Source organism: Petromyzon marinus, unplaced genomic scaffold, assembly GCF_048934315.1.
Source record: "Petromyzon marinus isolate PM22_M1 ecotype Great Lakes invasive population unplaced genomic scaffold, UKy_Petmar_22M1.pri1.0 PM_G_Scaffold_72, whole genome shotgun sequence".
Taxonomy (NCBI): Eukaryota; Metazoa; Chordata; class Hyperoartia; order Petromyzontiformes; family Petromyzontidae; genus Petromyzon; species Petromyzon marinus.
Window position 1 is genome coordinate 180,148 of NW_027423027.1, and position 140,949 is coordinate 321,096.

General features: G+C 48.5%; 3 protein-coding genes across 5 annotated transcripts; all 3 read right to left on the bottom strand.

Annotated features, from left to right (window-relative positions):
* Nucleotides 1-6,875: 6,875 nt before the first annotated feature.
* LOC142920536 (E1A-binding protein p400-like) lies at nucleotides 6,876-16,410 on the bottom strand. Its single transcript, XM_076062819.1, has 7 exons — nucleotides 16,360-16,410; nucleotides 14,854-15,027; nucleotides 14,198-14,251; nucleotides 13,677-13,813; nucleotides 12,141-12,197; nucleotides 11,373-11,457; nucleotides 6,876-6,890 (listed from the first exon to the last, which is right to left on the bottom strand). The coding sequence occupies exons 1-7, from the start codon at nucleotides 16,408-16,410 to the stop codon at nucleotides 6,876-6,878; spliced, it is 573 nt and encodes a 190-aa protein (XP_075918934.1).
* Nucleotides 16,411-19,763: 3,353 nt separating this feature from the next.
* On the bottom strand, nucleotides 19,764-32,029 carry LOC142920526 (gap junction gamma-1 protein-like). 3 transcript variants are annotated; one of them, XM_076062805.1, is made up of 4 exons: nucleotides 31,956-32,029; nucleotides 24,614-24,948; nucleotides 24,236-24,463; nucleotides 19,764-20,532 (listed from the first exon to the last, which is right to left on the bottom strand). In XM_076062805.1, exons 2-4 carry the CDS (start codon nucleotides 24,913-24,915, stop codon nucleotides 20,091-20,093), a joined length of 972 nt encoding a protein of 323 aa, XP_075918920.1. In that variant the 5' UTR covers nucleotides 24,916-24,948; nucleotides 31,956-32,029; the 3' UTR covers nucleotides 19,764-20,090. The 3 variants fall into 3 exon arrangements, with proteins under 3 accessions (XP_075918920.1, XP_075918919.1, XP_075918918.1); XM_076062804.1 differs by having other exon boundaries at nucleotides 24,122-24,463; XM_076062803.1 differs by having other exon boundaries at nucleotides 24,002-24,463.
* Nucleotides 32,030-45,292: 13,263 nt separating this feature from the next.
* On the bottom strand, nucleotides 45,293-108,470 carry LOC116937381 (E3 ubiquitin-protein ligase COP1-like). Its single transcript, XM_076062820.1, has 21 exons — nucleotides 108,407-108,470; nucleotides 99,828-100,039; nucleotides 95,720-95,779; nucleotides 90,801-90,898; nucleotides 90,295-90,359; nucleotides 69,165-69,284; nucleotides 67,610-67,678; nucleotides 65,669-65,728; nucleotides 63,479-63,549; nucleotides 62,899-62,953; nucleotides 62,126-62,243; nucleotides 60,121-60,253; nucleotides 57,525-57,668; nucleotides 56,918-57,026; nucleotides 55,251-55,332; nucleotides 51,079-51,195; nucleotides 49,666-49,783; nucleotides 48,907-49,031; nucleotides 48,047-48,204; nucleotides 46,492-46,536; nucleotides 45,293-45,481 (listed from the first exon to the last, which is right to left on the bottom strand). Exons 2-21 carry the CDS (start codon nucleotides 100,028-100,030, stop codon nucleotides 45,464-45,466), a joined length of 1,968 nt encoding a protein of 655 aa, XP_075918935.1. The 5' UTR covers nucleotides 100,031-100,039; nucleotides 108,407-108,470; the 3' UTR covers nucleotides 45,293-45,463.
* Nucleotides 108,471-140,949: the final 32,479 nt, after the last annotated feature.

The following is a 140,949-nucleotide window of genomic DNA, read 5'->3' on the forward strand; positions in this document are numbered from 1 at the left end:
GCGGTGCATCATGGGTAGGGCCGTTAATCCGCGGTGCATCATGGGTAGAGACGCTAGCCCGCGGTGCACCATGGGTAGAGACCCTTAACCCACGCTGCCCCGCTCCCCACCTGTCTGCTGGTCCGCGTGTGTCCTGGGCATCTCCTCAATGCGGTTCTCAGCGAGTTCTCCATGGTCATTTAATTCTAAGTTAAGCCACGGCGCCGCAGTGCCATTTGGCCTGGGGGGGGGGGGGGGGGTGCCTGCCAATTCCCTGACCCTGAGAAACCGTGGAGCACCCCCACGAGGGGGCCTCTCGGGTAAAAATTCAGGGCAGGTGCCCCCCTCCCTCCCCATGAGGCCCTACTTGAGTGTGTGTGTGTTAAGGTGGGGGGGGGGGGGGTGGCGGTTGAAGTGCTGTGATGGGAGCCGGGTGGCTTCTCGGTCGCAGCAGCACAGCGACGGCCCCTATTTCGACGGAGCGGCTTCGCTGTTGTGACACAACAATTACATCCAGCATCATCGGGCAATTCACCAGAATGGTAAAGCCCTCGCTTGCTCCCAGTCTTAAATAGAGCAGCAGGCTGACGTCATCATTTAACTCATATCAGGTGCAGTGATTAGAGGCGGATGGGGGGTATTGTAATTATATAATCGATTGGTAATCAGTCAATGGTTATGATTAGTAATGAGTTGTAGATTAGTAATTAGTTGTAATGTGTGTTATTGTGATTATATGCTACGTTAGTAATCCGTTTATTAGTATGTGTTTCCCCCATAAGGAATTGTAATATGTATTATTTAATAATACATATTACCGCACTAAGCCTGTAGCTGTCAGAGCGATTAAAGTTATTTCTATTCCTCTCAATTTCAATGGATTCTCTAATTAGTCTTTGCCAGTAATAATTAGTTTTACACAACACTTCAACGTTATCAAAATCAATTCAGTGTCCTTGTTGAAAAGCATGTTCTGCCACTGCCGACAGTTGTGTATGAGATAATTTAATATTTCTTTGATGTTCTTTTAGTCTTATGCTGATGTTACACCGGTTGATAATTTAGGTAATGCGTCTTTAGTGCAAGATACTAGTTTTTTAATTTTGTGTACTGTACCAAATCATACTGTAATGTTTTGCTTTTGCAAAACACGGGCTAATTTGTCAGTTACTCCTGAGATATATGGAATATTTATTGTTTTAACAATCTGATCGCTTTCAGCAGTATTGCTTTGCGATCGTGATTTGGCATTCAGTGCACTGTTAATTTGAGCATTATTGTAGCAATTCTGTCGTAGTGCTTCTGTAGAGGTGTTAACTACGCGCTGTTGCGTAACCTGCATTGCCACCAGGGCAGTGCAGCATTACCCCTGGGTAAAACGGTTGGGGTCAGTTGAGGTGAAACGGATCGTGGCCAGGGTTTGGTGCGAACCAATCAGACGGTTCCACGTGGGAATGTATGATTGGTTCTACCCGGCCACGAAGGGGTATAAGACGGGTGACCCAACGGACCTCGGGGAGTTATCTCCCTGCACGAAGATAGAAGACTGGGCTGAAGCCTAGCTAGGACCCTGGACCAGCCTTTCAGCCCTTCTAAGGGCTAAGGCTCGGCATACCCAGTGGTCAGGACCCACCGGGCCAGCGGTGGGTCAGATAGCCTCCCCTAGGTCCTAGCCGGAGGACTAGGATAGCGGTAGACGTGTGAGTCCTGCCAAGTCCGGAGGTTGTACCTCCTTAGGTATCAAGGAGGTTAGCGGTAGACGTGTGAGTCCCGCCAGGTCCGGAGGCTGTACCTCCCTAGGGTATCGGGTGAGGGGACCGAATATCCCTCTGTGTGTGTTAAGCGTTGTATAAGGAAATAATACAATAAACAGAGTGTGCCTCCTAAAAAAGTTTGCTCGTCCTTACAACACTGCAACTGGTGTCAGAAGTGGTTGGAAATGGAAACCAGAAGTTCAGCCCACGCGCGGAGCCAGAACGAAGATAACGCTGCCTCACCTGCAAGCACCGCCAGCTCCGCTGAAAACGCTGCCACGTTGACAGCCGCCCAGCCACCGGTTGAGCAGCCAGCCGGTCGCTCCCCCTGCCATGGGGGACGGACTCAGTGCAGCACACGGCCGTCTCGCTCAACTCGTACATGCCGCGGCCTCCATTCTCGAAGAGATCAACTTGGAGGTCGCGAGCAGGCCGAGTCAACCGCCGGCAGACATTCCCGCCATCGGCCGGGGCGGACATTTTGATTTTCCCGCCGGAGAACCACGTGATCCCGCCGGAAGCGGAAGCCAGGGGCATCCTGGGAACGCGAGGGGCCAATCACAACCCACAACGTCATCGGCACGCGACGCTGCGAATTCAAGTTCCTCAGCGGACGCCGCGTCATCACTGTACCGACATGGTACAGTAGACTCTATCGGCCGGGAAATCACCGATCTCCGGCTCGAGATGGTGCAAGCTGAGGGGGAGACGACGTCCGCCCTCCAACAACGCCTGCCCATCTTCCGGGAATTCTCATCTGAAGGGGGTGACTGGGCGGCGTTCCAGCATCGCTTCCTGAGCCACCAAGAGATGGTGGGCTGGTCGGACGCACAGGCACGAAAGGGCGACTCTTCAATCGGCCCTCCGACGGATGTCCGACGTCTACGGGCCTCCATCCAACGTCCGCAGCCGATTTTACGACAGGCGACGCCGCCCTAAAGAGTCTCCGTTGGCATTCCGGACCGCTCTACTGGCGATGGCAAGAGCGGGTTACCCTCGCATGGATGACGAGGCCATCGACCCCATCGTTCTCCAGAAGATGCTGGAGCTGGCGCGCGAGCTGCGCATCGTCATCCAAGCAGTGGACGACGACAGTATGTGCTCGCTACGAGCCGCTCGGTGCATCCACGCACATCTGCTGCTCCACACGGAATCGACCATCGCCGCCTCGGCTTCGACGTCGGAGCCTGCCAGCAGGGACGCCGAGTTCTCCCCCGACCGGGCCTTCATGGCGACCAGGTCAACGGGCCGGCGATCGTCAGACCACGCTGGTCGCCGCAACGACCAGCAGCGGGGACGGCCTGCTCCACGCGGCGACGTGACGTGCTTCAACTGTGGCCAACGAGGCCACATCTCCTCTGACTGCCGTGCGCCTCGACGACGCCCCTCCGCATCCCGGGGCCAGGACTACAGGACGTCCACGGCATCGCGGCAAAACCAGGCAAGTTGCGACGCCTCTCACGCTCGGCCCTCATTCACACCATACACACTGCAACGCACCATAAGAAGGGCTCGCGATTCGGCGTGTGATGGGGGGTATTCTGGCGTTTGTTCGCGGCCACTCGGACCTGGGCAGTGGTCTGAGTTGGCCCATAGGGTAGTCGCGGCGACGGCAGGTTCGTCCGTGGTTGTAGGATCAATCGAGGGTGTGGAATTTCGCGTGTTGGTCGATACTGGTGCGTTGGCTACGATCATTTCGGATTTGATTTACAATATACTGCCCGTACGATGCCGCCCCTTGGAATGGGTTTCTATCCCGTGTTTCGCCGCTAATGGCAGTTCACTTGGCATTATTGGGCAAATTCGGGCGCAAATTTCGATTGGAGACATTAAATTGGCAGGGCCTATTTTGGTCTCTTCTTCCCTCGCCGTGCCGTGTTTGTTAGGCACTGATTTTCTCGCAAAAATGCCTATTAAGATCCTTGTAGATCAAGGCTGCATCGAACTCCCGTCGGGTCGACGGATGGCGTTCTTGCCCACACCCTCACATCCGCGCATGGCTAGTGCCTCGGTGCAGGCGTTTGTCGCGAGCACAGTCCGCATTCCGCCAGGGACACAAATGCTCGTGCCCTTGCAACTTAAAAAGCCGCTAGCCCCGGAGGCCTTGGCACATGGCATTTTGCTGGGGCCTTCAAACGCAGCTGCTAAGGGGTTAGATTTGGTGGCTGCACAGACCCTCGTAGCAGCCGACAGGGAGCTGTTCTTGCAGGTTTTGAATGTCGGATTGTCCACAACCGTCATTTCGCAAGGAACTGTGTTCGCTCACGCGACCCCGGTGCCGTTGGGGACCGGAGTCGTGGGACACGTGCATGACACGCCGCAGGTCCCACCTCCTTCCGAATCGGATGAGAGATGGTTGGACGCGCTCTGCACAGACACGGGTGATCTGTCTCATTCGCAGCGAATTAAATTGCGCGCTCTTCTGCGAGAATTTTCCGATGTCTTCAGTAAATCTAAATTTGATATTGGCTGCACCAAGCTGCTGCGTCACCACATTGATACTGGTGACGCTGCCCCGATTCGACAAAACCCGTTTCGGCTTAGCCCGGCGGAGAAACAGCATGTTAAATCGGCTGTGGATGACATGCTGAAGGCCGATATAATTTCTCCCTCCACTAGTCCCTGGGGTGCTCCAATAGTGCTGGTCAAAAAGCACAATGGCAGTCTCCATTTTTGCGTTGATTTTCGGCGCCTAAATAAAATCTCGGTAGCGGACGCCTACCCTCTCCCTCGTATGGACGAGTCATTGGATGCCCTGGCAGGGGCGCACTATTTCTCCACCTTGGACCTTCTGTCGGGGTTTTGGCAACTCCCCCTCGACGAATCATCAAAACCTAAGACTGCTTTTCGGACACCACAGGGCCTTTTCGAGTTTAATAGATTGCCCATGGGTCTCCACTCGGCCCCAGCGACGTTCCAGAGGCTCATGGAGCTGGTCCTCGCTGGGCTCCAGTGGGACTCATGTCTCATTTATCTTGACGACGTCATCGTCTTTAGCCGCACGTTCGGCGAACACATCGAACGGTTGCGTGCTGTCTTCTTGAAAATGCGGGCCGCTAACTTGAAATTCAAGCCGCAGAAGTGTCACCTTCTGCGTGAGTCTGTGCGCTATCTGGGGCACAGTTAACCGCTCGGGCATCTCTACCGACCCTGAAAAAACCAAATGTGTTCAACATTGGCCGACCCCTACATCTGCGGGCGATGTTCGTAGTTTTATTGGTTTTGCGTCGTACTACCGCCGGTTTGTTGCTGGCTTCGCGACGATTGCCAAGCCGCTCCACGCCCTTACGTCAAAAGGGGTGGCGTTTCATTGGGGGGACGCAGAACAGGCTGCGTTCGACTCCTTGCGGAACGCGCTCGTGACGGCACCGTCCCTTGCGTACCCCGATTTTTCCGTGCCATTCGTGTTGGACACCGACGCTAGCAATACGGGGATTGGGGGTGTTCTGTCCCAAAAAGTTGATGGCATTGAAAGGGTTGTTGCCTATGGTAGCAGAGTCTTGTCTCTTGCTGAACAAAGATACTGTGTGACCAGACGTGAGCTGCTGGCCATTGTTTTTTTTATTCAGCAATACAGGCCGTACCTGTATGGTCAGCATTTTACCGTGCGATCTGATCATTCGGCTTTACAGTACGCTCTGCGGGTTGACCAACCGTCCGGGCAGCTTTCTCGGTGGCTCGAAGTCCTTCAGGACTACGATTTCAATGTCACTTACCGTAGGGGTGCACAACACACGAATGCCGATGCGTTGTCTCGCCTTCCGCCGGCTCAAAAATGTGCGTATTTTTTGGGCTCGGGCCGTTGTAAGCCGCCATTGCCTGCACAGGTTGCGCCTCTCACAACGGTGTCAGCCACGCTTCCCGCCGCCTCAGCGCCGATGTTCGATCATGCAGATCCAATGGCCAGTGACGATTTGCTGGAGCTAACTTTGGCCGAATGGGGTCGGCACCAGGGCAAGGACATGTCGTTTTTGAGGTTGCGTCGCCACGCGAATAATGCGGTTCCAAGACAGGGCAAATTTAATTCATTTGTCATGAAGCACGGCTTGTTGATGCATTGGGATGCTGACTCGTGTCAACATAAAATCGTCGTGCCATCCGCCTTGCGATGCAAGGCCGTATGGGCGGCGCATGAGCGTTTATTGCACCTGGGTGTTCATAAGACCATTGGGTTGTTACGGTTGCAATTTTTCTGCCCGGGCATGCTGCGCGACGTCACTGACATTTTGCTGGGATGCACCCATTGTGCGCAACGTAAACCGCCGGCTAAACTGGCATGTCCACCCCTGCAACCCATTTCGGTCTCTCGTATAAATGAGTTGGTGGCTCTCGATATTTTGGGCCCTTTTCCTACTACGCCACGGGGTAATAAGTACCTTCTGGTTGGGGTAGAGTATTTTACACGGTGGCCTATGGCCTGGGCCCTCCCCAACCAGTCGGCGGCGGCCGTTGTGGACGCCTTTGTTCAGGGCTACGTCCTGGACAAGGGCGCACCAGAACGGTTGCTGACCGATCAGGGAAGAAATTTTCCGGGAGCCTTGCTGAATGATGTGTGCCGCCTGTTGGGCACTAAGAAAGTGCGCACTTCACCCTACCATCCTCAGACCGACGGCATGGTGGAGCGCCTTCATAGAACTCTCACCGCTATGTTATGCCATCAGGTCGATGAATCCCACCTCGATTGGGAGTTGCAGGTTCCGGGGGTGCTCGCCGCATACCGTATGGCACCTCACGCGGCGACGGGATTTTCCCCGTTCTTTCTAATGTACGGCAGGGATGCCTTTCCTCCCACCGACGTTCGGCTGGAAATCGAACAGCCACCGCAAAAGTCAAAGCTCGTTGACCACTTGCGATTAAACCTCCGTAAGTTGGCCGATGCACGGGAGGCCGCCATTGAAAATTCGGCTTCCCGCCAACGGGCGAATTTGCGACTGCGTGACCCCCGGACGTACACGCATCGGTGGGCACCGGGAGACAGGGCATGGCTCCACTGCCCCCAGGTGCCGGTGTCCACGTCGGCCAAACTCCTCAGACCATGGCGAGGCCCGGTTGAGGTAGTGGAAGTCCTGCGTCCCCAATTTGTTAAAATTAGCTGGGGACAGCGTCGCTGGTGCGTTCACCCCTCTCAGTTAAAACCCTTCGTCACGCCACGCATCCCTCCACAACACGCACGACACGGGGGCCGAGTGCGCGACGCGTCCGACGAGCCGGATGTTGCCCCGTTGGTGCCTAACCCACAGCGCAGGCGTGTCAGTCCTCCTGCAGATGACGCGGGAGTGACGGCTCCATGCAGGCCATGTTCGGCCTCAATGGACCGTGGAGCAGCGGGTGTCCCCGTGGAGATGCCTAAAGGCCCACCGGATGCTCTGGCTCATCCTCCTCCTTCCCTTGTGCCGCCGACAAAGCCTGCCATCCCCTACGATGGTCCCGCGAAACACACGCGCGCGAAATCTCGCCGGTAGTTATAATTTTTTTTGGCATGTCTAGTGCCTTGTACATACGTTATGTTGTTAAGGGGGGTATTTATAGGGGTTGTATTGTTCTTGTTGTTCGTGAGGCACACTCACAATTATTCTACCGTTGGTAATTTCGGAGTTTCCCATTGTTGCAGCCGGGACGGCTGGAGCTTCCGAAGGAGGGGGTGATGTAGAGGTGTTAACTACACGCTGTTGCGTAACCTGCATTGCCACCAGGGCAGTGCAGCATTACCCCTGGGTACAACGGTTGGGGTCAGTCGAGGTGAAACGGATCGTGGCCAGGGTTTGGTGCGAACCAATCAGACGGTTCCACGTGGGAATGTATGATTGGTTCTACCTGGCCACGAAGGGGTATAAGACGGGTGACCCAACGGACCTCGGGGAGTTCTCTCCCTGCACGAAGATAGAAGACTGGGCTGAAGCCTAGCTAGGACCCTGGACCAGCCTTTCAGCCCTTCTAAGGGCTAAGGCTCGGCATACCCAGTGGTCAGGACCCACCGGGCCAGCGGTGGGTCAGATAGCCTCCCCTAGGTCCTAGCCGGAGGACTAGGATAGCGGTAGACGTGTGAGTCCCGCCAGGTCCGGAGGCTGTACCTCCCTAGGGTATCGGGTGAGGGGACCGAATATCCCTCTGTGTGTGTTAAGCGTTGTATAAGGAAATAATACAATAAACAGAGTGTGCCTCCTAATGAAGTCTGCTCGTCCTTACAACACTACATAATTACTAGCGAAACGTCGTACTCAGATTGTAAATGTTGTGATTGTGCGCTCCAACGCTCCGATGTGCTGTACCAGTAACGAATTGGCACGTTCTGTTCACGTGACAAACCTTACTTATTGGCTGTGTCGGGTGGTGGCGGGTTTAACGACACAACATTTATATATTGACACGATCTAACGCAAAAAAATCTGTATTATGGGATGATATTGGTCACGAAAGCCTACCACGTGTTAAACCAAATACAAGGCAGTTTACATTTTGATTTAAAGCTTTCGTGACTGCAGGGATTAATATTCTTGGTTCTTTTGGTAAAGTCACCACGTAGAAGGGAAGCAATAAAATAATAAAAATATAAAACAATAAAATTCTCACGAAGTTTCGACTGCAACACAAGCAATCATCATCAGGTGTGAAAACCACAGCAAGAAAATTTGAAAAAAGTTGCGTTTGTTTTTAACGTTTACGGTGACTTTCAGACCGCATCCATTATTTTCGTCTCCTCCCTTCCTCTTTTCCGAACATAGATGGACTCGTCCATCTGAATCACTGCCAAATCGCTCTCCGTGGTGCTAACGTTAAAAATAACCGCCACTTTTTTCAAAATTTCTTGCTGTGGTTTTCACACCTGATGATGATTGCTTGTGTTGCAGTCGAAACGTCATGAGGATTGTATTGTTTTATATTTTTATTATACTGGTAGGAACGAAGTTGTAAACTGAGTGTACCAGCCTGCAATAGATTAATGTGTCCGTCCGTCCGTCCCCTTTCAATACTTTAACGAAGTGAAATCTCGTGCTGTTGGGTGTAAAATCAGCAATAGACAGCGCAGAGACTTGATATGTCTTATTGCACCCAACATTTGGGAGTAACAATGTCATCAAATTGCGCAAAATTCCAATGTTCCTACCAGCCCACCCTGCAGGGACCTGTTTTTGTTGTGTCTCTTCTACGCGGTGGTGACTTTACCGAAAGAACCAGGAATACAAGGCAGTTTGTTCATATTATTAAAAAAAGTAAATACTGCATATCAACATTGTCGTCGTCATCATCATCAAGTAACATAGTATTGTATTTCTAAATCATTATGGTGATGTAAAAATAACACTTCTGCTGCACAGGAAAACTGTGTGAATTGCTCAATGCAACCTATGAACAAAAATGCATCTTGGAAAAACGCGTTGAACCTGGTAGAATATAATTAGAGACCAAAGCATCCCACAAGGAAAAATGCATTCTTATAAAATGGGATTAGCAATGATTTTTAGCCAAGTAATTTTATTTCACTCTTACTTATCCGGTGACAGGTACAGTGAGGGAAAAAAGTATTTGATTCCTTGCTGATTTTGTACGTTTGCTCACTGATAAATAAATTATCAGTCTACAATTTTAATGGTAGGTGTATTTGAACAGCGAGAGACAGAAAAACAACAAAAAAATCCAGAAAAACGCATGTTAATAATGTTATAAATTAATTTGCATTTTAATGAGGGAAATAAGTATTTGACCCCCTCTCAATTAGAAACATTTTTGGCTCCCAGGTGTCTTTTATACAGGTAACGAGCTGCGATTAGGAGCACACTCTTAAAGGGAGTGCTCCTAATCTCAGCTTGTTACCTGTATAAAAGACACCTGTCCACAGAAGCAATCAATCAATCAGATTCCAAACTCTCCACCATGGCCAAGACCAAAGAGCTCTCCAAGGATGTCAGGGACAAGATTGTAGACCTACACAAGGCTGGAATGGGCTACAAGACCATTGCCAAGCAGCTTGGTGAGAAGGTGACAACAGTTGGTGCGATTATTCGCAAATGGAAGAAACACAAAAGAACTGCCAATCTCCCTCGGCCTGGGGCTCCATGCAAGTTCTCACCTCGTGGAGTTGCAATGATCATGAGAACGGTGAGGAATCAGCCCAGAACTACACGGGAGGATCTTGTCAATGATCTCAAGGCAGCTGGGACCACAGTCACCAAGAAAACAATTGGTAACACACTACGCCGTAAAGGAAATCCTGCATCGCCCGCAAAGTCCCCCTGCTCAAGAAAGCACATATACATGACCATCTGAAGTTTGCCAATGAACATCTGAATGATTCAGAGGACAACTGGGTGAAAGTGTTGTGGTAAGATGAGACCAAAATGGAGCTCTTTGGCATCAACTCAACTCGCCGTGTTTGGAGGAGGAGGAATGCTGCCTATGACCCCAAGAACACCATCCCCACCGTCAAACATGGAGGTGGAAACATTATGCTTTGGGGGTGTTTTTCTGCTAAGGGGACAGAACAACTTCACTGTATCAAAGGAACGATGGACGGGGCCATGTACCGTCAAATCTTGGGTGAGAACCTCCTTCCCTCAGCCAGGGCATTGAAAATGGGTCGTGGATGGGTATTCCAGCATGACAATGACCCAAAACACACGGCCAAGGCAACAAAGGAGTGGCTCAAGAAGAAGCACATTAAGGTCCTGGAGTGGCCTAGCCAGTCTCCAGACCTTAATCCCATAGAAAATCTGTGGAGGGAGCTGAAGGTTCGAGTTGCCAAACGTCAGCCTCGAAACCTTAATGACTTGGAGAAGATCTGCAAAGAGGAGTGGCACAAAATCCCGCCTGAGATGTGTGCAAATCTGGTGGCCAACTACAAGAAACATCTGACCTCTGTGATTGCCAACAAGGGTTTTGCCACCAAGTACTAAGTCATGTTTTGCAGAGGGGTCAAATACTTATTTCCCTCATAAAAATGCAAATACATTTATTACATTTTTGAAATGCTTTTTTTTCTTGATTTTGTTGTTGTTATTCTGTCTCTCACTGTTCAAATAAACCTACCATTAAAATTATAGACTGACCATTTTTTTGTCAGTGGGCAAACGTACAAAATCAGCAGGGGATCAAATACTTTTATCCCTCACTGTACATTGTTATTAAAGGCAATGCATCCTATTGTTATAGTTACATTGTTATTGAAGACAATTCATCATATTGTTATAGTTACATTGTTATTTAAGACAATGTATCCTAGTGTTATAGTTACAATGTTATTGAAGACAATGGATCATATTGTTATAGTTACATTGTTATTGAAGACAATTCATCATATTGTAATAGTTACATTGTTATTGAAGACAATGTAACCTATTGTAATAGTTACATTGTTATTGAAGACAATGTATCCTAGTGTTATAGTTACATTGTTATTAAAGACAATGCATCATATTGTTACAGTTACATTGTTATTAAAGACAATGCATCCTAGTGTAATAGTTACATTGTTATTGAAGACAATGCATCATATTGTTATTATCAGAGTCATGTGTGTTTGCATGTTCACCCATTCACCCACCACTCACCCACGCACTTAGTCACCCACCATCGCCCCACTCTCCCCCCACTCTCCCCCCACCCTCCCCCCACTCTCCCCCCACTCTCCCCCCCCACCCCCACTCTCAGCTTCTTCTCCTTAGCGATTCTCTCCGCCCTGAGCGCTGCCACCTGGACAGGTGACAGCGGCGTCTCGTAGCTGATACCGCTGCAACAACATCAACAACATCAACAACAACATCAAAAACACCATCAACAACATCAACAACACTATCAATACCATCAACAACATCAACAACATCAACACCATAAACAACACTATCAATAGCATCAACACCATCAACACGATCAACAACATCAAAACCATCAACAACACCATCAACAACACCATCAACAACATCAACACCATAAACAACACCATCAACACCATCATCAACACCATCAACACCATCAACACCATAAACAACACTATCAATAGCATCAACACCATCAACACGATCAACAACATCAAAACCATCAACAACACCATCAACAACATCAACACCATAAACAACACCATCAACACCATCATCAACACCATCAACACCATCAACACCATAAACAACACTATCAATAGCATCAACACCATCAACACGATCAACAACATCAAAACCATCAACAACACCATCAACAACACCATCAACAACATCAACATCATAAACAACACCATCAACACCATCATCAACACCATCAACACCATCATCAACACCATCAACACCATCATCAACACCATCAACACCATCATCAACACCATCAACACCATCATCAACACCATCAACACCATCATCAACACCATCATCAACACCATCAACACCATCACCATCATCACCATCAGCGGTGTGGGGTGCTCACCTCTCCGACGGCACCGACACGTGCTTGGGATTCTTCTGGAAGAGATTTGTCCCCAACCTGAAAAGAGCGCAGCACACACACACACAGTCACACACACACAAAGTCACACACACGCACGCAGACACACACACACACGCACAGACACACACACGCACGCACGCAGACGCACACACGCACGCACGCAGACACACACACATGCACAGACACACACACGCACACGCACGCAGACACACACACATGCACAGACACACGCACGCAGACACACACACATGCACAGACACACACACACACGCACGCAGACACACACACATGCACAGACACACACGCACGCACGCAGACACACACGCACACGCACGCAGACACACACACATGCACAGACACACGCACGCAGATACACAGACATGCACAGACACACGCACGCACGCACGCAGACACACACACGCACACACGTAGACACACGCACGCGCACGCACGCACACGTAGACACACGCACGCGCACGCACGCACACGCGACGTCAGAGGGGGCGGGTGAGTGAGTGGATGAGCGGGTGGGTGGGTGAGTTTGTGGGTGAGTGAGTGGGTGAGTGGGCGAGTGAGTGGGTGAGTGGGTGAGTGAGTGGGTGGGTAGGTGAGTGAGTGGGTGAGTGAGTGGGTGGGTGAGTGGGTGGAAGAGTGTGTGTGTGGGTGGGTGGGCGGGTGAGTGGGTGAGTGGGCGGGTGAGTGAGTGGATGAGTGAGTGAGTGGGTGGGTGGGTGAGTGGGTGGGTGAGTGGGTGAGTGAGTGGGTGGGTGGGTGAGTGGGTGAGTGAGTGGGTGGGTGGGTGAGTGGGTGGGTGGGTGGGTGAGTGGGTAGGTGAGTGGGTGGGTGAGTGAGTGAGTGGGTGAGTGAGTGGGTGGGTGGGTAGGCGAGTGAGTGGGTGAGTGAGTGGGTGGGTGAGTGGGTGGAAGAGTGTGTGTGTGGGTGGGTGGGCGAGTGGGTGGAAGAGTTTGTGTGTGGGTGGGTGGGCGAGTGAATGGGTGAGTGAGTGGGTGGGTGGGTGAGTGGGCGGGTGAGTGAGTGGATGAGTGAGTGAGTGGGTGGGTGAGTGGGTGAGTGAGTGGGTGGGTGAGTGGGTGAGTGTGTGGGTGGGTGGGCGAGTGAGTGAGTGAGTGGGTGGGTGGGTGAGTGAGTGGGTGGGTGAGTGGGTGAGTGAGTGGGTGGGTGGGTGAGTGGGTGAGTGAGTGGGTGAGTGGGTGGGTGGGTGAGTGGGCAGGTGAGTGGGTGGGTGAGTGGGCGGGTGAGTTGGTGAGTGAGTGAGTGGGCAGGTGAGTGAGTGGGTGGGTGAGTGAGTGGGTGGGTGGGTGGGTGAGTGAGTGGGTGAGTAAGTGAGTGGGTGAGTGAGTGAGTGGGTGGGTGAGTGAGTGGGTGAGTGAGTGGGTGGGTGAGTGAGTGGATGAGTAAGTGAGTGGGTGAGTGAGTGGGTCGGTGAGTGAGTGAGTGGGTGAGTGAGTGAGTGGGTGAGCGAGTGAGTGGGTGGGTGAGCGTGCGGGCACCCACACGGGTTTGAGTGACATCCTGCGCTTGGCAGCGCTGCTCCGCGCCAGCTCAAACTTGGCAGAGAAGAGCTCCGTCTGAGCCGTGTGCTCGTCCTGCGCGAAGATCTGGCTGGTGCACAGCGGCTGCCTGCTCTTCGTCTACGCGGGGAGGGAGGGGAGGGAGGGGGAGGGAGGGAAGCAGTCAAATGATCATCATCACCACCACCATGAGACCCACTACAGCCATCATCATCGCCGCCATCATCATCACCACCACCATGAGACCCACTACAGCCATCATCATCGCCGCCATCATCATCACCACCACCACCATCACCATGAGACCCACTTAGCTCACCTGCTCACCCGCTCACTCGCCTACTCACCGGCTCACCCGCGGCTCGCTCGCCCGCTCACCCACTCACCCACCCACCCGCTTGCCCGCCTGCCCACTCACCCACCCACCCATCCGCTCACCCACCCGCTCGCCCACTCACCCACCCGCTCACCCACTCACCAGCGGCTCACTCACCAGCCACTCACCTTGTAGACGCCTTTGGTCTTCTGCTTCTTCTTGGGGTGGAAGTCGTAGAGGAGCTGGGGGAGACATTGAAGGCACGAAGACGGTCAGCAGCTCACCACCACCGTCACCATGGTGATGGTGAGCTCACCACCACCATGGTGACAGTCAGCTCACCATCACCGTCAGCTCACCATCACCATGGTGACAGTCAGCTCACCATCACCGTCAGCTCACCATCAGCATGGTGACAGTCAGCTCGCCACCACCGTCACCATGGTGACAGTCAGCTCACCATCACCGTCACCATGGTGACAGTCAGCTCACCATCACCGTCACCATGATGACAGTCAGCTCACCATCACCGTCACCATGGTGACAGTCAGCTCACCATCACCGTCAGCTCACCATCACTATGGTGACAGTCAGCTCACCACCACCGTCACCATGGTAACAGTCAGCTCACCATCACCATCACCACGGTGACAGTCAGCTCGTCACCACCATCACCGTCACCACGGTGACAGCTCACCATCACCGTCACCACCACCACTGTCACCATGGTGATAGTCAGCTCACCCACTCACTCACCCAGCCACCCATTCACCCATTCACCCACCCACCAACCCACTTACCCACCCACCCAGCCACCCACTCACTTACCCACCCACCCCCCCACCCAGCCACCCAGCTTGCCCTCCTCGCGTGGCACCACAACGGCCTCGTAGCGCGAGCGGCAGTGCTTGGGTGAGCGGTAGACGCGGCTCACCACGTTCACCACATCGCTCACCAGCTCCCAGTTGGGGGTGTGCGCCGGGGACACCAGGGCCAGGTTCAGCGGCAGCTCCAGCAGCTGCTGGATCGCCTGGTGAGGAGACACGGAGGGAGGGGGGGTTGGTGGGTGGGTGAGTAGTTGGGTGAGTGCGTGGGTGGGTGAGTGGGTGGGTGAGTGGGTGAGTGAGTGAGTGGGTGGGTGAGTGAGTGGGTGGGTGAGTGAGTGGGTTGGTGGGTGAGTGGGTGGGTGGGTGAGTGGGTGGGTGAGTAGTTGGGTGAGTGGGTTGGTGGGTGAGTGGGTGAGTGAGTGGGTGAGTGAGTGGGTGGGTGGGTGAGTGGGTGAGTGAGTGGGTGAGTGGGTGAGTGGGTTGGTGGATGAGTAGTTGGGTGGGTGAGTGGGTTGGTGGGTGAGTGGGTGGGTGAGTGAGTGGGTGGGTGAGTGGGTGAGTGGGTGGGTGAGTGGGTGGGTGGGTGAGTGGGTGGGTGGGTGAGTGGGTAAGTTTGTGTGTGTGTGTCTGTGGTCCGGCATGCCTAAACAGCTTTTGTTCTGCCGGATAGAGGGGGCTAAACGGGCGCGGCCCGGGCCAGAGAAGAGATGGAGTGACATGGTACAGGAGGACGTGGAGCTGAGTGGACTTGCCGATGACTGGTACCAGTAGTTTCAAGATCGGATATGTTGTTGAAAGTGGTTGTGCAATTGGCGGTTTGGAGTGTCCGTCTAAGGCTTTGATGGTCTTCCAAAGTTTTGATGAGTTTTGGCGGTGTTCAAAAGATTCGACAAACTCGTGCCAGCGTTCCCTGTTTTGGCTTGATTGATTAGCATTGTGATTTCAATATTGAAGGCCGGGAGATTTGTGGTGATGTAGGATTGTTTGTCCTAATCGTGTTCCGTTGGTTTATTAGCGTTGAGGCTTGTTTAGGGAGGCAGGGAAGGTGTTGCTTGCAGCAACCCCCCAGCGACGGTGTGCTTGGTGGTAGTCGCGATGATGTTTCTGAAATTCTTTTCAGAGTTATTTGCGGATGTGTGGCTATGGTTGATGTTGTCGGTGAATAATTATTCTGAATCATAAGTGAAAAGTGGCCAGTTTCCTTTTTTAAAGTTGTAATACAAGCGGTTTTTAGGATTTAAATGTAGATTTAAAGCTTCCGTGACTGCAGGGATTCATATTCTTGGTTCTCTCGGTAAAGTCACCACCACGTAGAAGGGAAACAATAAAATAATAAAAATATTTAAAAAAATCATTCTCACAACATTTGCAATCATCATTAAAAAAACGCCACTTTTTTTTTTCAAAATCTTCTCGCTGTGGATTTCACACCTGCTGATGATTGCATGTTTGTTTAGCAATCGAAACGTCGTGAGAATTTTATTGTTTTATTATTTTATTATTTCTCTTCTACGTGACTTTACCGAAAGCATCGAGTGAACGGTTTTTAGGAGTTTGTGAATGTTTGGCGGCATTGAGGGTCAACGCAATAGGTGGGCGGTCGGCTCCAAGGGCCTCAAAAAGACTTGCCAGTCGATTGATGAAAGGAGTTTTCCTGATGCTATTGTGTATAGTGGTGTATAGTAGTGTAGTATACAGTATTGTGTGTAGTGTATAGTAGTGTAGCCTATATTACTGTGGTGTATAGCAGGGTATAGTGTAGTGTATAGCAGTGTATATTACTAGTGTATAGTGATGTATAGTAGTGTATAGTGCAGTGTAGTGTATAGTAGTGTATATTACTAGTGTATAGTGATGTATAGTAGTGGTGTATATTGGTGTATGGTAGTGTAGTGTACATTATTGTGTGTAGTGTATAGTGTAGTGTATAGTAGTGTAGCCTATATTACTGTGTATAGCAGCGTATAGTGTAGTGTATAGCAAGGTATATTCCTATAGTGTATAGTGATGTATAGTAGTGTATAGTGCAGTGTATAGTGTAGTGTATAGTAGTGTAGCCTATATTACTCTGTATAGCAGTGTATAGTGTCGTGTATAGCAGTGTATATTACTATAGTGTATAGTGATGTATAGTAGTGTATAGTGCAGTGTTTAGTAGTGTATAGTGCAGTGTATAGCGTATTGTATAGTAGTGTAGCCTATATTACTGTGGTGTATAGCAGCGTATAGTGTAGTGCAGTGGTTCTTAACCTTGTTGGAGGTACCGAACCCCACCAGTTTCATATGCGCATTCACCGAACCCCTCTTTAGTGAAAAATAAAATGTGATTTTTTTCAAATTCAAGACAAAGATGTTTTTTACTGGTACACAAAATGAGCTGTGCATGAACATTAACTTGTTCAAAGAATAAAACCAACACAATGCATAAACTCACAACAAATTACATACCTGGAAATCAATGTGACTTCTGCTGTTGCCTTTGAGAGATCAGTTCAGATATGCGTGGCTTCACCTTGGCAAGTGCCACTCTCATGTCATTTTCACAGCAAAGTCTGTTCCTTTTCTTCGTTTTTATGTCCAGCATCCTCGAAAAGGATTGCTCACAAAGATATGTTGTAACAAATGGTATAAAAAAATCCAGGGCTTTCTTAGCAATAACTGGATACTTGTTCATTTGTCGACACCAAAACGTTGAGAGCGTTGTTGTTCTGAAGAGTTGCTGTTGAACCTGGCTCTGCTGAATTTCAATGATTTCGTCGAGGAATTCATCATTGACATCTGCTGCTTCAACAGCAAACGTGAACGGCTGTCTCACCCATGCTGGATATGACTCTCTTGTAGGGAAATATCCGTCGAGAGACTTTGCAAGCTCATCTAAGTGCGTGGCAATTGTTTGCTTCAGTTCCGTGGATACAGAAATATCTCCGATTCCAGACACATCTTCGATCTTACTTGCACAGTCGTCCAGAAGCGGGAAGTTTGCGAAGTTATTGTTCTCTGTTCGTCGTTTCCATAATGGTAGCTTTTTTTAAAAAGCCTTCAGGTGTTCTTCCGCTTCCATGATATTGACTCCACCACCCTGCATCTGCTGATTGAGATGATTGAGAGCTGCGAATATATCAGCCATGTACGCTAAAATGAGAATGAACTCAGGATTTTTGAAGCAATCTGCATGGCAGTGTTGGTGCTCTTGCAAAAACAGGGCTAATTCCACACGCATGGCAAAAACACGATTCAGCACCTGTCCCCGGGATAACCACCGAATATTAGAATGGAGCAGAAGTACCTCAAATTCAGAGCCCATTTCTTTACACAGCTCACTGAAGATGCGGTGCCTCAGAGCACTTTTTCGCACATAGTTCACACATTCCACCAGTTTTTAATACTTCTGCCATTTTTGGAGGTAAGGTTTTTGTTGCCAACGCATGCCTGTGCAGAATACAATGCGTCACAATGATGTGTGGTGCATCGGCCTTTACTAGCGCACCAAAACCAGACTTTCTTCCCAGCATGACTGGAGCTCCGTCCGTACAAACTGCAGAAACCATATCCCATGAAAGATTGTTGTCTCTGAAGAAGTCATCCACAAGCTTCTTCACATCGGCTGCCTTCGTTGTTGTTGTAAGAGGCTTACAAAATAAAAAAAACTCTTCTTTTATCATGTCGTCTTTCACATAGCGTACAAAAACAGCAAGCTGGCTTAGATCAGAAACGTCTGTGGTTTCGTCGAGTTGAAGGCTGAATTTTGCCGGGCTTGAAATCAGATCCGCGACTACTTGAGCCAAGATGTCTTTACTCATGTCTTCTATTCTGTCACTGACGGTGTCATTTGAAAGGGGAATTTGGGATAATTTACCTTCGGCCACTGTTCCGAGTATCAGATTCGCCATCTTTAATGCAGCTGGTTTCACAAGTGTTTCACCAATGGTGTGTGGCTTGCCCTGCTTTGCGATCAGGTAAGCAACTTCGTGCGATGCTGTCAGGATCGGTTTGTTAACAGGTACAAATCCAAGAGCAGGCAGAGTGGCCCTTTCATCGAATCTGGCTCTCTTCACCCTGAATTCAGCAAGTGTTGTGTTCTTGTATTCCCCGTCTCCATGCAGCTTCAAGAAGTGTTCCTTTAGTTTTGCCGGTGCAAGACTAGAGTTGCTCAACTTGGCGTTGCAAATCATGCAGATAGGACGCTCACTCCCATCACGTTCCGTGATACATGAGAATCCATGTTGTACATATTCGTCCGACCACTTTCTTCTTTTGCCCGACATAGTTAGTATGGATAAAATATTAAAGAAATCACACGACGTACAACAACAGTCACACGTTGACTACTGAGTACGCACTAAATTCCCCGCAGCGCTGATTGGCCAAGCAGTGTAGCATGATCATCTGCAGCCAGTGATGGCCAAGCGGGCCGTGTGTGTCATCACAAATTTACACAATAATTCAAGTGTGTCCGGACCTCCGTGGCGGGGGCTCTGCCGAACCCCTGAGATCGACTCACCGAACCCCTGGGGTTCGATCGAACCCAGGTTAAGAACCACTGGTGTAGTGTATAGTAGTGAATATTACTAAAGTGTATAGTGATGTAGAGTAGTGTATAATAGTGTAGTGCATAGTGGTGTATGGTAGTGTAATGTACAGTATTGTGTGTAGTGTATAGTAGTGTAATGTATAGTAGTGATGTGTATAGTAGTATAGTGTATAGTCGGGTAAAGCATAGTGCCGTGTGTAGTGTATAGTGTAGTGTATAGTAGTGCAGTGTATAGTGTTGGGAGAATAAATCCACGCTCACAATTGTTCTCTCAAACACACTGGTGGGCTGCAGTAGTAACCACCCGGCACGAGGTTTCGTCTACGTGACACAACCTTGCTGGCTGATGCCGGGTGGTGGAGTGCTCAACGACATATCTACAACTCACAAGCGAGATCTGACCCCCCCAAAAGAGAAAACCTTTATTCGTGAATAACTCGGCGTTCAACTCAAAACAGGAAACTTAAATCTCGACTTGAAGCTTTCGCGACTGCAGGGATTCACACTCTTTGGTTCTTTTGGTAAAGTCACCACGTAGAAGGGAAACAATAAAATAAAAAAATAAAAAATAAAAAACAATAAGATAATTCTATTGCTTTATATTTGTATTATTTTATAGTTTCCCTTCTACGTGGTGACTTTACCGAAAGAACCAAGAATAAAAAGTACAATGTTTATTTCTACCGACGTGACTTTACCGAAAGGACCAAAGAGTAAGGAAACTTAAACTGAGATGGTTGGATATTTCTTCGTTCGGACGGCCCTTCCCTTCCTAGAGGCGGCCTTGACCTCTCCTTGTTCTTCTCCGGAATCTCCTACTTCGTCTGCCACCGCCGCCACTTCGTATTTCTTGTCGAGCTGCACTTGGGGGTTTTTGCTCACGGCCACCGCGGCCGAGCGTAAGGCCGGAGTCTCCCGCCGTCCTCCCTCTCCGCCTCCCCCACCTCTCCCTGCTCCGCTCTCCCCGTATCCCCGCGTTGCCCTGGCCCGTCGGGGTGGTGGGGAAACCGTCAGCTCCAGCCGCCGCTGTATCGCGCGCAGGTAACCTTGCAGCTGCGACGCAGCCGCCGGCGTTATCGCCACCTGCCGGGGGGCGGCCTCCTCCGTCTCGGCCGCGCGACGAGGAGGAGGAGGAGGCGGAGGAGGAGGATCGCCGTTCGCAATCCTGTTCATGGCAACGACAGTAGCAGCGGGAACGGCACGTTTTGAGCGTCAGGGAGGAAGCCCGTACCCTTTCTGGCAATAAAGCACGAGTTGTGTTCAGATGTTGGAACGCCAAATAGAAACCTTTTGCATGGAATCAAGTTCACATTAACCACACGCAGCACTTGTGTGGTGGGTTCCATTTAGGCGCACACTAGAACTGGAGGCAACAGGTAACTCTCAACAGGATGACGACATAGGGCGGTAACCACCGCTCCCAAATTAGCTAATTATATTACCGGACCAGGACAGCTCAACACGCTGCCTGGTCCACTAGCGGAGACCGGAGACCGAGGACCTTAGATGGCGGCTTCATTCCCAGAGTTGACCCAGCAGCCCCGCTCCCACCCGGGACTTGGTTTATAACTGTGTGGCCGGCTCTGCCCTTGCCCACGCCCCCTTCCAGATCCTTCCGGGAGGGGGCGTGGCCGGCTCTGCCCTTGGCCACGCCCCCTTCCAGATCCTTCCGGGATGGACCCTGGGTCCTTATCACGTAACCCTCACGTCCCCCCTTGCCCCCTCGTCCAGTCACGTGCCCTCTCGGGTTCACCCAGGATATCATGTCCTGACCCGACCTCAGCGACACCCGGACCCTGCCCTCTAGTGAGCCATTCCGTGCCGTGCTCACTCTGGTACCATAGAGCGGCACCACGCATACAGCACCACTCTTCACTCGCTACTGTCGCTACAGAGTAGTGACACCATTTATGTCGCTACACTTGTGGTGAACATGCAAACAAACATGCTCTGGTAGTATATGATGCATTGTCTTTGAAACTGATTGGTCCACACCAGGGAGAGCTATCTTTAGAGCCTAGCCTCAAACAGTGTTAGACCAGAGGATGCCAAAAGGCGAACAGCACAGACACAATGCCACTATCAGCACATTGAGAGCTCGTTGTGAGCAGCTACGTCATGTGCAGCTACATCATGGGAGGTCCCATGGTGACGTCGAATTTGTTATCGGTGAAAACAAACGGCATCCCACGCGATAGCCGCGGTCAAAAAATAAATAGCGGAAGACATTTCCGCATTCGATATTTCGAGGCTTACCTCGCGTGATATATTTTTGCTCCTCTCCCCAATGACTTCAAGTAGGAATCTGCCGAAGTGCGGGCACGCAGCGCGCCCTCCCGTCGAACGAGGGCACTGGCTAAGTAATGAACGTGTCAGCAGCGACGACGCACGTCCAGTTTCAAGTACCGCGTGAAGGAAGCCGAGTGACAGCGGAGGGAGTTAGTGACATGGGTTAGCAGCAGTAGCAGCTGTAGAACATTACCGCTGAAGGCCTACGAGATAGAAGTGTCTAGGGCCTACAAGAACCTTAATCTGGCCCTGACTGAAGGCCTACGAGATAGAAGTGTCTAGGGCCTACAAGAACCTTAATCCAGCCCTGACTGAAGGCCTACGAGATAGAAGTGTCTAGGGCCTACAAGAACCTTAATCCAGCCCTTACTGAAGGCCTATGAGACAGAAGTGTCTAGGGCCTACAATAAACCTCAATCCGGCTCTGACTGAAGGCCTACGAGATAGAAGTGTCTAGGGCCTACAAGAACCTTAATCCAGCCCTTACTGAAGGCCTATGAGACAGAAGTGTCTAGGGCCTACAAAAAACCTCAATCCGGCCCTGACTGAAGGCCTACGAGATAGAAGTGTCTAGGGCCTACAAGAACCTTAATCTGGCCCTGACTGAAGGCCTACGAGATAGAAGTGTCAAGGCCCTACAAGAACCTTAATCTGGCCCTGACTGAAGGCCTACGAGATAGAAGTGTCAAGGCCCTACAAGAACCTTAATCCAGCCGTGACTGAAGGCCTACGAGATAGAAGTGTCAAGGCCCTACAAGAACCTTAATCTGGCCCTGACTGAAGGCCTACGAGATAGAAGTATCTAGGCCCTACAAGAACATTAATCCAGCCGTGACTGAAGGCCTACGAGATAGAAGTGTCTAGGGCCTACAAGAACCTTAATCTGGCCCTGACTGAAGGCCTATGAGATAGAAGTATCTAGGCCCTACAAGAACATTAATCCAGCCGTGACTGAAGGCCTACGAGATAGAAGTGTCTAGGGCCTACAAGAACATTAATCCAGCCCTGACTGAAGGCCTATGAGATAGAAGTGTCTAGGGCCTACAAGAACCTTAATCTAGCCCTGACTGAAGGCCTACGAGATATAAGTCTCTAGGCCCTACAAAAACCTTAATTCAGCCCTGACTGAAGGCCTACGAGATAGAAGTGTCTAGGCCCTACAAGAACCTTAATCCGGCCCTGACTGAAGGCCTACGAGATAGAAGTGTCAAGGCCCTACAAGAACCTTAATCCGGCCCTGACTGAAGGCCTACGAGATAGAAATGTCAAGGCCCTACAAGAACCTTAATCCAGCCCTGAATGAAGGCCTACGAGATAGAAGTGTCTAGGCCCTACAAGAACCTTAATCTGGCCCTGACTGAAGGCCTATGAGAAAGAAGTATCTAGGCCCTACAAGAACATTAATCCAGCCGTGACTGAAGGCCTACGAGATATAAGTGTCTAGGGCCTACAAGAACCTTAATCCGGCCCTGACTGAAGGCCTATGAGACAGAAGTGTCTAGGGCCTACAATAAACCTCAATCCGGCCCTGACTGAAGGCCTACGAGATAGAAGTGTCAAGGCCCTACAAGAACCTTAATCCAGCCCTGACTGAAGGCCTACGAGATAGAAGTGTCTACGCCCTACAAGAACCTTAATCTGGCCCTGACTGAAGGCCTACAAGAAAGAAGTGTCAAGGCCCTACAAGAACCTTAATCTGGCCCTGACTGAAGGCCTACGAGATAGAAGTGTCTAGGCCCTACAAGAACCTTAATCCAGCCCTGACTGAAGGCCTACGAGATAGAAGTGTCAAGGCCCTACAAGAACATTAATCCGGCCCTGACTGAAGGCCTACGAGATAGAAGTGTCTAGGGCCTACAAGAACATTAATCCGGCCCTGACTGAAGGCCTACGAGATAGAAGTGTCAAGGCCCTACAAGAACCTTAATCCGGCCCTGACTGAAAGCCTACGAGATATAAGTGTCAAGGCCCTACAAGAACATTAATCCAGCCCTGACTGAAGGCCTACGAGACAGAAGTGTCTAGGGCCTACAAGAACCTTAATCCAGCCCTGACTGAAGGCCTACGAGATAGAAGTGTCTAGGCCCTACAAGAACCTTAATCTGGCCCTGACTGAAGGCCTACGAGATAGAAGTGTCTAGGCCCTACAAGAACATTAATCCAGCCCTGACTGAAGGCCTACGAGATAGAAATGTCAAGGCCCTACAAGAACATTAATCCAGCCCTGACTGAAGGCCTACGAGACAGAAGTGTCTAGGGCCTACAAGAACATTAATCTGGCCCTGACTAAAGGCCTACGAGACAGAAGTGTCTAGGGCCTACAAGAACCTTAATCCGGCCCTGACCGTTGCTGGCGCTTGGCTCGGCTGCCTGGCAACAAGTCCCCGAGGGCGCCCATCCCCAGGTGCCACAGCTCGGCCAGGTCGAGAGCCAGGCTGAGGCCGCCCACGGCGTACATCACGTACAGGAAGACGGTTTTCTCCGTGGGCCTCGACACGAAGCAGTCGACGCGGTGGCGGCAAGGGTGGCGGCGGGGGCACTCGAAGCAGGGGATCACCTCCAAGCCGTACATCACGTACTGGCCCAGAAGGAAGCCCACTTCGGCCACCGTGCGCAGGACGAGCTGCAGCGTGTACGCCCACATGAGGCCGTCGGCCGGGATCGCGCGGCGCCCGTCGTGCCATCTGTGGTCGTTCTTCTTGACCTCGCCAGCCTCGTCGGCAAACTCCCCTCCTTTCTCCGCTTGGACATTCTCCTCGGCTTGCTCGGTCCGTCGGTGCTTTTTGTGGCCGGTCGAGCCTTCTGACCTGCGGATAACGACGCGGGAATGAAAGTTAAAAAATATCCTTCTCACCAAAACAAAGAGTGGAATTAAGGTTTTTTTTGGGGGGGGGGGGGGGGCCTTCATCGTCATTATCATCATCACGATTATCGTCGTCGTCGTAACTCTACTAGACCTCTGTATCCTGTGTATGGCGAAGGCGAGGTAGAGAATGCTGGGCACCGCCACGGTGATAATCTGAAAAATCCAGAAGCGCACGTAGGAAAGGGGAGCGAAGGAGTCGTAGCAGACGTTTGTGCAGCCCGGCTGTTGCGAGTTGCACATGAACGAGCTCTGCTCGTCGTGGTAGATGGATTCGCCCGCCGCGATAGTCAGCATGATGCGCAAGATCAGGAACGTGGTGAGCCAGAGCTTGCCCAGGTACGTCGAGTGCAGAGATATCTCCTCCAACAGACGGGTCAGGAAGCTCCAGCTCATTGCGACCGCCGGCTCACCAAAAGCGTTGCCCGCCTGAGAATTCCAGAAGAGAGACGCGGATTTAGACGGCGCGTTGGCCGGCCGCGCGTCAACCAATGTCGCACGTTGGGCACCGCATTCAGCTCGAGACACCGTCGATCGTCATCGATTATCCGTCACCACACGATTATCATCCGACATTATCCAGCGGTCCTGGGCCGATCTGGCGAAACTGGCAAAGCCGCTCCAAAGGCCGTAGTAAACCAGTCCCGGCGATCGGCACCATTGTGCAGCGTGACCAAAAAAAAGCGTAGCCGCACTTGTGTTAGAGGATGTCTCACCCGTCCTCACACACTCTGGTGTTAAACCGGAGCCGGTCATGAGCACACTGGGCAGATGTGAGAAACTCTGCACTCTCGCCACAACTGAGCACTATTAATTCAGCAGTGCATAGTGACTGTGGTGGTCCGTGCTATTACTACAGCAGTGCATAGTGTGGTGGTACCTGCTTTCCCTGCAGCAGTGCATGCATACTGTGGTGTAAGCTGCTATGATTAGAGCAGGGCAAGCGAAAGTGGTGGTACCTGCTATGATTAGAGTAGTACATGCTGACTCTATAGCAGTATTAATGGACTGTACAGTAGTACATGCTGACTCTATAGCATTAGATATCGACTCTACAGTAGTACATGCTGACTGTATAGCAGTATTAATGGACTCTACAGTAGTACATGCTGACTGTATAGCAGTAGATATCGACTCTACAGTATTAATAGTGATTCTATAGCAGTATTAATAGTGACTCTATAGCAGTATTAATAGTGACTCTATAGCAGTATTAATAGTGACTCTATAGCAGTATTAATAGTGACTCGATAACAGTATTAATAGTCACTCTATCGCATTATTAATAGTGACTCTATAACAGTATTAATAGTCACTCTATAGCAGTATTAATAGTCCCTCTATAGCGGTATTTATAGTGACTCTATAACAGTATTAATAGTGACTCTATAGCAGTATCAATAGTCACTCTACAGCAGTATTAATAGTGACTCTATAGCAGTATTAATAGTGACTCTATAGCAGTATTAATAGTCACTCTATAGCAGTATTAATAGTCACTCTATAGCAGTATCAATAGTCACTCTATAGCAGTATTAATAGTGACTCTATAGCAGTATTAATAGTGACTCTATGGCAGTATTAATAGTGACTCTATAACAGTATTAATAGTGACTCTATAGCAGTATTAATAGTGACTCTATAGCAGTATCAATAGTCACTCTATAGCAGTATTAAGTCACTCTATAGAAGTATTAATATTGACTCTATAACAGTATTAATAGTGACTCTATAGAAGCATTAATAGCTACTCTATAGCAGTATTAATAGTGACTCTATAGCAGTATTAATAGTGACTCTATAACAGTATTAATAGTGACTCTATAGCAGTATTAATAGTGACTGTATAGCAGTATTAATAGTGACTCTATAACAGTATTAATAGTGACTCTATAGCAGTATTAATAGTGACTCTATAACAGTATTAATAGTGACTCTATAACAGTATTAATAGTCACTCTATAGCAGTATTAATAGTGACTCTATAACAGTATTAATAGTGACTCTATAACAGTATTAATTGTGACTCTATAGCAGTATCAATAGTCACTCTATAGCAGTATTAATAGTGACTCTATAGCAGTATTAAGTCACTCTATAGCAGTATTAATAGTGACTATAACAGTATTAATAGTGACTCTATAACAGTATTAATAGTGACTCTATAACAGTATTAATAGTGATTCTATAACAGTATTAATAGTGACTCTATAACAGTATTAATAGTGACTCTATAGCAGTATTAATAGTGACTCTATAGCAGTATTAATAGTGACTCTATAGCAGTATTAATAGTGACTCTATAGCATTATTAATAGTGACTCTATATCAGTATTAATAGTGACTCTATAACAGTATTAATAGTGACTCTATAGCAGTATTAATAGTGACTCTATAGCAGTATTAATAGTGACTCTATAGCAGTATTAATAGTGACTCTATAGCATTATTAATAGTGACTCTATATCAGTATTAATAGTGACTCTATAACAGTATTAATAGTGACTCTATAGCAGTATTAATAGTGACTCTATAGCAGTATTAATAGTGACTCTATAACAGTATTAATAGTGACTCTATAGCAGTATAATAGTGACTCTATAACAGTATTAATAGTGACTCTATAACAGTATTAATAGTGACTCTATAACAGTATTAATAGTGACTCTATAGCAGTATTAATAGTGACTCTATAGCAGTATTAATAGTGACTCTATAGCAGTATTAATAGTGACTCTATAGCAGTATTAATAGTGACTCTATAACAGTATTAATAGTGACTCTATAGCAGTATTAATAGTGACTCTATAGCAGTATCAATAGTCACTCTATAGCAGTATTAAGTCACTCTATAGAAGTATTAATATTGACTCTATAACAGTATTAATAGTGACTCTATAGCAGCATTAATAGCGACTCTATAGCAGTATTAATAGTGACTCTATAGCAGTATTAATAGTGACTCTATAACAGTATTAATAGTGACTCTATAGCAGTATTAATAGTGACTCTATAGCAGTATTAATAGTGACTCTATAACAGTATTAATAGTGACTCTATAACAGTATTAATAGTCACTCTATAGCAGTATTAATAGTGACTCTATAACAGTATTAATAGTGACTCTATAACAGTATTAATAGTGACTCTATAGCAGTATCAATAGTCACTCTATAGCAGTATTAATAGTGACTCTATAGCAGTATTAAGTCACTCTATAGCAGTATTAATAGTGACTATAACAGTATTAATAGTGACTCTATAACAGTATTAATAGTGACTCTATAACAGTATTAATAGTGACTCTATAACAGTATTAATAGTGACTCTATAACAGTATTAATAGTGACTCTATAGCAGTATTAATAGTGACTCTATAGCAGTATTAATAGTGACTCTATAGCAGTATTAATAGTGACTCTATAGCAGTATTAATAGTGACTCTATAACAGTATTAATAGTGACTCTATAGCAGTATTAATAGTGACTCTATAGCAGTATCAATAGTCACTCTATAGCAGTATTAAGTCACTCTATAGAAGTATTAATATTGACTCTATAACAGTATTAATAGTGACTCTATAGCAGCATTAATAGCGACTCTATAGCAGTATTAATAGTGACTCTATAGCAGTATTAATAGTGACTCTATAGCAGTATTAATAGTGACTCTATAGCAGTATTAATAGTGACTCGATAACAGTATTAATAGTCACTCTATCGCATTATTAATAGTGACTCTATAACAGTATTAATAGTCACTCTATAGCAGTATTAATAGTCCCTCTATAGCGGTATTTATAGTGACTCTATAACAGTATTAATAGTGACTCTATAGCAGTATCAATAGTCACTCTACAGCAGTATTAATAGTGACTCTATAGCAGTATTAATAGTGACTCTATAGCAGTATTAATAGTCACTCTATAGCAGTATTAATAGTCACTCTATAGCAGTATCAATAGTCACTCTATAGCAGTATTAATAGTGACTCTATAGCAGTATTAATAGTGACTCTATAGCAGTATTAATAGTGACTCTATAACAGTATTAATAGTGACTCTATAGCAGTATTAATAGTGACTCTATAGCAGTATCAATAGTCACTCTATAGCAGTATTAAGTCACTCTATAGAAGTATTAATATTGACTCTATAACAGTATTAATAGTGACTCTATAGAAGCATTAATAGCGACTCTATAGCAGTATTAATAGTGACTCTATAGCAGTATTAATAGTGACTCTATAACAGTATTAATAGTGACTCTATAGCAGTATTAATAGTGACTGTATAGCAGTATTAATAGTGACTCTATAACAGTATTAATAGTGACTCTATAGCAGTATTAATAGTGACTCTATAACAGTATTAATAGTGACTCTATAACAGTATTAATAGTCACTCTATAGCAGTATTAATAGTGACTCTATAACAGTATTAATAGTGACTCTATAACAGTATTAATTGTGACTCTATAGCAGTATCAATAGTCACTCTATAGCAGTATTAATAGTGACTCTATAGCAGTATTAAGTCACTCTATAGCAGTATTAATAGTGACTATAACAGTATTAATAGTGACTCTATAACAGTATTAATAGTGACTCTATAACAGTATTAATAGTGATTCTATAACAGTATTAATAGTGACTCTATAACAGTATTAATAGTGACTCTATAGCAGTATTAATAGTGACTCTATAGCAGTATTAATAGTGACTCTATAGCAGTATTAATAGTGACTCTATAGCATTATTAATAGTGACTCTATATCAGTATTAATAGTGACTCTATAACAGTATTAATAGTGACTCTATAGCAGTATTAATAGTGACTCTATAGCAGTATTAATAGTGACTCTATAGCAGTATTAATAGTGACTCTATAGCATTATTAATAGTGACTCTATAACAGTATTAATAGTCACTCTATAACAGTATTATTAGTGACTCTATAACAGTATTAATAGTGACTCTATAGCAGTATTAATAGTGACTCTATAGCAGTATTAATAGTGACTCTATAGCAGTATTAATAGTGACTCTATAGCATTATTAATAGTGACTCTATATCAGTATTAATAGTGACTCTATAACAGTATTAATAGTGACTCTATAACAGTATTAATAGTGACTCTATAACAGTATTAATAGTGATTCTATAACAGTATTAATAGTGACTCTATAACAGTATTAATAGTGACTCTATAGCAGTATTAATAGTGACTCTATAGCAGTATTAATAGTGACTCTATAACAGTATTAATAGTGACTCTATAACAGTATTAATAGTCACTCTATAGCAGTATTAATAGTGACTCTATAACAGTATTAATAGTGACTCTATAACAGTATTAATAGTGACTCTATAGCAGTATCAATAGTCACTCTATAGCAGTATTAATAGTGACTCTATAGCAGTATTAAGTCACTCTATAGCAGTATTAATAGTGACTATAACAGTATTAATAGTGACTCTATAACAGTATTAATAGTGACTCTATAACAGTATTAATAGTGACTCTATAACAGTATTAATAGTGACTCTATAACAGTATTAATAGTGACTCTATAGCAGTATTAATAGTGACTCTATAGCAGTATTAATAGTGACTCTATAGCAGTATTAATAGTGACTCTATAGCATTATTAATAGTGACTCTATATCAGTATTAATAGTGACTCTATAACAGTATTAATAGTGACTCTATAGCAGTATTAATAGTGACTCTATAGCAGTATTAATAGTGACTCTATAACAGTATTAATAGTGACTCTATAGCAGTATAATAGTGACTCTATAACAGTATTAATAGTGACTCTATAACAGTATTAATAGTGACTCTATAGCAGTATTAATAGTGACTCTATAACAGTATTAATAGTCACTCTATAACAGTATTATTAGTGACTCTATAACAGTATTAATAGTGACTCTATAGCAGTATTAATAGTGACTCTATAACAGTATTAATAGTGACTCTATAACAGTATTAATAGTGACTCTATAACAGTATTAATAGTGACTCTATAGCAGTATTAATAGTGACTCTATAACAGTATTAATAGTCACTCTATAACAGTATTATTAGTGACTCTATAACAGTATTAATAGTGACTCTATAACAGTATTAATAGTGACTCTATAGCAGTATTAATAGTGACTCTATAACAGTATTAATAGTGACTCTATAACAGTATTAATAGTGACTCTATAACAGTATTAATAGTGACTCTATAACAGTATTAATAGTGACTCTATAGCAGTATTAATAGTGACTCTATAACAGCATTAATAGTGACTCTATAGCAGTATTAATAGTCACTGTATAACAGTATTAATAGTGACTCTATAACAGTATTAATAGTCACTCTATAGCAGTAATAATAGTAACTCTATAACAGTATTAATAGTGACTATAACAGCATTAATAGTGACTCTATAACAGTATTAATAGTGACTCTATAACAGTATTATTAGTGACTATAGCAGTATTAATAGTGACTCTATAACAGTATTAATAGGGACTCTATAGCAGTATTAATAGTGACTCTATAACAGTATTAATAGTGACTCTATAACAGTATTAATAGTGACTCTATAACAGTATATTTAGTGACTCTATAACAGTATATTTAGTGACTCTATAGCACAAAGTACTCACGTGACACAGTGACGCAATGTGGCCGTGAGGTCGACCGAACGCGCATCACGTGGCAGGGTCCGCCCCCCCCACGTGGCAGGGTCCTCCCCCACGTGGCAGGGTCCGCCCCCACGTGGCAGGGTCCGCCCCCCACCCCACGTGACAGGGTCCGCCCCCCCACGTGGCAGGGTCCGCCCCCACGTGGCAGGGTCGTGTGCCCATAGGTGGTAGTGGATGTGAAAGACCCAACGCAGATCTCCGGGTTTGATAATCCGTGGGGTTACTCGCCCCCCACCATAGTAATGTGGAGTTTCCACCACTGGTTCAGGGCTGTTTACAGCCTCACCCGCCTCGCCCATACCTCCCCCCCCCCCACAAAACCAAGACCCCAATGAACCCCTCCCCCACACTGTCCACTCGCTCCAATTCCCACTTCCCCGTCCTACCAGACCCATCCTCACCACCTCCCTGTGATCCTTCCTAATGACCCCACAATCTTTTCATTAATCAGTCGCGACCCAGTCGCTAGGGTCCACGGTGTCCGCTCGCCACGAGCTACAATTTGCCCGGGGCTTCGATTCTCTCTGCATGCGTCGATGATCCGGCATCATAATTGTTCACCCGGCATAAAACATCCAGCCCGCATCTTTCTGTGCGCCCTGGTGGCTACAAGTCACGTGCCACCTAACTGGTACCTATTTTATCGACCACTCCCACCGAGGGATGATGATGATAGGCTGAGCCAACACCACCCCCTCTCCAGAGCAGGACTTGAACCTGGCCGGGCTTACGATTTTAATGACGCAGCAGAGTGGCGGCAGTCGACCTGGGCACTGAGTCACTTAGCCAGGAGCTGAACTCACCGTATCCGATACAAAGTGGAGGGGGTGCGGCGGTGGGCGGTGGGGGGTGGGGGGGAAGCCGAACTTGGCCGATCCCATCTCTAAATGTAAATCGTGACCACCGAGACCCATTGTCGAGCAGGGCACTGCCAGCCCCCCCCCCCACAACGTCCAGCGGGGTGGTACAGTCCGGGTGAGTCACCAAGCCCCGCCCACGCGCCGCCAGTCGCTCGCTCCGACCGCGCGCGCGGTCGGTAATTGTCGCGGGGCGCTCCACCTGGAGTTGCCACCTGTCCCGGTTTCTCTTCCTGGTAAGTTCGCGTTTGCCGACGTCCGGGGAAGTCTCGAATCCTTTCCCGGGATATTGGAAGTCCAGGGTCAGCTGTATCAGCAACAATAATAATAATCTCGACTTGAAGTTTTCGTGACTGCAGGGATCCACACTCTTAGTTTCTTTCGGTAAAGTTACGTAGTAGGTATAAGATAAAATGTTGTTTTACTTTAAATTATTTTATTACCTACTTGACTTTACCGAGATACCCATAGAGCGGCTCTCTGTTGATTGGTTGATGAACACGATTGTACTGTTCAAAATAAAACCTCAACCAAAATCTTCAAAAATTTAAACTACAGTATTCAACCAACCTTCACTTGATGTACTTGCAGTGTATAATAGTTTAAAACTTACAGGAAATGTAACTATTGATATATTGATAGATTTGAGCCGATTTCATAACTAAACATTAAATGTATCAGAGACCGAATGGTTAAACACTGTGTTTTGATCTTTTTTCCTTTGCATTCATTAACATTAAAAGGCATTAATCTTATAATTTGTTTTATGCAGTGTTTAAATTGGCCATACTATATATACTTCAAAATGTATTTGTACAAAAAAACGCCTTTGCACTGGCTGCTGTGTGCATTTAATCCACGTAAAAACAAATCAGCATTAGCCACTCATAACAGATTTGTAACTCGTACAGCAAGCGTAGTCATTACCTGGACCTTAATGAACCACATTAAACCAATCTATTTCGAGCAATATTAAATCACCAAGGGAGTACTCCCAAAGAAATTAAGATGCCTGGCAATGTCATTATTATTCTTGGTTCTTTCGGTAAAAGTCACGTAGAAGGGAAACACCTGATGATGACTGCTCGTGTTGCAGTCGAAACTTCGTGAGAATTTTATATTTTTATTATTTTATTGTTTCCCTTCTACGTTCAGGTGACTTTACCGAAAGAACCAAGAATATGAATCCCTGCAGTCACGAAAGCTTTAAATCAAAATGTCATTATTGTTAAGTACTCACCTTTAACCTTTGCGAGTGGCGTGGCATAGCGCTGCCTGCGACGCCACTACTGACGCCTGCAGGCCACGGTAGAAACTTGAGAGGGGGACATCTCGGCTAAAAGTCACAGAGGGAGCCAATCGGGAAGGGCGCTCGCAGGTTCCAGAAGGAGGGCGTGGCCGGGGAGGGGCGTGGCCTCGCTGAGAGTCCAGGAGGGGCCCCTGTGTGGGACCTCGTGGCTGTTGCTGGGAAGTGGGATGATTGCCCGTCGTGCTACTCACGTCCATCGTCGTCACCATCTCGTCGTCGCCTCCGAGAGAGAGACACAGGGATAGAGAAAGGGACAGACAGAGAGAGAGACACACAGGGATAGAGAAAGAGACAGACAGAGAGAGAGAGACACAGGGATAGAGAAAGGGACAGACAGAGACACAGAGAGACACAGGGATAGAGAAAGAGACAGAGAGAGAGACACAGAGAGAGACACAGGGATAGAGAAAGAGAGAGAGAGACAGGGATAGAGAAAGGGACAGACAGAGAGAGAGAGACACAGGGATAGAGAAAGGGACAGACAGAGAGAGAGACACAGAGAGAGACACAGGGATAGAGAAAAGGACAGACAGAGAGAGACACAGAGAGAGACACAGAGATAGAGAAAGAGACATACAGAGAGAGACACAGGGATAGAGAAAGAGACAGACAGAGAGACACAGAGAGAGACACAGAGATAGAGAAAGAGACATACAGAGAGAGACACAGGGATAGAGAAAGAGACAGACAGAGAGACACAGAGAGAGACACAGGGATACAGAAAGAGACAGACAGAGAGAGACACAGGGATAGAGAAAGAGACAGACAGAGAGAGACACAGGGATAGAGAAAGAGACAGACAGAGAGAGACACAGGGATAGAGAAAGAGACAGAGAGAGACACAGAGAGAGACACAGGGATAGAGAAAGAGACAGACAGAGAGACACAGAGAGAGAGGCAGACACAGAGAGAGACAGAGAGAGACAGAAACAGAGACTCAGCAGGCCAAGTGTTACTAAGTAGACGTCACGAGCTGGCGTGTGTAGTAGATGTAGTACTGTGTAGTAGTAGTACTGTGTAGTAGTGCTGGGTAGTAGTACTGTGTAGTAATAGTACTGTGTAGTAGTACTGTGTAATAGCACTGTGTAGTAGTACTGTGTAGTAGTAGTACTGTGTAGTAGTACTGTGTAGTAGTACTGTGTAATAGTACTGTGTAGTAGTACTGTGTAGTAGTAGTACTGTGTAGTAGTACTGTGTAATAGTACTGTGTAGTAGTACTGTGTAGTAGTAGTACTGTGTAATAGTACTGTGTAGTAGTACTGTGTAGTAATGGTACTGTGTAGTAGTAGTACTGTGTAGTAGTAGTACTGTGTAGTAGTACTGTGTAGTAATAGTACTGTGTAATAGTACTGTGTAGTAGTACTGTGTAGTAGTAATACTGTGTAGTAGTACTGTGTAGTAGTAGTACTGTGTAGTAGTACTCTGTAGTAATAGTACTGTGTAGTAGTACTGTGTAGTAGTAGTACTGTGTAGTAATAGTACTGTGTAGTAGTAGTACTGGGTAGTAGCACTGTGTAGTAGTAGTACTGTGTAGTAGTACTGTGTAGTAGTAGTACTGTGTAGTAATAGTACTGTGTAGTAGTAGTACTGTGTAGTAGTAGTACTGTGTAGTAGTACTGTGTAGTAGTACTGTGTAGTAGTGCTGTGTAGTAATAGTACTGTGTAGTAGTAGTACTGTATAGTAGTAGTAGTAGTACTGTTTAATAGTAGTAATGTGTAGTAGTACTGTGTAGTAGTACTGTGTAGTAGTAGTACTGTGTAGTAATAGTACTGTGTAGTAGTACTGTGTGGTAGTAGTACTGTGTAGTAGTAGTACTGTGTAGTAGTGATGTGTAGTAGTACTGTGTAGTAGTAGTACTGTGTAATAGTACTGTGTGGTAGTAGTACTGTGTAATAGTACTGTGTAGTAGTAGTACTGTGTAGTAGTACTGTGTAATAGTACTGTGTAGTAGTAGTACTGTGTAGTAGTAGTACTGTGTAGTAGTAGTACTGTGTCCTACTACCACTATAATGTGTAGTCTCCTGTATGAGTTTAAGGGGAGACGCAGCAAAAGTAGCAGCAGGAGATGTTTCATCTCTCTCTTTCGATGTCCCCCTCTCTCATCTCTCCCCATCTCACCCCCTCCCTCCCCACGGCTCTCCGTCGCTGAATCAACGCCAAGAAGGCCCCAGCGTGCTCCTCACTCCTCGCTTGGAGCTGTCCCTGGTGCGGACAGTTTATATACACGTAATATACAGTTTATATATACATAATATACAGTTCATATATACATGATATACAGTTTATGTACACACACAAAAAACAGTTTAGATTACGCATAATCATCATACATCGCCTCACGATAATTTTCATTTCACCACGTAAGGCCCCACACCCATGCTCACAAATGCCCACACTCACAGAGACCCATACTTACAAAGACCCACAGAGACCCATACCCACAGAGACGCACACTCATAGAGACCCACTGCTACCCACAGAGACCCATACCCACAGAAACCCACACTCATAGAGACCCACTGCTACCCACAGACACCCATACCCACAGAAACCCACACTCATAGAGACCCACTGCTACCCACAGAGACCCATGGTCACAAATGCCCACACTCATAGAGACCCACTGCTACCCACAGAGGCCCATACCCACAGAAACCCACACTCATAGAGACCCACTGCTACCCACAGAGACCCATACCCACAGAAATCCACACTCATAGAGACCCACTGCTACCCACAGAGACCCATACCCACAGAAACCCACACTCATAGAGACCCACTGCTACCCACAGAGACCCATGCTCACAAATGCCCACACTCATAGAGACCCACTGCTACCCACAGAGGCCCATACCCACAGAAACCCACACTCATAGAGACCCACTGCTACCCACAGAGACCCATACCCACAGAAACCCACACTCATAGAGACCCACTGCTACCCACAGAGACCCATACCCACAGAAACCCACACTCATAGAGACCCACTGCTACCCACAGAGACCCATACCCACAGAAACCCACACTCATAGAGACCCACTGCTACCCACAGAGACCCATACCCACAGAGACGCACACTCATAGAGACCCACTGCTACCCACAGAGACCCATACCCACAGAAACCCACACTCATAGAGACCCACTGCTACCCACAGAGACCCATACCCACAGAGACCCACACTCATAGAGACCCACTGCGACCTACAGAGACTCATACCCACAGAAACCCACACTCATAGAGACCCACTGCTACCCACAGAGACCCATACCCACAGAAACCCACACTCATAGAGACCCACTGCTACCCACAGAGACCCATACCCACAGAAACCCACACTCATAGAGACCCACTGCTACCCACAGAGACCCATACCCACAGAAACCCACACTCATAGAGACCCACTGCAACCCACAGAGACCCATTCCCACAGAAACCCACACTCATAGAGACCCACTGCTACCCACAGAGACTCATACCCACAGAAACCCACACTCATAGAGACCCACTGCTACCCACAGAGACCCATACCCACAGAAACCCACACTCATAGAGACCCACTGCTACCCACAGAGACCCATACCCACAGAAACCCACACTCATAGATACCCACTGCTACCCAGAGACCCATACCCACAGAAACCCACACTCATAGAGACCCACTGCTACCCACAGAGACCCATACCCACAGAAACCCACACTCATAGAGACCCACTGCTACCCACAGAGACTCATACCCACAGAAACCCACACTCATAGAGACCCACTGCTACCCACAGAGACCCATGCTCACAAATGCCCACACTCATAGAGACCCACTGCTACCCACAGAGACCCATATCCACAGAAACCCACACTCATAGAGACCCACTGCTACCCACAGAGACCCATTCCCACAGAAACCCACACTCATAGAGACCCACTGCTACCCACAGAGACCCATATCCACAGAAACCCACACTCATAGAGACCCACTGCTACCCACAGAGACCCATACCCACAGAAACCCACACTCATAGACACCCACTGCTACCCACAGAGACCCATGCTCACAAATGTCCACACTCATAGAGACCCACTGCTACCCACAGAGACCCATATCCACAGAAACCCACACTCATAGACACCCACTGCTACCCACAGAGACCCATACCCACAGAAACCCACACTCATAGACACCCACTGCTACCCACAGAGACCCATACCCACAGAAACCCACACGCCCCCCTCAGTGTGTGAATCTGGCTCTGACACCAGCCAGTGCCTCCCCCAGCCATTGACCTCACCGCACGTCACTGATAGAGACCCACGGAGAGCCACAGAAACCAGCACACTCACAGAGACCTACAGAGACCCACGCAGAGGTGACGGTGTTGGAGGCGATGACGGCCGCGATGGTTGCTGTGACGGCACAGGAGGGGCCGAGCAAGAATCCGACCGGTGACAACCGCCGGCCATGGAGAGGGGCCGAGGTCGAGGAGGAGAAGTCAACCGCGGGAGGATCTCCGACATCTCGGACAGGCTAAGGCAGCTGATTGACGCCGACAGGGGGCAGCAGCGGCCGCCGGACAGGGAGGGCCGGGGGCGGGGGGTCAGCGGCGTGGCCGGAGGCGACAGGGAGTCGAGGAGGGACTCACGGGTGAGGCAGAGGGAGGCCGTGGAGCAGGCGAGGGTTGCGATGGAGCGCGAGGTGTTCTTGAGGGAGCAGTTCTCGCGGCATCGGAGTTCTGTCGAGAGGCGACGGGAGCTACAGGAGCTCGCCAGCCGGGGGCGGAACGTCCACTTCAACCCGACGGAGGAGGCATGGAGACACGCCGGGGGGGGCACGGCGGGGCGCGGGGGGAGAGGTGGAGGGAGCAGAGTTGGGGGAGGGGGGGTTATAGAGGAGGCGGAGGGAGGAGGGGTGGGTGGAGCGGGGGGAGGGGTGGAGAGAGGGGGAGGAGGAGGGAGGGCGGAGGGAGGGGGTGCAGGGGGGGGCGGGGAGAGGGGTCGGAGGGGGCGTGAGTGGATGGAGCAACTGCGACAGGCAATGACGCTGAGATGGAACCCGTATCATCAGTTCGGGAGGGGGGGGTCAGGAGGGACGAGCAGTGGGTGAGGGAGATAGGGAGGGAAGAGAGGGGTGGGAGGGAGGGGAGGGGTGGAAGGGAGGGAGGGGAGGAGGGAGGGGAGAGAGGGGTGGGAGGGAAGGGGGGAGGGAGGAAGGGGAGGATGGAGGGGGGTGTGTGCGGCCTGCTCCAAGCGTCTCAGCATCGCACCGTGCGGGGGTGGTGAGTGGTGTCAAAATGCCTCCAAGTGTCCCCAGGTCTCCACGTGGAACCCTGGGGAGGTTTCCGTCTTTTTGCGTTCGGGCCTCGGACGTGGAGTTGTTGTAGACATGTTGGGCTGAGTCAGCCCCCAACCAGGGATTGAACTGGTGTCCTTCCTCGTTCGATGGTTACCGTTTGTTTGTGGACGTTAATTATTTTGACATTAGGTTTAAAGTTACCTTTGCCGAATGCCACAATTGACACTGGGCGTGCGTTCATTAAAAGCGGTTCGAAATGTGTGGAGGATCGAACTGAATTACCTTATACAGGCTGTGTTTATCTATAGTGGGTATTACATCTGGGTGAAAGGATCCACCAGGGAAGCCTCTGAAACGTTCCCGAAGGTTCCAAGAGGGGCGTGGCCAGAGGCGGGGCTTAGCCTCCGCGGAGCGAATATAAGCCGGGGGCACAGCAACGTTAGGGGTCGGTGTTGAAGATCGAGAGGAGCTCCCCATCGCTGCTGTTGCCCCGCCATCTCCGCCGGCCACGTGGCGGCGAGACCTCCAGCCGCTCAGCCGCTCCCCAGCGCGCCGTCAGCCGGCGGCGTGTTGGTGAGCGGGGTGAGCGCGGGTGGACATCCGCAGAGAGAGAGAGAGATAGAGGAACAAGTCTGTGCCGAATATTTATTAATAAACAAACTTCAAGTCTTTACCGTGTCGGAGCCAGTCATTACATGATTATAAAAATTGTGTGCAGTGCAAGGGGCATGTCCCCGCAGCTGTATGAAATACACTACACTACACACTACTACACTATACACTACACTATACACTACTCTACACTACACTATACACTACACTACACACTAGTGCTGTGCTAGTACACTATACACTACACTATACACTACACTACACACGAGTGCTGTGCTAGTACACTACACTATACACTACACTACACGCTAGTGCTGTGCTAGTACACTACACGATACATTACTCTACACTACACTATACACTACACTATACACTACACACTAGTGCTGTGCTAGTACACTACACTATACATTACACTACTCTACACTACACACTAGTGCTGTGCTAGTACACTACACTATACACTACACACTACACTACACACTAGTGCTGTGCTAGTACACTACACTATACACTACACTACACACTAGTGCTGTGCTAGTACACTACACTATACACTACACTACACACTAGTGCTGTGCTAGTACACTACACTATACACTAAACTATTCTACACTATACTATACACTACACTACACACTAGTGCTGTGCTATTACACTACACTATAAACTACTATACACTACACTACACACTAGTGCTGTGCTAGTACACTACACTATACACTAAACTACTCTACACTACACTATACACTACACTAGTGCTGTGCTAGTACACTACACTATATACTACACTATACACTACACACTAGTGCTGTGCTAGTACACTGCACTATACACTACTCTACACTATACACTATTATACACTACACTACTATACACTACACTATACACTACATTATACACTACTCTACACTACACATGCTGTGCTAGTACACTACACTATACTCTACACTATACACTACACTATACACTGCACTATACACTACACTACTCTACACTACAGAGTAGTGCTGTGCTAGTACACTACACTATACACTACACACTAGTGCTCTGTTAGTACACTACACTATACACTAAACTATACATTACACTATACACTACACTACACACTAGTGCTGTGCTAGTACACTACACTATACACTACACTACTCTACACTACCCTATACACTATGCTATACACTACACTACACACTAGTGCTGTGCTAGTACACTACACTATACACTACACAGTACACTACACTATACACTAGTGCTGTGCTAGTACACTACACTATACACTACACAATACACTACACTACACACTAGTGCTGTGCGAGTACACTACACTATACACTACACTACACACTAGTGCTGTGCTAGTACACTACACTATACACTACTCTACACTACACTATACACTACACAATACACTACACTACACGCTAGTGCTGTGCTAGTACACTACACTATACACTACACAGTACACTACACTACACACTAGTGCTGTGCTAGTACACTAAACACTACACTGCACACTAGTGCTGTGCTAGTACAATATACTATACACTACACTATACACTACACTACACACTAGTGCTGTGCTAGAACACTACACTATACACTACACTACACACTAGTGCTATGCTAGTACACTACACTAAACTACTCTACACTACACTATGCACTACTATACACTACACTATACTACACACTAGTGCTGTGCTAGTACACTACACTATACACTACACTATACACTACACACTAGTGCTGTGCTAGTACCATAAACTATACACTACACACTATACACTACACTACACTATACACTACACGCTAGTGCTGTGCTAGTACACTACTATATACACTACACTATACACTACTATATACTACACTATACACTACTATATACACTACACTATACACTACACTATACACTCGTGCTGTGCTAGTGACGAATTGGCACGTTCTGTTTACGTGACAACCCTTACTAGTTGGCTGTGTCGGGTGGTGGCGGGTTTTAACGACACAACATTTATATATTTATGCGATGAAACCCAAAAACTTCTATTATCGATTCACTACGTTATACACAACATATTTGCACTCATAAGTCGCTTGCCTACTCGGTGTTTCGTATCGAATCTCATCCCAAACAATCGAAGGGTGCCCCTAAGTGGCAGCTGCCCCTGTGTGGCACAAGGTGGCCCTACACCGGCCTGCACGTGGGCATGAGTCTGTCGGTAAGGGGGCGATCATTGACGCGTCATCTCCCTTGTGGAGATTCTGGATAATGTTACTGGAATTACCACAATTTTGACCGTGACACCAACACGCAATATGACCTGTGCGTTTTGGGTGACACAATACTATGTTTGACATCCGCTGTTAAGCAGACTGCGCATATTGTGGTGAATGTTACTGGGGTGGGCAGGTGTGCCTGTCGGGTTTGAACCTTAAACCTCTGCAACAAATTTGAGAATGCGCTACCATATTCCTGGTTCTTTCGGTAAAGTCACGTAGGTAGAAAACAAAAAATAAACAGAATTAAAGATAAAAATAATAAATTAACATTTTAATAAAATTCGTAACAAGTAAAAATAATAAATTGAAAATAATAAATTGATGAAAAGATGCCATGGGTCGACTGAGATGACTGGCCAATGCACCACCTGTGCCTCCCACTACACACACACAGTGTAAACACACACACAGTGTACACACACACAGTGTACACACACACAGTGTACACACAGTGTACACACACACACAGTGTACACACACAGTGTACACACACACACAGTGTACACACACACAGAGTGGACACACACAGAGTGGACACACACACAGTGTACACACAGACACAGTGTATACACACACAGTGTACACAGAGTGGACACACACACAGTATACACACACACAGTGTACACACACAGAGTGTACACACACACAGTGTACACACACACAGACTGTTGGGGCAAGTGCTGTTAGCGAGCACCTAACACAAAGACAAAGATCTCCCGTGTAGCCTTGAACAGAATGTTGGGGCAAGTGCTGTTAGCACCCAACACAAAGACAAAGATCCCCCGTATAACCTGAGCAGACTGTTAGGGCAAGTGCTGTTAGTGAGCACCTAACACAGACCAAGATCCCCCGTGTAGCCTGAACAGAATGTTGGGGCAAGTGCTGTTAGCACCCAACACAAAGACAAAGATCCCCCGTGTAGCCTTGAACAGACTGTGAATAAAAAAATATTTAAAATATCACGAAGTCGTGATTTTTTTATATATCACGAAGTCGTTTCACATATAAGCAAGGACAAAGGATCATGCAACTTAGTCTTGCAGAGGAGAGGGGTGATGTGTTGCTAGGTGCTGACCGACAGCGTCGCTGAAAGTTTCATTCTACATTTACCCTGATAGTTTAAGTCGCTTTGCAGAGTCAAGGATTTCGATGAGCGATAAGAGATGCGAGAAGCTAAGAGCCGCGCGAATACAATTGATGAGTTCTGAGAGTGAGTGAGGAGCTGCGAGCAGAATCGTGCGCCGCCCGGAGAGAAAGACAAAGGCGGTCGGGCGTGGTGCTGGCCACCCACCCCCTCGTGTGCCGTGCCGGTCTTCATAGGTGCTGCTCGCTAACAGCACTTGCCCCTACAGTCTGTTAAGGCTACACGGGGGATCTTTTGTCTTTTGTGTGTGTGACTGCCGCGCGCCAAAGCACTTGCTCGGATGATGCCAAAAACAAACACCCCACTCACCCACCCAACCAGCCGTGTATATATGTGTGTGTATATGTGTGTGTGTATACAGTGAGGGAAAAAAGTATTTGATGCCCTGCTGATTTTGTAGGTTTGCCCACTGACAAAGAAATGATCAGTCCATAATTTTAATGGTAGGTTTATTTGAACAGTGAGAGACAGAACCAAGTTCACTTTGTTGCGATGAGTCTGCTTCAATACGCGCCTCCGAGAAAGCACACGCGCCCAAAGGCCAACGTGGGCTCCTCCACCACCACCACCAAACTATTTGATTTTGAAAACATTGTGAAGTTTGGGGAAGGCGTGTTTAACGCATCTTGAGTCGCGTCGTATTTCAGTGACGGAAGTTATTTTTGACCGATACGGGTCAAGGAATTCTAGATTTGAAGCTTTCGTGACTGCAAGGATCCATACTCTTTGGTTCTATTCGGTAAAGCCACGTAGGTCAAAAAATAAAACAACAAAAATCACGACGTTTCGGCCACAACACCACAAGCGGCCTTCATCAGGTGAAGGGACCTTTAAGCTTAAAGGTCCGCGGTCTGAGCGTGGCTGTTCCACTCCAGCGCTGTCCTCGAGACAGCCTGATCCCTTCACCTGATGAAGGCCGCTTGTATCATGGCCGAAACGTCGTGATTTTTGTTGTTTTATTTTTTTACCTACGTGGTGACTTTACCGAATAGAACCAAAGAGTACGGGGGTCAAGGGGCCATCGGGTCCCCCCCGTACGCCGCACGCTCGATGCCACGGCTCCCCATGGTGGCTCGCGGCAGGGAGTGAGGCGCCCCAGGCTGACTCGACTCTCGTGTGCGTGACCGACACCCGGTCCTCCTCACTGACATGTTAGACCAGCTGACAGACGGACGAGTTTGTGTTTGATCACGTATGTCGACTCGAACAGAGATTCTGTTTCGTACGTGTTTTTTTAATCTACATTGATGCTAATAATAATGTATCTTTTTTTTTTACTTACATGTAAAAACCCGCCTCGATTACATTTTCAATTTCAAACAGCGCACGTATTGGTGTGTGCGTGTGTGTGTGTCTAATGTACTTATGCGGACACAGCGCCAATCGTACGGAATGACAGAGTAAAACCAGGAATTACAGTGCACAGCAGTGGCTCCTAACCCGGGGTGCACGGACTCCCTGTTGGGGGGGTTCGTTGGGCAGATTTCTTTTTCAGAAGGCAAAATAGAATCGAAAACACAAATTAAGCCGCGGGCACGTGTAAGTGGCAACTTGTCTCATCAAACTCTACGTATTTGTTAACAATTGTAAATATATATATAAAACAAAAAATGTAACGATTGGATTCCTCCCGTGTATAAATAATCATCCTGATGAACGAATCTGATTCTCTTCTTTGGTTCTTTCGGTTAAAGTCACCACCACGTAGAATGAGAATAAAATAATAGAATTGATCAAATAAAATAACACAATAAAATTCTCACGACGTTTCGGCCACAACACAAGCGGCCTTCATCAGGTGAGCGTGGCTGTGTTCGCTCCAGCGCTGTCCTCCAGACAGTCTCGTCCCTTCACCTGATGAAGGTCGCTTATGTTGTGGCCGAAACATTGTGAGAATTTTATCGTGTTATTTTATTTTATCAATTTATTATTTTATTCTCATTCTACGTGGTGGTGACTTTACCGAGAGAACCAAAGAAGATGAATCCTTGCAGTCACGAAAGCTTTAAATCGGAATCTGATTCTGTGGGGCATGCGCCCGTCCGGAGGGCTCGCTGCGTCGTAAAGCGCTCGGTCCATCGCTGCCCTCTGCGTTTCCGCTTACCCGTGGTTTACAATAAAAATGTCCATCTTGACCGCATTGTAGACGTCAGCTGCGTAGACACGACACGGAAAGAAACCGACGTCCCAATGTCTAGGGCGAGATCCCGCTGTGTTTCGCGGAAACGTCTTCGTGTGATGCGGTGGGGCGGGGGGGGGGGCTTGGTTTGTGCCGGTGGTCGAGCGGTCGGGCGGTGGGCGGTGCCCACCGCCTGACCGCGGAGGGGTTTCAATTTGAAGCTTTCGTGACTGCAAGGATTCATCTTCCTTGGTTCTTTCGGTAAAGTCACCACCACGTAGAATGAGAATAAAATAATAAATTGATCAAATAAAATAACACAATAAAATTCTCACGACGTTTCGGCCACAACACAAGCGGCCTTCTTCAGGTGAAAGGAACAAACCTGTCGGGACGACAGAGCTTCAATGAATGTGTCGTCCCGACAGGTCTGTTCCTTTCACCTGAAGAAGGCCACTTGTGTTGTGGCCGAAACGTCGTGAGAATTTTATTGTGTTATTTTATTTTATTATTTTATTCTCATTCTACGTGGTGGTGACTTTACCAAAAGAACCAAAGAACCACGGCGGGGTTGTGCGTCGTACGGTACCGCGGGCCGGTCCCCGCGCAAAGTGCCGTTGCAGCGGGCGGCCCCTCACACCAGCTCCAGCACCTGAGGACAAAGAGAGTGAGGTTGGTGGTGAAAGACGGCGATGACGACGATGATGACGATGATGATGGGTACAAGCAACGGACAAGCGAAGCGCGACTGGCGAGCGCCTATTGAGACCGCCACACCGTGGCGGTGGTGGCGATGTGGCCCCGGGGTACACCCCTGGCCTGCTTTTGTCTTCCCCAGTGCCGATGTTTTACACACCGCAGCAGTCAGTGATTTCAGCTCGGGCGAGCTCAAGGGGAGGTTCCTTGAATCGGTTCAATATCACTCGTCCCCGATGTTGGCCGTGGCCGGAAATCGAACCGGGGCTCCTGCGGTTATTCAGAGCACAGCTACACCACCGCTACCCAAGTAACCACACTTACACACACAAGAAAATCCCACCCTTTAGTTATTGTAGCAGCAAGTGTTAACAAGCACCTATTAAATTTTGATTTAAAGCTTTCGTGACTGCAGTAATTCATATTCTTAGCTCTTTCGGTAAAGTCACGTTGAAGGTGACTTTACCGAAAGAGCTAAGAATAAGCACCGATTAAAGCCAACAAGACAAAAAATCAAAGGCAGATATGACCACTACGAAGATCGGAATGATTTCGTCTCCCCGATGCTGGTGTTCACGCACCACACGACATACTTATTTAAGGCGTAGCTTGACCTAGAAGGATGCCCGCTAACGTTTGATACATCGTCTCGTCTGTGACGTGAGCCGTGGCAGGGAAGTGAACCTCTCTCAATGGGCTCACAGGACAATGCACACATCACCGCACCAACATTCCCCCACCATACACACACACACCTGGACGAGCGATCGCAATTGAGCAAACAAAATAAAATCAGCGGGTCACTGCACATCTCATCATCAGCAACAGGCAATGAACAAAGTTCCCCACGAAGGTTATACCGAGTAACGATTCTACCACGCCAACACAACCAATCTTACAGATAGTGCATGGCGCATCGCCTTCCCTTCAAAAAAGCAATTGCAGTCAGTGCCACGGTACCCTTACCTTGATGGTTCCTTGATTGTTGGCTGCTACAAGTACATTGGAGTCCTGCAAGGGCGAGAATCACTTTAAGCAAAGCGATAGCAACGTCACGAATTCGAACTTTTCCACACTGATCCTGCCACACGACAGCGATGCAAACCAACGGTATACCTTTTTTATTTTCCGTACGAATAACGTATAAAGGTGAAGGTGCAGTTTCGCAATTGCTAGCACGCGTGTGCACGTTTAACTTATTTCGCTCCGCACGTAGCCAGCCATGCCACTGCTGACAAGGGGCCGCAACTAGCAATGTGCGGGCAGTCCCCTCTAGAGGATGCAATATTTGGGCCTACTCCTCCACACTGGCCAGATGTCTTTCGAAGAGCTGGGAACACCGACACACTTTCCCCCACCACGCCCACCGTGCCGATCGTACATCGACCGCGGCGCAGCCATTCGCGCCGTCGTGTGCGTGGACAGAGGAGGCGGTGGTTGAAATTCCAGATAGCTGCTGCCACGTCATTTCAAGCTGTCACGCCGGGAGATCCAACGTAACCGGTGAGCCGCTCATTTACAGCGCAGAGCAGCAGCAGCGGCAGCAGTAGCAACGTAAACCGCCGTTGAATCTTAACCCCACGGGGACAGACGCGTCAGGCACCGAAATCGTGCCGGGAAGCAAGCCAACAATACGCAGCGGGCAGCATGGAGACTCGCAACACCAGCAGGTGGCTCAACGCCGCCCTTGGCACATTAAACGTTCAATGACGCGAGAAGTCTTCTGTCCACCCCGGACCCCCGCTACCACCACCCGCTCCGTCCTCCTCGGCGGAACCGAGATTCGCCTCCTAAATATTCCCCGACCGTTGAGGTGAGCGTCGTCCTTCTCCGAGGTGGCGATGAAAGAACAACAGCAAAACAAAAACATTCTTAAATTTCCATTTGAAGCTTTCGTGACTGCAAGGATTCATCTTCTTTGGTTCTTTCGGTTAAAGTCACCACCACGTACAATGAGAATAAAATAATAAAATAAAATAACACAATAAAATTCTCACGACGTTTCGGCCACAACACAAGTGGCCTTATTCATATTCTTGTGTTGTGGCCGAAACGTCGTGATTTTTGTTGTTTGATTTTTTACCTACGTGGTGACTTTACCGAATAGAACCAAAGAGTGTGGATGCCGTTGTGCACGCGCCCGGGACAACACCGGGTTGCTTGAGGAATCTGAATATAGGAAGCCGTGAGGGTTCCACGCTTGCTCTTAAAAAAAGGCCCTCTTTGGTCGAGTGGATTTTGTGGGCGAGTAACCTTCGGCGAGTGGATTCCGCACCTTCAATTAGCACGGTTGGCCACGTACGGTACAAAAGAAGCTCAGCGTGCATACGTACGTACGTCTTGCGGGGGTGGGTGACCCCCGGGGGGGCCGAGGGGAATTTTGCGGCTGAGTAACTCTGAGGGAGCGAGCGAATCAGACGGGCGAGCATCCGCGTGTGAGGGAGCGAGCGAGTGAGCAAGCGTGAAGGGCGGCGGGCGACCGGCCCGGGCCCGCGGGCCAGGCTGCAGGGCGTGCGCTCACCCCGTCCGGCAGCAGCCGCCAGCACACGGCGCTCACAAACTCTCTCCCGTCCCCTTCACTCTCCTTCCCCAGCGCACCCGTCGCCACGTCGAACTTGAACGTGAGCGACACCTCGGAGAGGCCCTTGTAGTAGACGTACAGCGAGTTGTCCTCACTCCCTGCGTACGGAGAGGGCGGAGAGAGAGAGAGAGCGGAGCGACCGGCGGCACGGTCAGAAGGGGGGGGGGGGGGGGACACGTGAGAGACCGGCGAAGCATCACCGGTTCAAAAACGAGCGATGCCATCATCCACCCCGCCGCCGCCGCCGCCCGCCTCCACCACGCGCACGCCACGCGCAACCGACGAGACGCGAGCCAAACGCGTGTCCCGGGAAATCATCCGCGCGCATCAATTAGCCGACGCTTTCCAGCAGGCGGCCGTTCGTCATCGCAAGCGTTCAAATTGGCAATTTTGTGGGCGATTTTTTTTAAAATTCGGTACATTTCGACCGCGCGCAAAGTGACCCAACCGCTGCTTTCCCCGACGATGACTCCAACACGCGAAGCTGACCACGGGAAACGCCGCCGTTGACACGACGGCCCCCCCCCCCCTAGGGGGGTCGCCCCCCTGGAGGGGGGGCCCTCGCCCGGCTTCAAAGGCGACAAACCCCACGGCAAGCGCCACCACCGCTCGGCCCAAAAACAAAACAAAAAATAAAAATAAAGACAGAGGTAAATCGGGGGATTGTCACGATTGAAACATGATCGCGCGCGCGTGTGTGTGTGTGTATCTGTGCACGCGATAAGCAGGGGGTGTGGGGGGGGCAGGCAAGGGTTGGGTGGGTGGGGGGGTGGGGGTCAGCGTGCGGAGGCTGCGCTCACCGCAAGCGACGTAGTCCCCGTTGGTGGCCAGCCCCCCAAAGGTCCTTTCGTTGACGTGGCCTCTGAAGGAGCGCGTGCAGCGGGGCTTGTTCACGCTCCACAGCTTCAGCTGGCCGTCTATCGAGCTGCCCCCGAACGAAACAACGTGAGCGAATGAGGCCCTCGATTTTGTAAGCGGACGCGGGCACCGGCGATTAAACAGGGCCAGTCTCGCAAGGGCGCACGCAGCAGCAGCAAAAGGCACGGCACAAGCTCAATTCGACGGCCTTTCGCGGTTTCTTGACTCCGCAGGTAAATACATTTTGAGAAAAGAAAATTCTTAGCGAACCATTTTAGATTTTTTCTTTCACAGAAATAAATAACTTTTTATATGCTTAGCTCTTTCTGTAAAGTCACGTTGAAGGTAAACAATAAAATAATAAAATATATATAAAACAATAAAAACTCTCACGACGTTTCGACCATAACACAAACGGTCATCATCAGGTGTGTTATGGTGTTATGGTCGAAACGTCGTGAGAATTTTTATTGTTTTATATATATTTTATTATTTTATTGTTTCCCTTCAACGTGGTGACTTTACCGAAAGAGCTAAGAATATGAATTGCTGCAGTCACGAAAGCTCTAAATAAAAAAATAACTTTTAATTCAAGCACAACTTTCATAACTGGCGAGCCGCGCGTGATTGGGTGGGCATTCCGAGTTGATCTGGCCCCCTGCCACTTTAAACGGCCGCGCCTTTCAATGGGCACTACTCACGCAGAGACGATCTCCTCGCCGCTCACGAACTTGGCGTACGAGACGGCTCTCCGGTGGCCCTTGAACACCGTGACGGGCAGCTCGGTGTTGCGCAGGTCGTAATAGTGGACGCAGTGGTCTGCCGAGCACAATCGGAAGGGGTCACTTCACGCTCGCGCGAGTCCCGTGCCCCCCGCCTCTCCCCGCGCCTTTCAAAGACGGCGGACGAATCGCCCGGCTCAGATTAAGCTGGCCCAATCAACCGTGCGGTGGAAAAATCACACCCAACGAGGGCTCTTGTGAAACGTTAGCCGGAAAGGAAGTGGAATAATGCCCCCAAAAGGAGGTCCATTACCGTCATTTGCTTATCATTCTCACAGTCTTAGTTCTTTATTCACAAAGTCTTATTTTTCGCCAATTAAATGTAAGGGAGGGTATAAAAGCTTACTACGCCCGCGGCAATGTCACGGAGGGTAGCGAGGACAGCTCGGCACTCTTCAGTGAGTAACGCGTTAATAGCCTGTCCACAGGAGAATACGAACAAAAAATAATGCTTCCACCGATGATTCACAATGCCCACCTTGTTGTAAAACACAACCGCCGCCGCCGCCGCTGCTACGTTCCCCATTTAATTGAAGCGTGTAGCCGTGCACATCGAGATCTGTCTGCATAACCTCTACGGCGATGAATTTTTAACCGCAGCGAGTACTCGTCACACAACGATTCACCGCCATTCCTCGTCCCCGCCGCAACAATTCAACGAACAGAGACTATTCGGGACAACGATTTGATTTAAAAATGTTTTCCCTTCTTTCTTATTTGCATCGTCTATCTCGTATGTTCCGTCTTGTTCCACATCGTTAAATCAATTAGCCCAATGGTTCGAGAGGACCCAGCGTGCATGGATTGTAAATAGATTCTTAACACGCGTGCATTTTTGCGCAGAGATCTTCCAACGGTTGCTGTTGGGGGGGCGGCACTGAGCAACACCGGGCACAGAAACGCCACGGCCCGCAAGCCGTACCCCCACACCGTAACCCCACACCGTACCCACCAATATACCTGCACACCGTACCCCCACACCGTAACCCCACACCGTACCCACCAATATACCCCCACACCGTACCCCCACACCGTAACCCCACACCGTACCCACCAATATACCCCCACACCGTACCCCCACACCGTACCCCCACACCGTAACCCCACACCGTACCCACCAATATACCCCCACACCGTACCCCCACACCGTACCCCCACACTGTAACCCCACACCGTACCCACCAATATACCCCCACACCGTACCCCCACACCGTAACCCCCCACCGTACCCCCACCGTACCCGCCGCTCGCCAAATCCCCTCTCCCCCCAAAACGAGCGCGCGATCATCAGGCGAGCGAGGTAAAACGCGCGGTGCGGACTCGAGCGCCCACCTGCGCAAGCCAACGCTAGGTGGTAGCGTGACGTGGGGCTGAACTTGACGCAGCAGACGTTGGTGTTCGCTTCGATGCACGCGACGGAAGCGTCCATGTGCGTGGACCACAGCTTGACTGGGCGGGGGGCGGGGGGGGATGGGTTTAGGTTAAGGGATGGAGGTACAGTTGTCCCTCACTATAACGCAGTTCACCTTGCGTGGCCTCGCTGTTTCGCGGATTTTTGTTTAGTGTAATTTTGCACGCTTTCTTTTCCTGCGTACAGTATGAACGCGCATTGTGTTCTGCGTCCTGATTAGCTAAGGGAGTACAGAATGCGTTCGGCTAGCCAGATTCACAAAAATGTTTTGGGCTTGAAAACAGGTTTTGATCTTTGGTTTCATTTACTAATATTGCACTTATTTTTTTAAATCTGCGAAAGTTTGAACTTTGAGAGTGTTTAAATAAGAGAGAAATGTGAGAAAATGCTAATGCCTGTCTGAGAAAAGTGTATAAAAGTGTGTGGTTAGGGGTTTCGCGGCCTTAAAATATGTATAACAATTGTAAAAAATAAAGCTGATTACTTCGCGGATTTCGTCTATTGCGGGTTATTTTTACGAGGGACCACTGTATAAGGAACAGACGGGGGTCACGTGCTGCTGCTGCTGAAGCAAAAAGGAATTGAGCGGGAAAGGGAGCGGCACACGTCATGCAAAAACCGACCGCGGGGTTGACGACGGAGGAGCGTGAAAGGAGCGGAGGAAGGCAGCGGAAGGAAGAGACGGCGCCGGCGAGATGGAGATGAGGAGGAGCAGCTGAGAGAGAGCGGCAATGGAGCCCTTCGTCGCTGAGCAGGAAGTTACGGGCCGGCAGCGACGAAGCACCGAGGGGTGGCGGGGAAGTTGGCGCGGAGTGCGACTGACGGGACGCAAATCGAATTGCGAGACCCTGGGGAAAGTGGGGGGGTCAATTTAGGGGCATGACATTTCACACCCCTATCGCCGCCACCACCACCACAACCACGACATAAAACGCAGTTTGCCAGGAAGAAAAGAGAGGCTGAGGCAAGAGATAAGAAGCTTCCAGATGCCCGCAACTCTCTCCGGCTCAATTATCGTCCAGGTTTGCGGAATTTAAAAGCTAAGCAGCCTAGCCATAGGGGGTAGGGAAGGAACCCCAAAACTGTGGAACCGACTTCAAAAGGAACGAGTCCGCCCGAACAGCTGGAAACCAAAGTGAGAAAAATAATCACTTTTAAAGAGCCCTTGGGCCCAGAAGGAACGCTGGTCATCCCTGGTGCCTCTGTGGATGTGTAAGCTTTGACTTTAACATAGCTGTTTCAGTGACCAGTCACAAGCTAATCCCTCAGTTATTTCGAAGCTAAATTCTCCTGTTTAATTTGTACTAGGTGCCTCTGTGGATGTGTAAGCTTTGACTTTAACACAGCTATTTATATGACCAGTCACAAGCTAATCACTCAGCTATTTCAATGCTAAATTCTCCTCTTTGATTTGTACTAGGTGCCTCTGTGGATGTGTAAGCTTTGACTTTAAAATAGCTATTTCTATGACCAGTCACAAAGCTAATCACTCAGCTATTTCAATGCTAAATTCTCCTGTTTGATTTGTACGAGGTGCCTCTGTGGATGTGTAGGCTTTGACTTTAACATAGCTATTTCTATGACCAGTCACAAAGCTAATCACTCAGCTGTTCCAATGCTAAATTCTCCTGTTTGATTTGTACTAGGTGCCTCTGTGGATGTGTAAGCTTTGACTTTAACATAGCTATTTCTATGACCAGTCAAAAAACTAATCACTCAGCTATTTCAATGATAAATTATCCTGTTTGATTTGTACTAGGTGCCTCTGTGGATGTGTAAGCTTTGACTTTAACATAGCTATTTCTATGACCAGTCACAAGCTAATCCCTCAGTTATTTCAATGCTAAATTCTCCTGTTTGATTTATACTAGGTGCCTCTGTGGATGTGTAAGCTTTGACTTTAACATAGCTATTTCTATTACCAGTCACAAGCTAATCACTCAGCTATTTCAATGCTAAATTCTCCTGTTTGATTTGTACTAGGTGCCTCTGTGCATGTGTAAGCTTTGACTTTAACATAGCTATTTCTATGACCAGTCACAAGCTAATCACTCAGCTATTTCAATGCTAAATTCTCCTGTTTGATTTGTACTAGGTGCCTCTGTGCATGTGTAAGCTTTGACTTTAACATAGCTATTTCTATTACCAGTCACAAGCTAATCGCTCAGCTATTTCAATGCTAAATTCTCCTGTTTGATTTGTACTAGGTGCCTCTGTGCATGTGTAAGCTTTGACTTTAACATAGCTATTTCTATGACCAGTCACAAGCTAATCACTCAGCTATTTCAATGATAAATTCTCCTGTTTGATTTGTAGTAGGTGCCTCTGTGGATGTGTAAGCTTTGACTTTAACATAGCTATTTCTATGACCAGTCACAAGCTAATCACTCAGCTATTTCAATGATAAATTATCCTGTTTGATTTGTAGTAGGTGCCTCTGTGGATGTGTAAGCTTTGACTTTAACATAGCTATTTCTATGACCAGTCACAAGCTAATCCCTCAGTTATTTCAATGCTACATTCTCCTGTTTGATTTGTACTAGGTGCCTCTGTGGATGTGTAAGCTTTGACTTTAACATAGCTATTTCTATGACCAGTCACAAGCTAATCACTTAGCTATTTCAATGCTAAATTCTCCTGTTTGATATGTACTAGGTGCCTCTGTGGATGTGTAAGCTTTGACTTTAACATAGCTATTTCTATGACCAGTCACAAGCTAATCACTCAGCTATTTCAATGCTAAATTCTCCTGTTTGAGTTGTACTAGGTGCCTCTGTGGATGTGTAGGCTTTGACTTTAACATAGCTATTTCTATGACCAGTCACAAGCTAATCACTCAGCTATTCCAATGCTAAATTCTCCTGTTTGATATGTACTAGGTGCCTCTGTGGATGTGTAAGCTTTGACTTTAACATAGCTATTTCTATGACCAGTCACAAGCTAATCACTCAGCTATTTCAATGCTAAATTCTCCTGTTTGATTTGTACTAGGTGCCTCTGTGGATGTGTAGGCTTTGACTTTAACATAGCTATTTCTATGACCAGTCACAAAGCTAATCACTCAGCTATTCCAATGCTAAATTCTCCTGTTTGATATGTACTAGGTGCCTCTGTGGATGTGTAAGCTTTGACTTTAACATAGCTATTTCTATGACCAGTCACAAGCTAATCACTCAGCTATTTCAATGCTAAATTCTCCTGTTTGATTTGTACTAGGTGCCTCTGTGGATGTGTAGGCTTTGACTTTAACATAGCTATTTCTATGACCAGTCACAAAGCTAATCACTCAGCTATTCCAATGCTAAATTCTCCTGTTTGATATGTACTAGGTGCCTCTGTGGATGTGTAAGCTTTGACTTTAACATAGCTATTTCTATGACCAGTCACAAGCTAATCACTCAGCTATTTCAATGCTAAATTCTCCTGTTTGATTTGTACTAGGTGCCTCTGTGTATGTGTAGGCTTTGACTTTAACATAGCTATTTCTATGACCAGTCACAAAGCTAATCACTCAGCTATTCCAATTCTAAATTCTCCTGTTTGATATGTACTAGGTGCCTCTGTGGATGTGTAAGCTTTGACTTTAACATAGCTATTTCTATGACCAGTCACAAGCTAATCACTCAGCTATTTCAATGCTAAATTCTCCTGTTTGATTTGTACTAGGTGCCTCTGTGGATGTGTAGGCTTTGACTTTGACATAGCTATTTCAATGACCAGTCACAAAGCTAATCACTCAGCTATTTCAATGCTAAATTCTCCTGTTTGATATGTAAACCCCTTTGTCAAGGTGCCTCAATTCTCTGAACCAGCTTAAAAAGACGCTACGAATCTTAACAGCGTTCATTGCAGCTCTGTCGTCCCGACAGGCCTGTTCCTTTCACCTGAAGAAGGCCGCTTGTGTTGTGGCCGAAACGTCGTGAGATATTTTATTGTGTTATTTTACTTAATTAATTTATTATTTTATTCTCATTCTACGTGGTGACTTTACCGAAAGAACCAAAAAAGATTCATCCTTGCAGTACGAAAGCTTCAATCGAAAATTAAATCCCTGATGATGTCACGCCGACAGAGTGCGGCCTTGCCATTTTACCTTTGGTGTCATCGGATCCAGACGCTAGGATCTCGGGGTCCATCAGGTTGAAGTCCACGCTCCAACATCGCTGCTCGTGTTCCTAAGGGAGCGGACATTCCGAAAGAATACAATTTCACCATGCGATCATCGCACTGCTGAGCACATCAACACCGCATGTGGACAAAGACAAAGTTTCCGCCCCGCCCACCCCCCCCCACCCTTCCAAAGGCACACAGACTGTTGGGACAAGCGCCATGTGAGAGCATCTACGAAGGCCGGAACGGTGCACGAGGGCGTGGTGTGGCTAGCAGCACGCGCAGCCACCTTTGTCTCTCTGGTACTCATGTTTAAACTCATTAAAAGCTGACCCAGAACCGGTTCAGATGTATCACCGATGATGGCCAGAGCTGGGGAATCGAACTCAGGTCATTAATCCATTCATCCAAACCTTCCAATTGATATCCCCTGCTTTATCTTTTCTGGGCATTCAAGTTTCCTTCCACATGCTCAGCACTCCTTAAAAAGATAATGAAAATATCTCAATGCAGAAGTGAGGTTTTTTCCTGGATAACAAATAACGGTATGACTATTACTAATACCATAAACATTACAAACTGCGAGACTTGAAACAAACTCTGTGCAAAGTGAACCAGTGGCAAGGGCACTGACCGATAGATTACCTTCCCGGAACATTGAAATTAATGACAAATTCAACCGAGAAGATGGTTTCAAATTAAGCAACCATTGGAAAGATGTTCTAAATTGAACCAAACATTAAACTAATTTTCAAGGTACAGTATATTTTTCAAGTAGTGGTACCCCAAACTTTCGCAGCTCTTAAATTCCCTTTTCACACCATCAATAGGTAAACTCCCCCTCCACCCCCCTCCCGCGCCAACCGGCATGTTCACCCGCACGTACACCACCTCTATGCTAAGTCGGCCAATCAAATACTAATTTTTTATGCTAATTCCTTTGTCAAGGCGCCTTGTTTCCTCGCACACAGCTTAAAGGTCGCGGTCTGAGCATGGCTGTGTTTCACTCCAGCACTGTCCTCGAGACAGCCCGGTCCCTTCACCTGATGAAGGCCGCTTGTGTTGTTCGCCGAAACGTCGTGATTTTTGTCGTTTTATTTTTTTACCTACGTGGTGACTTTACCGAATAGAACCAAAGAGTATGTTTGTCTTGGGTGTCTCGCAAAAGGCATCGCACGATTTTTTTTTATTTCCCCACCAATGTTTTTTTTTCGTGGAAATGTTTCTTCTTATCATGATGGCATCACGTCACGAGGCAAGGCGTCCAATCACGTCCGTCCCAGAGCAATGACGCAACCCTACGTGTTCAGCAACGGCCCAGGGAAGCGGATGTTACAGAGCCACCTCTGGGATCCCTTAAAGGTGACCTCTAATCCACACAAAGAGAAAAGGGGCAACACTTCCCTATCCCGCTCTGCTATCGAGAGAGTAATGTTCGACGCGCGGCGAGCCAAACCGACGTTGACTTCTCAAGGGCTGGAATTTAGCAAAAATTAGTTTCAGGACCGACTTCAACGTGACTGCTTTTTTTTGTGCGTACAGTCACTGGTGACCAGGCTGAGACTATCAACGGGTGGTTAAAACCTGGATTTCAACCGCCCAGGATCTCGGCGACACCAGAACAATGCTTAAGAGAACGACGCTCCACACCTGGAAAACCTTTGTCCTCTGTCCTGTGAAGCCATCCCAGAGGATCACGCTGCCCTCGTAGTCACTGCTGGCCAGGATGCCCTTGTGGTACTTGCTCCAGCTGATGCAGCTGCAGCAGCACCGGGCAGGGAAGCAATGTTTGATAATAAAAAATATATAAGGAAATAAATTAATAATAAAGTTTATTTTTTCACAAATGTACATCGGTTGATACAGCTGCTCTTGCCAGTCCTCCCCCACGCCGGTCAATGCGGGTTGACGGGGCGCCTTTTTGCCAGGACCGTTTCAGAAGCAGTTTAATCTGCATACAAGCACACCCCTCCGGGGTAAGGCCGTGTGCGCTTAGGTGCCCTGAGACATTAGCGGAAGGCACCTTACGTATAAATGTAAACTATTATAACATCCGAAGCAGTATGCTTGCAATGGAAAGGTTGCCTCCACTCTCCCCCCTCACCACTGCGTTACGTCGGCACGCTTTGCTCATACGAGGACTACTCTGGTGACAACGACGACCGTGAGCAGGGAGTAGTGGCCCCTGCGGACCGGTGCAAAGGCGTAGGCAGCGTGGGTGGACTTGGCAGTGGATTGCGGAGTGGTGGAAGCGCACCTGATCTTGGAGTCGCAGGTCATCTCGATCACGGGGTAGTGAATGTCCACCGCATCTCGGATCAGCGTGCCGTACTCAAACACCTTGATCTTCTTGGTCACTCCGGCGACGGCGAAGTAATCGCAGTCCCGATCGAAGTCGATGCTGTCGAATTAAAAGGCATCGTCATTATTATTATTAATACTTAAACAGTTATGGGGTAAAAAAAATCGTGCACGCACGCGGATTATGCAACGCCAACCGAAGCACGTTTTTGCCTTCGGAGGTAAAATGTGCTCACCTTCGATTAGCAGGTCTCAGTACGCCTTTTGGCGTCTTCTGGTCCAATACCAGTGGAGACTAGGCTCTAAGAAAAGCCGTCTCGGGTGTGGACCAATCAAATTCAAGGACAGTGCCAATATTATTATTATTATCAGAGTTGTCTTTTTTGTTTGCATTTTGACTGCTTGTGTTGTGGTTATTGCAAACACGATGCCTTGAATAAAGGTGTCAGTTTTTGTGCCAGTTAAAAGGGTAAAACCTATTCCTATATCTTGTTACTGGCAAAGGAGGTCTCATAATGTAATTGCTCACCCCGAGCCCTCAATACTCTTATAGTGCGCTGTTTTTGAGTTGTACACCTTTTGGCGTCTTCTGGTCCAACACCAGTGGAGACTAAGGGCTCTAAGAAAAGCCGTCTCGGGTGTGGACCAATCAAATTCAAGGACAGTGCCAATATTATTATCAGAGTTGTCTCTTTTGTTTGGATTTTGACTGCTTGTGTTGTGGTTATTGCAAACACGATGCCTTGAATAAAGGTGTCAGTTTTTGTGCCAGTTAAAAGGGTAAAACCTATTACTTCAATCACGGTTCTCTACGTACGGTGCAAAAGAAGTCACACAAAATTACATACGTACAATTAGCGGTATGCAACAATGCATTCGCATATTTACAAGAAGTAATTTTGTTTCCCTCTTTGCACTGCAGAGCTTTCCAGAGACAACTGGGAAGCATAACCACAGTAGTTCTGACATTTCCCCTGTCGGGAACGAGTCAACGCGCCGACTTGAACACGAACCAGACCCCACGGCCAATGACGCAGCGTGGCAAACACGAAGCCGCGTCGCCGCTATCAGGTGCCACTTGGGGACCAGCCATTGTGTCCCTTCACGTCACTCTCGGGCTTCCGAATTAGGCGTCCAAGCGTCTCTCAATGGTGCTTGTGTAGCCCAGGTCTTGCGCATTAGGCTTCATCCCAAACTCGCACTTAGCCTCGCTTTGTCAACGCAGCTTTTGCGGCACGACCGTGGAACAAAGCGCGCGGCCCGAGTTGAGTTAAATTAACTCTTTGGAAAATAAAAATAAAACTCCCCCCTCTGTCTGTGCGCGTCCGCGACTACTACAAAGCCGGCGGGTGGCAGCATCAATTCACCAACTCAGACAAAACAACTGAATTGCTACGTCACTTACAACCGAGTCTATAAAAGTTGCCCTTCAAAGGCCAGTTTGAGAGAAACTAAATTAAGTTATTTGAACCAATGTCTTTCCAGACATCAGAGACGATTTCAAGGGCAATCAATGCAGCATTTACCAAGACGTTACACGGTGTCACTGAATGTCATCAATTTACGTACTAATGACAAATTTATGTTGTTAATATTTCTCGACAAACTTTGAATATCAGGGGGGGTGTAATGGTTAATCCCTCCTGCCCCCATACAGATTTGATTAATAATCCCAATCATTGCCATTCAAAAGCAGCTTTTTTTTTCCACGATGTGACAAATGCAACGGCTACTAGTGGCTGGGGTCGGTATTACATACAAGGCGCACACATCTAAACCCACTGGCTCCTACGCAAGCAGTTCAATGAATGCATCGCGAGCTCAAGAATCAACATTAAATCGGTGAATCATTACACACACGTACTAATTTGCCCTAATTACAGGTTCATATGTTTGTTACACATCAAATTGCAAAATGGCACTCTTCAGAGTCCTGAACATCCGATTATGATGTAGATGCTCACCCCGAGCCCTCATTACTTTGATAGTGGCATTGTCTTTGAGCTGTGTGACGCCTTTTGGCGTCATCTGGTCGAGCACTAATTGGGTCGAGGCTCAAAAGAAAGCCGTCCCTTGGTGTGGACCAATCAGTTTCAAGGACAATGACACATATATTATCATAGTATGTTTTTTGTTTGCATTTTGACTGCAGGTATTGTGGTTAATGCAGTAGACATGAATCCTTGTAAAAAAGGTTTCAGTTTTGTTGCCAGAAAAAAGGGGAAAAACCACTATTATTATCCGATTACAAGGTTAAGATATTCCTGAATATAGAGAAGAAAAACATCGGTCGGGGGGGGGGTGGAAGAGACAGAGGGACATCATTACGAACCACATTCATGGAGATGATCCAAATATAGGACCACAACGCTTGGGGGCAATTGTTGCCGTGCATTCAGGCCGCCTTCCCTGCTTCTCTGTGGTTTCCCACACACCTCCGAATTATTCTCTCTCTCCGAGGGTAAACGGACGCGGGGAGACTTTATAAAATTTATTAATTCTTCCCCTCCTCATGATCAAAATGAAACGGGGGACACGAGGAGACGGGTCACCTGGACACGATGCTGGAGCCATTGTAGATGTCGCTGGTGTAGGAGAGCGTGGCGAGCGGGCGTACGGAGCTGTAGCGCGTGAACTTCGCCAGGCAGTCCTGGAACTCCTCCAGCTCTCCGCGCTTGTCCTCATCTGAGCCCCGACGGCACCGCAGAGACACGCACCGGCAGGGTTGAACGCAAAGCGGTCGGGTTTGTCAACGATTCAGACCCCCGCGAATTCACCCTCGCCACTTGCTCACCGGTGTTCCACAGACGCCTCCTTGTCACTGCCGCAGAACTTCGCTCATTGATTCACCCGCCCACGCCGAGGGCTCGGTCTACCAGGCGGGTTTGTGTCACCCATACTGTGTTCAACCACCACGATGCAGGTCACAAAACTTCTCCACAATATAGATTTTTTGGGTGAGATTGCGATATTGTCTTCTTTGGTTCTTTCGGTAAAGTCACCACCACGTAGAATGAGAATAAAATAATAAAATAACATGATAAAATTCTCACGACGTTTTGGCCACAACGCGAGCGGCCATCTTCAGGTGAAAGGTACAGAACTGTCGGGACGACAGAGCTTCAATGAATTGCGTTATTTTATTATTTTATTCTCATTCTACGTGGTGGTGACTTTACCGAAAGAACCAAAGAAGATGAATCCTTGCAGTCACGAAAGCTTCAAATCGAAATTGCGATGTTGGTCGCGAAAGCCTACGTGGTAAACTCACAAAACGTATGTTTCTCTCCTCGCTACTGCTCGACTTTGGAATTCCCTACAATCGTCTCTTTCTCAAGCTCCTGCTCAAATCCAGACAAGTGTTAACTCTATCGCAACTCCGATAGTGCCGTCCGTTGCCAGTTTATTGACGTGTTGGGTCTTAGGCCTGTGGATCACTGCCACCGGCACGGCAGACGCGAATGCCTGGGTCTTCCCGGCCACGCCGTAAGAGCCCCATGACGTATTTTTGCATTGCACCTAACCCCAGTGATTACCCACCTCCGATTAGAACGTTTGGCTATGTACGGTGACAAATAAATTTAATATACATGCACACAGAGTCTGTGAAATATACATCTGCAATTACAGAACTGCGCTGAAAAGACTGCGCAAGTCAAGGCAAAATCCAGAGTCCGCCTGCTTCAACTAATGCTGCTGCTGCTGGCAGAAACTGGTCCAAAAGGCTCATGAGATTGTGGGGCTAAATTTGTTTTATTTCACTCGGTCAAACGAATCCTCGTCTTTACTTTTAGTATTCTCCACAAACGGCAAACTTTCTCGGAATAACGTTCAGCCTCCCCGGCGTCATTTCACACCATGGTACTGCAGTTCCCCGAAGGGCTTACGAACTTGCGTTGATAAGCAGGCACTGGCCGCGTCAATGCAGTCATTTCAGACTGGAGCAAGAGCAGAGCCCTCTGCTGGTGACTGGATGATATCGCCAGGCGCGGTTAAGACCCACCGCGGCAAAGTCATCGCGTTAATGCGCTGTGTTCACACTAACGCGTTTTTGCTTTAAATGCAAGTTATTCCATCAGGGAAGACTTTTTTGCGTAACGTTGCACCGTTAAAAAGGGGAACGCGCCCGTTAAAACGCGGAATGCGCACCACTATAACGCGGTTTCTGAGAGATCTACAATGGGCGACTTTCCTGAGCCGCGTGGCTGGGTGGTACAATGCAGTACGCGAAATAACACAATAGCGTGGCGGCGTACCCCGAGTGATTTGTCCCGCCGTCTGTGTGTGCGTACATTGCATCCCACCAAACTTCATCATCGCGTTCTATTACGGCAATTTACGTTTTTTAAAAGGAACGCATCCACCGCGTCAAAGGAGGACTCGCTGTTCCACAGCACCGTTTCTTGTTCGTTGTCCTTCCCCCCCAGCACCTCCGATTAACGCGCAAGAAGTTCAACATACATAATGGACCTCGGAAAGGCGTAACACCTTTCCCCAGGTGCAACAACGGGCGGAACGGCGTTGGGGCCGGCCGCCACGCAGGGGGGATGTACCGACCCGGGGGCGACGACAGGCGGCGGGCGGAGTAGCACCGCTCCAGGCCGTCGAAATGCGCCGACAGTTTCCGCCTCCTTGCCGCCATTGAGTCAGTCCCGTGGCACGGCAACCGCTTCGCCTGCAAGCCAGCACGGAGAGAGAGAGAGGAGAGAGACGTGCTCGCCATCGGCGGCGGGGGTGGCGGCGAGGGGGGAAGTCGTCCTCGTTGGGTATTTAACGTTCCAATAGCCGATGAACAAAATGGCCGGCGACACTCCCGGCCTTGTCAGATCTTAGAGAAGCCAAGTAGAATAGTTCCTGGGCGGGAAGACCGGCCATGCACAACCGGTGTTCTAGGCCACAGCGCAGGGCCACCCCACACGGGGGGGGGGGGGGGGGTGTGGCCAGTACCATGCACGGCCGCCTTTGTCTCCCCAGTGGCGATGGTTACGCACTGAAACAAGTACTAGATTGAGACTGAGTCGACCTAGGGGAGGGGACCGAGTGTTGGCCGTGAGCGGGAATCCAACTCGGGTAGGCCGGGTTTGCAGCGCAGGGCGCTAACCACTACGCTACAACAGTGCACCTATTCTCACACATGTAATCCTTGCCTTCGACATGCGCCGTGGTCAAAAAACGTCCACGACGTATTGGGGGGGGGGGGGGGGGGCTTTACCGCTCGTAAACATGACAAAACGAGCCGATAGAGCCGTACGTTACATATCACGATGTTACAACGAAGCTCAGGTGCCGGGTAAATCTCGCACGTGGGAGACGCTGGCATGCCGGCTCACCCGAGCGCTGTCCGTGAATGCAGGGAAGGGGTGATCCGAGTCCACCAGACAACCGCTGGAAAAAAAAAAGCACGCAAGCGCAACGTTGCAGCAACGTCAGAAGAAGTCCGCCCGCGTCAACTAACTGCACGAGAAAACGGCTTGGTTTCCCAGCGCGGGGTTTCGTACACCCAGGTTCTTGCGACCATTGCCATATTATCCGGATTATGAGGTGGACTTTTTCCCATGTCATTTAAAGGAAAGGAACGGGAGCAGGCGCGTCTTATCATCCGGAGAATGCGCCGTCTTTCAAAAAGATTTTAATTTATTTGTTAAACCGGTTGTTCAGGATAACCTTTCCCCCAGGACGTATTTGCGCAATTTAAAGGGGTGCGTTCATAAGTCACCTTCTGGAAGACGGTACTACTCCATAGGGATCTTCCGGAAGACGTGTTTTCTTATCGTTGTCGAGAACCACACTTCGAAAGACATCGATCCCCATTTTAAACCGTCTTTTTGGGGCTTTCCAAAGCAATCGCGCGCTCCCAATTCTAATACATGCCAGGGCCACGGTTCACCAAAGCCAACGGTTGTTGTTCACCTGGTCGATGGGGTCTCTGGCAACTGGGGCACTTGGGGCACCACGGCTTCGTGCTGTTTCTGCATCAGCTCCTAGATGTGCACATTACGGTGGCGGGGGGATTGAATCGAGGGGCTAAGCATCATGGGGAAGAAAAAAAACTTGCCGACATACGATTTGACGTAGAAGCCACGCCGACACCATCGGAACACTTTACAAGCAACGTCTCGGTTCGCGACGCCTTCCAACCGAAGTTAAAATAATTTACGCAAGCGCTCTAGTCCGCCTGTAACAGGGAAGGCACTCGAACCACCCTGAAGATGATCCATTAACGATGCTATGACGCAAGTCAGGACACCGGACATGCACATTAATATCAATAAAGCAGCACGAGAAAAGAAAGGCAATAAAAAGCAAAACGTACTATTCTAAACTAACAAAATGGTCATCGCACATTTACCACGGCTGAATAGATTCTCACGCATCCTCAAAAACCCATGTGTTCAATGAAAACAAATTAACTTAACACGACGCACGAATAACGCGCATGTAACAAAAACTCTTAAATATCTGTCAAAAACCCTGCCTTGAAAGGAATGATATATGATAAGCAATGCTTCTGACAACGGCCCACCCTTCTTAATCGTCGAGACCAATGCAGAGAAGCCCCCTGCCCAAAATGTATCCTATTATATAAAGACAAAGATCCCCCGTACAGGCTATAACAGACTGTGGAGACAAGTGCTGTTAGCGAGCATCTACGAAGGTCGGTACGACACACGAGGGGGGTGCGTGGCCAACACCACACCCAGCCGCCTTTGTCTCCCCAGAGGCGATGTTCACGCACCGCACCAGGTACTCATTTGGAGGCTGAGTCGACCTAGGGGGAGGCCCAGGACTGGTTCAGATAATCGTCACTGGTGTCGGCCATGAGCGAGAATCGAATCCGGGTCGCCGGGTTCGTAGTACAGCCCGCTAACCGCTACACTGCCGCTCCCTACTATCCTATTAAATAAGGATCCCCCCATATAGCCTGAAACGCTGTTGTTAGCGAACGCCTACGAAGGCCGGCACGACACATGAGGAGGTGGGTGGCCAACACGTATCCTATTATTTATACACACACACACACGTCTAGGGCCACCGTCATTGACAAACGTGTTGAGCTTTCATTACACGTGCTGGTGGTGAACCACTGCAAAAAAAACGCAGTGGTTGCAATTTTTCACGTTTCATTTTGAAGTACTCAAGATGCTGCCTAGCTGCAATGTCGCCTACACAGCCATGGGCAGGCCTGTTCACCATCGGCGGTTGTTGCAGATGCAACCCGTGGCGAGATGTTGACTACCTCGCCTAGTATACAAGGAGGCTGTGGGTTCAATCCCGACCTATGACGTTCGTATATTTGGAGTTTGCGTGTCTCCCTCCCCGGGACAACAGCGGCCGTGCGGACTTTCCTCCGGGTCCTCCGGTTTTTCCTTCCACGTTTTAGAAGCGCGCGTTTCGCCGCTATAAGTGTTCACACGATAGCCCACTTCGTTGAGCTATCATTTGTGGCCAAGGAGGCTTTTCGAAAAAGAGCTATGCAGCTCAGTAGGCCTTACCTAGTAAAATAAAAAAAAGTTTGCTTTAGTTATCGCGAGGCTGGGGCTCTCGTGCTCATTTACACACGAGTGTGGAAAACTTCTTCTTTGGTTCTTTCGGTAAAGTCACCACCACCACGTAGAATGAGAACAAAATAATAATAAATTGATAAAATAAAATAAGACAATAAAATTCTCACGACGTTTCGGCCACAACGCAAGCGGCCTTCATCAGGTGAAAGGACGAGACTGTCTGGAGGACAATTGTTATGCTAATTCCTTTCACAAGGCACCTTAATTACTCTCACACAGCTTAAAGGTCGCGGTCTGAGCTTGGTTGTGTTTCTACTCCAGCGCTGTCCTCCAGACAGTCTCGTCCCTTCACCTGATGAAGGCAGCTTGTGCTGTGGCCGAAAACGTCGTGAGAATTTGATTGCGTTATTTTATTCTATTAATTTATTATTATTTTGTTCCCATTCTACGTGGTGGCGGTGACTTTACCGAAAGAACCAAAGAAGATGAATCCTTGCAGTCACGAAAGCTTTAAATCGGAGCGTGGGACGGCTTGCGCTCAGGGCCTATTTGCAACACGTGACCCCGTGCCCACGTCCGAGGTACAGTCCCGCACCTCGACGTGCCGCATATCGCCCTGCAGGACGCTCAGCTCCTTCGACAGCTGATCCAGTTGCTGCGGGGAGGGAGGGAGAGAGAAAAAAAAACACAATCGGCCTTGGGCTGCATCACACGAAAACGGTTTGCTTGTGCGGCACCGGTAACCACAATCGCATTTGTGCAGAAGACGCAATGATAAATGCTTTGCAGTTGTCGTTATATTGCAACAGATGCCAATCACGCGTTTATTTAACAATCAACAATACGGTGAGTGAATACGTACAACAGGGTAAATGCAAATGCAATCAGGACTCTATTCTGTGCCTACACAAACCAATATCACTTCATCCACCAGCCCGCCTGGCTTTGCAGGCGAATATTATTCAGTCAGGCCTGTCAAACAAATGACTGAAAGATTACCAGAGGACAATATAAATGTGTCGTGACATACGACGTCACTACTGTCGGGACCGTACGAGCGTAGGGACATGTGATGTCACTACTGTGTAGGGACTGTACGAGCGTAGCGACATGTGATGTCACTACCGTGTTGGGACTGTACGAGCGTAGGGACTTGTGATGTCACTACCGTGTAGGGACTGTACGAGCGTAGGGACATGTGATGTCACTACCGTGTAGGGACCGTACGAGCGTAGGGACATGTGATGTCACTACCGTGTAGGGACTGTACGAGCGTAGGGACATGTGATGTCACTACTGTGTAGGGACTGTACGAGCGTAGGGACATGTGATGTCACTACTGTGTAGGGACCGTACGAGCGTAGGGACATATGATGTCACTACTGTGTAGGGACTGTACGAGCGTAGGGACACATGATGTCACTACTGTGTTGGGACCGTACGAGCGTAGGGACATATGATGTCACTACTGTGTAGGGACCGTACGAGCGTAGGGACACATGACGTCACTACCGTGTTGGCTCGGTATGGGTGCTGTAGGCGGGTGTCACGGAGGTCGTGTCAGCCCGTGGACACTCTGCGTGAAACCAACAAGGACACGTGACCGGACAAAGGGGGTGGGGCTAGGGGCCCCAGGGGGGAAGCTTGGGGGCGTGGCCTGGGGCGGAGCCACGGCAGTTACAATCGGGGGGGGGGGGGGGGGGGTGTGAACAGAGAGCTGGGCCGTTCAACCCCGGGACGAAGACGCCGTCAGCGGTCCTCGAGTCTCCGATCGTCGTTCGTGACCAGGCAGCCCGTCACCTGCCCTGGTCACGCTGTGTAGTACTCGCCCCGAGTGTTAGCGAGATTAGGAACGGTGGTCACCACCCTGTACTTAATGTTCACGTTGGTTGTTATGCGTTAATAGATAGTGTTGCCTCCAAGTTGAGTGTGCGCCTCAATTGAACCCACTACAAACGTGAGTGGTAGTCAATGAGAACACCTCTCATGGCCACAAGGTGCGGGGGGGGGACAGTCTCGAAACTATAAATGCAAAGACATTTTTTAAAAAGTACTGTTGGTAGTACAGCACAAATATATATGGAGATAAAAAAACGTACCTCCATTATTAACACCGCCTTTGACCAAAGCATTTTGAATGCATCGAATGTTATCGAGATCTTAGAAGCTAAGTGGCGTTAAGCTTGCTAAATATGCATATCAGAATCAGAATATGTGTTTACACTGGAGGAATCCGATGAGGTATTAAGCTCTTTTTCACAGATGTCCAGTAGGGTGCGGGTGAAAACGTTACAACAAAGAACACGATAGAAGTGTACAGTAGAGGCTTGGGCTGCAAGGCTGTCAGTACAAAAATTAATTATTGAACCCACCACGATCAGTTCATCAGCTTTTATACCAGGATCGCAATAAAAACGCTTCAGAGGAAATACACATTCCATTAACTCTGTGTTTGTGCGAAACGCCAAACACGCCACGCAGTGTGGCGGAGCTTGTGATGTTGTGGAACGGCGAGTGGTGAGATGAGACAACGCACCGCCTGCTTGCCGCGCTGAACCTGCTGCAGGAATTCAATCAGCAGCTGGTGTTGTGCCACTGTAGACTCCTGGAAAAGTAAAAAAAAAGCAAAGCGCATGACAAGGTCAAATAAAATACTTTGCATCTTCACTTAAGACGTAGACGTTGTAAAATAATGCAGGGTCCTTTGTTAATACACTGACGAATAAAGGCTTCCCCACGCTGTGCCGGTCACGGGGATTGTTTGGCCATATTTCATCATGCTGCGTCAGTGTGGGTTGCTGAAGGGATGGAGCCCGGACACGGTTCAGAATTAGCTCACCGCCGATGTTAGCCACGACTGGGAACGAAACACAGGTTGCTGGGTTCATAGCGCAGTGCGCGTAAACCAATACACCGCGCTACGTGTATAAATACAATGGTGCGTCTCTAGGCGTAGATTAGACCTCTGAATTACACTCGCAGGCACGATGGCAGTGCCTTTGGATGCTGCTCAACTCTATCGCAATGTGATAAAAAAATATATTTATCCATTGTAGGACTAAACAATTAAGATTGCAACACAGGGTCCTTCTATCATGGTGATTTGCGGAATCTTCCAGCCATCCATGCCCACCACTCTTGTAGAGCATCTTTAGATGTGGTCACACACAGGCGCTTTATAAATCCTAATTGGATTGTACCAACTTGCCGCCTTTATGTAATCATGCATAGGCCCAGCTCCGTAACTACAACAACATTCGATTTCAAAGGCAATTTCGGGATCAAGATTGTGCAAAGCACTTAACAAATTCACGCGTAATGCACCGTTAAGACAAAACACAACGTATTTAAATGACTGCCGAGAATTGGTCAGTTCTTACCTAGGGTGGGAGAGAATTCCACACATTCCATCACCCTTCGTCCGCACCGGGTGGGAGAGAATTCTCTCCCTAGGGTGGGAGAGAATTCCACACATTCCATCACCCTTCGTCCACATCGGGTGGGAGAGAATTCTCTCCCTAGGGTGGGAGAGAATTCCACACATTCCATCACCCTTCGTACACATCGGGTGGGAGAGAATTATCTCCCTAGGGTGGGAGAGAATTATCTCCCTAGGGTGGGAGAGAATTCCACACATTCCATCACCCTTCGTACACATCGGGTGGGAGGGAATTCTCTCCCTAGGGTGGGAGAGAATTCCATACATTCCATCACCCTTCGTCCATATGGGTGCCGTGCAATCGCACGCTGCGTTTGCACGTGCGCGCATGGGGCACCGTCGCTACTTGTCGCGAGCAACTTACATCAGCGTGCGGATGCAAGGCCAGCGATTGCCCCGTGAGCGGAAGCTCGTGGCAGAAGCTGTGGCCGCACATGCGAACGCCTCTGCGGAACGGAACTATACCGGCGCCCTATCGCTGCGGAATTATCGCAGCGATGTCGCACCGCCTGACAACAACCGACCTCTCCGGCACCACATTCCTCCCCGACACCACACCATCGCAAATGCCACCGTGCCGCGTTCCCGTTGCCGCCGGTGGCCAAACCTGTGCAAACGCCACCAGCATTCCTCCAGGGGGCCAACAACTCACCGCTTCCAGCCGCATCTTCTTCTCCGTGAGCAGCTCCAGAATGCGGTTCACGTCGGCGAGCTCCAGGCCATCTTGTTCCAGCGCCAGCAACTCCTGGATAGGGTGCCACTGCTGGCCGCTCTGTGAGGAAGAGGGGGGGGGGGGGGTGGCAGGGTGGAAGGGTGGAAGGGTCACACAACACAGGAATCAAGAGACGCGGCCGGTCACCTTCTTTCAGCAGAGTTCACGCGTGTCCACGTCGAGGCAGGTGCAGCTAGCGACGACACCGACAGGCCCTAGCGCACAGCGCGTCTTCGGTCAGCAAACTCAACCGTGGACCACGTAGAGGAACTATTTCAAAAATGTTATATTTTCGGTTTACCAGGCAAGGTCCACTGAGCTATATACCTCTCTTTCAGTACCGATCTGGCCACAAATGAAGGATCAATGAAGTGGCTTACGTGGAAATTTACAAAAGCCAAATTCTCGTATAAAGTATATGAACCACTGCTTGCCACGTCGATCATTCGCTGTGGGATTCAGATATTCTCCAGGCGACTTGTGAAGCCGTCCACTGGCTCACCATCTAAGGAGCACCGGTGGTCGATACACAGCACAAAGATGTTAAAGGAGGGAGGATCTAATGGGTGTGCATGTCGAACTTCTTTCACGTCGTACGTAGCCAACCGTGCTAAAATCGGGAGGTGCGGGGGAAGGACAACGAACTAAACACAACAAGCGGTTCTGAAGTAGTGAGCGTGGCGGTTAGTGGTCACTTTTCTGCGTGGCATTTATATGTTCACCCCGTGTTCTGCACGGGCTTCCTCCAGGATCTCCAGTTTCCTAGAACCGCTAATAAACCGTACAGTGGAACCGGCATTGGCCGAACATCCAAACGTTGAAACATTTCCCGCAAATTAATATTGCACGCAGCAAACCCTGAGGCCCGCGTGACTACAAACAAATTAATATTACACGCAGCAGACCCTGAGACCCGGGTGACTACAAACAAATTAATATTACACGCAGCAGACCCTGAGACCCGTGACTACAAACAAATTAATATTACACGCAGCAGACCCTGACTACAAACAAATTAATATTACACGCAGCCAACCCTGAGACCCGCCACTACAAACAAATTAATATTACACGCAGCAGACCCTGAGACCCGTGACTACAAACAAATTAATATTACACACAGCAAACCCTGAGCCGGCGACTACAAACAAATTAATATTACACGCAGCAGACCCTGAGACCGTGACTACAAACAAATTAATATTACACGCAGCAAACCCTGAGACCCGTGACTACAAACAAATTAATATTACACGCAGCAAACCCTGAGACCCGCCACTACAAACAAATTAATATCACACGCAGCAGACCCTGAGACCCATGACTGCAAACAAATTAATATTACACGCAGCAGACCCTGAGACCCGCGTGACTACAAACAAATTAATATTACACGCAGCAAATCCTGAGACCCGCCACTACAAACAAATTAATATTACACGCAGCCAACCCTGAGACCCGTGACTACAAACAAATTAATATTACACGCAGCAAACTCTGAGACCCGTGACTACAAACAAATTAATATTACACGCAGCAGACCCTGAGACCGGTGACTACAAACAAATTAATATTACACACAGCAAACCCTGAGCCGGCGACTACAAACAAATTAATATTACACGCAGCAAACCCTGATACCCGTGACTACAAACAAATTAATATTACACGCAGCAAACCCTGAGACCCGCCACTAAAAACAAATTAATATTACACGCAGCCAACCCTGAGACCCGTGACTACAAACAAATTAATATTACACGCAGCAGACCCTGAGACCCACGTGACTACAAACAAATTAATATTACACGCAGCAGACCCTGAGACCCGTGACTACAAACAAATTAATATTACACGCAGCAAACCCTGAGACCCGTGACTACAAATAAATTAATATTACACGCAGCAGACCCTGAGACCCGTGACTACAAACAAATTAATATTACACGCAGCAGACCCTGAGACCCGTGACTACAAACAAATTAATATTACACGCAGCAGACCCTGAGACCCGCGTGACTACAAACAAATTAATATTACATGCAGCAGACCCTGAGACCCGCCACTACAAACAAATTAATATTACACGCAGCAAACCCTGAGACCCGCGTGAATACAAACAAATTAATATTACACGCAGCAGACCCTGAGACCCGCGTGACTACAAACAAATTAATATTACACACAGCAGACCCTGAGACCCGTGACTACAAACAAATTAATAATAGACGCAGCAGACCCTGAGACCCGCGTGACTACAAACAAATTAATATTACATGCAGCAAACCCTGAGACCCGCCACTACAAACAAATAAATATTACACGCAGCAGACCCTCAGACCCGTGACTACAAACAAATTAATATTACACGCAGCAGACCCTGGGACCCGTGACTGCAAACAAATTAATATTACACGCAGCAGACCCTGAGACCCGCGTGACTACAAACAAATTATTATTACACGCAGCAGACCCTGAGACCCGCGTGACTACAAACAAATTAATATTACACGCAGCAGACCCTGAGACCCGCCACTACAAACAAATTAATATTACACGCAGCAGACCCTGAGACCCGCGTGAATACAAACAAATTAATATTACACGCAGCAGACCCTGCGACCCGCGTGACTACAAACAAATTAATATTACACACAGCAGACCCTGAGACCCGTGACTACAAACAAATCAATAATACACGCAGCAGACCCTGAGACCCGCGTGACTACAAACAAATTAATATTACACGCAGCAAACCCTGAGACCCGCCACTACAAACAAATTAATATTACACGCAGCAGACCCTGGGACCCGTGACTGCAAACAAATCAATATTACACGCAGCAGACCCTGAGACCCGCGTGACTACAAACAAATTAATATTACACGCAGCAGACCCTGAGACCCGCGAGACTACAAACAAATTAATATTACACGCAGCAGACCCTGAGACCCGCCAATACAAACAAATTAATATTACACGCAGCAAACCCTGAGACCCGTGACTACAAACAAATTAATATTACACGCAGCCAACCCTGAGACCCGTGTGACTACAAACAAATTAATATTACACGCAGCCAACCCTGAGACCCGTGTGACTACAAACAAATTAATATTACACGCAGCAAACTCTGAGACCCGTGACTACAAACAAATTAATATTACACGCAGCCAAACCTGAGACCCGCCACTACAAACAAATTAATATTACACGCAGCAGACCCTAAGACCCGTGACTACAAACAAATTAATATTACACACAGCAAACCCTGAGCCGGCGACTACAAACAAATTAATATTACACGCAACAGACCCTGAGACCGTGACTACAAACAAATTAATATTACACGCAGCAAACCCTGAGACCCGTGACTACAAACAAATTAATATTACACGTAGCAAACCCTGAGACCCGCCACTACAAACAAATTAATATTACACGCAGCAGACCCTGAGACCCATGACTGCAAACAAATTAATATTATACGCAGCAGACCCTGAGACCCGCGTGACAACAAACAAATTAATATTACACGCAGCCAACCCTGAGACCCGCGTGACTACAAACAAATTAATATTACACGCAGCCAACCTTGAGACCCGCCACTACAAACAAATTAATATTACACGCAGCAGACCCTGAGACCCGTGACTACAAACAAATTAATATTACACGCAGCAAACCCTGAGACCCGTGACTACAAACAAATTAATATTACACGCAGCAAACCCTGAGACCCGCCACTACAAACAAATTAATATTACACGCAGCCAACCCTGAGACCCGTGACTACAAACAAATTAATATTACACGCAGCAGACCCTGGGACCCGCCACTACAAACAAATTAATATTACACGCAGCAGACCCTGAGACCCGCGTGACTACAAACAAATTAATATTACACGCAGCAGACCCTGAGACCCGCGTGACTACAAACAAATTAATATTACACGCAGCAGACCCTGAGACCCGCCACTACAAACAAATTAATATTACACGCAGCAAACCCTGAGACCCGCGTGAATACAAACAAATTAATATTACACGCAGCAGACCCTGAGACCCGCGTGACTACAAACAAATTAATATTACACACAGCAGACCCTGAGACCCGTGACTACAAACAAATCAATAATACACGCAGCAGACCCTGACACCCGCGTGACTACAAACAAATTAATATTACACGCAGCAAACCCTGAGACCCGCCACTACAAACAAATAAATATTACACGCAGCAGACCCTCAGACCTGTGACTACAAACAAATTAATATTACACGCAGCAGACCCTGGGACCCGTGACTGCAAACAAATTAATATTACACGCAGCAGACCCTGAGACCCGCGTGACTACAAACAAATTAATATTACACGCAGCAGACCCTGAGACCCGCGTGACTACAAACAAATTAATATTACACGCAGCAGACCCTGAGACCCGCCAATACAAACAAATTAATATTACACGCAGCAAACCCTGAGACCCGTGACTACAAACAAATTAATATTACACGCAGCCAACCCTGAGACCCGTGTGACTACAAACAAATTAATATAACACGCAGCAAACTCTGAGACCCGTGACTACAAACAAATTAATATTACACGCAGCCAACCCTGAGACCCGCCACTACAAACAAATTAATATTACACGCAGCAGACCCTGAGACCCGTGACTACAAACAAATTAATATTACACACAGCAAACCCTCAGCCGGCGACTATAAACAAATTAATATTACACGCAACAGACCCTGATACCGTGACTACAAACAAATTAATATTACACGCAGCAAACCCTGAGACCCGTGACCACAAACAAATTAATATTACACGTAGCAAACCCTGAGACCCGCCAATACAAACAAATTAATATTACACGCAGCAAACCCTGAGACCCGTGACTACAAACAAATTAATATTACACGCAGCAAACCCTGAGACCCGCCACTACAAACAAATTAATATTACACGCAGCCAACCCTGAGACCCGTGACTACAAACAAATTAATATTACACGCAGCAGACCCTGGGACCCGCCAATACAAACAAATTAATATTACACGCAGCAGACCCTGAGACCCGCGTGACTACAAACAAATTAATATTACACGCAGCAGACCCTGAGACCCGCGTGACTACAAACAAATTAATATTACACGCAGCAGACCCTGAGACCCGCCACTACAAACAAATTAATATTACACGCAGCAAACCCTGAGACCCGCGTGAATACAAACAAATTAATATTACACGCAGCAGACCCTGAGACCCGCGTGACTACAAACAAATTAATATTACACACAGCAGACCCTGAGACCCGTGACTACAAACAAATCAATAATACACGCAGCAGACCCTGAGACCCGCGTGACTACAAACAAATTAATATTACACGCAGCAAACCCTGAGACCCGCCACTACAAACAAATAAATATTACACGCAGCAGACCCTCAGACCTGTGACTACAAACAAATTAATATTACACGCAGCAGACCCTGGGACCCGTGACTGCAAACAAATTAATATTACACGCAGCAGACCCTGAGACCCGCGTGACTACAAACAAATTAATATTACACGCAGCAGACCCTGAGACCCGCGTGACTACAAACAAATTAATATTACACGCAGCAGACCCTGAGACCCGCCAATACAAACAAATTAATATTACACGCAGCAAACCCTGAGACCCGTGACTACAAACAAATTAATATTACACGCAGCCAACCCTGAGACCCGTGTGACTACAAACAAATTAATATTACACGCAGCCAACCCTGAGACCCGTGTGACTACAAACAAATTAATATAACACGCAGCAAACTCTGAGACCCGTGACTACAAACAAATTAATATTACACGCAGCCAACCCTGAGACCCGCCACTACAAACAAATTAATATTACACGCAGCAGACCCTGAGACCCGTGACTACAAACAAATTAATATTACACACAGCAAACCCTCAGCCGGCGACTACAAACAAATTAATATTACACGCAACAGACCCTGAGACCGTGACTACAAACAAATTAATATTACACGCAGCAAACCCTGAGACCCGTGACTACAAACAAATTAATATTACATGTAGCAAACCCTGAGACCCGCCACTACAAACAAATTAATATTACACGCAGCAGACCCTGAGACCCATGACTGCAAACAAATTAATATTACACGCAGCAGACCCTGAGACCCGCGTGACTACAAACAAATTAATATTACACGCAGCCAACCCTGAGACCCGCGTGACTACAAACATATTAATATTACACGCAGCCAACCCTGAGACCCGCCACTACAAACAAATTAATATTACACGCAGCAGACCCTGAGACCCGTGAATACAAACAAATTAATATTACACGCAGCAAACCCTGAGACCCGTGACTACAAACAAATTAATATTACACGCAGCAAACCCTGAGACCCGCCACTACAAACAAATTAATATTACACGCAGCCAACCCTGAGACCCGTGACTACAAACAAATTAATATTACACGCAGCAAACCCTGAGACCCGCCACTACAACAAAATAATATTACACGCAGCAAACCCTGAGACCCGTGACTACAAACAAATTAATATTACACACAGCAGACCCTGAGGCACGTGCCTACAATCAAATTAATATTACACGCAGCAAACCCTGAGGCACGTGACTACAAACAAATTAATATTACACGCAGCCAACCCTGAGACCCGCCACTACAAACAAATGAATATTACACGCAGCAAACCATGAGACCCGTGACTACAAACAAATGAATATTACACGCAGCCAACCCTGAGACCCGTGACTACAAACAAATTAATATTACACGCAGCCAACCCTGAGACCCGCGTGACTACAAACAAATTAATATTACACGCAGCCAACCCTGAGACCCGCCACTACAAACAAATTAATATTACACGCAGCAGACCCTGAGACCCGTGACTACAAACAAATTAATATTACACGCAGTAGACCCTGAGACCCGCGTGACTACAAACAAATTAATATTACACGCAGCAGACCCTGAGCCGGCGACTACAAACAAATTAATATTACACGCAGCAGACCCTGAGACCCGCCACTACAAACAAATTAATATTACACGCAGCCAACCCTGAGACTCGCGTGACTACAAACAAATAAATATTACACGCAGCAGACCCTGAGGCACGTGACTACAAACAAATTAATATTACACGCAGCAGACCCTGAGGCACGTGACTACAAACAAATTAATATTACACGCAGCAAACCCTGAGGCACGTGACTACAAACAAATTAATATTACACGCAGCAGACCCTGAGACCCGCCACTACAAACAAATGAATATTACACGCAGCAAACCCTGAGACCCGTGACTACAAACAAACGAATATTACACGCAGCAAACCCTGAGACCCGTGACTACAAATAAATTAATATCACACGCAGCCAACCCTGAGACCCGTGACTACAAACAAATAAATATTACACGCAGCCAACCCTGAGACCCGCGTGACCACAAACAAATTAATATTACACGCAGCAGACCCTGAGACCCGCCACTACAAACAAATTAATTTTACACGCAGCAGACCCTGAGACCCGTGACTACAAACAAATTAATATTACACGCAGCAGACCCTGAGACCCACGTGACTACAAACAAATTAATATTACACGCAGCAGACCCTGAGACCCGCCACTACAAACAAATTAATATTACACGCAGCAAACCCTGAGACCCGTGACTACAAACAAATTAATATTACACGCAGTAAACCCTGAGACCCGCCACTACAAACAAATTAATATTACACGCAGCAAACCCTGAGACCCGTGACTACAAACAAATTAATATTACACACAGCAGACCCTGAGGCACGTGCCTACAAACAAATTAATATTACACGCAGCAAACCCTGAGGCACGTGACTACAAACAAATTAATATTACACGCAGCAGACCCTGAGACCCGCCACTACAAACAAATGAATATTACATGCAGCAAACCCTGAGACCCGTGACTACAAATAAATTAATATCACACGCAGCCAACCCTGAGACCCGTGACTACAAACAAATTAATATTACACGCAGCCAACCCTGAGACCCGCGTGACTACAAACAAATTAATATTACACGCAGCCAACCCTGAGACCCGCCACTACAAACAAATTAATATTACACGCAGCAGACCCTGAGACCCTTGACTACAAACAAATTAATATTACACGCAGCAAACCCTGAGACCCGTGACTACAAACAAATTAATATTACACGCAGCAAACCCTGAGACCCGCCACTACAAACAAATGAATATTACATGCAGCAAACCCTGAGACCCGTGACTACAAATAAATTAATATCACACGCAGCCAACCCTGAGACCCGTGACTACAAACAAATTAATATTACATGCAGCCAACCCTGAGACCCGCGTGACTACAAACAAATTAATATTACACGCAGCCAACCCTGAGACCCGCCACTACAAACAAATTAATATTACACGCAGCAGACCCTGAGACCCGTGACTACAAACAAATTAATATTACACGCAGCAAACCCTGAGACCCGTGACTACAAACAAATTAATATTACACGCAGCAAACCCTGAGACCCGCCACTACAAACAAATTAATATTACACGCAGCCAACCCTGAGACCCGTGACTACAAACAAATTAATATTACACGCAGCAAACCCTGAGACCCGCCACTACAACCAAATTAATATTACACGCAGCAAACCCTGAGACCCGTGACTACAAACAAATTAATATTACACGCAGCAGACCCTGAGGCACGTGCCTACAAACAAATTAATATTACACGCAGCAAACCCTGAGGCACGTGACTACAAACAAATTAATATTACACGCAGCAGACCCTGAGACCCGCCACTACAAACAAATGAATATTACATGCAGCAAACCATGAGACCCGTGACTACAAACAAATGAATATTACACGCAGCAAACCCTGAGACCCGTGACTACAAATAAATTAATATCACAAGCAGCCAACCCTGAGACCCGTGACTACAAACAAATTAATATTACACGCAGCCAACCCTGAGACCCGCGTGACTACAAACAAATTAATATTACACGCAGCCAACCCTGAGACCCGCCACTACAAACAAATTAATATTACACGCAGCAGACCCTAAGACCCGTGACTACAAACAAATTAATATTACACGCAGCAGACCCTGAGAACGGTGACTACAAACAAATTAATATTACACGCAGCCAACCCTGAGACTCGCGTGACTACAAACAAATGAATATTGCACGCAGCAGACCCTGAGACCCGCCACTACAAACAAATGAATATTACATGCAGCAAACCATGAGACCCGTGACTACAAACAAATGAATATTACACGCAGCAAACCCTGAGACCCGTGACTACAAATAAATTAATATCACACGCAGCCAACCCTGAGACCCGTGACTACAAATAAATTAATATCACACGCAGCCAACCCTGAGACCCGTGACTACAAACAAATTAATATTACACGCAGCCAACCCTGAGACCCGCGTGACTACAAACAAATTAATATTACACGCAGCCAACCCTGAGACCCGCCACTACAAACAAATTAATATTACACGCAGCAGACCCTAAGACCCGTGACTACAAACAAATTAATATTACACGCAGCAGACCCTGAGAACGGTGACTACAAACAAATTAATATTACACGCAGCCAACCCTGAGACTCGCGTGACTACAAACAAATGAATATTGCACGCAGCAAACCCTGAGACCCGCGTGACTACAAACAAATTAATATTACACACAGCAAACCCTGAGACCCGCCACTACAAACCAATTAATATTACACACAGCCAACCCTGAAACCCACCACTACAAACAAATTAATATTACACGCAGCAGACCCTGAGACCCGTGACTACAAACAAATTAATATTACACACAGCCAACCCTGAAACCCGCCACTGCAAACAAATTAATATTACACGCAGCAAACCCTGAGACCCGCCACTACAAACAAATTAATATTACACGCAGCAAACCCTGAGACCCGTGACTACAAACAAATTAATATTACACACAGCAGACCCTGAGGCACGTGACTACAAACAAATTTATATTACACGCAGCAAACCCTGAGGCACGTGACTACAAACAAATTAATATTACACGCAGCAAACCCTGAGACCCGTGACTACAAACAAATTAATATTACACGCAGCAGACCCTGAGACCCGCCACTACAAACAAATGAATATTACACGCAGCAAACCCTGAGACCCGTGACTACAAACAAATGAATATTACACGCAGCAAACCCTGAGACCCGTGACTACAAAGAAATTAATATCACACGCAGCCAACCCTGAGACCCGTGACTACAAACAAATTAATATTACACGCAGCCAACCCTGAGACCCGCGTGACTACAAACAAATTAATATTACACGCAGCCAACCCTGAGACCCGCCACTACAAACAAATTAATATTACACGCAGCAGACCCTGAGACCCGTGACTACAAACAAATTAATATTACACGCAGCAAACCCTGAGACCTGCGTGACTACAAACAAATTAATATTACACGCAACAGACCCTGAGACCCGTGACTACAAACAAATTAATATTACACGCAGCCAACCCTGAGACCCGCGTGACCACAAACAAATTAATATTACACGCAGCAAACCCTGAGACCCGTGACTACAAACAAATTAATATTACACGCAGCAGACCCTGAGACCCGTGACTACAAACAAATTAATATTACACGCAGCCAACCCTGAGACCGGCGTGACCACAAACAAATTAATATTACACGCAGCAGACCCTGAGACCCGTGACTACAAACAAATTAATATTACACACAGCTAACCCTGAGACCCGCGTGATCACAAACAAATTAATATTACACGCAGCAAACCCTGAGACCCGTGACTACAAACAAATTAATATTACACGCAGCAAACCCTAAGACCCGTGACTACAAACAAATTAATATTACACGCAGCAAACCCTGAGACCCGCGTGACTACAAACAAATTAATATTACACGCAGCAGACCCTGAGACCCGTGACTACAAACAAATTAAAATTACACGCAGCAGACCCTGAGACCCGCGTGACTACAAACAAATTAATATTACACGCAGCAAACCCTGTGACCCGTGACTACAAACAAATTAATATTACACGCAGCAGACCCTGAGACCCGCGTGACTACAAACAAATTAATATTACACGCAGCCAACCCTGAGACCCGCGTGACTACAAACAAATTAATATTACACGCAGCCAACCCTGAGACCCGCCACTACAAACAAATTAATATTACACGCAGCCAACCCTGAGACTCGCGTGACTACAAACAAATAAATATTACACGCAGCAGACCCTGAGGCACGTGACTAAAAACAAATTAATATTACACGCAGCAGACCCTGAGGCACGTGACTACAAACAAATTAATATTACACGCAGCAAACCCTGAGGCACGTGACTACAAACAAATTAATATTACACGCAGCAGACCCTGAGACCCGCCACTACAAACAAATGAATATTACACGCAGCAAACCCTGAGACCCGTGACTACAAACAAACGAATATTACACGCAGCAAACCCTGAGACCCGTGACTACAAATAAATTAATATCACACGCAGCCAACCCTGAGACCCGTGACTACAAACAAATAAATATTACACGCAGCCAACCCTGAGACCCGCGTGACCACAAACAAATTAATATTACACGCAGCAGACCCTGAGACCCGCCACTACAAACAAATTAATTTTACACGCAGCAGACCCTGAGACCCGTGACTACAAACAAATTAATATTACACGCAGCAGACCCTGAGACCCACGTGACTACAAACAAATTAATATTACACGCAGCAGACCCTGAGACCCGCCACTACAAACAAATTAATATTACACGCAGCAAACCCTGAGACCCGTGACTACAAACAAATTAATATTACACGCAGTAAACCCTGAGACCCGCCACTACAAACAAATTAATATTACACGCAGCAAACCCTGAGACCCGTGACTACAAACAAATTAATATTACACACAGCAGACCCTGAGGCACGTGCCTACAAACAAATTAATATTACACGCAGCAAACCCTGAGGCACGTGACTACAAACAAATTAATATTACACGCAGCAGACCCTGAGACCCGCCACTACAAACAAATGAATATTACATGCAGCAAACCCTGAGACCCGTGACTACAAATAAATTAATATCACACGCAGCCAACCCTGAGACCCGTGACTACAAACAAATTAATATTACACGCAGCCAACCCTGAGACCCGCGTGACTACAAACAAATTAATATTACACGCAGCCAACCCTGAGACCCGCCACTACAAACAAATTAATATTACACGCAGCAGACCCTGAGACCCTTGACTACAAACAAATTAATATTACACGCAGCAAACCCTGAGACCCGTGACTACAAACAAATTAATATTACACGCAGCAAACCCTGAGACCCGCCACTACAAACAAATGAATATTACATGCAGCAAACCCTGAGACCCGTGACTACAAATAAATTAATATCACACGCAGCCAACCCTGAGACCCGTGACTACAAACAAATTAATATTACACGCAGCCAACCCTGAGACCCGCGTGACTACAAACAAATTAATATTACACGCAGCCAACCCTGAGACCCGCCACTACAAACAAATTAATATTACACGCAGCAGACCCTGAGACCCGTGACTACAAACAAATTAATATTACACGCAGCAAACCCTGAGACCCGTGACTACAAACAAATTAATATTACACGCAGCAAACCCTGAGACCCGCCACTACAAACAAATTAATATTACACGCAGCCAACCCTGAGACCCGTGACTACAAACAAATTAATATTACACGCAGCAAACCCTGAGACCCGCCACTACAACCAAATTAATATTACACGCAGCAAACCCTGAGACCCGTGACTACAAACAAATTAATATTACACGCAGCAGACCCTGAGGCACGTGCCTACAAACAAATTAATATTACACGCAGCAAACCTTGAGGCACGTGACTACAAACAAATTAATATTACACGCAGCAGACCCTGAGACCCGCCACTACAAACAAATGAATATTACATGCAGCAAACCATGAGACCCGTGACTACAAACAAATGAATATTACACGCAGCAAACCCTGAGACCCGTGACTACAAATAAATTAATATCACACGCAGCCAACCCTGAGACCCGTGACTACAAACAAATTAATATTACACGCAGCCAACCCTGAGACCCGCGTGACTACAAACAAATTAATATTACACGCAGCCAACCCTGAGACCCGCCACTGCAAACAAATTAATATTACACGCAGCAGACCCTAAGACCCGTGACTACAAACAAATTAATATTACACGCAGCAGACCCTGAGAACGGTGACTACAAACAAATTAATATTACACGCAGCCAACCCTGAGACTCGCGTGACTACAAACAAATGAATATTACACGCAGCAAACCCTGAGACCCGCGTGACTACAAACAAATTAATATTACACACAGCAAACCCTGAGACCCGCCACTACAAACCAATTAATATTACACACAGCCAACCCTGAAACCCGCCACTACAAACAAATTAATATTACACGCAGCAGACCCTGAGACCCGTGACTACAAACAAATTAATATTACACACAGCCAACCCTGAAACCCGCCACTGCAAACAAATTAATATTACACGCAGCAAACCCTGAGACCCGCCACTACAAACAAATTAATATTACACGCAGCAAACCCTGAGACCCGTGACTACAAACAAATTAATATTACACACAGCAGACCCTGAGGCACGTGACTACAAACAAATTTATATTACACGCAGCAAACCCTGAGGCACGTGACTACAAACAAATTAATATTACACGCAGCAAACCCTGAGACCCGTGACTACAAACAAATTAATATTACACGCAGCAGACCCTGAGACCCGCCACTACAAACAAATGAATATTACACGCAGCAAACCCTGAGACCCGTGACTACAAACAAATGAATATTACACGCAGCAAACCCTGAGACCCGTGACTACAAATAAATTAATATCACACGCAGCCAACCCTGAGACCCGTGACTACAAACAAATTAATATTACACGCAGCCAACCCTGAGACCCGCGTGACTACAAACAAATTAATATTACACGCAGCCAACCCTGAGACCCGCCACTACAAACAAATTAATATTACACGCAGCAGACCCTGAGACCCGTGAATACAAACAAATTAATATTACACGCAGCAAACCCTGAGACCCGTGACTACAAACAAATTAATATTACACGCAGCAAACCCTGAGACCCGCCACTACAAACAAATTAATATTACACGCAGCCAACCCTGAGACCCGTGACTACAAACAAATTAATATTACACGCAGCACTGCAAACAAATTAATATTACACGCAGCAAACCCTGAGACCCGCCACTACAAACAAATTAATATTACACGCAGCAAACCCTGAGACCCGTGACTACAAACAAATTAATATTACACACAGCAGACCCTGAGGCACGTGACTACAAACAAATTTATATTACACGCAGCAAACCCTGAGGCACGTGACTACAAACAAATTAATATTACACGCAGCAAACCCTGAGACCCGTGACTACAAACAAATTAATATTACACGCAGCAGACCCTGAGACCCGCCACTACAAACAAATGAATATTACACGCAGCAAACCCTGAGACCCGTGACTACAAACAAATGAATATTACACGCAGCAAACCCTGAGACCCGTGACTACAAATAAATTAATATCACACGCAGCCAACCCTGAGACCCGTGACTACAAACAAATTAATATTACACGCAGCCAACCCTGAGACCCGCGTGACTACAAACAAATTAATATTACACGCAGCCAACCCTGAGACCCGCCACTACAAACAAATTAATATTACACGCAGCAGACCCTGAGACCCGTGAATACAAACAAATTAATATTACACGCAGCAAACCCTGAGACCCGTGACTACAAACAAATTAATATTACACGCAGCAAACCCTGAGACCCGTGACTACAAACAAATTAATATTACACGCAGCAAACCCTGAGACCCGCCACTACAAACAAATTAATATTACACGCAGCCAACCCTGAGACCCGTGACTACAAACAAATTAATATTACACGCAGCAAACCCTGAGACCCGCCACTACAAACAAATTAATATTACACGCAGCAAACCCTGAGACCCGTGACTACAAACAAATTAATATTACACACAGCAGACCCTGAGGCACGTGCCTACAATCAAATTAATATTACACGCAGCAAACCCTGAGGCACGTGACTACAAACAAATTAATATTACACGCAGCCAACCCTGAGACCCGCCACTACAAACAAATGAATATTACACGCAGCAAACCATGAGACCCGTGACTACAAACAAATGAATATTACACGCAGCCAACCCTGAGACCCGTGACTACAAACAAATTAATATTACACGCAGCCAACCCTGAGACCCGCGTGACTACAAACAAATTAATATTACACGCAGCCAACCCTGAGACCCGCCACTACAAACAAATTAATATTACACGCAGCAGACCCTGAGACCCGTGACTACAAACAAATTAATATTACACGCAGTAGACCCTGAGACCCGCGTGACTACAAACAAATTAATATTACACGCAGCAGACCCTGAGCCGGCGACTACAAACAAATTAATATTACACGCAGCAGACCCTGAGACCCGCCACTACAAACAAATTAATATTACACGCAGCCAACCCTGAGACTCGCGTGACTACAAACAAATAAATATTACACGCAGCAGACCCTGAGGCACGTGACTACAAACAAATTAATATTACACGCAGCAGACCCTGAGGCACGTGACTACAAACAAATTAATATTACACGCAGCAAACCCTGAGGCACGTGACTACAAACAAATTAATATTACACGCAGCAGACCCTGAGACCCGCCACTACAAACAAATGAATATTACACGCAGCAAACCCTGAGACCCGTGACTACAAACAAACGAATATTACACGCAGCAAACCCTGAGACCCGTGACTACAAATAAATTAATATCACACGCAGCCAACCCTGAGACCCGTGACTACAAACAAATAAATATTACACGCAGCCAACCCTGAGACCCGCGTGACCACAAACAAATTAATATTACACGCAGCAGACCCTGAGACCCGCCACTACAAACAAATTAATTTTACACGCAGCAGACCCTGAGACCCGTGACTACAAACAAATTAATATTACACGCAGCAGACCCTGAGACCCACGTGACTACAAACAAATTAATATTACACGCAGCAGACCCTGAGACCCGCCACTACAAACAAATTAATATTACACGCAGCAAACCCTGAGACCCGTGACTACAAACAAATTAATATTACACGCAGTAAACCCTGAGACCCGCCACTACAAACAAATTAATATTACACGCAGCAAACCCTGAGACCCGTGACTACAAACAAATTAATATTACACACAGCAGACCCTGAGGCACGTGCCTACAAACAAATTAATATTACACGCAGCAAACCCTGAGGCACGTGACTACAAACAAATTAATATTACACGCAGCAGACCCTGAGACCCGCCACTACAAACAAATGAATATTACATGCAGCAAACCCTGAGACCCGTGACTACAAATAAATTAATATCACACGCAGCCAACCCTGAGACCCGTGACTACAAACAAATTAATATTACACGCAGCCAACCCTGAGACCCGCGTGACTACAAACAAATTAATATTACACGCAGCCAACCCTGAGACCCGCCACTACAAACAAATTAATATTACACGCAGCAGACCCTGAGACCCTTGACTACAAACAAATTAATATTACACGCAGCAAACCCTGAGACCCGTGACTACAAACAAATTAATATTACACGCAGCAAACCCTGAGACCCGCCACTACAAACAAATGAATATTACATGCAGCAAACCCTGAGACCCGTGACTACAAATAAATTAATATCACACGCAGCCAACCCTGAGACCCGTGACTACAAACAAATTAATATTACACGCAGCCAACCCTGAGACCCGCGTGACTACAAACAAATTAATATTACACGCAGCCAACCCTGAGACCCGCCACTACAAACAAATTAATATTACACGCAGCAGACCCTGAGACCCGTGACTACAAACAAATTAATATTACACGCAGCAAACCCTGAGACCCGTGACTACAAACAAATTAATATTACACGCAGCAAACCCTGAGACCCGCCACTACAAACAAATTAATATTACACGCAGCCAACCCTGAGACCCGTGACTACAAACAAATTAATATTACACGCAGCAAACCCTGAGACCCGCCACTACAACCAAATTAATATTACACGCAGCAAACCCTGAGACCCGTGACTACAAACAAATTAATATAACACGCAGCAGACCCTGAGGCACGTGCCTACAAACAAATTAATATTACACGCAGCAAACCCTGAGGCACGTGACTACAAACAAATTAATATTACACGCAGCAGACCCTGAGACCCGCCACTACAAACAAATGAATATTACATGCAGCAAACCATGAGACCCGTGACTACAAACAAATGAATATTACACGCAGCAAACCCTGAGACCCGTGACTACAAATAAATTAATATCACACGCAGCCAACCCTGAGACCCGTGACTACAAACAAATTAATATTACACGCAGCCAACCCTGAGACCCGCGTGACTACAAACAAATTAATATTACACGCAGCCAACCCTGAGACCCGCCACTACAAACAAATTAATATTACACGCAGCAGACCCTAAGACCCGTGACTACAAACAAATTAATATTACACGCAGCAGACCCTGAGAACGGTGACTACAAACAAATTAATATTACACGCAGCCAACCCTGAGACTCGCGTGACTACAAACAAATGAATATTGCACGCAGCAAACCCTGAGACCCGCGTGACTACAAACAAATTAATATTACACACAGCAAACCCTGAGACCCGCCACTACAAACCAATTAATATTACACACAGCCAACCCTGAAACCCGCCACTACAAACAAATTAATATTACACGCAGCAGACCCTGAGACCCGTGACTACAAACAAATTAATATTACACACAGCCAACCCTGAAACCCGCCACTGCAAACAAATTAATATTACACGCAGCAAACCCTGAGACCCGCCACTACAAACAAATTAATATTACACGCAGCAAACCCTGAGACCCGTGACTACAAACAAATTAATATTACACACAGCAGACCCTGAGGCACGTGACTACAAACAAATTTATATTACACGCAGCAAACCCTGAGGCACGTGACTACAAACAAATTAATATTACACGCAGCAAACCCTGAGACCCGTGACTACAAACAAATTAATATTACACGCAGCAAACCCTGAGACCCGCCACTACAAACAAATGAATATTACACGCAGCAAACCCTGAGACCCGTGACTACAAACAAATGAATATTACACGCAGCAAACCCTGAGACCCGTGACTACAAATAAATTAATATCACACGCAGCCAACCCTGAGACCCGTGACTACAAACAAATTAATATTACACGCAGCCAACCCTGAGACCCGCGTGACTACAAACAAATTAATATTACACGCAGCCAACCCTGAGACCCGCCACTACAAACAAATTAATATTACACGCAGCAGACCCTGAGACCCGTGACTACAAACAAATTAATATTACACGCAGCAAACCCTGAGACCTGCGTGACTACAAACAAATTAATATTACACGCAACAGACCCTGAGACCCGTGACTACAAACAAATTAATATTACACGCAGCCAACCCTGAGACCCGCGTGACCACAAACAAATTAATATTACACGCAGCAAACCCTGAGACCCGTGACTACAAACAAATTAATATTACACGCAGCAGACCCTGAGACCCGTGACTACAAACAAATTAATATTACACGCAGCCAACCCTGAGACCGGCGTGACCACAAACAAATTAATATTACACGCAGCAGACCCTGAGACCCGTGACTACAAACAAATTAATATTACACACAGCCAACCCTGAGACCCGCGTGATCACAAACAAATTAATATTACACGCAGCAAACCCTGAGACCCGTGACTACAAACAAATTAATATTACACGCAGCAAACCCTAAGACCCGTGACTACAAACAAATTAATATTACACGCAGCAAACCCTGAGACCCGCGTGACTACAAACAAATTAATATTACACACAGCAGACCCTGAGACCCGTGACTACAAACAAATTAAAATTACACGCAGCAGACCCTGAGACCCGCGTGACTACAAACAAATTAATATTACACGCAGCAAACCCTGTGACCCGTGACTACAAACAAATTAATATTACACGCAGCAGACCCTGAGACCCGCGTGACTACAAACAAATTAATATTACACGCAGCCAACCCTGAGACCCGCGTGACTACAAACAAATTAATATTACACGCAGCCAACCCTGAGACCCGCCACTACAAACAAATTAATATTACACGCAGCAGACCCTGAGACCCGTGACTACAAACAAATGAATATTACACGCAGCCAACCCTGAAACCCGCCACTACAAACAAATTCATATTACACGCAGCAAACCCTGAGACCCGTGACTACAAACAAATTAATATTACACGCAGCAAACCCTGAGACCCGCCACTACAAACAAATTAATATTACACGCAGCAAACTCTGAGACCCGTGACTACAAACAAATTAATATTACACGTAGCAGACCCTGAGACCCGTGACTACAAACAAATTAATATTACACGCAGCAAACCCTGAGACCCGTGACTACAAACAAATTAATATTACACGCAGCAGACCCTGAGACCCGTGACTACAAACAAATTAATATTACACGCAGCCAACCCTGAGACCCGTGTGACTACAAACAAATTAATATTACACGCAGCCAACCCTGAGACCCGCCACTACAAACAAATTAATATTACACGCAGCAGACCCTGAGACCCGTGACTACAAACAAATTAATATTACACGCAGCCAACCCTGAAACTCGCCACTACAAACAAATTCATATTACACGCAGCAAACCCTGAGACCCGTGACTACAAACAAATTAATATTACACGCAGCAAACCCTGAGACCCGTGACTACAAACAAATTAATATTACACGCAGCAGACCCTGAGACCCGTGACTACAAACAAATTAATATTACACGCAGCAGACCCTGAGACCCGCCACTACAAACAAAAAGACTTGTTGGGACCCTCCTGGAAAAAAATGTGTGACTCGGTCAAGCTTTCACGGATAAGCAAGTTGCAATAATAATAATAAAATAACCGTCTAGGACAGGGGTCACCAAACTACGGCCCGCGGGCCGGATTCAGCCCGCGACATCAGTCCATCAGGCCCGCCGACGGTACTTGAATCTGGTTGAAAAAACGTACGGATACAATTTAAATATTATGTTTAGAATACTGGAAGATCTTCACGTGTGCGGAGACCTCCTTACTGCTATGTGCCTTAAATGTACTATATTAAATTGTAAATTATTGCATCTAGATGTTCTTGTTTATTGTAACGTTTGCTTATTTCGCGCCATCCCAAGTGGTAGCTCCGCCTACGCTCTGACGTTACCGTGGTTTCCATGGCAACGTCATGGCAACACGTTACCATGGTTTCCATGGCAACACATTACCATGGTTTCCATGGCAACACACACACAAACACGCATCTTTCCCGCCCCCCAAGTATTGAACGGAATGTTTATGCGGCCCGCGATCGTCATTCTATCAGTTATCCGGCCCGCTGTGAAAAAAGTTTGGTGACCCCTGGTCTAGGACAAAGGGCTGCACTTATTCTGTGAGAGTTCCGATCAGATTAGTTGTCCCAAGGACATCCTGCCCATTGCACAGAATAAAACTTGGGGATAATTTAATTTAAAGTTAATGCAACAAAATGTGCCGGTTATGTTTTTTCCCTGCACATCTCCGGCCAAGGCAAGACGTGCACGTGGGACACTTACCGGTTGTTCCATCTTAATTCTCTTCTCCTTAAGCCGCTGACGCTGCTTCAGGATCAGCTCATTCACTGCGGACAAAACGCGCGTGGAACAAAAAGCCGTTAAATATTCAATGATGCGAGCATCTTTCTTTCGGTAAAGTCACGTTGAAAGGAAACAATAAAATAATAATATATATAACAATAAAAATTCTCACGACGTTTCGACCATAACACAAACGGTTGTCATCAGGTGTGTCATGCAAACCGACACACCTGATGACGGCCGTTTGTGTTATGGTCGAAACGTCGTGAGAATTTTTATTGTTTAATATATATTTTATTATTTTATTGTTTCCCTTCAACGTGACTTTACCGAAAGAGCTAAGAATATGAATAACTGCAGTCACGAAAGCTTTAAATCAAAATTTAATGCGAGCATCGTTAATTGAAGGCGTGTGTTGCATTGTGGTGAAACAAATATATGCAACAAAAATGCAGGTGGAAGGAAGATAAGTGAAAACAACTCACAGAGGAAGTTGGGAAATATGTGGGTTGGATGCTCAATGAGGTATCTGCAATTTGGGCAACGATTCGTCTCCTCCAGACTCCGACGGATGCATTTGCCACTGAAACAGACAAAATGCAACGGCGAGGAAATTGGCAATCATCGTTATTAGCATTTTCGGAAAGTTTACAAATCACCGAATATTGTCGTGCATTCATCAGACGGCGGAGCAAAAAATGGAACGCAATAACAAACTACTTCAGCATCCGCATTGCGTTAGCTCTGACCGGGCGAGACTCTGGCACAAAAGCCAAATTAAAGGGGCTGCAGTGCGTTCTATTCGGCTTGAACAAAAAAAACAAGTTTCCCGGCAATTATCGGACGTGCGAAACGCAAACCGTGCCGCGCCACTCGAAGCCAGCACAACCGCAATTGTTGGCAGGCAACACGGGGAAGGAGCGTGGGAAGCAGTGGTTAGGCAACTATGCGGTGAACCCGGCAGCCCGAGTTGGATTCTAGGCCAAGGCTAACATCAGTGGCACGTCATATCCAAACCGGTCCTGGGGACCTGAGAACTAACTTCAATAAGCACTCTGACCGGAGTGGCAACGTACAGTAAAACAAACCCCCCACGACCGACAACACATGGCGAGGCCTCCATCCAGCAGTGAATTGAAAAGGGCTGTGAATTTGTGAGTTTTAATAGGAGGTGGTTTTCCTGCAAACCCTATCTGCTTTCTCCCAACAAAACTGGAAAAAAATACGTCGGACATTGAGGTCACCGAATACTGGGGCTCTTTTAAAAATGGGAGTAAAAAAAAGCATCTGGCTTCGATGTGTATGGCTTACGTATTCAATTGCCTATGATGTAGCCTGCAAAAATGCCACAGCTGTCAATTCATTAACGTAAAAATTACAATTTTTAAAAGTGGACGTTACTACGATCACGCGAATGCTAAGTGTTTAAAGGTGCCTGCCTGCAAACCAAGCAAAGTTCAATATTAAATAACAATGCGCCGAGGAATCATGATACATCGCTATGCATTCCTCTTGAAATGTAGAGAACTATGCACACATAACTACATTCTGCTTCCACACGTGTATATATTCTAAATGCCCACTGGCTTTCCAGACGCATGTTCAACCAACTATGGACCAGTTTACACGTTTGAGGTCTCATCAGCAGTTAGGGCTTGCAAGGCAAATGTTGCTGGGTTGTCATATGTGGCAAATGCACTCCATCTAAATAATGGGGTCCATTCCAAATAAAATGAGTGCGTGTGTGTGTGTGTACTACTGCTCAGCAAGAAGTAAACTTTGAAGTACTTTGAAAAGAAAGCTTATCAGTAAGAGTTAACGGGCACAATTTCACCAAAGGCATTTTAGGACTCAGACTTTTGCTATAAACATAGAAATAAAACACCCAGGGTAGTTCCTTATTAACAGAACGCTTGGCTTCATCTTATAATGCACTGATAACGCTGCATTTTCGTAAACAAACTCACAACGGTGTTCGTTCGCAAGGCTTGATTAATCATTAATTACACTGAAAATTGTGAGCCGCTCTATTTTGCAGTGGACACCAAAGCAACATCACTTTGCACATTTACGACATGTGCACTTAATCTTGTACACACCAGCTGTTGATAGCTTCGGTAAATACATCTTTTGTAGCAGAAATAAATTTCTGTATTTTATGTACCGTGCCAAATCTGACTCGGATGTTTTGTTTTTCCAAACATCTGGCTAGTTTATCAGTTACTCCCGCAATGTGCGGTATTTTAATCGTTTTCATTACTTGGTGCAGTTTCAATAGCAAGAGCATTGAAAAAGATGTATTACCGAAGCTATCCAAAGAAGGTGTGTACAGGATTAACTGCACGTGTGGTAAATGTTATGTTAGGCAAACAGGACGAATGATCAGCACAAGACTAAAAGAACATCAGAGGAATATTAAATTCTCCCAAATGCAACTGTCAGCAGTAGCAGAACACGCCTGCCAATAATATTGAAGTGTTGTGCAAAACGAGCGACTACTGGCCAAGACTAATTAGAGAATCTATCGAAATTGAAAGAAATCAAAATAACTTTAACCGTTGTGATAGCTACCGCCTGAGTGCTGCGTGGAAGCGAATCATCAAATAATACATTAGTTAAATGCATGCCTACAAAGGGCAGCGTACTCCAATAGGGATTACCGTTGGTAATAAACACAATGGACAGGAAGGACTGGTTCAAAGGGCCTGCATAATGCACATGCATCATGTACGTTGCCTCAGTGATCCCCCCTCCCCCATCATTGTGCAAGAGCGCAGAAGCGTGGTCACCACATCTACGCCTCTATATAAGGTAACGAGACAGTAAGACTTCTCCACAAATCTGTCTGTCGCCTGATGAAGCTAGTTGTGATTACTGGCGAAACGTCGTACTCAGATTGTTAATGTTGTGGCTTGGCTATCCAACACACCGGTGAGCTGTACTAGTATACTACATTATACACTACACTATACACTACACTATACACTACACTATACACTACTACACACTACACTATACACTACACTATACACTACACTATACACTACACTACACTACACACTACACTATACACTACACTACACGCTACACTACTACACACTACACTATACACTACACTATACACTACACTATACACTACACTATACACTACTATACACTACACTATACACTACACTATACACTACACTACACACTACACTATACACTACTACACACTACACTATACACTACACTATACACTATACAATACACTACACTATACACTACACTATACACTACACTATACACTACACACTACACTATACACTACACTATACACTACACTATACACTACACTATACACTACACACTACACTATACACTACACTATACACTACACTACACACTACACTATACACTACACTATACACTACACTACTATACACTACACTATACACTACACTACTATACACTACACTATACACTACTATACACTACACTATACACTACACTATACACTACACTACACTATACACTACTACACACTATACTATACACTATACACTACACTATACACTACACTATACACTACACTATACACTACACACTACACTATACACTACACTATACACTACACTATACACTACTATACACTACACTATACACTACACACTACACTATACACTACACTACTATACACTACACTATACACTACACTACACACTACACTACACTATACACTACTATACACTACACTATACACTACACTATACACTACACTACACACTAAACTACCCACTACACTATACACTACACTATACACTACACTATACACTACTATACACTACACTATACACTACTATACACTACACTATACACTACACTATACACTACACTATACACTACACTATACACTACACTACACACTACACTATACACTACACACTACACTATACACTACACTATACACTACTATACACTACACACTACACTACACTATACACTACACTATACACTACACTATACACTACACACTAGTGCTGTACTAGTGACGAATTGGCCACGTTCTGTTTAGGTGACAACCCTTACTAGTTGGCTGTGTCGGGTGGTGGCGGGTTTTAGCGACACAACATTTATATATTTATACGCGCTCTACCTCAAAAACCTCTATAATGGATCATATTGGTCGTGAAAGCCGACGTGTTAAGCAGAATTTGGTTAAAAAGCTAATTTAATATGAAGAATGTATATAGTGCTGTCACTGGCAATCAGGATTTGACCATTAACCAGCTAGATGGGAGACCAAGGTTAAAACATGGATGGATGCCCAGTTACAAACCCAGGATATCTCAGCAGTGCTGGCTTGGAACTCTGACCCGACCTTAGCAACCTGAGCCCTCCAGCCATTTCTATCCTCGAAACAGTCTTAAGAATACAAATTCAAAGACCGCCGATTAAGCCTTCAAGGGCTGTTGGGGTAAGCGTTGTTAGCAAGGACCTATGAAGGCCGGTACTGTTGTACACGATGGGGTGGGTGGCCCAGGTCTCGGCTCAGATATTCGTCACGGGTGTTAGCCACGAGCGCGAATCGAACTCTGGTCGCCAGGTCCGTAGCACAGTACGCTAACCACTACACTACCGCTAACCACCACACTGCCGCTAACCACCACACTGCCGCTAACCACTACACTGCCGCTAACCACTACACCACCGCTAACCACTACGCTACCGCTAACCACTACACTACCGCTAACCACTACACCCCCGCAAACCACTACACTACCGCTAACCACTACGCTGCCGCTAACCACTACACTACCGCTAACCACTACACCACCGCTAACCACTACACTACCGCTAACCACTACGCTGCCGCTAACCACTACACTACCGCTAACCACTACACCACCGCTAACCACTACACTACCGCTAACCACTACGCTACCGCTAACCACTACACTACCGCTAACCACTACACTACCGCTAACCACTACACTACCGCTAACCACCACACTACTGCTAACCACTACACTACCGCTAACCACTACACCACCGCTAACCACTACGCTACCGCTAACCACTACACCACCGCTAACCACTACACCACCGCTAACCACTACACTACCGGTAACCACTACACTACCGCTAACCACTACACTACCGCATCCCACACGGACCATGCACAGCGTACCAAGTATGCATGAGGCGCCTAAATGTAATGTAACATTGCGCGATGCCGTGTCTTTCCTCGCAAGAACAACTATCCAGTGCCACGCGGTGCACCGCACGACATCCTTTATTCATCAACGTGCATGCACGGCCACTGAAGCGATCGTTGCCGCCTGCCGCGTACAATTCAACCTCGAGCGTGCGGCCCCCCCAACAAGTGAACGTAAGCAATTCTCCGCCAAGCAGAAGCACGTACCAGAAGCTGTGGCCACACTTGGTGATGTACGCCTCTTCCATTGTGTCGAAACAGATGGGGCTGAAAATGCAACGGCACAAGCAATCATCAGGTTAGCAACACAAGCAATCAGACTGCAACACAAGCGATCATCAGGTTGCTTGCGTTGCAGTCGAAACGTCGTGAGAATTGTGTCGTTTTATATTTTTATTATTTTATTGTTTCCCTTCTACGTGGCGGTGACGTTACCGAAAGAACCAAGAATATGAATCCCTGCAGTCACGGAAGCTTTAAATAAAAAAACATTCACATTTACGCGATCTAACCCAAAAAAAACCTACAGCATGGATTTGGTCAAACATCCTCATGCAAGATCCTTCTTTTATACGAAAAAAATATTTGATGTTTACACAGCATCATATATACTACGCAGTCTTGTCGCTCACTTAGGCTTTAACAGATGAAGAGCATTACGAACAGACTAAGACAGCTGACGCAGTCGGACAATTAAGGATTCTATAGCTACGATTTGCCAATAAAGTACTCCACACAGAAGATGCTCTAGGGCAGTGGTTCTTCTTAACCCGGGCACCTCCTGGGGGTGCGAGATTACCGTTCTGGGGGTGCGAGGCATGGCCACATTGTTTTTAAAGGTAAATCGTTGAAACGCGTACGTCAGCGCGGGCACGTAATTACAACTACTTTATAATAATAGGGTTTTTTCCCCTTTTTTCTGGCGACAAAATTGAAACCTTTTTTTACGAGGATTCATGTCTACTGCATTAACCACAATACCTGCAGTCAAAATGCAAACATAGTATGTGTCTGAATTAACCACAATACCTGCAGTCAAAATGCAAACATAGTATGTTTATTGTATTGCATTTTGACTGCAGGTATTGTGGTTAATGCAGTAACATGAATCCTTGTTAAAAAGGTTTCAATTTTGTTGTCAGAAAAAAGGGGAAAAACCCCTATTATTATATTTTGTTACTGGCAAAGGAGGTCTAATGATGTAGATGCTCACCCCGAGCCCTCATTACTTTTGACAGTGCATTGTCTTTGAGCTGCAAGCCTCGTGGCGTCATCTGGTCGAACACCAATTGGGTCGAGGCTCAAAAGAAAGCCGTCCCTTGGCGTGGACCAATCAGTTTCAAGGGCAATGCATCATATATTATCATAGTATGTGTTTTGTTTGCATTTTGACTGCAGGTATTGTGGTTAATGCAGTAACATGAATCCTTGTAAAAAGGTTTCAGTTTTGTTGCCAGAAAAAAGGGGAAAAAACCCTATTATTATATTTTGGTACTGCCAAAGGAGGTCTAATGATACAACTACTTTGCTTTATCAAGTCGATGTTTTATTCACGTCATAAAAATACAATTGAGAACCAATTTGGTGCAAGGTTGCAGTTAAGGTTAAGAACGACTTCTCGAGGACAGACAGATAGCTGTGGCAACTTCAGCACATCTTCTTTAGTTCTTTCGGAAAAGTCACCACCACGTAGAATGAGAATAAAATAATAAAACAACACAATAAAATTATCGCGACGTTTCGGCCACAATGCAAGCGGCCGTCTTCAGGTGCTTAAGGTTGTGTGAAATCCCTCCCCGCAGAGGCGGTTAAATTTCGATTTAAAGCTTTCGTGACTGCAAGGATTCATCTTCTTTGGTTCTTTCGGTAAGGTCACCACCACGTAGAATGGCCGAAACGTCGTGAGAATTTTATTGTGTTATTTTATTACTTTATTCTCATTCTACGTGGTGGTGACTTTACCGAAAGAACCAAAGAAGATGAATCCTTGCAGTCACGAAAGCTTTAAATAGAAACTTCAGCACACTGAGACATCAATCAGCTTTAGCTTTTAGGACTAACAGAGCATCCACTAAAGCAATTACACAGCTATGGCAATTATAGTAATGGTGTATTAGAACGTTACCGAGCTCAGATGTCCCCGATAAAATGTTCCTTGGAAACACGAATACTTTGTTGTCGTTATTATAGGACCCAAAAAAAACTGTTAAAAATAATACATTTTTAGTACAACTAAGTCCAGTCTGCCCTGTAAAGCGCCAACAATTATTTTTAAAAACAAAGCAAACGCGGGACAATGGCTAACATAACTTCTGCAAAATTTGTCGAATAATTTCACTGTAGAAGTAGACTGGAGTGACGGAACGAGTCCAATTGCGATGTTAGTACCGTTTGCATAAACATCTAAAACATCCTTGAAACTCAATTAAGCATCCCCGGATAAACGTAAACAATAAACGTCGTTATTGGCATTCACCCACCGAACACAAACACAAACTAAGCGCAATCAATACTGCATTAAACCAATGACGTAAATACTTTTTTTAAGTAAAGTGTCTCACCGATATTCGTACAAGGGTCTTTAAATGACCAAAAGCCATGCCAATGATCAACTGGTGGCCGAGTGCCTCCCCACACTCGCACCCTGCCGCCTGCCCGTCCACGACGATGTCTATACTCTTTGGTTCTTTTGGGTAAAGTCACGTAGGTGAAAATAAAATAACAAAAAATCACGACGTTTCGGCCACAACACAAGCGGCCTTCATCAGGTGAAGGGACGAGACTATCTGGAGGACAGCGCTGGAGTGGGAGAAGCCACGCTTAGATCACGACCTTTAAGCTGTGTGAGAAGAAAAACACCAAGCGAGTTGACAAAGACGACGATATTCTTAGTTCTTTCGGTAAAGTCACGTTGAAGGGAAACAACAAAATAATAAAAAATATATAAAACAATAAAAATTCTCACGACGTTTCGACCATAACACAAACGGTCGTCTTCAGGTGTTGGTTTGCATAAATGTATTTTTAAACGGTGCATTTATTTATTTATAAAAAAACGTTAGCGCCACGCGCAGCGATTTGGCAGTTTATTTAGGACTAGTCCATCTATATTCTGAAAAGAGGAGGGGGGAGACGAATTTTTTTTGGAGATCTTTTTTGTGATCCCTGTAATGTAGGGTAAAGTGATGGTTTTGAAAGGCTCCTCAAGAGGGTCCTTCTTCATGGTTTGAGTGATAGCTTTGCGGATTGTATAGTCTTTGTAAGCCACCTGGCTACCATGAGAGATTCGTTCATGAGGCTATCCACATATACAAGCACAGATACAATTTCAACCGATAAGATGGATTCTATTTTAGCAATCATTGGAAAGTTTTGATAAACCATTTCAGGTCTTAATTGATTGTTCACGCTTACAGTGGCTTTCAGACAGCATACATAAAAAAAAATTCGTCTCCCCCCTCCTCTTTTCAGAATATAGATGGACTAGTCCTAAATAAACTGCCAAATCGCTGCGCGTGGCGCTAACGTTTTTTATAAATAAATAAATGCACCGTTTAAAAATACATTTATGCAAACCAACACACCTGAAGACGACCGTTTGTGTTATGGTCGAAACGTCGTTATAATTTTTATTGTTTTATATATTTTTTATTATTTTGTTGTTTCCCTTCAACTTGACTTTACCGAAAGAACTAAGAATATGAATTACTGCAGTCACGAAAGCTTTAAATCAAAAGGCGACGATGTTTGTTCGATCATCCTCCAGCGCACTGCTGCTGCTGCTACTTCATTTGCGGCTTTGTACAGAAGCCAAGTTCCAGAACCGGTTCGGGGCATCTCTCTCTCTCTCTCGGCACTGAGGTTTAGGCCGTTGCCTGGAATCAAACTCGGGGGGGGGGGGAAAAAACGGGGTCACGGAGCGCCGTAACCACTCAATCCACGGGTAGCTACTCCCTGTACCTGGGATAGAATCCCGGCGACGGCTTACATCGGTGGCAAGCGATACTTGAACCAGTCCTGCCCAGCCACCCCCCCCCAAGTACTTCCCAAACACGCACTGACCAGCGTGGTGAAGTATGGACAAGCAATTCGCACGGAGCGACACTGCGTATTCTAGATTTAAAGCTTTCGTGACTGCAAGGATCCATACTCTTTGGTTCTATTGGGTAAAGTCACGTAGGTAAACAGAACCAAAGAGTATCGACACCGCGTAATTTGGAGGCCTTCATCCACGAGTAGATTGGGGTTCTGTCGCGTACGCGAATGAACAGTCGACAAACCGCCATGCCGCCCGCGCGCGTCAAACCCAACCCACCACAAGAAGTCTTTGACCTTGTCTTCGTACGAGTTCACGAGGCCGTCACGGATGGCCGCTTGCGCCGGCCGCTTGCGCCGGCCGCCTCGAGGCGAGCCTCTCCCGGCCGCCCCGCTAGATGAGCCCGAGGCTCCGTCCGAAGAGCAGGACGACGAAGAGCCGGACGACGAAGAGCCGGACCCCATCACCGACGCCGTTGACATCGCCGAGGTCTGACAGAGGCGGATGCGAGACGTTAATAACAATGACAGTAAGACATTATTATTTGTTATTGTAATTCAAACGTCGTGAAGGAGAAACGAGGCAAACGTCTCCACCGCCCCCCCCCCCCACCACGCTAGAGGCGACTCGGTAGAGGCCCTGGCGTGGATCCCATCCCACCCCCCCCGCGCCGAGAACAAAATGGACTAATCCGAGCGGGGGGACCACGTGACTGGCGCGTTTTTTGGGTTAGATCGCGTAAATGTAAATGTGTTTCGATTAAAGCTTTCGTGACTGCAGGGATTAATCTTCTTGGTACTTTCGGTAAAGTCACCACGTAGAAGGGAAACAATAAAGTAATAAAAATATAAAACAACAAGAACATTTTCTTGCTGTGGGTTTTACACCTGATGATGATTGTTTGTGTTGCGGTCGAAACGTCGTGAGAATTGTATTGTTTTATATTTTTATCACTTTATTGTTTCCCTTCTACGTGGTGGTGACTTTACCGAAAGAACCAAGAATACGCACCGATACTCTTCGGCTCTTTTCGTAAAGTCACGTGGTAGGTATAAAATAAAATAAATCACGACGTTTCGGGCGCAACACAAGCGTCCGTCATCAGGTGAGAAAGCATTCTCTGAGAAAGCATTCTCACAAGCGTCCGCCATGAGGTGAGAAAGCTTTCTCTGAGAAAGCATTCTCACAAGAGTCTGTCATCAGGTGAGAAAGCATTCTCAGAGAAAGCATTCTCACAAGCGTCCGCGATGAGGTGAGAAAGCTTTCTCTGAGAAAGCATTCTCACAAGCGTCCGCCATGAGGTGAGAAAGCATTCTCACAGAAAGCATTCTCACCTGATGGCGGACGCTTGTGTCGCGCCCGAAACGTCGTCATTTATTTTATTTTGTACCCACTATGTGAAAGAACCAAAGAGTATGGATTCCTGCAGTCACGAAAGCTTCAAATCAAGATTAAATCACACCTATCCAAGACGATTTATCGTTGAACTCTGGGCGCATTCACCAAGTGGTTAAGTCACATTCGCCTATTGCTCTGCCACACAAATTCAATGAGACGAGCCCTTGCCTCCATGACAGTTAACTATATCTGCGCCTCGGTTTTCTCGGGTTTCTCTCGGTTCATATGGGGCTCTCTCTCTCTCAGGTTATTGGGCTTTCTACCAAAGGGGTTTTTTTCCCATTCGGGGACTCGCGGATTTGAACCCCTTTCAGGATGACACGGGTGAACTACATTAATACGCAAACGCTGCTTTAGAACGTTCGCCACAGCTACATGAGCTCGCAAGTAAGAGTGTACGGAAAATACAGCCTTTTCTCAATCCTGCCATGAAGTTTTAATCCCGAACGAAAACTAAACCATTTTAATTGTATCCACGATGACGATTGCGGATCTTATATCGCGCGATCTATCGTAGTATCGTCGCAAAGCGGTAATCCCACTTGGAACCCAACACTGGGCCACCAATGACCTCTAGATTGCAGGTCCGGTGTGCTAACCATGACACCATGGCAGGATTCCATATACTGTACTTTAGTATGACATTTTACTACAATTTTTATTTTACCAGGCAAGGCCCACTGAGCTGTATAGCTCTTTTTCAGAAGCGACCTGGCCAAAAAAATGATTGCTCAATGAAGTGGCTTATCATGTGGCGTTGTATAGCAGCCAAATACTCTAAACGCACGTTTCTCTAAATACTCTAAACGCATTCACAGGTGCAGGGGACCATGGTCCTTCCTATCTGCTCATCAGATTTTGTTTTCTTCCAGGGTTAGGAATGCGCGGATTTCTACGCGTGATGTGTTTTTGGCTCCCTCCACTCCCCCCGGGAACATGGGAGTCTGCCGAGTTGAAGCTCAAAGTAAAATACTGTGGAGATGCAAAGATGTTAATTGCTATACACCGCAGGAGGATCACGAGAAATGACGGCGGCTTAGGAGAGGCCTTCATCCAGCAGTGGATTGCATATTACAATTTAGAGCTGGGACGATGAGTCCATGAAGGTGATTAATCGCCAAAAAATTGTAATCGACTACATCTTTTTAAAGTCGATTACTCGGGCCTCAAGTCACCTCTCCGGCAGTGTGCGGCGACTGCGGTCACCACCCAGAACAGAATAACCACGGAACGTGGAACTGAGTGCCCCGATTCACAAACACGGAGAAGGAGGAGGAGGCATCGTTGTCATCACAGCGATGATTCACCACTCCGCTGCTCCCTGACCCAATTACCCGGCTCGACCACCTCGGTATAAAATTATAGTTTGTTGATCTACACCAGGGGTCACCAAACTTTTTTAACACTGGGCCGGATAACTGAAAGAATGACGAGCGTGGGCCGCATAATAAATAAATATTTCTGGAGCGTCGGAACCTTTGTTGACAGCCGGAAAATCTGGGGGCGGGAAAGATGCGTGTTTGTGTGTGTTGCAATGGAAACCATGGTAACGTGTTGCCATGACGTTGCCATGGAAACCACGGCAACGTCAGAGCGTAGGCGGAGCTACCACTTGGGATGGCGCGAAATAAGCAAACGTCACAATAAACAAGAACATCTAGATACAATAATTTACAATTTAAAACAGTACATTTGAGGAACATAGCAGTCAGGAGGTCTCCGCACGCGTGAAGATCTCCCAGTATTCTAAACATAATATTTAAATTGTATCACAACGTCTCGTGTTCCAATACGTTTTATCAACCAGATTCAAGTACCGTCGGCGGGCCTGACGGACTGACGTCGCTGGCTGAATTCGGCCCGCAGGCCGTAGTTTAGTGACCCCTGATCTACACCAACGTCGGCCCTACGAAGGAGAAGAAGCCTCTGGCCCCTTACATTATAGTGGCAACCCCCTCACGGTGCCTCGCCATCGTGAGAGACCCAGCAGGTTCATGACGGAACTGAGCTGAGACTTTTCTCCCCAACCTTCTTCAAGGCCGAATGGTCGGGGAACGGCACACACCAATGACACGAACACGTGCCATGGCCTGATACGTAGCTTATCATGTGTATATTTTATCTTCAGAGCAGTGTTATTGAGTCACGTGTTGAGCGTGTTTGTTGATTGTACGCTGAATCCTCGATCTACCATGCTATTCGGCCAGATATGTATATTTATACACACACTGCTGAAATTACACAACCGTAAGTTTGCTATTGATTTAAACGTAGTTTATTTATGTACTTATTTATTTATCTCTTTGGGAAGTCAGTGGCCAGCTGTTTGGCACAGATAAAGGGATTAAGAGCAGCTTAGCTGGAGGGGGGAGATGCTGCTGCACAAGGCAGGCAGCAGCGCTTCATTCATTAAAAAGCTGCTTTGAGGGCAGATGCAATTCATGCGAAACACCACCACCAACAACACCACCACCAACACCACCACCACCAACACCACCACCAACACCACCACCACCAACACCAACACCACCAACACCGCGCACACCACCACCACCACCAACACCACCACCACCACCTCCACCACCACCACCACCACCTCCACCAACACCACCACCAACACCACCAACACCACCACCAACACCACCAACACCACCACCACCAACACCACCACCAACACCACCACCAACACCACCACCACCAACACCACCACCAACACCACCACCACCACCAACACCACCAACACCACCACCACCACCACCACCTCCCCACCGCGCACCCTTGCACGTTCAGCTTCTTTCGCACCGTGCGTTGCCAACCGTGCTCCTCGGAGGTGCTGGGAAGGACGACGGGACTACACACACACACATCAGCTCCACGTGGGGCACTAATTGTCGTTTTGCTCAACGTCACTTCTACTTTACATTCGATGCTACGGTTCATTATCAGCACACCGCTCGTATCGAGGGGTAAACTGGTTCGTTTTCCCGACGCGGCAGTCGAAACAACGGAACTGCACGGGCACGTCTTAAACCGCCACGCGCCGCCTCTGCGCACCCGGCATCAGCACAACCGCGGTTAGCGGAGGAGTAGGCCAAAGTTCCCCGCGAGAAGGGATCTCTATAACCCCCCCTCCCTCTACTGGAGACCCTTCCGCCAGCAGTGGCAGGAGCAGGTCGTTGCAGGGAAGCACCTTGACCGTTACATTTTTATTAGAAACTAGCGGTAAGTACCCGGCGTTGCCCCGGGTCAAAACATAGTTTAGAACTACTCTTAAAAACCTTCCAAATACACACACAGATACTAAGGTATTGTGAAAGCCCGGTGGGCCATTTGTCCATGTCACCACCAACAAAATTATAAGAGGCTTGCAAAAGTCCAAAAAGTCATAGAAAGTGTGGGGTAAAGTTGATCTAAAGGTTTCCGAAAATTGTGGATCACCCCCCCCCCCCAAAAAAATATATATTTACCCCCGCGTAGGTATAGTTAGTTCATAGTTCATTTATTTGGTATAGCCCTGTGAGCCATTCGGCTCTTGAATCGGGTGCAACCGCAACAAACAAAAAATAAGAACAAGAAAACATCTTAAAGTGATTATGTGACTGTGCAAACAGAAAATACAGGAAAAAAATATCAAAATATTCCTGAAATAGCACCGTACACCAACGCTGTGTGCAAAAATCCCAGTGGGATGCAAGTCAAATAACAACAACAACAACCACAAGACAACTAAGATTTAGGCCATCAGTCTAACTCCGTACTACAATAAACAAAAACATGGCCAAAACAAAAAAAACTTTTCGAAATCACCAAAATAAAAGCCATGAATGCAATGTAACAGTGATCATAGGGACTGTGTCCGAATTTTTAACAATAAACTACGTAAATAAATTATAACACCAAAATCTAGAGCCATATTTTAGGCCACTGAATAGCAGTGGCAGCTAGGGTTGTACAACTCCTCTAGAGCAGTTTTGAGTGAAGGTCTCATAGGTAGTGATTCAAGTTGCAGTTTATTGGCAATAGCATTCCAGACCCTGGGGGCATCAATAGCAAAGGCCCTTCCTCTAGGTATCTATACGTACACACCATACATACAACAGAGTAAGTAGTATCTATTGACTCTGTAGTTGTATCTACTGACTGTACAGTAGTATCTACTGAGCCAGTAGTAGCCACTGACTGTGTAGTAGTATTTGCTGATTGTAGCAGTAACTACTGACCGTAGTGGTATTTACTGGGCCTACAGTAGTGTCTACCGACTCTATAGTAGTAACGACTAACTGTATAGTAGTATCTGCTGACTCTATAGTAGTATCCACTGACTATAGTAGTAACTATTAACTCTACAACAGTATCTACTCATCTTCTTTGGTTCTTTCGGTAAAGTCACGTGACTTTACCGAAAGAACCAAAGAAGATGAATCATTGCAGTCACGAAAGCTTTAAATCGAGTATCTACTCACTCTATAGTAGTATCTACTGACTCCAGTAGCTACTCACCGTAGTAGTATGTACTGACTGTAGCAGTATTGGCTGATTGTAGTGGTATATACTGACTGTTTTAGTATCTTCTAACTCTATATAGTAGTATCTACCAACTCGATAGCAGTATCTACTATCACTACAGCAGTGCATACCGACTGAGGTGGTACCTGCTATCACTACAGCAGTGCATACTGACAGTGGTGGTACCTGCTATGATTACAGCAGTGTATACTGCTGTGGTGGTACCTGCTATGATTACAGCAGTGCATATTGTGGTGGTACCTGCTATGATTACAGCAGTACATACTGTGGTGGTGGTACCTGCTATGATGACAGCAGTACATACTGTGGTGGTGGTACCTGCTATGATGACAGAATTACATACCGAGTGTGGTGGTACCTGCTATGATGAGAGCAGTAAATACTGTGTGGTGGTACCTGCTATGATTACAGAATTACATACTGTGGTGGTGGTACCTGCTATGATGACAGCAGTACATACTGTGGTGGTGGTACCTGCTATGATGACAGAAGTACATACTGTGGTGGTGGTACCTGCTATGATGACAGCAGTACATGCTGTGGTGGTGGTACCTGCTATGATGACAGCTGTACATACTGTGGTGGTGGTACCTGCTATGACAGCAGTACATACTGTGGTGGTACCTGCTATGATTACAGCAGTACATACTGTGGTGGTGGTACCTGCTATGATGACAGAAGTACATACTGTGGTGGTGGTACCTGCTATGATGAGAGCAGTACATACTGTGGTGGTACCTGCTATGATGACAACAGTACATACTGTGGTGGTGGTACCTGCTATGACAGCAGTACATACTGTGGTGGTACCTGCTATGATGACAACAGTACATACTGTGGTGGTGGTACCTGCTATGATGACAGAAGTACATACTGTGGTGGTGGTACCTGCTATGATGAGAGCAGTACATACTGTGGTGGTACCTGCTATGATGACAACAGTACATACTGTGGTGGTGGTACCTGCTATTACAGCAGTACATACTGTGGTGGTACCTGCTATGATGACAACAGTACATACTGTGGTGGTGGTGGTGGTACCTGCTATGATGACAGAAGTACATACTGTGGTGGTGGTACCTGCTATGATGACAGCTGTACATACTGTGGTGGTACCTGCTATGAAGACAGCAGTACATACTGTGGTGGTACCTGCAATGATAACAGTACATACTGTGGTGGTACCTGCTATGATTACAGCAGTGCATACTGACTGTGGTGGTACCTGCTATGATGACAGCAGTACATACTGTGGTGGTACCTGCTATGATGACAGCGGTACATACTGTGGTGGTACCTGCTATGATGACATCAGTACATACTGTGGTGGTACCTGCTATGATTACAGAATGACATACTGTGGTGGTGGTACCTGCTATGATGACAGCAGTACATACTGTGTGGTGGTACCTGCTATGATGACAGCAGTTCATACTGTGGTGGTGGTACCTGCTATGATTACAGAATTACATACTGTGGTGGTGGTACCTGCTATGATTACAGAATTACATACTGTGGTGGTGGTACCTGCTATGATTACAGAAGTACATACTGTGGTGGTGGTACCTGCTATGATGACAGAAGTACATACTGTGGTGGTACCTGCTATGATTACAGAATGACATACTGTGGTGGTGGTACCTGCTATGATGACAGCAGTACATACTGTGTGGTGGTACCTGCTATGATGACAGCAGTTCATACTGTGGTGGTGGTACCTGCTATGATTACAGAATTACATACTGTGGTGGTGGTACCTGCTATGATTACAGAATTACATACTGTGGTGGTGGTACCTGCTATGATTACAGAAGTACATACTGTGGTGGTGGTACCTGCTATGATGACAGAAGTACATACTGTGGTGGTGGTACCTGCTATGATTACAGCTGTACACACTGTGGTGGTGGTACCTGCTATGATGAGAGCAGTACATACTGTGGTGGTGGTACCTGCTATGATTACAGAATTACATACTGTGGTGGTGGTACCTGCTATGATTACAGCAGTACATACTGTGGTGGTGGTACCTGCTATAATTACAGCAGTACACACTGTGGTGGCACCTGCTATGATGACAGCAGTACATACTGTGGTGGTACCTGCTATGAAGACAGCAGTACATATTGTGGTGGTACCTGCTATGATTACAGCAGTACATACTGTGGTGGTACCTGCTATGAAGACAGCAGTACATACTGTGGTGGTACCTGCTATGATGAGAGCAGTACATACTGTGGTGGTACCTGCTATGATGACAGCAGTACATACTGTGGTGGTACCTGCTATGATTACAGCAGTACATACTGTGGTGGTGGTACCTGCTATGATGAGAGCAGTACATACTGTGGTGGTACCTGCTATGATGACAGCAGTACATGCTGACGTGATGTATCTTAAATGTGAAAGGTAAATGTGTGAGTGTGTGTGTCTGTTCTAAATGTTTAAGCATACTTGGCGACATGCAAGCAAGTTTTGTGAACGGGAATAGGCCGATTCTAAAGGAATCTACAACCTTCGATTCCTTTGCGCGATTTAAAGAATCGATTCTTGGCGCGCTCTGGTTTTAATTTTATTCTAAATTAATTCGTTATCTTTTAATTTGTATGTTGTTGTTTTTTAAGTTTTCAGACGTTTTTTTATATATTTCCCCGCTAGTAGCAGTATATATGTATCGACTTTATTGCACAAGGTACTCCCTGGCAGATTTGCCGTGACGAGGCCTAGTCCCCGTGCAAAGCCTCCGTCTCGCCTAGATTCCCCGGCCGGCCGAGGCTGGGGCCTGGGCCGCTACCCCCCCCCCCCCCCCATGCCGCGCTACAATAATCCTATTTAATCGCCATAATTTTAGAATCTACCGAGCCTATAACAGTAAGTGCACAACATTGGGGTGGAGGGGGAGAGAAGAGGACGTGACACTTTGATGAATTTACCTCAGCGTCGCGTGTAAAAAAAATTGCATTTCGAATGAGCAATGGCGTCCCCCACCTGCGGCTGCGGCGGTGACGGCGTCTGCGCGTTGCCAGGGGCAACAACTCGCGCCTGCGCGTTGCCAGGGGCAACGGCGTTTTCGCGCATGCGCAGCAGCGAGCCGGTAGGTTCAACACAACAACACAACACACCACGTGGAACGGTGCGCCCACGCCGACGAACGGCGCTGTTCACTCGTTGCGACGAAGCAACTCATTCCGGCAGGTTGGCGGCAACTCTGTCACTACTCGATTGATGCTCGCAAACATTGAGGATTGTTACCGCCGCCGCCGCCACCACCACCACGATCCTCATCATCATCATCAGATCGGTGGCGAGACACAAGCAGCCGATACAGACAACTACCCCCCCACCACCACCTCTAACGTTCTATTATAATCGAGCTGTAGTATACATCTATAATTACATAACACAATCTATTTTGGTACCTTTCCTACGAATGGACGCGTTGATTCTCTCCATTAGACGTTCTTGCATAGACAGCATCGCGTTTGATGTCGCATTCCCCGGTGGCTTTCGCAGTCCTGCCGTGCCGCTCGCTGCTCTGCCTGGTTTGCCGATAGGTTTGAGCGTGACATGTCCCCTTGATTGAGAGCGTGGCCGCCCCGAATGTAACCCCATCGTGTGCTAGGAGGCAGGGGGCACCCTGTTGTTGTTGGGATGGGTACAGCGACCGTGCGCCACGTGGTTTAAGTGCTGTAGTTGTTGAGGCTTGCTGTAAGACCGTGCACCACGTGGTTTAAGTGCTGTAGTTGTTGAGCTGTGTTGTAAGACCGTGCACCACGTGGTTTAAGTGCTGTAGTTGTTGAGCTGTGCTGTAAGACCGTGCGACACGTGGTTCAAGTGCTGTAGTTGTTGAGGCTTGCTGTAAGACCGTGTGCCACGTGGTTTAAGTGCTGTAGTTGTTGAGCTGTGCTGTAAGACCGTGCGACACGTGGTTCAAGTGCTGTAGTTGTTGAGGCTTGCTGTAAGACCGTGTGCCACGTGGTTTAAGTGCTGTAGTTGTTGAGGCTTGCTGTAAGACAGTGCACCACGTGGTTTAAGTGCTGTAGTTGTTGAGCTGTGCTGTAAGACCGTGCACCACGTGGTTTAAGTGCTGTAGTTGTTGAGCTGTGCTGTAAGACCGTGCACCACGTGGTTTAAGTGCTGTAGTTGTTGAGGCTTGCTGTAAGACCGTGCACCACGTGGTTTAAGTGCTGTAGTTGTTGAGCTGTGCTGTAAGACCGTGCGACACGTGGTTCAAGTGCTGTAGTTGTTGAGGCTTGCTGTAAGACCGTGTGCCACGTGGTTTAAGTGCTGTAGTTGTTGAGCTGTGCTGTAAGACCGTGCGACACGTGGTTCAAGTGCTGTAGTTGTTGAGGCTTGCTGTAAGACCGTGTGCCACGTGGTTTAAGTGCTGTAGTTGTTGAGGCTTGCTGTAAGACCGTGCACCACGTGGTTTAAGTGCTGTAGTTGTTGAGCTGTGTTGTAAGACCGTGCACCACGTGGTTTAAGTGCTGTAGTTGTTGAGCTGTGCTGTAAGACCGTGCACCACGTGGTTTAAGTGCTGTAGTTGTTGAGGCTTGCTGTAAGACCGTGCACCACGTGGTTTAAGTGCTGTAGTTGTTGAGGCTTGCTGTAAGACCGTGCGCCACGTGGTTTAAGTGCTGTAGTTGTTGAGCTGTGCTGTAAGACGGTGCACCACGTGGTTTAAGTGCTGTAGTTGTTGAGGCTTGCTGCAAGACCGTGCACCACGTGGTTCATGTGCTGTAGTTGTTGAGGCTTGCTGTAAGACCGTGCACCACGTTGTTTAAGTGCTCTAGTTGTTGAGCTGTGCTGTAAGATCGTGCGCCACGTGGTTTAAGTGCTGTAGTTGTTGAGGCTTGCTGTAAGACCGTGCACCACGTGGTTTAAGTGCTGTTGTTGTTGAGGCTTGCTGTAAGACCGTGCACCACGTGGTTCAAGTGCTGTAGTTGTTGAGGCTTGCTGTAAGACCGTGCACCACGTGGTTTAAGTGCTGTAGTTGTTGAGGCTTGCTGTAAGACCGTGTGCCACGTGGTTTAAGTGCTGTAGTTGTTGAGGCTTGCTGTAAGACCGTGCACCACGTGGTTTAAGTGCTGTAGTTGTTGAGGCTTCCTGTAAGACCGTGCACCACGTGGTTTAAGTGCTGTAGTTGTTGAGCTGTGTTGTAAGACCGTGCGCCACGTGGTTTAAGTGCTGTAGTTGTTGAGGCTTGCTGTAAGACCTTGCGCCACGTGGTTTAAGTGCTGTAGTTGTTGAGCTGTGCTGTAAGACCGTGCGCCACGTGGTTTAAGTGCTGTAGTTGTTGAGGCTTGCTGTAAGACCGTGCACCACGTGGTTTAAGTGCTGTAGTTGTTGAGCTGTGCTGTAAGACCGTGCGCCACGTGGTTTAAGTGCTGTAGTTGTTGAGCTGTGCTGTAAGACCGTGCACCACGTGGTTTAAGTGCTGTAGTTGTTGAGGCTTGCTGTAAGACCGTGCGCCACGTGGTTTAAGTGCTGTAGTTGTTAAGCTGTGCTGTAAGACCGTGCACCACGTGGTTTAAGTGCTGTAGTTGTTGAGGCTTGGTGTATGACCATGCACCACGTGGTTTAAGTGCTGTAGTTGTTGAGCTGTGCTGTAAGACCGTGCGACACGTGGTTTAAGTGCTGTAGTTGTTGAGGCTTGCTGTAAGACCATGCGCCACGTGGTTTAAGTGCTGTAGTTGTTGAGCTGTGTTGTAAGACCGTGCGACACGTGGTTTAAGTGCTGTAGTTGTTGAGCTGTGCTGTAAGACCGTGCGACACGTGGTTCAAGTGCTGTAGTTGTTGAGGCTGGCTGTAAGACCGTTCGGCACGTGGTTTAGTGCTGTAGTTGTTGAGCTGTGCTGTAAGACCGTGCACCACGTGGTTTAAGTGCTGTAGTTGTTGAGCTGTGCTGTAAGACCGTGCGCCACGTGGTTTAAGTGCTGTAGTTGTTGAGGTTTGCTGTAAGACCGTGCACCAAAAAGTTCAAGTGCTGTAGTTGTTGAGCTGTGCTGTAAGACCGTGCACCACGTGGTTTAAGTGCTGTAGTTGTTGAGGCTTGCTGTAAGACCGTGCACCACGTGGTTTAAGTGCTGTAGTTGTTGAGCTGTGCTGTAAGACCGTGCACCACGTGGTTCAAGTGCTGTAGTTGTTGAGGATTGCTGTAAGACCGTGCACCACGTCATTTAAGTGCTGTAGTTGTTGAGCTGTGCTGTAAGACCGTACACCACGTGGACGTCTCTCTCTCTCCCCGTGTCTCTCTCTCGCCGTGTCTCTCTCTCTCTCCCCGTGTCTCTCTCTCCCCGTGTCTCTCTCTCCCCGTGTCTCTCTCTCCCCGTGTCTCTCTCTCCCCGTGTCTCTCTCTCCGTGTTTCTCTCTCTCCCCATGTCTCTCTCTCCCCGTGTCTCTCTCTCCCCGTGTCTCACCACCCCGTGTCTCTCTCTCCCCGTGTCTCTCTCTCCACGTGTCTCTCTCTCCGTGTGTCTCTCTCTCCCCGTGTCTCTCTCTCCCCGTGTCTCTCTCTCTCCCCGTGTCTCACCACCCCGTGTCTCTTCCAGATGGTGCCGCTGTCTCTCTCTCGCCGTGTCTCTCTCTCTCTCCCCGTGTCTCTCTCTCCCCGTGTCTCTCTCTCTCCCCGTGTCTCTCTCTCCCCGTGTCTCTCTCTCCCCGTGTCTCTCTCTCTCCCCATGTCTCTCTCTCTCCCCATGTCTCTCTCTCCCCCCGTGTCTCTCTCTCCCCGTGTCTCTCTCTCCCCATGTCTGTCTCTCCCCATGTCTCTCTCTCCCCGTGTCTCTCTCTCTCCCCGTGTCTCTCTCTCCCCATCTCTCTCTCCCCGTCTCTCTCTCCCCGTGTCTCTCTCTCCCCGTGTCTCTCTCTCCCCGTGTCTCTCTCTCCCCGTGTCTCTCTCTCTCCCCGTGTCTCTCTATCTCCCCGTGTCCCTCTCTCTCCCCGTGTCTCTCTCTACCCGTGTCTCTCTCTCCCAGTGTCTCTCTCTCGCCGTTTCTCTCTCTACCCCGTGTCTCTCTCTCCCCTTGTCTCTCTCTCCCCATATCTCCCCGTGTCTCTCTCTCCCCGTGTCTCTCTCTCCCCGTGTCTCTCTCTCCCCGTGTCCCTCTCTCTCCCCGTGTCTCTCTCTACCCGTGTCTCTCTCTCCCAGTGTCTCTCTCTCTCGCCGTGTCTCTCTCTACCCCGTGTCTCTCTCTCCCCTTGTCTCTCTCTCCCCGTATCTCCCCGTGTCTCTCACTCCCCGTGTCTCTCTCTCCCCGTGTCTCTCTCTCTCCCCGTGTCTCACCACCCCGTGTCTCTCTCTCCCCGTGTCTCTCTCTCCCCGTGTCTCTCTCTCCCCGTGTCTCTCTCTCCGTGTGTCTCTCTCTCCCCGTGTCTCTCTCTCCCCGTGTCTCTCTCTCCCCGTGTCTCTCTCTCCCCGTGTCTCTCTCTCTGTGTTTCTCTCTCTCCCCGTGTCTCTCTCTCTCCGTGTCTCTCTCTCCCCGTGTCTCACCACCCCGTGTCTCTCTCTCCCCGTGTCTCTCTCTCCCCGTGTCTCTCTCTCCATGTGTCTCTCTCTCCCCGTGTCTCTCTCTCCCCGTGTCTCTCTCTCTCCCCGTGTCTCACCACCCCGTGTCTCCTCCAGATGGTGCCGCTGTCTCTCTCTCGCCGTGTCTCTCTCTCTCTCCCCGTGTCTCTCTCTCCCCGTGTCTCTCTCTCTCTCCGTGCCTCTCTTTCCCCGTGTCTCTCTCTCCCCCTGTCTCTCTCTCTCCCCATGTCTCTCTCTCTCCCCATGTCTCTCTCTCTCCCCCCGTGTCTCTCTCTCCCCGTGTCTCTCTCTCCCCATGTCTGTCTCTCCCCATGTCTCTCTCTCCCTGTGTCTCTCTCTCTCCCCGTGTCTCTCTCTCCCCGTCTCTCTCTCCCCGTCTCTCTCTCCCCGTGTCTCTCTCTACCCGTGTCTCTCTCTCCCCGTGTCTCTCTCTCCCCGTGTCTCTCTATCTCCCCGTGTCCCTCTCTCTCCCCGTGTCTCTCTCTACCCGTGTCTCTCTCTCCCAGTGTCTCTCTCTCGCCGTGTCTCTCTCTACCCCGTGTCTCTCTCTCCCCTTGTCTCTCTCTCCCCGTATCTCCCCGTGTCTCTCTCTCCCCGTGTCTCTCTCTCCCCGTGTCTCTCTCTCCGTGTGTCTCTCTCTCCCCGTGTCTCTCTCTCCCCATGTCTCTCTCTCACCGTGTCTCTCTCTCCCCGTGTCTCTCTCTCCGTGTTTCTGGACCCGCCCCTCGGCACCAATCGGCACCGCCCCTGGACCCACCCCTCGGCACCCCTCGGCACCGCCCCTGGACCCGCCCCTCGGCACCCCTCGGCACCGCCCCTGGACCCACCCCTCGGCACCCTCGGCACCGCCCCTGGACCCACCCCTCGGCACTCCTCGGCACCCCTCGGCACCGCCCCTGGACCCACCGCTCGGCACCCCTCGGCACCGCCCCTGGAACCACGCCTCGGCACCCCTCGGCACCGCCCCTGGAACCACCCCTTGGCATCCCTCGGCACCGCTCCTGGACCCACCCCTCGGCACCCCTCAGCATCGCCCCTGGACCCACCCCTCGGCACCCCTCGGCACCGCCCCTGGACCCACCCCTCGGCACCCCTCTGCACCCTTCGGCACCGCCCCTGGAACCACCCCTCGGCACCCCTCGGCACCCCTCGGCACCGTCCCTGGACCCACCCCTCGGCACCGCCCCTGGACCCACCCCTCGGCACCCCTCGGCACCGCCCCTGGACCCACACCTCGGCACCGCCCCTGGACCCACCCCTCGGCACCCCTCGGCACCGCCCCTGGACCCACCCCTCGGCATCTCTTGGCACCGCCCCTGGACCCACCCCTCGGCACCCCTCGGCACCGCCCCTGGACCCACCCCTCGGCACCCTCGGCACCGCCCCTGGACCCACCCCTCGGCACTCCTCGGCACCCCTCGGCACCGCCCCTGGACCCACCGCTCGGCACCCCTCGGCACCTCCCCTGGAACCACGCCTCGGCACCCCTCGGCACCGCCCCTGGACCCACCCCTCGGCACCCCTCGGCACCGCTCCTGGACCCACCCCTCGGCACCCCTCGGCATCGCCCCTGGACCCACCCCTCGGCACCGCCCCTGGACCCACCCCTCGGCACCCCTCGGCACCGCCCCTGGACCCACCCCTCGGCACCCCTCGGCACCGCCCCTGGACCCACCCCTCGGCACCCCTCGGCACCGCCCCTGGACCCACCCCTCGGCACCCCTCTGCACCGCCCCTGGACCCACCCCTCGGCACCCCTCGGCATCGCCCCTGGACCCACCCCTCGGCACCCCTCGGCACCGCCCCTGGACCCACCCCTCGGCACCCCTCTGCACCCTTCGGCACCGCCCCTGGAACCACCCCTCGGCACCCCTCGGCACCCCTCAGCACCCCTCGGCACCCCTCGGCACCGCCCCTGGACCCACCCCTCGGCACCGCCCCTGGACCCACCCCTCGGCACCGCCCCTGGACGCACCCCTCGGCACCGCCCGTGGACCCACCCCTCGGCATCCCTCGGCACCGCCCCTGGACCCACCTCTCGGCACCCCTCGGCACTGCCCCTGGACCCACCCCTCGGCACCCCTCGGCACCGCCCCTGGACCCACCCCTCGGCACCCCTCGGCACTGCCCCTGGACCCACCCCTCGGCACCCCTCGGCACCGCCCCTGGACCCACCCCTCGGCACCCCTCGGCACCGCCCTTGGACCCACCCCTCGGCACCCCTTGGCACCGCCCCTGGACCCACCCCTCGGCACCCCTCGGCACTGCCCCTGGACCCACCTCTCGGCACCGCCACTGGACCCACCTTTCGGCACCGCCCCTGGACCCACCCCTCGGCAACGCCCCTGGACCCGCCCCTCGGCACCCCTCGGCACCGCCCCTGGACCCGCCCCTCGGCACCCCTCGGCACCGACCCTGGACCCGCCCCTCGGCACCCCTCGGCACCCCTCGGCACTGCCCCTGGACCCGCCCCTCGGCACCCCTCTGCACCGCCCCTGGACCCGCCCCTCGGCACCCCTCGGCACCGCCCCTGGACCCGCCCCTCGGCACCCCTCGGCACCGCCCCTGGACCCACCCCTCGGCACCCTCGGCACCGCCCTTGGACCCACCCCTCGGCACTCCTCGGCACCCCTCGGCACCGCCCCTGGACCCACCGCTCGGCACCCCTCGGCACCGCCCCTGGAACCACGCCTCGGCACCCCTCGGCACCGCCCCTGGAACCACCCCTTGGCACCCCTCGGCACCGCTCCTGGACCCACCCCTCGGCACCCCTCAGCATCGCCCCTGGACCCACCCCTCGGCACCCCTCGGCACCGCCCCTGGACCCACCCCTCGGCACCCCTCTGCACCCTTCGGCACCGCCCCTGGAACCACCCCTCGGCACCCCTCGGCACCCCTCGGCACCGCCCCTGGACCCACCCCTCGGCACCGCCCCTTGACCCACCCCTCGGCACCCCTCGGCACCGCCCCTGGACCCACCCCTCGGCACCGCCCCTGGACCCACCCCTGGACCCACCCCTCGGCATCTCTTGGCACCGCCCCTGGACCCACCCCTCGGCACCCCTCGGCACCGCCCCTGGACCCACCCCTCGGCACCCCTCGGCACCGCCCCTGGACCCACCCCTCGGCACCCTCGGCACCGCCCCTGGACCCACCCCTCGGCACTCCTCGGCACCCCTCGGCACCGCCCCTGGACCCACCGCTCGGCACCCCTCGGCACCTCCCCTGGAACCACGCCTCGGCACCCCTCGGCACCGCCCCTGGACCCACCCCTCGGCACCCCTCGGCACCGCTCCTGGACCCACCCCTCGGCACCCCTCGGCATCGCCCCTGGACCCACCCCTCGGCACCGCCCCTGGACCCACCCCTCGGCACCCCTCGGCACCGCCCCTGGACCCACCCCTCGGCACCCCTCGGCACCGCCCCTGGACCCACCCCTCGGCACCCCTCGGCACCGCCCCTGGACCCACCCCTCGGCACCCCTCTGCACCGCCCCTGGACCCACCCCTCGGCACCCCTCGGCATCGCCCCTGGACCCACCCCTCGGCACCCCTCGGCACCGCCCCTGGACCCACCCCTCGGCACCCCTCGGCACCGCCCTTGGACCCACCCCTCGGCACCCCTTGGCACCGCCCCTGGACCCACCCCTCGGCACCCCTAGGCACTGCCCCTGGACCCACCTCTCGGCACCGCCCCTGGACCCACCATTCGGCAACACCCCTGGACCCACCGCCCGGCAACGCCCCTGGACCCGCCCCTCGGCACCCCTCGGCACCGCCCCTGGACCCGCCCCTCGGCACCCCTCGGCACCGCCCCTGGACCCGCCCCTCGGCACCCCTCGGCACCCCTCGGCACTGCCCCTGGACCCGCCCCTCGGCACCCCTCTGCACCGCCCCTGGACCCGCCCCTCGGCACCCCTCGGCACCGCCCCTGGACCCGCCCCTCGGCACCCCTCGGCACCGCCCCTGGACCCACCCCTCGGCACCCTCGGCACCGCCCCTGGACCCACCCCTCGGCACTCCTCGGCACCCCTCGGCACCGCCCCTGGACCCACCGCTCGGCACCCCTCGGCACCGCCCCTGGAACCACGCCTCGGCACCCCTCGGCACCGCCCCTGGAACCACCCCTTGGCACCCCTCGGCACCGCTCCTGGACCCACCCCTCGGCACCCCTCAGCATCGCCCCTGGACCCACCCCTCGGCACCCCTCGGCACCGCCCCTGGACCCACCCCTCGGCACCCCTCTGCACCCTTCGGCACCGCCCCTGGAACCACCCCTCGGCACCCCTCGGCACCCCTCGGCACCGCCCCTGGACCCACCCCTCGGCACCGCCCCTGGACCCACCCCTCGGCACCCCTCGGCACCGCCCCTGGACCCACCCCTCGGCACCGCCCCTGGACCCACCCCTGGACCCACCCCTCGGCATCTCTTGGCACCGCCCCTGGACCCACCCCTCGGCACCCCTCGGCACCGCCCCTGGACCCACCCCTCGGCACCCCTCGGCACCGCCCCTGGACCCACCCCTCGGCACCCTCGGCACCGCCCCTGGACCCACCCCTCGGCACTCCTCGGCACCCCTCGGCACCGCCCCTGGACCCACCGCTCGGCACCCCTCGGCACCTCCCCTGGAACCACGCCTCGGCACCCCTCGGCACCGCCCCTGGACCCACCCCTCGGCACCCCTCGGCACCGCTCCTGGACCCACCCCTCGGCACCCCTCGGCATCGCCCCTGGACCCACCCCTCGGCACCGCCCCTGGACCCACCCCTCGGCACCCCTCGGCACCGCCCCTGGACCCACCCCTCGGCACCCCTCGGCACCGCCCCTGGACCCACCCCTCGGCACCCCTCTGCACCGCCCCTGGACCCACCCCTCGGCACCCCTCGGCATCGCCCCTGGACCCACCCCTCGGCACCCCTCGGCACCGCCCCTGGACCCACCCCTCGGCACCCCTCTGCACCCTTCGGCACCGCCCCTGGAACCACCCCTCGGCACCCCTTGGCACCCCTCAGCACCCCTCGGCACCCCTCGGCACCGCCCCTGGACCCACCCCTCGGCACCGCCCCTGGACCCACCCCTCGGCACCGCCCCTGGACGCACCCCTCGGCACCGCCCGTGGACCCACCCCTCGGCATCCCTCGGCACCGCCCCTGGACCCACCTCTCGGCACCCCTCGGCACAGCCCCTGGACCCACCCCTCGGCACCCCTCGGCACCGCCCCTGGACCCACCCCTCGGCACCCCTCGGCACTGCCCCTGGACCCACCCCTCGGCACCCCTCGGCACCGCCCCTGGACCCACCCCTCGGCACCCCTCGGCACCGCCCTTGGACCCACCCCTCGGCACCCCTTGGCACCGCCCCTGGACCCACCCCTCGGCACCCCTCGGCACTGCCCCTGGACCCACCTCTCGGCACCGCCCCTGGACCCACCTTTCGGCACCGCCCCTGGACCCACCCCTCGGCAACGCCCCTGGACCCGCCCCTCGGCACCCCTCGGCACCGCCCCTGGACCCGCCCCTCGGCACCCCTCGGCACCGCCCCTGGACCCGCCCCTCAGGACCCCTCGGCACCCCTCGGCACTGCCCCTGGACCCGCCCCTCGGCACCCCTCTGCACCGTCCCTGGACCCGCCCCTCGGCACCCCTCGGCACCGCCCCTGGACCCGCCCCTCGGCACCCCTCGGCACCGCCCCTGGACCCGCCCCTCGGCACCCTTCGGCACCGTCCCTTGACCCTCCCCTCGGCACCCCTCGGCACCGCCCCTGGACCCGCCCCTGGACCCACCCCTCGGCACCCCTCGGCACCGCCCCTGGACCCGCCCCTGGACCCACCCCTCGGCACCCCTCGGCACCGCCCCTGGACCCGCCCCTGGACCCACCCCTCGGCACCCCTCGGCACCGCCCCTGGACCCGCCCCTGGACCCACCCCTCGGCACCCCTCGGCACCGCCCCTGGACCCGCCCCTGGACCCACCCCTCGGCACCCCTCGGCACCGCCCCTGGACCCACCCCTGGCCCCACCCCTCGGCACCTCTCGGCACCGCCCCTGTACCCGCCCCTGGACCCACCCCTCGGCACCTCTCGGCACCGCCCCTGGACCCACCCCTCGGCACCCCTCGGCACCGCCCCTGGACCCACCCCTCAGCACCGCCCCTGGACCCACCCCTGGACCCACCCCTCGGCACCCCTCGGCACCGCCCCTGGACCCACCCCTCGGCACCCCTCGGCACTGCCCCTGGACCCACCCATCGGCACCCCTCCTCACCGCCCCTGGACCCACCCCTCGGCACCCCTCGGCACCGCCCCTGGACCCACCCATCGGCACCCCTCGGCACCGCCCCTGGACCCACCCCTCGGCACCCCTCGGCACCGCCCCTGGACCCCTTCATTTCATGTCCTCGCCTTCCATACTCCAGGTAACTTATTTCACGTGTGTGTATAAAGATATGTAGGCCCGCTGGTCTCTTCGTGAAACTGCAATGAAAAAGCACCAGGGGAGGCAGCTCTCACATCTGCCTCACTGAGGGGGACGTGTCTAACACGCCCCCTCAGTGAGGCCACGCCCACATCAGTGAGGCCACGCCCCCCTCAGTGTGTGAATCTGGCTCTGACACTAGCCAGTGCCTCCCCAGCCATTGACCTCACCTCACGTCACTGTTAGAGACCCACGGAGAGCCACAGAAACCAGCACACTCACAGAGACCTACAGAGACCCACACAGAGGTGACGGTGTTGGAGGCGATGACGGCTGTGATGGTTGCTGTGACGGCACAGGAGGGGCCGAGCAAGAATCCGACCGGTGACAACCGCCGGCCATGGAGAGGGGCCGAGGTCGAGGAGGAGAAGTCAACCGCGGGAGGATCTCCGACATCTCGGACAGGCTAAGGCAGCTGATTGACGCCGACAGGGGGCAGCAGCGGCCTCCGGACAGGGAGGGCCGGGGGCGGGGGGTCAGCAGCAGGGCCGGAGGCGACAGGGAGTCGAGGAGGGCTCACGGGTGAGGCAGAGGAAGGCGGTGGAGCAGGCGAGGGTTGCGATGGAGCGCGAGGTGTTCTTGAGGGAGCAGGTCTCGCGGCATCAGAGTTCTGTCGAGAGGCGACGGGAGCTACAGGAGCTCGCCAGCCGGGGGCGGAACGTCCACTTCAACCCGACGGAGGAGGCGTGGAGACACGCCGGGGGGGGCACGGCGGAGCGCGGGGGGAGAGGTGGAGGGAACAGAGTTGGGGGAGGGGGGGTTATAGAGGAGGCGGAGGGAGAAGGGGTGGGTGGAGCGGGGGGAGGGGTGGAGAGAGGGGGAGGAGGAGGGAGGGCGGAGGGAGGGGGTGCAGGGCGGGGCGGGGAGAGGGGTCGGAGGGGGCGTGAGTGGATGGAGCGACTGCGACAGGCGATGACGCTGAGATGGAACCCGTATCATCAGTTCGGGAGGGGGGGGTCAGGAGGGACGAGCAGTGGGTGAGGGAGATAGGGAGGGGAGAGAGGGGTGGGAGGGAGGGGAGGGGTGGAAGGGAGGGGAGGAGGGAGGGGAGAGAGGGGTGGGAGGGAAGGGGAGAGGGTGGAAGGGGAGGATGGAGGGGGGGTGAGAGCGGCCTGCTCCAAGCGTCTCAGCATCGCACCGTGCGAGGGTGGTAGGTGGTGTCAAAATGCCTCCAAGTGTCCCCAGGTCTCCACGTGGAACCCTGGGGAGGTTTCCGCCTTTTTGCGTTCGGGCTTCGGACATGGAGTTGTTGTAGACATGATGGGCTGAGTCGGCCCCAACCAGTGATTGAACTGGTGTCCTTCCTTGTTCGATGGTTATCGTTTGTTTGTTGACGTTAATTATTTTGACATTAGGTTTAAAGTTACCTTTGCTGAATGCCACAATTGACACTGGGCGTGCGTTCATTAAAAGCGGTTCAAAATGTGTGGAGGATCGAACTAAATTACCTTATACAGGCTGTGTTTATCTATAGTGGGTATTACATCTGGGTGAAAGGATCCACCAGGGAAGCCTCTGAAACGTTCCTGAAGGTTCCAAGAGGGGCGTGGCCAGAGGCGGGGCTTAGCCTCCGTGGAGCGTTTATAAGCCGGGGGCACAGCAACGTTAGGGGTCGGTGTTGAAGATCGAGAGGAGCTCCCCATAGCTGCTGCTGCCCCGCCATCTCCACCGGCCACGTGGCGTCGAGACCTCCAGCCGCTCAGCCGCTCCCCAGCGCGCCGTCAGCCGGCGGCGTGTTGGTGAGTGGGTTTATGGCCACATGGCGCTTACCCCGCTCACCCCACTCACCAACACGCCGCCATCAGCCGGCGGCGTGTTGGTGAGCGGGGTGAGCGCGGGTGGACATCCGCAGAGAGAGAGAGGAACAAGTCTGCGCGAATATTTATTAATAAACAAACTTCAAGTCTTTACCATGTCGGAGCAACTCATTACATGAATTTAAAAATTGTGTGCAGTGCAAGGGGCATGTCCCCGCAGCTGTATGAAATACACTACACTACACACTACTACACTATACACTACACTTTACACTACACTATACACTACACTACTCTACACTATACACTACACTACACAGTAGTGCTGTGCTAGTACACTATACACTACACTATACACTACACTACACACGAGTGCTGTGCTAGTACACTACACTATACACTACACTATACACTACATGCTAGTGCTGTGCTAGTACACTACACACTACACGATACATTACTCTACACTACACTATACATTACACTACTCTACACTACACACTAGTGCTGTGCTAGTACACTACACTATACACTACACACTACACTACACACTAGTGCTGTGCTAGTACACTACACTATACACTACACTACACACTAGTGCTGTGCTAGTACACTACACTATACACTAAACTACTCTACACTATACTATACACTACACTACACACTAGTGCTGTGCTATTACACTACACTATAAACTACTATACACTACACTACACACTAGTGCTGTGCTAGTACACTACACTATACACTAAACTACTCTACACTACACTATACACTACACTAGTGCTGTGCTAGTACACTACACTATATACTACACTACACACTACACACTAGTGCTGTGCTAGTACACTGCACTATACACTGCACTACTCTACACTACACTATGCACTATTATACACTACACTACTATACACTACACTATACACTACACACTCGTGCTGTGCTAGTACACTACACTATACTCTACACTATACACTACACGATACACTGCACTATACACTACACTACTCTACACTGCAGACTAGTGCTGTGCTAGTACACTACACTATACACTACACACTAGTGCTGTGTTAGTACACTACACTATACACTACACTATACATTACACTATACACTACACTACACACTAGTGCTGTGCTAGTACACTACACTATACACTACACTACTCTACACTACCCTATACACTACGCTATACACTACACTACACACTAGTGCTGTGCTAGTACACTACACTATACACTACACAGTACACTACACTATACACTACACTAGTGTTGTGCTAGTACACTACACTATACACTACACAATACACTCCACTACACACTAGTGCTGTGCGAGTACACTACACTATACACTACACTACACACTAGTGCTGTGCTAGTACACTACACTATACACTACACTACTCTACACTACACTATACACTACACAATACACTACACTACACACTAGTGCTGTGCTAGTACACTACATTATACACTACACAGTACACTACACTACACACTAGTGCTGTGCTAGTACACTAAACACTACACTACACACTGCACACTAGTGCTGTGCTAGTACAATATACTATACACTACACTATACACTACACTACACACTAGTGCTGTGCTAGTACACTACACTATACACTACACTACACACTAGTGCTATGCTAGTACACTACACTATACACTAAACTACTCTACACTACACTATGCACTACTATACACTACACTATACACTACACTACACACTAGTGCTGTGCTATTACACTACACTATAAACTACTATACACTACACTACACACTAGTGCTGTGCTAGTACACTACACTATACACTAAACTACTCTACACTACACTATACACTACACTAGTGCTGTGCTAGTACACTACACTATATACTACACTATACACTACACACTAGTGCTGTGCTAGTACACTGCACTATACACTGCACTACTCTACACTACACTATGCACTATTATACACTACACTACTATACACTACACTATACACTACACTACACACTCGTGCTGTGCTAGTACACTATACTATACACTACTCTACACTACACATGCTGTGCTAGTACACTACACTATACTCTACACTATACACTACACTATACACTACACACATGCTGTGCTAGTACACTATACTCTACACTATACACTGCACTATACACTACACTACTCTACACTGCAGACTAGTGCTGTGCTAGTACACTACACTATACACTACACACTAGTGCTGTGTTAGTACACTACACTATACACTACACTATACATTACACTATACACTACACTACACACTAGTGCTGTGCTAGTACACTACACTATACACTACACTACTCTACACTACCCTATACACTACGCTATACACTACACTACACACTAGTGCTGTGCTAGTACACTACACTATACACTACACAGTACACTACACTATACACTACACTAGTGCTGTTCTAGTACACTACACTATACACTACACAATACACTCCACTACACACTAGTGCTGTGCGAGAACACTACACTATACACTACACTACACACTAGTGCTGTGCTAGTACACTACACTATACACTACATTACTCTACACTACACTATACACTACACAATACACTACACACTAGTGCTGGGCTAGTACACTACATTATACACTACACAGTACACTACACTACACACTAGTGCTGTGCTAGTACACTAAACACTACACTACACACTACACTGCACACTAGTGCTGTGCTAGTACAATATACTATACACTACACTATACACTACACTACACACTAGTGCTGTGCTAGTACACTACACTATACACTACACTACACACTAGTGCTATGCTAGTACACTACACTATACACTAAACTACTCTACACTACACTATGCACTACTATACACTACACTATACACTACACTACACACTAGTACTGTGCTAGTACACTACACAATACACTACACTACACTATACACTACACGCTAGTGCTGTGCTAGTACACTACTATATACACTACACTATACACTACTATACACTACACTATACACTACACTATACACTACACTATACACTCGTGCTGTGCTAGTGACGAATTGGCACGTTCTGTTTACGTGACAACCCTTACTAGTTGGCTGTGTCGGGTGGTGGCGGGTTTTAACGACACAACATTTATATATTTACGCGATGAAACCCAAAAACTTCTATTATGGATTCACTACGTTATAAACAACATATTTGCACTCATAAGTCGCTTGCCTACTCGGTGTTTCGTATCGAATCTCATCTCAAACAATCAAAGGGTGCCCCTAAGTGGCAGCTGCCCCTGTGTGGCACAAGGTGGCCCTACACCGGCCTGCACGTGGCATGAGTCTGTCGGTAAGGGGGGGCGATCATTGACGCGTCATCTCCCTTGTGGAGATTCTGGATAATGTTACTGGAATTACCACAATTTTGACTGTGACACCAACACGCAATGACCCGTGCGTTTTGAGTGACACAATACTATGTTTGACAGCGGCTGTTGAGCAGACTGCGCATATGGTGGTGAATGTTACTGGGGTAGCCAGGTGTGCCTGTCGGGTTTGAACCTTAAACCTCTGCAACAAATAGAGAATGCGCTACCATATTCCTGGTTCTTTCGGTAAAGTCACGTAGATAGAAAACAAAAAATAAACAGAATAAAAGATAAAAATAAAAAAATAACATTTTAATAAAATTAATAACAAGTAAAAATAGTAAATTGAAAATAATAAATTGATGAAAAGATGCCATGGGTCGACTGACTGAGATGACTGGCCAATGCACCACCTGTGCCCCTCACTACACACACACAGTGTACACACACACAGTGTACACACAGTGTACACACAGTATACACACACACACAGTGGACACATACACAGTGTACACACACACAGTGTACACACAGTATACACACACACAGTGTACACACACACAGTGTACACACACACACACACAGTGGACACACACAGTGGACACACACACAGTGTACACACACAGTGTACACACAGTGTACACACACACAGTGTACACACAGAGTGGACACACACAGTGTACACACACACACAGTGTACACACACAGTGTACACACACACAGTGTACACACACAGTGTATACACACAGTGTACACACACACACAGTGTACACACAGTGTACACACACACAGTATACACACACACAGTGTACACACACACAGTGTACACACACACACAGTGTACACACACACAGTGTACACACAGTGTACACACACACAGTGTACACACAGTGTACACACACACAGTGTACACACAGAGTGGACACACACAGTGTAGACACACACACAGTGTACACACACAGTGTACACACACACACAGTGTACAGACACACAGTGTACACACACACACAGTGTACACACAGAGTGGACACACACAGTGTACACACACACACAGTGTACACACACACACAGTGTACACACACACAGTGTACACACACACAGACTGTTGGGGCAAGTGCTGTTAGCGAGCACCTAACACAAATACAAAGATCCCCCGTATAGCCTTAACAGACTGTTGGGGCAAGTGCTGTTAGCACCCAACACAAAGACAAAGATCCCCCGTGTAGCCTTGAACAGACTGTGAATAAAAAAATATTTAAAATATCACGAAGTCGTGATTTTTTTTATATATCACGAAGTCGTTTCACATATAAGCAAGGACAAAGGATCATGCAACTTGATCTTGCAGAGGAGAGGGGTGATGTGTTGCTAGGTGCTGACCGACAGCGTCGCTGAAAGTTTCATTCTACATTTACCCTGATATTTTGAGTCGCTTTGCAGAGTCAAGGATTTCGATGAGCGATAAGAGTTGCGAGAAGCTAAGAGCCGCGCGAATACAATTGATGAGTTCTGAGAGTGAGTGAGGAGCTGCGAGCAGAATCGTGCGCCGCCCGGAGAGAAAGACAAAGGCGGTCGGGCGTGGTGCTGGCCACCCACCCCCTCGTGTGCCGTGCCGGTCTTCATAGGTGCTGCTCGCTAACAGCACTTGCCCCTACAGTCTGTTAAGGCTACACGGGGGATCTTTTGTCTTTTGTGTGTGTGACTGCTGCGCGCCAAAGCACTTGCTCGGATGATGCCAAAAACAAACACCCCACTCACCCACCCAACCAGCCGTGTATATATGTGTGTGTGTATATGTGTGTGTATATGTGTGTGTGTATATCCGGCAAAACAACCCCCTACCTCCTCGCGGTGCCGGACGGGCAACTCTGTCGTGGACAGTGCTATGGGGGGAGATCCAATTTTGATTGGCTCCTCCCCTCATGGCATATGTGTCCACCACAGGGGCTAAACGGGGGCTCTGGACGGGTGCGAGGGGCTGGTAACCCCTCCACCTTCAATTAATTACCACGAAACCAGGAATTCAACTGAAATATGTAACTAATATGCTTGTGCCGAAGGCCCCGGGGGGCCAGGCGTCTATGACGTCTCCTGGCCAAACCCCAATTGGCGGAGCCAGGAGATTGAATACCTACCCTCGGGGCTACTCCAGAAACAACGAAAAGCCACTACGGGTGGCCACGTGGAATGTTCGAACGCTCACTGCAGAAGAGAGGCTGCCACTCCTCTGTCGGGAGCTGGACCGGTACCGCCTGGATCTATGCGGCATTCAGGAGATCCGGTGGACCGGCTCTGGCTCCTGCCACCATGAGGGGTGGACAGTCCTCTACTCGGGGCAGCAGACTGCCAAACAACAGGGTGTGGGTCTTCTTTTGAACAAAAGAATGAAGGGGGCGTGGGAGCATGGCGGTGAGGTGTGGGAAGCTGTAAGCCCCAGGCTACTTTGGGCTCGCATTCCCATCAACCGGAGGCGAGGAATGGTGGTCGTGGTTACTTATGCCCCCACCGAAGATGAACATCCGTGGAGGGATGCATGCAAAGCCGATGAGTCAGATGCCTTCTATGACCTCCTGTCACAGGTGCTGGCTAAAGAGGCCTCTCGGGATAGAGTCATCATGTTGGGTGACTTCAATGCCCGAGTTGGTCATGATACTGGCACCTGGTCTGGAGTGATTGGAGGGCATGGGCCAGATCAGCTCAATAACAACGGTAGGAGGCTGCTAGATTTTTGTGCAGCCCATGGGCTTGTAATTACCAACACGCTGTTCCGGCATCGGCGCATCCACACAACATCATGGATGCATGCCGGGTCCAAGCAAGAACATCTGCTGGACTACATAGTGACGGACCAGCGAATGCGAGCCCATGTCCTTGACACCAGGACCTACCGTGGAGCTGATCTGCCCTCTGACCATCGACTAGTCATCTGTAAGATGCGTCTGCCATTCTTCCACTCCGGTGGTGGGTGTACACCCAGGACCCCATTCCAACATAAAGTGGCCTGGTCTCAGTGATCTGATGAAAGTTGCAAGCGAGAATTTCATCATCGCTTGCGGCTGGGATTGGCATCGTCCCCGACTCCTCCTGATGTCGAGGGTAAATGGGCGAGGTTTAGGACTGTGACTCATGCAGCTGCAATGGCTGCTTTGGGTACGCTGTCCAGACCTCCCCAGAGACCCTGGCTGACAGAGGAGGTGTCCAGGATGGTTGAGAAAAAGCGACAGGCCCACTGTCATCGGCTACAGAATCCCACGTCAGAGAATGAGGAGGCTTACCGCAGCCTTCGCTCGGAGGTTCGGAGAGCCGTGAGGCGCTGCAAGGATGGGTGGTGGTCGCGGGTTGCTGAGGAGATGGAGTCTGCCTCAGTGGCCCGTGATCACAAATCTCTATTTAACTCCATCAAAAAAGTAACCTGCAGCGCCACACCTATTACCATCATTAGGGGAAAAAACGGTGATCCAATCTCCGACCCCCAGGAACAGGTTCGCAGATTTGCTGAGCATTTCTGTGAGGTACTGGGGGAGGGAAAATCCCTCAGCCAGGAAAACATCGTGGCACAAAGTGAGGATGACCCTGCTGAGGCTACAGAGCCTCAAATATTGGAAGAGGTCGCCCCCTGTGAGTGGCTGGCTGAGGTGCCATCTGCTGAGGAAGTATTGAAGGCGATCAGGAGTCTGAGACCAGGAAAGGCAGCGGGCAGAGATGATCTCCCAAGCGAAATGCTGAGGGAGGGTGGCGTTTGTGCACAGACTGCCCTATATGACATCATAACAACAGTCTGGACCACTGGACGGGTTCTGCAGGATTGGAAGGATGCCCTGGTGGTCCCCCTTTTTAAGAAGGGGGACCGCACAGACTGTAACAACTACAGGGGCATCTCACTCCTCAGTGTGCCGGGAAAGGTCCTGGCAAGGATTATTCAGCATCGCCTTGCCAGGCACGCTGAGGAGAGGCTTGCGGAGCCCCAATGCGGTTTCAGGAAAGGGCGGTCCTGCACAGATGCCATATTTTCTGTCCGTCTGTTACAGCAGAGGTGTAGGGAATTCCAACAAGACCTACATCTCTGCTTTATTGACCTGGTCAAGGCCTATGATACCATCAGTAGGCCTGGGCTCTGGGTCGTTCTTCGTGCTTTTGGAGTACCTGACCCTCTGCTCACGATCATTAAGGACCTTCATGATGGTGAGCAGGCCCAGGTAAAACTACGTGGCCGGGAGTCAGAGCCATTCCCTGTACACCTTGGGGTGCGACATGGATGTCCTCTGGCTCCCACATTATTTAACATCTATTTTGACCACATAGTTCGTGAAGCCTTCAATAGCTGTACCGGGGGAATCTCCATATGGTACAGATATAATGGGAGGCTAATCGATGCCCGGGTGCGGTCAAGGGATGGCTCCTTATTGCTCAACCACGTTATGTATGCTGATGATTTGGTAATTGCTGCTCAGTCAGAGGAGGAGTTGGAGACGCTGCTGCTGAGACTGGAGCGTGCCACTAAGAGGTGGGGCCTTACCATCAGCCCCACCAAAACTAAGCACCTGCCTGGGTATTTTGTACCATCGGACACTCCACCTCCACAACTCCGAATCGGTGATGGGGCAGTTGTGGAGAGAGTGGAGAGTTTCCCATACCTGGGCAGTGTGCTTATGACTGGCTCCAGTTTAACAGCAGAGGTCTCACTCCGAATCAGTCGAGCGGCAATATCTTTTCATCGGTTGCGTAACGCTGTGTGGAAGCTACCTGGTCTGTCGCTCCGCACTAAGCTTCAGGTCTTCTCGGCCACGGTCATTCCCTCCCTTCTCTACGCTTGCGAAACGTGGACCCCCCTAATGGAATATCTTCGCCGGTTAGAAACATTTAGGCTGGCCTGCCTACGATCCATCCTGGGTTTAACCAGACTGGATTGTGTGAGGAGCTCACAAATCCTTGAAAGATCTGGGCAGGGTCCCATCGGTGAGCTCCTCCGGCAGGCAAGGCTGCGATGGCTGGGTCATGTAGCCCGCATGCACAGCCACCGCATGCCGAAACAGCTTTTGTTTGGCCGGATTGAGGGGGCTAAGCGGGCGCGGCACGGGCTAGAGAAGAGATGGAGTGATGTGGTACAGGAGGACGTGGAGCTGAGTGGACTTGCCGATGACTGGTACCAGCGGTGTCAAGATCGGCCTCTGTGGAGGAGGCTCGTGAAGGATGCTACTGGGCAGTTGGAGGCAGTCGCCCTCCAACAACAACGGAGGGCGGAGGAGCGACGCTCAGAACAACGAGCGGAGCGCCGGGTGGCTAAAGCACAGCAGGTTGGCACAGTAGGGGGCACAGGTGGTGCATCAGCCAGTCATCTCAGTCAGTCGACCCGTGGCACCTGGGTCTGCCCCGTGACCTCCTGCCAGCGGGCGTTCGACACTTCACGTGGCCTCAGGGTGCACTTAGCCTGGCACAAGCGTCGTGGTGACGTCACCGCCACTTAGTGGCGAATGGCGGTTGTTGTTGTTGTTGGCACAAGCTTCGTGGTGACGTCACCACCACTTAGTGGCGAATGGCGATTGTTGTTGTGTCACTGTGTCACTGTGCGTGTACACTGTGTGTGTGTGTACACTGTGTGTGTACACTGTATCACTGTATCACTGTGTGTCACTGTGTGTGTGTACACTGTGTGTGCACTGTATGTACACTGTGTGTACACTGTGTGTGTGTACACTGTGTTTATGTACACTGTGTATACACTGTGTGTGTACACTGTGTGTGTACACTATGTGTACACTGTGTACACTCTGTGTGTACACTGTGTGTATACACTGTGTGTGTGTACACTGTGTGTGTACAGTGTGTGTGTACATTGTGTGTGTACACTGTGTATACACTGTTTGTACACTGTGTGTGTGTACACTGTGTGTACACTGTGTGTGTACACTGTCTGTGTGTACACTGTGTGTACACTGTTTGTGTACACACAGTGTACACTGTGTGTACACTGTGTGTACACTGTATAAACTGTGTGTGTACAGTGTGTATGTGTACACTGTGTGTGTGTACACTGTGTGTACACTGTGTGTATAGACTCTGTGTGTACACTGTGTGTGTGTACACTGTGTGTGTGTACACTGTGTGTGTACACTGTGTGTGTGTGTGTACATTGTTTGTGTCCGCATTGAACCGAACCCCCGGCAAGGCCATCTACTTAATGACGAGAGAAAATTCACACGAAATGTCCTTTTCAATGAAGTCTTCCAGATGTAAATTGATACAAGCTTTTAATGAGGAAATAAAATCATCTAATTCAAAACACAACACAATTCCAAGATGTTTCATTTTAAAACTTCAAAACGGAGCATGGGGTACTTGCGTGAATGCGTCTTTCGTGTTCAAATGTTGTGACTTTCCTGGCCTGAAGGCCGTCAATGTGTTGGACCCTTATTGGTGCACAGCGTCTCAACAACAGTAGTGGGGTTTGCTTCAACCGATGGTCACGAACATCCAGATGTGAATCAGCAAGGTGCATTTCTAGTCCCAGTTAGACAAAATCTACGTCAACACGTAAGACAAAACTACAATTCGTGTTGTAGAGAATGTACCTCCTCCTATACGTGTAACTTTTAAGTGGTATGCCTTGTAACTGATGAATGATCCGAGCGTGCTCCCTATTTCAAAGACGATGAGTTGCTCCAGAGGCAGACGCTTCGTGAAACACAAAAGTACCCTTTGACCTGTATCACAAGAACAACGGGTCTCACCTGAGTTCTCTGTACAGGTTACTTCCAAACACACACACACACTTTGTCCTAACATCACTTATTCAATGTTTGACCCTCAGACAAAATATTACATGTACGCGCACAATCAGACAAGTATTAATTCTAAATTATTGACGGGCATATTAACAACATTGAATTACTGCAGCGAAATTGACTGCATCACGTTACATCGTATTAACAAGAAGTTATTTTACAAATACGCACCGTCTGCTTAACAGTGTATGTACAACGTACTATTGTTGCATCATTCAAAACGAGTAGGCCGTTGCATGCTGGCATCTGGGTCAAAATGTAGCAAATTCTAAACATTACGCTACAAATAATAGATCACGGCACTTCGATGGCAACACAAGCAATCGTCATCAGGTGGGACAAGCACAGCAGCAATAAGAAGAAACTGCTGGAGTAGGCGCCTACTACTTCAGCAGTTTCTCTTGCTGTGGTTGTCCCACCTGATGACGATTGCTTGTGTTGTGATCTAAACGCCGTGATCTGTTATGTTTCTACCCACGTGGTGACTTTACCGAAATAACTCAACAGTGTGGATTCCTGCAGTCACGAAAGCTTCGAATCAAGATTGCCTACAAACTACACAACTGAGATGACGCATCAATCATCGCCCCCTACTGATAGGCTCTTGTCCACATGCAGGCCGGTGCAGGGCCACCACCTTGTGCCACACAGGGGCAGCTGCTACTTGGGGATGCTCTTCGAGTGTTACAGACGAGGTACGACATAAAACTCCGAGTTGCCGAGGCGATAAGGCAAGCACCGTGTAAATGCAATTATGATAACATAGTGAATGCTTGGGGGCTTATTGTCTCTCGCTCCTGGTAAAAGATCTACCCAACCCACAGGTCTACAAAGACTGGCCGCTCTTACTCTGCAGGTTGAACATAGCCATTGAGTGTCCAACTTCACGTTCTTGTCATTAAAGGCCTGTGACAAAGGTGCATCTATTGGAGCGACATCGTCTGAAGCTTACACATCTACCGGGTCTCCACTTGACTTTGTATTGTCTCGGAGGAAGTCCACCCACACCTCCACTTCCACAAACTGCTGGGAGTTGCCTCGCTCTGCCTCACAGTCAGAATTCTCCTCCTGCTTTACGTTGCCTCCATCGATGTGAAGGTCCCATTTTGGAGTTGAATCTTCATCTTCACATTTTACCTTCACTTCTTCCCTCTTCACCATCACTTCTTCACATTTCACCTCGATACCTTTAAAAGTGTCCAAGCTGGGATTTTTTTCCGGTTCGTGTTTCATGAGGGATGGGCTCATTGCGGCACTTTGACTTTCACAAGCTGATTTCAGACTGCACTCCTTGTGGATCTTCTGATGCTTCTGTGTACTCTGGTGTGTTTTAAGAGCAGATGACTGTACAAATGCCTTCCCACATACAGTGCACTTGAAGGGTTTCTCTCCCGTGTGTGTTCTCTGTTGTGTTTAAAGAGCAGATGAATCTGAAAATGTCTTCCCACACACAGTGCACTTGAAGGGTTTCTCTCCCGTGTGTGTTCTTTGGTGTTTTTTAAGAGCAGATGACTGTGCAAATGCCTTCCCACACACAGTGCACTTGAAGGGTTTCTCTCCCGTGTGTTCTCTGGTGTGTTTTAAGAGCAGATGAATCTGAAAATGCCTTTCCACACACACTGCACTTGAAGGGTTTCTCTCCTGTGTGTGTTCTCTGGTGTGTTTTAAGAGCAAATGAATCTGAAAATGTCTTCCCACACACACTGCACTTGAAGGGTTTCTCTCCCGTGCATGTTCTCTGGTGTCTTTGAAGATGAGATGAATCTGAAAATGCCTTTCCACACACACTGCACTTGAAGGGTTTCTCTCCCGTGTGTTCTCTGGTGTGTTTTAAGAGCAAATGAACCTGAAAATGTCTTCCGACACACACTGCACCTGAAGGGCTTCTCTCCCGTGTGTGTTCTCTGGTGCTTTTTAAGAGTAGATGAATGTGAAAATGTCTTCCCACACACTGCACCTGAAGGGTTTCTCTCCCGTGTGTGTTCTCTGGTGCTTTTTAAGAGTAGATGAATGTGAAAATGTCTTCCCACACACACTGCACAAGGGTTTCTCTCCCGTGTGTGTTCTCTGGTGTGTTTTAAGAGTAGATGAATCTGAAAATGTCTTCCCACACACAGTGCAATTGAAGGGTTTCTCTCCTCTGTGTGTTCTCTGGTGTGTTACGAGTAGATGACTGTGCAAACGCCATCCCGCACATCGTGCACCTGAAGGGTTTCTCTCCTGTGTGTGTTCTCTGGTGTGTTACAAGATCAGATGACTGTGCAAATGCCTTCACGCACACACTGCACTTGAAGGGTGTCTCTCCTGTGTGTGTTCTCTGGTGTTTTTTAAGAGTAGATAAATCTGAAAATGTCTTCCCACACACACTGCACTTGAAGGGTTTCTCTCCCGTGTGTGTTCTCTGGTGTTTTTTTAAGAGTAGATAAATGTGAAAATGCCTTCCCACACACTGCACTTGAAGGGGTTCTCTCCCGTGTGTGTTCTCTGGTGTGTTTTAAGAGCAAATGAATCTGCAAATGTCTTCCCACACACACTGCACTTGAAGGGTTTCTCTCCCGTGTGTGTTCTCTGGTGTCTTTGAAGATGAGATGAATACGAAAATGTCTTCCCACACACAGTGCAATTGAAGGGTTTCTCTCCTGTGTGTGTTCTCTGGTGTGTTACAAGATTACATGACTGTGCAAACGCCATCCCGCACATCGTGCACCTGAAGGGTTTCTCTCCCGTGTGTGTTCTCTGGTGTTTTACAAGATCAGATGACTGTGCAAATGCCTTCCCACACACAGTGCACTTGAAGGGTTTCTCTCCCGTGTGTTCTCTGGTGTGTTTTAAGAGCAGATGAATCTGAAAATGCCTTTCCACACACACTGCACTTGAAGGGTTTCTCTCCTGTGTGTGTTCTCTGGTGTGTTTTAAGAGCAAATGAATCTGAAAATGTCTTCCCACACACACTGCACTTGAAGGGTTTCTCTCCCGTGCATGTTCTCTGGTGTCTTTGAAGATGAGATGAATCTGAAAATGCCTTTCCACACACACTGCACTTGAAGGGTTTCTCTCCCGTGTGTTCTCTGGTGTGTTTTAAGAGCAAATTAACCTGAAAATGTCTTCCGACACACACTGCACCTGAAGGGCTTCTCTCCCGTGTGTGTTCTCTGGTGCTTTTTAAGAGTAGATGAATGTGAAAATGTCTTCCCACACACTGCACCTGAAGGGTTTCTCTCCCGTGTGTGTTCTCTGGTGCTTTTTAAGAGTAGATGAATGTGAAAATGTCTTCCCACACACACTGCACAAGGGTTTCTCTCCCGTGTGTGTTCTCTGGTGTGTTTTAAGAGTAGATGAATCTGAAAATGTCTTCCCACACACAGTGCAATTGAAGGGTTTCTCTCCTCTGTGTGTTCTCTGGTGTGTTACAAGAGTAGATGACTGTGCAAACGCCATCCCGCACATCGTGCACCTGAAGGGTTTCTCTCCTGTGTGTGTTCTCTGGTGTGTTACAAGATCAGATGACTGTGCAAATGCCTTCACGCACACACTGCACTTGAAGGGTGTCTCTCCTGTGTGTGTTCTCTGGTGTTTTTTAAGAGTAGATACATCTGAAAATGTCTTCCCACACACACTGCACTTGAAGGGTTTCTCTCCCGTGTGTGTTCTCTGGTGTTTTTTTAAGAGTAGATAAATGTGAAAATGCCTTCCCACACACTGCACTTGAAGGGGTTCTCTCCCGTGTGTGTTCTCTGGTGTGTTTTAAGAGCAAATGAATCTGCAAATGTCTTCCCACACACACTGCACTTGAAGGGTTTCTCTCCCGTGTGTGTTCTCTGGTGTCTTTGAAGATGAGATGAATATGAAAATGTCTTCCCACACACAGTGCAATTGAAGGGTTTCTCTCCTGTGTGTGTTCTCTGGTGTGTTACAAGATTACATGACTGTGCAAACGCCATCCCGCACATCGTGCACCTGAAGGGTTTCTCTCCCGTGTGTGTTCTCTGGTGTTTTACAAGATCAGATGACTGTGCAAATGCCTTCACGCACACACTGCACTTGAAGGGTTTCTCTCCTGTGTGTGTTCTCTGGTGTTTTTTAAGAGTAGATAAATCTGAAAATGTCTTCCCACACACACTGCACTTGAAGGGTTTCTCTCCCGTGTGTGTTCTCTGGTGGTTCTGAAAAACTGATGGCCATGCAAATGCCTTGTTACACACAGTACATTTGAAGGGTTTCTCTCCTGTGTGACTTCTCTGGTGCCGTGTCAAATTTCCAGTCCGGTCCGTGCTGTATGCACGCTGGTCGCATTGTTGACGTGTCGTACCGAGCTGCTGTGCTGACTGCCTTTGCTCCATCAGACCAATTCTGCAGAGGAAGCGTCAGCTGCAGACAGAAAAAAAGAATATCCACACCATCTACACGTCAGGCACAGAGGAATGCACACGTGACTTATACGTCTATACTTATTAATATATTCATGATGTAATGAAAAGTTTCTCAAATTCATCAGATTTGATGAACGTGCAAACGCCTTCCCGCACAGAGTGCACCTGAAGGGTTTCTCTCCACGGGCTGTTAGGGCACACAATGAGAGGGAAAATGTCATTAATATGCCTGGAAGCCTTCATATCTTCAAGATGAATGTTAACTCAAAACTCTAAGCACACAATTTCGGCTGTCTGACTACAAAAGGAATATTTATGATAGCTAAATTCAGCTGACATAGCAAAGGGTGTTGAAATAATACTATATGTGTTATGCAGAAATTAATGTTCAATCGCAACTTAGGTGTGAATCCAGGCTCAGATGTCCTTGAATGCTGGGATGAACAGTTCCGAATTCAGCTGCATGTGTGTGCTGTGTTCACCTCCTGTTTCCATTCTTATAAAGCGTTCCAGAGGAAAACAAAAATAAACTATTGTTTTGATATAACCTCCGTGTTCAACAGAGTTAATAGACTTTACTGCAAACACAAACTTGACACTGTCACACACTGCCATGAGTAAACAGGTGGTGGTGTGACCAGCACCATGCCTGGCCACCTTCATCTGCTCAGCATTAATTCTTCCTCACTACACCAAGTAATGAATCGAGGATCAATCAACATAGCCGAGGCTATCCGTGTCTCTGTCTCTCTCTCCCCGTGGTGAAGGTGTTCCCCTCCACACATTCAGAGTCAACAGCGGCACGCGCTTAGCGTCTTTGACCGATAGATACATTGACACACGTATTGTTGGTTCTTTCAGTAAAGTCACGTAGATTGAAAATAAAAATAACAGATTAAATTTAATAAGATAAAGACCACTTGTGTTGCGATCGAAACGTCGTGGGTTTTTTGCTTTATTTTCAATTTTTTATTTTTCATTTAATTTTATTATTTTTATTTTATTTTCTATCTACGTGAGGTTACCGAAAGAACCAAGAATATGAATTCCTGCAGCCACCAAAGTTGTAAGTCAAAACATTCACACACGTTGACAAAGCCTCACCTTGTGTTGTTGTGGGCAGGTCGCTTCTGATAACAAGAGCGGTATAGCAGCTCAAGCGGGCTTGGCCTGCTAACAAAAGAAAATAAAAACTGCGTGAATATTTACAATAAAACAAAGTTACAAAGTGACCAGCCGGGTGAAGACAAATTAAACTTAAGCGAGATAATTAAAGTGAATGCAATCAGGCTAGGGCAGGAGGCAAGGCCCCACGTGGCTAGGCCCCGCGTTGTAAAATTCCAACCCGGACATCGATTCCCATGCTCGCTGCTACTCAACTGACATCCCTACGAGAGAGAGGCTCTACCTTGGTAAACAACAACAACCACCACCACAACAACAACCACCACCACAACGATGAGAATTTCTCACCTCGGATTTCAGTGCAAGCGCGCACACGGCAGCTTCCTGTTACCTCGCGACAGCAGGAAGTAGTATGACGTCACTTCTCTCCCAAGAGCGGCTCTCCAACAGAATAAATTATGTTAATGCGGCCGTCCCATATGTGGAGCGATGGGGGCGTGGGCGCTGAACCCGTCGCTATAAACTCGCGACGGCTTTAACGGATGCATTATGTTAATGAGCCGCCAGTCACTGGGCGTGATGAGTACTAGGTGCCTCGGTGAATGTATATGCTCTGACTTTAACATAGCTATTTCTGTGACCAGTTACAAGCTAATCACTCAGCTATTTCAATGCTAAATTATATGCTAATTCCTTTGTCAAGGGGCACATCTGCGGATGTGTATATTTTAACTTAGCTATTTCAATGAGCCATTTCAATGCTAAATTATATGCTAATTCCTTTGTCAAGGCACTTGGTCTTTTTCTTCTCACACAGCTTAAAGGTCGTGATCTAAGCGTGGCTTCTTCCACTCCAGCGCTGTCCTCCAGACAGTCTCGTCCCTTCACCTGATGAAGGCCGCTTGTGTTGTGGCCGAAACGTCGTGATTTTTTGTTAATTTTGTTATTTTATTTTCACCTACGTGACTTTACCCAATAGAACCAAAAAGTATGGATCCTAGCAGGCACGAAAGCTTTAAATCTAGAATTTACCCAATAGAACCAAAGAGTACTGGGCGTAGCTTTGCCCAAATAAGGATTGCCACTGGAACGATATCGGCAGTGACCCAGGCGGAGGTGACGTCACGCCACGAGCGCGGTGGACGGGGAGGGGCGAATACCTTGGTGACATGACGTCACTAGCGAGGACACCTCCCCCTGGCGTTTCACGCCGATGAGGTAATGCAGAGTGGTGACGTCACAGAGTTGGAGTTTAAGTTGATTTAGATTAATTTTCCATTGCTCCCTCCCTTTGGTGTGTGAGCTCAGCAACAACGTGGACATTATTGTGTATACACCGTGTGTGTGTGTACACTGTGCGTGTACACTGTGTGTGTGTACACTATGTGTATACACTGTGTGTGTCACTGTGTGTCGCTGTGCCACTGAGTACCTGGTGCGGTGTGTAAATATCGCCACTAGGGAGACAAAGGCGGTCGGGCGTGGTGCTGGCCACCCACCCCCTCGTGTACCGTTCCGGCATTCATAGGTGCTCGCTAACAGCACTTGCCCCTACAGTCTGTTAAGGCTATACGGGGGATCTTTATCTTTGTGTACACTGACTGGCTCCAGTTTAACAGCAGAGGTCTCACTCCGAATCAGTCGAGCGGCAATATCTTTTCATCGGTTGCGTAACGCTGTGTGGAAGCTACCTGGTCTGTCGCTCCGCACTATGCTTCAGGTCTTCTCGGCCATGGTCATTCCCTCCCTTCTCTACGCTTGCGAAACGTGGACCCTCTTAATGGAACATCTTCGCCAGTTAGAAACATTTAGGCTGGCCTGCCTACGATCCATCCTGGGTTTAACCAGACTGGATTGTGTGAGGAGCTCACAAATCCTTGAAAGATCTGGGCAAGGTCCCATCGGTGAGCTCCTCCGGCGGGCAAGGCTGCGATGGCTGGGTCATGTAGCCCACATGCCCAGCCACCGCATGCCGAAACAGCTTTTGTGCGGCCGGATCGAGGGGGCTAAGCGGGCGCGGCACGGGCTAGAGAAGAGATGGAGTGATGTGGTACAGGAGGACGTGGAGCTGAGTGGACTTGCCGATGACTGGTACCAGCGGTGTCAAGATCGGCTTCTGTGGAGGCTCGTGAAGGATGCTACTGGGCAGTTGGAGGTAGTCGCCCTCCAACAACAACTGAGGGCGGAGGAGCGACGCTCAGAACAACGAGCGGAGCGCCGGGTGGCTAAAGTACAGCAGGTTGGCACAGTAGGGGGCACAGGTGGTGCATCATCCAGTGATCTCAGTCAGTCGACCCGTGGCACCTGGGTCTGCCCCGTGACCTCCTGCCAGCGGGCGTTCGACACTTCACGTGGCCTCAGGGTGCACATAGCTTGGCACAAGCGTCGTGGTAACGTCACCGCCACTTAGTGGCAATCAAGAACTGAGATGATGGATTCTATCTTAGCAATCATTGGAAAGATTTGATAAATCATTTCAGTTCTTGATTGATTGTTAACGCTTACAGTGGCTTTCAGACAGCATACATTATAAAAAATTTCGTCTCCCCCCTCCTCTTTTCAAAAAAATAGATGGACTAGTCCTGGGCAAACTGCCAATCGCTGCGCGTGACACCAACGTTTTTTATAAATAAATAAATGTGCCGTTTTAAAAATAAATTTATGCAAACCTACACACCTGATGATGACCGTTTGAGTTATGGTCGAAACGTCGTGAGAATTTTTTATTGTTTTTATATATATTTTGTTATTTTGTTGTTTCTCTTCAACGTGACTTTACCGAAAAAACTAGGAGCATGGGGTATTTGCGTGAATGCGTCCTTCGTGTGCAAATGTTGTGACTTTCCTGGCCTGAAGGCCGTCAATGTGTTGGACCCTTATTGGTGCACAGCGTCTCAACAACAGCAGTGGGGTTTGCTTCAACCGATAGGTACGAACATCCAGACGTGAATCAGCAAGGACCATTTCTAGTCCCAGTTAGACAAAATCTACGTCAACACGTAAGACAAAACTACAATTGGTGTTGTAGAGAATGTACCTCCTCCTATACGTGTAACTTTTAAGTGGTATGCCTTGTAACTGATGAATGATCCGAGCGTGCTCCCTATTTCAAAGACGATGAGTTGCTCCAGAGGCAGACGCTTCGTGAAACACAAAAGTACCCTTTGACCAGTATCACAAGAACAACGGGTCTCACCTGAGTTCTCTGTACAGGTTACTTACAAAACACACACACACACTTTGTCCTAAGATCACTTAATCAATGTTTGACCCTCAGACAAAATGTTACATGTACGCGCACAGTCAGACAAGTATTCATTCTAAATCATTGACGGGCATATTAACATTGAATTACTGCAGCGAAATTGACTGCATCACGTTACATCGTATTAACAAGAAGTAATTTTACAAATACGCACCGTCTGCTTAACAGTGTATGTACAACGTACTATTGTTGCGTCATTCAAAACGAGTAGGCCGTTGCATGCTGGCGTCTGGGTCAAAATGTAGCAAATTCTAAACATTACGCTACAAATAATAGATCACGGCGTTTCGATGGCAACACAAGCAATCGTCATCAGGTGGGACAAGCACAGCAGCAATAAGAGGAAACTGCTGGAGTAGGCGCCTACTACTTCAGCAGTTTCTCTTGCTGTGGTTGTCCCACCTGATGACGATTGCTTGTGTTGTGATCTAAACGCCGTGATCTGTTATGTTTCTACCCACGTGGTGACTTTACCGAAATAACTCAAGAGTGTGGATTCCTGCAGTCACGAAAGCTTCAAATCAAGATTACCTACAAACTACACAACTGAGATGACGCATCGATCATCACCCCCTACTTACAGGCTCTTGTCCACATGCAGGCTGGTGCAGGGCCACCACCTTGTGCCACACAAGGGCAGCTGCTACTTGGGGATGCTCTTCGAGTGCTTCAGACGAGGTACGACACAAAACTCTGAGTTGCCAAGGCGATAAAGCAAGCACCGTGTAAATGCAAATATTATAACATAGTGAATGCTTGGGAGCTTATTGTCTCTCGCTCCTGGCTAGAGATCTACCCAACCCACA

What these genes read in the sequence shown, in the direction of transcription:
- LOC142920536 (XM_076062819.1), bottom strand. Translation starts at nt 16,410, where the DNA reads ATGCCGCCAAACATTCACAAACTCCTAAAAACCGTTCACTCGATGCTT. An exon ending in AGGGCAAGCTGGGTGGCTGG is followed by an intron (nt 14,252 to 14,853) that starts GTGGGGGGGTGG and finishes TGTCTCCCCCAG; the next exon opens with CTCCTCTACGACTTCCACCC. An exon ending in GTGTCGGTGCCGTCGGAGAG is followed by an intron (nt 11,458 to 12,140) that starts GTGAGCACCCCA and finishes ATGTTGTTGCAG; the next exon opens with CGGTATCAGCTACGAGACGC.
- LOC142920526 (XM_076062803.1), bottom strand. Translation starts at nt 24,915, where the DNA reads ATGAGCTGGAGCTTCCTGACCCGTCTGTTGGAGGAGATATCTCTGCAC. An exon ending in GCCATACACAGGATACAGAG is followed by an intron (nt 24,464 to 24,613) that starts GTCTAGTAGAGT and finishes CGTTATCCGCAG; the next exon opens with GTCAGAAGGCTCGACCGGCC. An exon ending in CGAGCCAAGCGCCAGCAACG is followed by an intron (nt 20,533 to 24,001) that starts GTCAGGGCCGGA and finishes TGCCATGAACAG; the next exon opens with GATTGCGAACGGCGATCCTC.
- LOC116937381 (XM_076062820.1), bottom strand. Translation starts at nt 100,030, where the DNA reads ATGTCAACGGCGTCGGTGATGGGGTCCGGCTCTTCGTCGTCCGGCTCT. An exon ending in GGCTCCAGCATCGTGTCCAG is followed by an intron (nt 57,669 to 60,120) that starts GTGACCCGTCTC and finishes TTAATTCGACAG; the next exon opens with CATCGACTTCGATCGGGACT. An exon ending in ACCTGCGACTCCAAGATCAG is followed by an intron (nt 57,027 to 57,524) that starts GTGCGCTTCCAC and finishes GTGCTGCTGCAG; the next exon opens with CTGCATCAGCTGGAGCAAGT.